General features: G+C 41.4%; 1 protein-coding gene and 1 long non-coding RNA gene across 9 annotated transcripts; one reads left to right on the forward strand and one right to left on the reverse strand.

Annotated features, from left to right (window-relative positions):
* Positions 1-6,762: 6,762 nt before the first annotated feature.
* LOC125414011 (uncharacterized) lies at positions 6,763-20,862 on the reverse strand. Its single transcript, XR_007236120.3, has 3 exons — positions 20,763-20,862; positions 14,784-14,911; positions 6,763-6,970 (listed from the first exon to the last, which is right to left on the reverse strand). It is a non-coding gene; the product is annotated as an uncharacterized LOC125414011 (long non-coding RNA).
* A 3,816-nt stretch (positions 20,863-24,678) lies between these two features.
* On the forward strand, positions 24,679-116,014 carry Satb1 (SATB homeobox 1). 8 transcript variants are annotated; one of them, XM_048455151.3, is made up of 12 exons: positions 24,679-24,783; positions 47,673-47,917; positions 51,428-51,604; positions 52,360-52,486; positions 53,241-53,364; positions 69,768-69,879; positions 72,205-72,659; positions 79,767-79,979; positions 87,026-87,181; positions 111,901-112,104; positions 112,631-112,726; positions 114,274-116,014. In XM_048455151.3, the coding sequence occupies exons 2-12, from the start codon at positions 47,707-47,709 to the stop codon at positions 114,778-114,780; spliced, it is 2,382 nt and encodes a 793-aa protein (XP_048311108.3). In that variant the 5' UTR covers positions 24,679-24,783; positions 47,673-47,706; the 3' UTR covers positions 114,781-116,014. The 8 variants fall into 8 exon arrangements, with proteins under 8 accessions (XP_048311108.3, XP_048311189.3, XP_085535492.2 ...); XM_048455232.3 differs by lacking the exon at positions 24,679-24,783 and adding an exon at positions 25,343-25,477; XM_085679366.2 differs by lacking the exon at positions 24,679-24,783 and adding an exon at positions 26,343-26,486.
* The last annotated feature ends 28,165 nt before the right edge of the window (positions 116,015-144,179 follow it).

Below are 144,179 nucleotides of genomic sequence, written 5' to 3' on the forward strand. Positions count from 1 at the left end.
AGAGTGTCCATAGGATCTAGATATGGCCTTGACATTTTTACCTTGGAAGAGCCTAAGTAAAGCTACACACATGTAACCATGGCACTAAATACTGTTGCAATGTTTAGAATCTAAAACTTCACACATGTAACCATGGCACTTAATACTGTTGCAGTGTTTTGAATCAAAAACTACACACATGTAACCATGGCACTTAATACTGTTGCAGTATTTAAAATCTAAAACTACACACATGTAACCATGGCACTTAATACTGTTGCAATGTTTAAAATTCTAAATTATGCTTTTGTTTTTCTAGCATTTTTTAAAAGTTGTATTGATTATTCTTCTTTAATTTTATTTTTATTCTGTATGTATGGGTGTTTTGCCTACATGCATATCTGTGTACCCCCGCCCATGGAGAACAGGACAGGGTGTTCTGAAACTGGAGTTACAGGTGATTGTGAGCTGCCGTGTGGTGCTGGGGATGCACACTTGGTCTGCAAGAGCAGCAGGTGCTCTTAATCATGATTTATCTCTCAGCCCCTTAGAGTTTATTCTATTGGTTAACTGTATGCAGTGGGAAAGTGATATATTACTTTTCAGAAACCATCACATGTTGAAATGTTTGAGGAGGTCTGAGATTCATGGAAATTGGCACTTTGCAACCCTGATTCTCTTCCCCAGGAACAGGGTGAGTGCGTAGATCCAAGGACCCCTGCTGGGACTTAAACTTGGAAAACAAGGGTTGTGACAGGCTCATCATTGGCTCCCTTCCTTTCCCATGAGAGTATTCCCCCATGTTTTCATGAGTGCTTCTGCTTTAACGTCTCCTGTTGTGCTGACCCTTACAGGTGTGATGAGTGTGCTTCCACTTTACTGTCTCATGTTGTACTGACTAGGTGTATAGTTTGCTGTTTCCTGTGATTCTGACCAGAAGGTGTTTTCCTCCTTCAGACTTCCTCTGAAGAGGCCCAGACTATGCCATGCATGACTGCCATTATGGGGCCTGCAGTAGGAAACCAGATATTGAACCTTACCCCATGCCTACTGCATCTTATGTGCCTCTGCACCAGATCCCAAGGGCACAAGGGCCTGAGCTCAGAGGCCCTGCTTGGTTACCTGTGTGTTTTCCTGCTCTTCTCTGCAGTAGAAAGAGACACCATTACATCAACACTGGCCTGTTTTCTGCGAGTTGAGGGCTTGCTTCTCCTTGAACCAATCTGCTTTTTACACATGTGACCACATTTGCTTCCTAGAGGTATCCACCCCCAGGATGCAGGGGAAAATGTAGCATCAGCAAGACTGTAGAAAAAACCACTGGAAAGAGTTAGATTTGATCAATGACATTCCAGCAGAACACTTTATTCTGTAAAAAGATAAAGACTCAAAAGCCAAACTTTATTGAGAGGGAAAAGATGTTTCCACCATTCCTCTCTGCCCCTCTTAGCATCCCACAAAGCAGGTGGCTGCAGAGCAGTTCTGTGGGATAATCCTCTGTTCACTGTAAAGATTTGTTATTCAAAATGTGAAGCACAGGGAATAAAAACTCAGAGAGAAAAATTAGGGTTCAACCTAAAAGTCTGAAAAGGAAAACAGCCATACACTGGCTCTTACCTCTACCTCAATCTGAAATGGTGATGCTGCCTCCAGAAATCTCAGAATGAGACTGTCTGTATCTGTGAGCTGTCTCTTCCCATTTTATAATCTTTTCTAGTTCTGGGATTAAAGGCATGCACCATTACTGTCTGGTTCCTATGGCAAACTAGTGTGGCTACTGGGATTAAAGGTGTGTGTGCGTGTTAATGTTGCCTGGTCTATAAGGCTGGCCAGAGTGGTCATTTTACTTTTCTGATCCTCAGGCAAGTTTTATTTATTAAAATACAAGTGAAATGGCATTATAGAATTGGTTTAATAAAATGCTGATTGGCCAGTAGCCAGGCAGGAAGTATAGGTGGGGCAACTAGACTAATGATGATGGAAAGGAAAATGGTGGAGTCAGGAGTCACCAGCCAGATGGGAAGGGAGCAGGAGATGAATGTGGCATGCTAATAAAGGTACCACCATGTGGTAGAGTATAAATAAGGAATATGGGTTAACTTAAAATGTAAGAGCTAGTTAAAAATAAGCCTGAGCTATTGGCCAAGCATTTGTAATTAAAATAAGCCTCTGTGTTTCTTTGGGAGCTGCTGACAAGACAGAAACTTCTGTTTACAAAGCAGCTCTCCAAAGAATAGAAGAAATTTGCCTTTTCTATTACCAAAGCACAAGTTTTGTCATTTACTTTAATTTGAAATCTGTGGTTATTTGAATGTAATTGGCCCCCATAATCTCATAGGGCGTGGCACTACTAGGACGTGTGGTTTTGTTGGAATGGATATGGTCTTGTGGAAGAACTATGTCACTGTGGGGGTGGGCTTTGAGATTTCCTATGCTCAGGATACTGTCCAGTGTCTCAGTTGATTTCTTGTTGCCTACAAGCTGTAAGACTCCAGCACCCATGTCTGCCTGCACGCTGCCATGCTCTCTGTCACGATGATAATGGCCTGAACCTCTGAAACTGTAAGAGGGCCCCCTCAATTAAATTTTTTTTTTAAAAAAGAGTTACCACTGTCATGGTGGCTTTTACAGCAACAGAAACCCTAAGACAGAATCATTTTATATTTCTAGAAATGTTACAAAGACAGCACAGAGTGCTTCATCTGACGTTTCTATGTTTCATAGTGGAGGACAGGGACTGAAACCAAGGGACGAGCATCAGCACTCACTTCCCCAGGCTCTCTGCAGTGTTTGTTCCTCTTGGTGTGAGCTGTGACACAATACTCAATCTTGTGAACTGGCCTCGTGATACGGTCATTTCCTGACATTTTCTTATCTTCTATGACTTTGACAGTTTTGAAGAAACCTGGGCAGGTATTTTGTATAATGTCCCTTAGCTTGAATCTATTGCTTCTAGATTTCAGTGAAGAAAACCAGCGGTCATTGCAGGCCATGCAAAAGGCTAAGCTCTGACAAAACCCAGAAAGCTCCACGTTTGCCCCTTCTGGTAGGGAAGCTGGAAAGACAGTGTAAGCGGCTGAGCTGATGTTAGAACTGAGCCCCGCTCTCCACATGCCTCCTCCTAAGGCCAGTCCTCCCCCGGGGCAGGGGCGCTGCAACATCTACACAGGTCCTGAGAGACCACCACAGCCAGAGCACTCTGGGAACAGCTTGCTTTCTGAGACACAGGCCCTAAGCAATGAGGTGCTGAAGGTGTGGAATAACTGGAGGGGTTTGGAGAAGAGTAAGAGAGGGTGAAGTGCTGTGTGATGCTTCCCTCTTTTGAGGAGCCCACCACCCAGCTCCCAGATAAATCACATGGAGGCTTATTCTTAGTTATGAATGCCCAGCCTTAGCTTGGCTTGTTTCCTGCCAGCTTTTCTTAACTTAAATTATTCCTTCTACCTTTTGCCTCTAGGATTTTATTTTTCTCTATTTCTGTATATCTTTCTTTATTTCTTTCTGTGTGGCTCGCTATGTATAGCTGGGTGCCTGGCTTCTGATGTTCCCCTCTTCTTGTTTTCTCTCTCCTTCTTCCTCATTTCTTCTTCTATTTATTCTCTCTGCCTGCCAGCCCTGCCTACCCTTGCTATTGGCTGTTCAGCTCTTAATTAGATCATCAGGTGTTGTAGACAGGCAAAGAATCATGGCTTCACAGAGTTAAACAAATGCAGCGTAAACAAAAGCAGCACACCTTAAAATAACATCCCCAACAGCGAAGCCCTGACTTATAAGGCTTTGTAGCTCAAGTTTTGGAAGCTGTGCCACTGAAAAAAGGTGGTACAAGCTGCATGGTGGAACTGCACCAAGCAGACACAGTAGCGAATGCATAGCAATTACTAGGAAGACGTGCTGCATTTGTTCAGGACCTCCTGACTCTGCTCCAGGTTATTTAGTTCTTAATAATGGCTCCTCAAGAGCGTGTTTGCAAAATCCTCTGAGCTGCCTGCATTCCCCTTTGATCTTCTGCTTTCGGGGCTCAGCACTACTTTCTGTGTGTCTGAGCATTAACACAGGGATAGTACACCGGACACATTCCTGTCCCAACATGGCTTTGTATGGGGAAAAAGGGCTCAAGGGTATCTTGTTCCCTATTAAGGGTGAGGATACATCAATGGACTCAGAGCCTCTGGCCAGTAGACCCAAACCCAAAAGGAGAAAAATTCACCCTCTCTAGTAGAAATCGTTGCCTAGTCAGAGGAATCTATGGGTGTCATTAGGGTATACGGCTCCCACTGGGTACCCAGATGCTGTCCTGGGAATGAGAAGGAAATGGAAGGCTGAGAATGTAAGCAAAACCATGCATTTTCTTGTCTGACCTGTAATTCGGTTACTTGAGCATTCAAAGGTGGTGTCAGTCCGCTGTCACTGGTCTGAAGATAAATACAAGAACTCATGTTTAGAAACTTCTGTGTGTGTGTGAGAGAGAGAGACAGAGAAAGGGGTGGGGGAGAAACTTTTACTACAGATTGATGTTGCCACGACATCCTTGTATTTTTTCAGAGGACATGCGTTGTTGATCAGGACACAACCCAGCTCAGCTGTGTTGAACTGGCATGGCGAGTTCCTTGTGGCACAGGTGAGTGTCTCGCATGTGGTTCATGACCAACTGGAAATTTGGATCAGTTTGAGAATCATCATTCTAAAGTCTTACTAAGACACTGCCCTTGGTGCCTGAGAATTCAACTCTGAATGGTTTGCATTAGAGGTTTAGGAAATCTGTGGACCAGACATATCAGTACTTTCTGGGAACTTATTAGAAATGTAAATTCAAGGTCTCCACCCAAAATATACTGAATCAGAAACCCCAGGAGGAGGCCAACAATCTGTTTTAACAAGCCCTCCGAGTGACTCGGAAGCATGTTTGACTTTAACAACTGGCATGAAGGTTTAAAAGGAACCAGTTATGTTAAGGTTGGAGAAGAATAAAACTCTTAATTAAATATTTATTGTTTCTGCTAGGTTCCAGAGCTGGGGCCTATGGAGACCAGACCAGGTAAAGAAAAATAGAAAATGGAACTATCTTTATATGTTGGAGTGATGGCAAGATTTTTGTTTTAACTTTTGTTTTTGAAATCTCTTCAAATTTATCCATACTGCTTATGGCTCCATTTTCCCAAACCCAACCCACCTTTTCGGCCCACATCAGTTTAGAATCGTTAGAAACAGAGTAAGGGCATCTTGCTAGCTTCAGTCTCGGCACAGTTCCTGGCTATCCCTACAAGTCTTAACTTGCCTGTGTTGGGCAGGGACCCCTTTTAGCTAACTGGCACCATCTACTCTTCTCTCTGCCTGGGCTATGTGCATAATCTTCCTGCTGCCTCACATGAGGGCCAACCTGGTTTTAGCTTCAGAGCTGACCAACCTGCACAATGCCATTCTAAGCGCCTTGATGTCTTCCGGGATATGCTGCTGGTTGGGTAGAGGCCTCCGAGGGCAGTTCCACCGACGAGCACACAGGTCACCCAGGGCCCTCGGCAATGATCAGTTCTGGGGCAGCAGGTCTAGGGTGTGGCCTGAGCATCTTCCTTCCATTCTCACTCTCTTCCTGTATCTTTTGTTGTTTGTTTTGTTTGCATAGGGTCTAGGATGTGGTCCAGACTGACCTAGAACTAATAACCTTTCTGCTTCAGCATCCTGAGGGGTGGGATTACAGACCCATTACCTCTGAACGGGCTCCCAGACCTTTGGACAATCAAGATTAACTGCAGTGATCCTTATGCTTGTACCATGCTCCTCCCCAGTCATGCAGTGACCAGCTACCCTTCTTTGATGGAGACTGTCCAACTCTTTCTCAGTTATGTGTGCTGGAGTAAGCCTATAATCGCCCCAGAGCAAAGGACAGGCCCTCAGTGTAGGCACCTGGGATGCCTATCCCCTTACGCATCTGGATGTCTCATTTTAACAGTCTCAGTCATTCACACCGGCTCTCTGGGTCCCACACAATCTCTCTCCAGTCTTTCCATCCTGACTCGTTTTTCCAGTAGGATAAACGTTTCCCTGGAAGCTCCTGTCTCCTCCAGGAAATGTGACCCAGCCCCCACCCCAGTGTGTTCTGCAGGCAGAGGCCCACTGCTGACCTGTTCAGGGATGCCGAGGTCTCTTTTCCACTGAAACTCATCTTTCCTAGACTCTGCAAACCAAGCCCTTGCCTGGCCATGTCTACTCCACTCTGACCTAAGTTATTATGTGGATAATATTTGAAATTAGAAAAATAAAATTGTCAACTTTTCAGTTGGCAATATAGTATGTTATCTATTATTTCCATGTTTTGTTTGAATTGGGGTATCCTATGTATTACAGGTAGCATGCAACTTGCAACCAGGAACTTCAATTGTCCTTTTTGAGTTAGACATAATAAACTGTCTTTTAGATATATTCTCCTGCCTGGAGATCCTAGAACAAAGACCACTCACACTTGAAAACCTTCATTAGCATGGAATGTACAGCACAATCTAACTCTGAGAGATTGGTAAAGCACAGACTACTGTGCCCACCCTGAGATGTAGAGTACGTATGGGTTACATTTTTTTTTTTCACGGTTCTCATGCTAAGAACATTGCAGGAGCACAGGCCACACTGCCTGTCCCTTCTGTACCTCTGCATTCCTGATCTGGTTCACATTTCCCAGAGCAGCCCCCTTCCCTGTTATCACAGCATCTTCCTACTTCCTGCCACTGTTTGATTCACACATCAAGTCGTTCATGGATTCATGCATTCAACAGCTATTATTTCATCAAACAGTTCAAAAAATGTTGAATTATATTTTTAAAAAAGTTGTGTGTGTGTCAGAGGTGAGGAATAGTGAGTGGCTGCTAAGATGCATATGTGGAGGACAGCAGGCAACTTGCAGGAGTCGGGCCTCTTCTGCCACCACACAGGTCTTTATCTGCTGAGCTAGTTCACTCACCTTCACTGTCGATGGAGGTTTCTGTCCCACCCGGTCCCGCAGCTGTTCAGTTAGAAAGAAACACACAGAGGCCTACATTAATTTTAAACTGGTTTATAAATTATTTATAAATTATAAATAACCAATAAGCCTATTAGCTCAGGCTTCTTATTAGCTAACTCTTACATCTTAACCCATAATTCTTGTCTATGTTAGCCATGTGGCTTGGTACCTTTATCAGTGAGGCATTCTCATCTCATGTCCTCTGTGTCTGGACCGAGCCTTTCCTCTCCCCAGAATTCTCCTGTTCTGGTCACCACACCTATACTTCCTACATGGCTACTGGCCATCCATCTTTTTATTAAACCAATATAAGTGCAAATCTTTACAAAGAACAAAACCATTGTCCCACAGCTCTTCCCCCCTTTTTTCTTTTCAAAACAAGAACTCAGAATCTAATCTTCTTTGTTTAACTTTTTTTCTGACCATTATCCATAACAATTTGTAACCAACACTCTAAACAAAGACAAATATCCATAATCCATTTTGGGGGGAATGTGGGCATAGTTTTCCAGGCTACTTCCTGTTGGTTAGGGGTACCTAAAGAAATCTTAGGGGGGACCTAAAGAAAATTTAGGATTATGGTCAAGTCCTGACTGGAGTATTCTCTGAGGCTGGATCATCTCAGCCAGCAGTCTTGATGCTGTTCTGACTGTAGAACTCAGGGGAAACTCCAACAGAGATCCTCTGAAATGTTGGATCATCTGGGCCATCTGCTCCTAGCAGAGATTTCTCAGGGGGTCTTTCTTGATCAAACCTGATTTTTCTTAACCAAGAATGAATCCACAGCCTCTCATTTTCTGTGGAAACAAAAGTAAAAACTCTTCTCCAAAATAAGATATCTTTTGACATAAATTTTGAAGGCAAGGCATTTTGAAAATATACATGTTGGATTAATCCAGCATCATTTAAAATCAAATGTCTTTCAGCAACTGTTGTTCCTTCCTCAGCTATCAAACAATTCAAAGACAGCACAAAAACATACGGCACCTAGATTCTCTGGGTATTTTTCATCTTTATGTGACTTTATTTTAGACTTGTTGGTTTTTTTGAGACAGGGCTTCTCTGTGTATCTTTTGCTGTCTTAGAACTCACTCTATAGACCAGGCTGTCCTTGAACTCAGAGAGATCTACCTGCCTCTGCCTCCCAAGTGCTGGGATTAAAGGTGTGTGCTACCACACCCAACTAATCTTTTTCTTTCTTTTTTTAAAGGTCTTTATCCTTTTTCTTTTCTCTCTTGAGCCTATTTATTTTTTTAAACACACTGTAAACTGTTTAGAGGACTTTTTTTTCATCTGAATCTATCTTTACTGTATATCTCTTTTTCTGACTACGTGAGTTTTTAATTTGCTAAGTGATATGACTAGGATTAAAGTCATGGCTTTGACAGCTGGATCCACCCCATTCCTTAGCTCTCTGAGAGTGTAGCTTCATGGCCCAGGTACTAATGGGAGCCATGTTTATTGTCAGAACTCTGCCACCACCAATTAGTATGCTGCAGCTATTCATAAACACCATATAAGTGTTTGGTGGTGGGGCCTCTTAAAAGAGCAACAAGGTTTTTATAGCTAAAGTTGAGTCAGGAAACCTCTCTTAAATGAGATGAGCTTGCCTCTAGCAAATAGAGCTCACCTGAGAAAATGCTGCTACAAAGAAACCTTGCTTAATTCTATTCCTTTGTGTTTAGAATTACTTCCCAAGCTCTCTAGGGTCTTATGTGGATGTAGCTGTCCACATTAGTGCTATTTGTTGACAGAGGTTTCTTTTCTGCCTGGTCCCGCAGCTGTTCAGTACCAAAGAAATACACAGAGGCTTACATTAACTATAAACTGGTTGGCCTGTTAGCTCAGACTTCTTCTTAACTCATTATTATTACGTTAACCCATAATTCTTGTTTGTGTTAGCCACGTGGCTTGATACCTTTTATCAGTAAGGCATCCTCATCTCATGTCCTCTGTGTCTGGGTGGCAGCTGCAGACTGACAGCTGTACACTAAACTTTTTATTGTTTTAATTTTTTCTTTTCTTCTTTCTTTTCTTCTTTTATTTCTTTCTCTTTTCTTTCTCTTTTCTTTCTTCTTTCTTTCTCTTTTCTTTCTTCTTTCTTTCTTTCTTTCTTTCTTTCTTTCTTTCTTTCTTTCTTTCTTTCTTTTTTGAAACAGTGTCTCATCTTGTAGCCCTGGCTGGCCTGGAACTCATAGGGACCTGCCTTTCTCTGTCTCCCAAGTGTTGGGATTAAAGGTGTGCATCTATACACCCAACTCCGTTTCTAAAGACCAAAATGACTAGTTCCTCCAAACACCCAACTTCAGCCTTATTCCCCATGCTCTCTCTCCTCTTGTTTCCCCGAAGCTAATCTGTTTTTTGAAACCAACCTGGATACAAGACACAACTTCATCAGGAATCACTCCCTGGTAACTTTCTCTACCAGTCTTTACCCTATCGGCCACCTCCTCTTCTTCCTTTTTATAACCAGAGTCACCAGGGGTCTCCAGTGTCCTTGACAGCAGGGTCAATACCTCAGCCCTTTAGTCTCTCCCATCACCCAGTTCCTCTAGAGCACTGCCCAGAAGCAAATGGAAGAAAGACATGAACTTCACCTCTTCTGAATCTGAGCTTTAGTCATAAGCTGGCCAACGAAGGACAGTTACTGACTAGTGTAAGCTTGAAATTCTAGCACTCAGGAACGAGAGGCAGGCCACATATTCCAGTCCAACGTGGTCTGCACAAGACCTGTCTCACACAAACAGAAGACAATCAGTGAGAGGTGACTTGGGGTCATCACAAAACAGAGTGGAGGAAAGCCAATCACAAAACCAGCTGCTGGCAAACCCAGAAAGGCTTCCAGGAAGGAGCCCGAAAGAATAAAAGCTTTAGGAAAACACAGCATTGTGACATTAAAGCTACAGGCTGTATTGACCAGCGTACAGAACTTAATTATTAGACAGATTAACAAAGACTTTTGCCAATGATGCTACCCCTAGCACACCAGTGAAATAATGGACTTGTCTAGAGCTAGAAGTAATTCTACATGAAAACCCTGGAAAGAACAGAGCCCTGCAACATACCAGAAACCCAAAAGATTCATTAAAGGTGACTGTTCTCACAAGGAAAAGAAATCACAGTGTAAAAACCTTCCTTTGGGATTTTGCAACAGATTCTCTGGATAACATCAGTTAGTTTAATTGGCAGGGGTAGTTACAAAGTCTTATCATTTCAATAGCCAAAAAATCAGCTAGTCAATAAACTTTGGCATCAATAGATTTAAAGATGCATATACACATATACATTTTCCAGATAGTTTCCAAAACTTTCCATCTTCCACAGTGGGGGTAAAAGTGCCAAAATGTCCTGTTTTACAAGTGCTCTAAAATATTCAATTTACACACTTCAACTCACAGCAAAGGTCTTACTTTTGTTTTTTTTTTTTTTTTTTTTTTTTTTTGAGTCAGGATTTCTCCCTGTCCTAGAACTCACTTTGTAGACTAGGTTGGCCTCAAACTCATGTAGACCTGCCTGCCTCTGCATCTCAAGTGCTGGGACTAAAGGAGGTCTAACTTTTTCAACAGATATTCCTGATCAGTCCTTGGGATCTGGGTGCTGGGGAAGCCATCCCCCCACAGGCTGCCATCAGATGGCTGGACGAGAGTGCTCGTCTTGTTCTGGTGGTGTGGATACAAAGCTGGCCTCCAGGTTCCTCAGTCCCTTGTGCTCAGAGTTGGGATGCAAGCAGATAGCACTGAATGTATCGTCTGGATCAGCTTTCTGGTCTGTCAGTTTCCATTCTCTCTCAAGATGGAGTTAGTAAAGCAAGTCCATGTGGGGTTGTTGTGGGCGTTAAATGCAACCATGGAGACAAGTGATGCTGGCCACTTTGCAGAGAATCCTTCCCTTCAGGGTTCAGGGTTAGTGGTTAGCTTCATGCATAACAACACATAGTATTTCATAGGCAAATAGCTTAAATTTCTCAGAGACAAGTTTACTAAGTCAAAAAAAAACCTTTTGTTGTTGTTTAGTTGATTTATGTTGCCAGTTTTTTCCAAAAAGTAAATGCCAGTAATGATGGTAGTGATGGGAAACTGTTAAGGTATTTTGATCCTGTCTCCATCAAAGGATGCTCTTTAGCCCCTGGCAGGCAAGATACAGGGACTCCCTGCATTCTGGATTCTTGGCTTCTCAACCTCTCCCCATCCTATAGCCATTGATGTTTTTAAATAGTCTTTGCTGGATTTCATCCATTTTGATCTGAATGCATTAGCTGGGGGTATACGTCTTTGACATTAATTTAAAAGTAATTCATTAAACCTAAATACAACTTACTTTTGTTCCAGTGAATATTCATTTGATTATTGAGGAAAGATGTTTGTCTGTTTGCAAATATGTCACTTTTCATCTTCTGGAACCGATGCCACTCCTACGGCACTTCAGGTTGCTGTTAGGAGTCTGCAGGACTTGTGTGTAACAAGCATATTCCTGTTACATTCAAATGTTTGTGGGTAGACTACTTTTGCTAGTTTGTTTCAAAATGTATTTTATTGTTCATTTTGTACATATTACAACATTCTAAGCCTATCATAAATAGCTCCCTTAGACTTCCTGTACTTTGAATTCTGATAACATGTGTGTGTGTGTGTGTGTGTGTGTGTAAACATTGATTTTTCTTTTTTGCAAATTAATCTGTCTGTATTGTGCAAAATGTTTATCTTGTCATTGATTTGTGCTCTTATCACTATCAAACACTTCATTCTTTGTAAAATTTATTTGGACCGTATTTTTGCCTCATTAATCTATTTTAGTACCAGTAACACATGGTTTTCAATTTTATAACATTAGAATATATCTTAATAATTTGGTGAGGATGGTCCTTTTTATTATCATTCCTTCCTTCTCAAAACTGGGTTTTGCTATTTTTATTTTCTCTTCCAGAATTCTGTTGAAGTTTCCTTCACCAACACCCCAATCGATGAGAGAGACAGTTATCACAGTTACTAAGTTCATTCTTTGGAAGAAATTAAAAATACAAAGATATATTTTAGCTGAGTATGGTGGCTCACACCTTTATTCCCAGCACTTGAGAGGCAGAGGCAGATGGATCTCTGTGAGTTCAAGGCAACCTGAGCTAGGCTTCGTTCCAGGCCAGGCAGGGCTACACAGTGAGTCCAGTCTCAAGAAAACACACAAACAAACAACATCTTTTGATCTTGGAGTCAGTCTCTGGGCTAATTAAAGTTACTAGAACACCTACAATTTCTGCTTAGGGTCAAGAGTGGTGGCCTTTAAGTCCAGCAGTTCAGGGGACTCTATGGTAGTTCATAGCCATCCTGGTAATTTATCCAGGTCAACTAGGGGGCCACCTTGTCTCAAATACAAAACAACAAAAAAAGCAAAAAACAAAAGCAAACAACAACAAAAATCACAAAAACAAAATAAAAGGGCTCCCTCTCTCTGTTTCTGCAGGTCACAGATTTCAGGGTTAAAATAAGTCAGGAACTTCATATATTTTTTCATCTTGTAAAAATGAGTCTAAATTTTGCTCCAGTTAATGGCTGCCCTTGCTTTCAAATACTGTTGACGTGTGTTAAGGTTTATGTCTTCTAACTTTTACTAATTTATTAAGTAGATTCATGCTTTCACTAAGGCTTGGACTATGACTGTATTCAGTGCATATGAGCCACAACATGATTTTCACTCTGGGTAGCTCTTCTTTCCTTTCTTTTATTACATTCATCACGGTATTAAAAATTCTTTTAGGTAACATTGTAGCAATACTATTATAATAACTTTGTCCTCTTCAGTCACATACATCTCTAGAACTTTTACATTAATTCTAATATTCATAACTATAAAAAATTATTATCATGCTGAGGAACTATTTTATTTTCTTATGTTTTATTTTCTATCAGGAATCAATGCTTTTAAGAATGACCCATCGAGGGCCAGCGAAACGGCACTTGCTGCCAAGGCTGACAGCCCGCTTTCAATCTCCAGGACCTACAGAATGGAGTCAGAGAACTGACTTCTGAAGACCCAAAAAACTGAACAGAATAAAAGGATTTTAAATCTATCAAATTAATGATTTACCACACTTCTTTAATCTACTGCTATTAAATAGCTCAGTATAATTTTGTCAATGTCTGGAGCAGCTTAAATACCCATTGTTAGCTGTGATGAGGTCTAGTATATTGAAGACAGGATGATGGGCTGGATACTGCAACACAGACCTTTCATCCCAGCACTCAGGAGGCAGAGGCAGGTGGATCTCTGTGAGTTCAAGGCCAGCCTGGTCTATCTGTCAAGAGAACCTATCTCAAAACAGCAGCAACAACAAAAACAACAAAAACGAAGCCAGAATAATGGAATAATGCTCAGGCCTGAACCAGACACTCACACTTTCATCTTTTATAAGGCTCAAGGAACATTTTGGAGGAGGTGGTGGAAAGAATGTAAGAGTCAAAGGCAAGAGAGGAGCCACAGAATTCATCTCCTGGGCTAGTCGGAGCCATGAGAGTCACGAACTCAGAGGCCAGCTGGTGGGGATGCCTGCACCGGGAGAGCTGGAAACCACTGAGTAATCAACTCTAGCCGACAGTTCTGGTTCACATGGGTCACCCCAGTTAGACTAATGTGAAACAAAACAAAACAAAATCCATGCATCTGTTGGGATGGGGAGGAGAAGGGAGACTCGAGTAGAGAAGAACCAGAATATATTTTATACATACATGCAGGAAATTGTCAGACAGAAAAATTAATAAAAATTTAAGAACAGATAAATTATGTTGTTTAGAGTTTTTACCATATACTATTTAGTGCCATTATTCCTTTATGACTAGAAAACAGTCAGTTTTTTCTAGTTTGCTTTAAATACGTTTTGAGTGTATGTGTGTGTTGCATGTCCACGCATGTCACTTGTGGAGCTCAGAGGCTCAGAGGACAACACTTTCCTGTCTGTGCTGTGTGCACTTCCTGGATTCTCCAGTCGTCACCACACAAGTGCTGGTATGACAGACACAGGCTACTGGGCCTGGCTTTACACGGATCGAGACTGAACACAGGTCGTCAGGCCTGTGCGACATGCATTTTCCTTATCACCAGGTCACCTGCCCATACCACTGCTTACTGTTTTGTTTCTCCTCGCAAAAAGTCTTTGTTTTACTTGATATGCATAGTGCTGTATGTACTTGAAACATTTTAACTTATCTATTTTTACACTTTTAATAGTTTTATATTTTAAAGAATTTCATGCATGATCACTCTGTTCCTCCCTCCTCTCCATCCAACCCCTCTTGTGTCCCCTCCCCTCTATGTTCTTCTTTAGTTACTATTTTCCACATGTACTTTGGATATAAAAACTGTAAGCAAAACAAGCTTTAACCATTGAAAATCCATGCTGTTGTCTTTAAGTATGACTGTTCTATACGACATCAAGTCACCAGACTTTCATTCTTACCTTTCCATTTGAACAGGAAAATTTAGATCACATATTTCATAATGTAAAATCATGATTAGACTTTTCAGCAGTTCCTTATTGTTTCCTAACCATTCTGTACTTTTGTGGACTATGTTTTACTTACTTTTTATCTTCTGTAATTATTAAGAAAAGCAGCAGGTTTTTCAGTTCCACTAGCGCTACATGGGATTGTCGTCAAGTGCTGTAAAATGCATTGCACACTAGACGGCTGAGTTCAGAATTTCCTTTCCCTCCTTGTACTGCAATCTGGTTGCAGCCTCCTTTTCAGAACCTCTTCGAACACACGCTCTCCACTCACAGAATCGGATCTGACGTCACTGTACTTGATCCTTGGTGCTGAACACCCACCTTTTAAAGTGAAATTTCCCAGTCTTGGATTGTTTTACTGTTCCTCCATCCCCAGCCCCTGGAATTATGGATAGCACTTCACTCAATTTTCTGCAGAAACTGCTTTTAGTTGCTATGTTTTCTGATACCTGGAAGACATTTAAATTTTAGTTAGCTGCTTTCACAAATAAGCTAATGACTGGGTAAAACATGCAGAATCAAACTGGATACTCCTATAATAACATGAAAATTTCTTCAGATTTTTAATGAAAAAGGTTTTCTCTCTTAAGAAGGCCATAGACAAGCTGGTCATACCCACCATCCATTAACTTGGGGGTGGCAGGCAGCTGCAGCGGGGGATTAGGAGTTTGAGGTCAATTCGTAGTTATAGTGACTTCAACCCAACCTAGGCCTGTCTCAGAGAACCAAGGAATCACTATAGCCAAGGATGGAGCACTTGCCTGGTATGCACAGGAACCTCATTCTACCTCAGCACTGCCAAGTAAGACAACCAGCCACATTCAAGGAGCCTTGCAGGTGCATGGTTTTTTTCATATGTACATGCAGGTCTTTCTTTGTTCTAGAAATTTAAGAACCTACTACCTATGAAAGGCATCCATATGTATCTCTTCATTTTGCTATAAACAACCTAACTATGTCAGCAGTTTTTTTTTTTAAGATTTATTTTAAGACTGGGAATAGTGGCACACACCTTTAATCACAGCATTCAAGTGGCAGAGGCAAGCCAATCTCTGTGAGTTTGAACCCAGCCTAGTCTACACAGTAAGTTCCAGGACAGTTGGAGCTGTATAGAGAGGCCCTGTCTCAAAAACATATTTTTTATATACATATTTATAAACATAAATATTTATGATTTTAATTACACACACACAAGTCCACGTGCACACGTGTGTGTGTGTGTGTGTGTGTGTGTGTGTGTGTGTGTGTGTACCTGTAAGTGCAGGTGTTCTGGGAGACCAGGTATTGAATGTCCCAGAGTTGAAATTAAGGCAGTTGTGAGCTGCCTGACATGGGCGCTGGAAACAGAAATTGGGTCCTTTGGAAAAGCAGCAAGTGCTCTTAATCACTGAGCCATTTCTCCAGCAACACCATCACAGTTTTTAGCACAAACTGATGTCTTCTGTTGTAATTTTCAGCATTTTTTCAAGTTTGTCTGCTCCATTTTGGGGGGATAACCCTTTATTTTACTTATAAGTTCAAGACACACATAAATATAACATTAATAGCACATATGATGCAATACTGTCTTAACCCTGTTAGTGTCGGGGCTGTAGGACAGCGACGTTTGCTGCCCCGAGGGAGTACACATTCCACATGGAAACACACAGCCTGTCTACCTAGGGTCCCTTCTGATACCACAGACATTGACTTCCTGGATTTGTTTCACTTATCAGGATCTAGTCTTATTTTTACCTGTTCTTGTTTGCTTAGGAACAACTGCATCTCCTGCTGTACTGTTCTAATCACATTCCTAAAACAACTCAGATTAACAAAAGGCTATTGCAAAACCAACTATTTCACAGGGGTAAACGGCCCAAGGCTAAAGTTTCAATGGTACGATTTGTCTTTGACTATAGTCCTTTCAGTGATGTGTTTTCATACAACAACTCAAAATATAATTCATACATTTATAAAGCAGTAAATTACAGTCTTAACTATCATTAATTATATGTGTGTGTGCATGCACACGTGTGTGTATGCGTGTAATAGTAGATCTTAGGCAGAGTTTGTAGGGCCATAAAACAAACTACATCACAGTTTCCAACTGGTTACCATAAAGGGAAGACAAGGCCACTGCTGAACAGTTAACCAAGTGCACTGATCTATTCCCGGCCATGGAGATGCTCACCTAGGAAAAGTGCTTGCTGCCAGGCTTGACCTAAATTCAAACCCTGGTATCTACATGGTGGAAGGAGAAGCAAATTGTCCTCTAGCCTCCACATGTGTTTTGGCATGCACCCGACCAATAAATAAGAAAATGTAAAAACAATTTAAAAATAAGCCAATCTATCCTCAATTTTTTAATGGAACACCTCCATTTCTCCTCCAACAGTTCAGTTCTCATATTACACTACTGTCAAGTGTAGTGTAATTACTTCTCTAACGAAAGCAGGGGTGTTATCTCTATTTCTATGTATAAAATCTGGGAAGTCACATGACTGAACTCTTGCCACAGGAAGCAGGTGTAGTGTGCTGTGCTGTGTTTACTGCTCCAGTGTAAGAACTGTCAAGGAATCCCAACCTAGTGTGAACAGGTGAAGAACCTCCATCCCATGCTGCCCCGTGCAGCAAAGAAATATCCCTTTTCAGTTAAATCGAGAGTATGTTTAGCCGTTTACAACTGGAGGGCCGAGGAGAAAAGACCAGAGGGGAAGATGTTAGTGGAGCTAACATGTTTCAATTTACTGGTACACCTCATCTAGAAGACCTCATGTAGGCAAGGTTTTCCATCTGACTAGAAGGCATAGGAATGCGGTTCTGGTCAGCAGTGGCTTCCTTCTGCAGGCACAGGACATCCCAGGGCAGGTGAAGGACCACAGGAACACACTGGCAGACAGACTAGAGTGGAAGAAGTGTGTGCCTCATCTGCCCAATATCCAGAAATGCTTATTTCTTATATTTTTATTGCTGATACATAAAATTATTTTTCAGATGATTCTAAAGCTTTTAAAAAAGTAATTCAATGGAAGAGTGTTCATAGACAGAAACTCATTTGGTATCTTTCCAGAAGTTCCCCAAATTGGAATCTTAAAATATGCTTACTAGGATGAAAAACCAGCTTAAAAACAGTTTGTCAAGTAAGTCTGGGTTTTTTTTTATTCAATGAATGATTTTAAAAATTAGCTTCATTGTTTTTTAATTTACCATCTGTTAACTCAATAAATACAAGTTCTTAAAGTTAACCTAATTGTCTTGGAATTTGCTGTTTTTGAAGTTGATTAAAGTTATTTAAAATAATTTTATTGTATATTCAGACTGAAACAAAGCATGTCTGCACGTGGACAGATCTTGACTAATAATTTGCAAATAAATGTGCCCATTCGTAAAATGAACCACTTATGTTTATGGCTCTTAAGATGTATCAGTCAATATGTGAACATACACACAAAGAGATGCTGATACAAGAGCATCAAGGCTTAAAATTCATCACTACAATTAACTTTTTCCCTGAACTCACAGGAAACACATGCCTTAGATGTGTCTGACAACGGGGAACTAGCGATCTTTTTGTTCCAGACTACTGCCTGCTAAAGGGTCTCCCCTAGGCTTCAAACACTTAAAAGTATCAGGCATGAAGAGAACCAGGCTGGGGCAGACATTACATGTAGTAGACTATGTCAGCCAACCATTATTAAATAAACTAAGCAGGGTATAGTGGTAAAGGCCTTTAATCCCCGCACTTGGGAGACTGGGCAGGAGGATCTGCCAGTTCACGGCCACCTAGTCTTCATAGTGAACTCTAGACCTGCCTGTATCAGTCATAACTAAAGCTTTGATTGACCTTTCAATTGCCTAAACCTACTTCCAGGTTATTTATCTGATTCTTTAATTGTTTTTTACTTTTGTGTGTTTAAGACAGGTCTTATTCCAGAACCTTATGCCTCTGCCTCCTAGGTCTGGGGTTACATGTGACTGCCATTCTTTCTAGTTATGTATGAAAGGATCTCAAAGTCAGAGTGAGTCCCAAGCCCACTGATGGGCAAAGAACAGAGCACAGACTACCGGGGGCTGTGCCATCTTCATTGCACACGGTGGTGGTTTGAATAGGAAGGGCCCCCATAGACTCACATAATTGAATGCTTGGTCATCAGGGTGTGGCACTACCTGACAAGGATTAGGAGGTGTAGCCAGGTTGTATAGTGGTACATCATTTGTGTTTTAATAAATAAAATTTGCTGGAAGATCATAGAGCAAAGCAGTCATACTAGTCAGTCATACAGGCCAGGGAGTGGTGGCACACACCTTTAATTCCAGGACTCTGGAGATAGAGGTAGACAGCTGTCTGTGAATTCAAGGTCATCCTAGGCTACACAAGATTAAATCTGTCTAAAAGAGAAACAGAGCTCACACAAAGGTGATCCCAGCACTTGAGGTTCCACGCCTTTAATCCCAGCACTAGAGAGATGGAGACAGGAGTGCTATAAATAAACTGAGAGAGGAATATAAAAAGATTGGAACTCGGTGGACGGTGTGGAGTGTGGGGTCTTCAGGATTTGTGGACACAGGATGTCAGAGAGTGATTCACGGCGTGGGGGAGGGGTCAGAAGCTCAGGCCAGACCCAGTATCTCCCTTCCTGCTGCCTGCGGATCCAGACATAGAACTCTCTTCCAGCGCCGCTGCCATGTCTGCCTGTGAGCCCCCAAGCTTCTTACCTTGCTGATGAGGCACTAAACCTCTGAAACTCTAAGTCAGCCCCGACTAAACGCTTCACAGCAACTGAAGAATGACTAAGAAACACACACACAAGATGGTAATGTTTACTCTCCAACAGTTGAGGTCACCATTGTGGACCGGAAGCAGCCCAGGCACTTTTCCTAGCCTGAGATTATTGCTGCAATGTAGCATTTCGTGCCCTTTTCATCTCAAGAATGTGCAGCAGTGGATGGAAGACTGTAGCTCTGGCTAACAAGCATCCAACTCTGCCATTTTAAGAAAAGTTTGCTTTACTTGATTATTTTATGAGGGGTGGCTATTTGAGCCATGGCTGCTGAGTAGGAGAAGAGGGCATGTGAGGGCCACAGTAAAATATCCCCAGTCAGGTATAGCCGTTCACCTAGACACACAGAGGAAGGGGAGTGTAAGCTACAACCGCAGCCATGAATGACAAAAGTCAGCAGATTGTTTTTTGGGAGATTGGGAGTAGACAGAGCTTTTCTCTTAAAGAAACCTTTGCAACTGTGTACAGACTCTGGGCTAGCCAGGGTACTGCTTGGGTTCATCCTGCCAGGTGACAGAGTCAGGTGCCATACATTGCTGATGTTTGAATAGCTGATAAATATGGCCTCAAAGCAAGAGAGGCAGGAAGAATAAACAATTAGTAGGATTATAATTATTCCTGATTAATTTTATTATTTGACAATTTCATACATGTATATATTTTGATTATTCTTTCTCCTTATTTCATCTTCCTTCCATTCCTGTCAACCCCCAATCCCATACACATCAGTCCTTTCCCCAGTTTTATGATTTTTGGTTCTACTTTGTGACTCATTTAGTTTAGCTAAGGCAATCTGTGTGAGCATTGGATTGGATCTGGTGAAGCCTGTTGAGGCCATCAGTGAGCCACAACTGAAGGTGATAGCTACCCCTGGATCTATCAGTAGAGAACAGTCCAATGGTGAGGTTAGAGATCCCTGAGTTTCCTCCTCCATCCATGCCTAACTGTTGAGCAATCTGCTTTTATTTATTCATTTATTTTTACAATAGAATTTTTAATTACATTTATTTATGTATGTAATATGTGTGTATGAGTGTGTGCATGAACAATGGTACATGTATGGAGGTCTCCTTCTAAGGTACAGGTCACAGGCATCCAATTCTGATGGTAAGACTTGGTGGCAACCACCTTTGTCTGCTAAGCCATATTACTAGCCCCTGAATCAATTTTTAAAGTTAAAAAAAGAAGTCTCATTCTCAAAAGTCTAGGGCATATGACTATAAGACAGTTTGAACTAAAATATAATTTGACATTATTACTGGAGAGTCCAGCCTCACTAGAAATGTATATACATAAACTTCACAAAACTTATCTACAGGCCAAAATCAGCTTAACAAGTATATGTTAACACGTAGTTAAGCTGACAATACTTACTATTTCAATTTCTCATATAAACATGGGATTTAGCTTATCTTTAGAAACTGGAATATCTGACGTTTTGCTTGGACAGAATACATTCTTCAGACCACTGAAATTCTTCCTTTGATGGATAATCTTATCTGTCAACTTGACTGGGTTTATAATCACCATGGAAACTTACCTCTCAGTGTGTCTATGAGACTGTTTCCAGAGAGGTTTAATTGAAAAGTGAAGACCCACGGTCTAGGGACCTGGACTAAATAAAAAGAGAAGAAAGTGAGCTGAACCTAGCATTCCTCCCTCCCTCCCTCCCTCCCTCCCTCCCTCTCTCTCTCTCTCTCTCTCTCTCTCTCTCTCTCTCTCTCTCTCTCCCCTCCTTCCTGATTGCAGGCAGATGTCATGTGACCAGATGCCTCAAGCTCCTGTCACCACCTTTCCTTCCTCTTTGTGACCCAGAAGAAATCCTTAAGTTGCTTTTGTGAGATGTTTCATGACAGTAATGAGAAAGAGTAATAAATATGCAGCATTGTTTATGATCTTAATCTGGTCAGTTTTGTTGACTTACATTTATGCTTCACCAGGTGAAAATTTAAAAGTTGTGATCCTAGGAATAAGGAATGATCAAACTCCAAAGAATATAAGCAAAGTCCTTTGCAATGTGGACAGTTTAGATTCTGTCTTTACAGTTCCCCAACGAGGGCTAGTGCCCACCCCAACAGGGGCTAGTGCCCACATGGGTCTCACTGCTTCAAAAATCCTTTTGCTCTCCTTCTTTGTTCCTAAAGGAATCCCACTTAGTCTCAAGACTTAGCGTCTGTCGGTTCCTCTAAGGAACTTTTTAAAATGCCTCCAGCAAGAATGTTCGCCTCACCCTAGGTGTTCCCACTGCCTTAGTTCCTCTATTAGCATCGCAATGGCTTTTTCCTGCCCAATAAGAAAATCCGGTCTCTGAGGAGAACTTCCAAGGTCCTTATCCCCAGCCGCTAGCAGAGCTCCTGATTTCTACTAGGTTTAATGAATATTTACTGAATGAAGAAAATATGGGGAAAAAGGTGAATGAAGAAATATTTTGTATTACACGAGTATATAATCCGTTTGATAATAATGTGAGATGTGATTGCTCAAGGTCAGTATTCAGATTTGAACTGAATGGTATCTTTAGATAAATGCTCCTTACAGTTTTATTTTATCATACCTTTGCTAGGAAAACAAGTCTGAAAAAAAGAAAATGTGTTACATTAGTCAGTGTGAAAGACTGACGTAAAATTGATGGGGTTGACTTACTCTAGTGGGGGTGACAGAAAAAGTCACATTATGTCTCCCTGTGGGTTGGTGCCATTCTGGCAACGCTCACCCAGGAAATGGAAGACTTGGGCCACAGAGTGGCCGGACTGGACAGTTCAGCTGGCAGTCCATCAGGGCCAGGGTCACAAGGGGGAGTATGTGAAGCGTCCAAGCTGCTGACTGCTCCATCAGCTTGAGTCCAGGAGTGAAAAGACACACAGAGGAAGCACCTGTGGGTGATCATAGGCAGCAGACATTCACAGGGACTCGGGCTGAAGCCCTTCCTGTCACCTTTGCTCTGTTCTAGTACCAGCTCCAAAAGGAAATAATGGCTCTGACTTTCAAGAACTCCAATTCTGTACAGTTTGAGAAAAATAAAGAAAGTACACCAAGATGAGATGAATGACCTTGAAAATTATTTACTCATTCCCACAATAAATATTGGGGAGCTGAACTGAACTCTATTTTGAGTCAAGCTCTGAACCCCAAATCCCTGCCACTATGGGGGTACCCACTTAGGACATCTGCATAAATGATCTCTCGAAGCTTTGATGAGACAACTTAGCAATAAAAATAACTTCTAATCCAGATCCTTAGCCTTTATTTTCTTTTTCTTAAGAACCAATTTTAAAGTCACATTTGTTTATTGTGTGGGTGGGTGGGTGTGGTTCCTGTGTAGGAATCAGAGGACAACTTTCCAGAATTGGTTCTATCTTCCCACCTTGTGGGACCTGGGGACCAAAGTCAGGTGGGCAGGTTTGGTGGCAAACACCTTTACCTACCATGTTGGCACACAGGCCCAGTTTCCTCTGCTTCAGAGACTGAACATGCTCAGGGTTGCATGGGAGGGAGAAGTCTCTCTCCCTGGCCCATTAGCTATCTTCTTACAGTCTCATGTTCCCCCCCACTAAGGCCACTGATGCTTTGGCCCACTCCTTGTATGAGATGTAGAAGGTCAGACTGTACTATCTCTTTTCTGAAATAATCAACATGGCTATTGATATTAACTATTATCATCTATCTTCTGGTATGTTTCAGGTTTACTTGTCTATTAGCTACTCACATTACATTTGGGGGCTATGGAGATGTTTGGAGCTATACACTATTAGGTTTGGAAGGAAAGGAAACTCGGAATGTTGGGAACAACGTGCCCTCTTGCTTTGAGTCAGGGGAGATTTGCCAATAATCTGAACTACTAGGTGAACATATGAGTATATAAAAGACAAAAAAAATATACTTTTTAATCTCAAATTTCTGTTAACCTTCACTTCAGACTTCCACAATGACAACCAGCAGAGACTGAGTGTTTGGGGCTCCATTCCTACCGTGCCGTCCTCAGAGGAGACACTGGTAGAAGTTAGGCCATTCAGCACTTTGGCAAAGAAAGGCAAGAGAATTTGATGTCACCCAGGACTTGTAGGGGAGAGAAAGTGAGCCGTGAAGGGAAACTCACTGTCCACTTTGCTTTGCTCAAGGCAATCCCTAGGAGCTGTTTGTTTTGCTCTCCAGGGGCCTTCCGGGGCACAGGGTGGAGTTTCCCAGATGAACGCACCTATCCAGATTTGTTTATATCCTCGTGTCTTTGGAATGGTGCTCTTGCGTAGAATGGTGATCAACTGAAAAAACACTGGAGAATTCCAGGGACTTCAAGGCTAGACAAGGGGAGGGGGCTCTCAGGAAGCAGCCGGCACCACGCACCGTCCAAGTGCTTGTTACTAAGGTTCAAATCGCTAGTCACCCACCGTATCGTGCTTGATCACAGGCAACCGACAGAAGAGGACCTGACAGAGCTTTTAGGAAAAACTGAATTCTCAGCCCACAGTCACTTTCCAGGAACTTCCCTGCAAACAGCTCTGCGCTGGAGGGATGGAACGCCTAGCAATCTCAGTCCCGCCGCCCTAACTGCCTTCGCTCCACATACAATTATTTATGGGGACTTAATGAGAGAGCAAGCCTTATGTGAAAGAACTCAAGAAAGTGCAGCTGCTATAAACAGACCTAGGCAGTTCTACAGTCCTTATTTTTATAACCGAGCTTCTGCAATTCCTGCCACGAACCTAACAGCTCCACTCCTTGCCAAACACACAAAGAGAAAAGTAAAAACTGTTTTCGTTCTGCAACCCCCTTAACTTTGAGTAAACAGTAGTAATTTTCTGTCATCATATTCAATGCAAATTTCCCAAAGGCGACACAACAGGAAACAAAAGACCTGTTAGTTGATAGCTTCTTTAGAACTGGGGGGTGGGATTGAGTGGCAAGGGAGTGGGTTAAAGTTAATAGAACCCAGTTTCTCCTTAGCTCCGGGGTCCTGAGCCTCCCCCTAGTTTGATCTTTCGGAGTTCTGTGGATTTCCCCCACGGAAAGATCCCTGGGCTCTGCCTCCCCTCCCAGGAAAGCCTCATTTATTGACTCCCTTTGCCCCATATTTTGGGTGGATGGTGGCAGAGGTGATTTAGACATCAGTAAGCATCTCGTTCTGGTGGGCTGCATGGACCTACAATTGCCGACACGAAAATGACACTAATACAAACGGCTGGGGCGGAGAAAGGGGTCTGTAAGAGGCCCCCTCATGCTCCGTCCGCTATGGGTTCCTCACTAGGGGTGTAAAGCTCCGGGACTGGGATACCCAGAGAGAAGATGGGAAGAAGCTCATCAGCTTGAAGGGAAAGAGGCCCCCTCTAGGAAAAATCTTCTTCATCAACACTAAAGAGAAGGGAAAACTTGGCCCGCATACCCCTACTGGGGAGCGACACACCCCACATAGGCTGGCTTGGGAGGGGGGGTGCTCAGGGCCTCTCACCTGACTTCCTCCTCTGCTGGCACACACACCAGTGCCCCACTCCGCACCCCCAAAGCCCAGGCAAACAACGGCAAGAGGAAGCAGCGGGCGGCAAGGGTGCGCGGCGGGGGCAGTGCAGGTGAGGGCCCGGGCAGTGGGGCTCCGGGGCGCGCCCACACTTACCCTGGCGGCGGGCAGGGCCGCTCTCCCGCAGCGACCCCGCGCCGGGGCGGCACGCAGGGATGTGGCGGCCGCGGTGGCTCGGGCTCGGCTCGGCTCGGGCTCCACGGCGCGCTCTCAAAGCCACCGGCCGCCCAGGATCCCGCCGCCAGGGGGAGAAGCGGCCGCAGGCGCGGGGGAGGCAGGCCGGGCCCGGTCGCTCCCGCTGCGGGGTCCCCGAGCCCCCCAAGCGGGAGAGCGACGACAGCGCCGCGCGTTTAGCACGCGCGCCCCCCGGGCGGCGGTGGGGGGGCTGTCGCGGGGGCGCCCCGATCGCCCGTGCCGCGTTGTACACTGCGGGCTCAGAGCGGCTCCCGCGCCCCCTCCCGCGCCCCGCCCCGCCCCCGCCCCTTCCCCTCCCCCTCGGCCCCGCGCGCTCCCCGCTCGCTGCTCGCCGCGCTCTGCCCCCTTTAAACGCCCACTTCGGATGGGGAGAGGAGACAACTTGAAGTCAAGTTACCATTAACTTCCGCGGCGGCCGCAGCTCGGCGGCGGGGAGGTGGCAGCAGCTGCAGCCACCGCCCGGGAAGTCCGCCGCCCGGCGCGCCCGCGCGGGGAGCCGACCCGGCCTCGGCCCGCACCGCTGGCCCACGCTGCCCCGCTTCCACGCCTGAGTGAGTCCCGCTCCTTTGCTCCCTGCCGGTGCTGCTCACGCTCTGGGTCTCTTGCTCGGTTCGCCTCCTTTTTCTGCGGATGCGGAACCGATCCAAACTTCTCGGCGGCCCCGGCTGGGGCGGCTTTGCGCCCCTCGCGTGCCGGGGTCTGCTGGCCTTTCTCGCGCGCGCGCCGGCACGCGGGAGGACTGGGCTGGTAAAGTGAGGGCCATGGCCGGGAAGCGTACTTTCTTGGTGTCCTTGCTTCTTTCGCACACCTGCCTGGCAGACTCTGGTTGGATACTTTTGTACAGGTCGTGGGGACGGTCTTCTTTAGAGGAGAAAGGCGGAGTGGGGAAGCCCTGAGAGGGCAAGCGGGGAAAGGGGAGCCACTCCGTGAGCCCTGGTACCTGGAAGGCGGCGAGGTGCCTGGTGGAGTGAGAAGGTCGCGCGCCAGATCTGCAGTTCACTCTGCATCCTATCCTGGCCCATCTACCCCTATCCTTTCCCTACCAGCACTGCTTGGCTGGTGGCGGGTGGCGATGGAGAGGGGCCCGGGAAGTTTGTGGCAACTTATCTATCCCGGGAACCACTCGGGCGCTGGGCGCTCAAGTTGGAGCCTAGAGTTTGAGAGCCGAAGTAGAGCGCTTATGGAGCCCCCGCCGGCAATCGCGGGTCGGTCCTGGAGGATGATTCAGGCTTGGGCTTGGGCTTGGGCGGGAGGCTAGGGGACGTGCGCGCTGTCTTAGCTGGGATTGTGGCCACACAGGTGCAGCCCTGGGGTCAACTCCTTCTTTCCCTGTGAAGGTTCACACTCAAGAGCTGCGGCCTTTCCCAGTGCTCCTTCATTGCAGAACTCCCGGGACGGCCGAACTGGGGTTGGAGAGCCGGGATGCAAGGGACTGAGGGGGCAGGTGGCAGGTCCGGAGAGCGACACGTGCGTGTGCCTGTGGCGAGCAAAAGGCGCTAAAGAGATCCCTTCTGGGATGAACACAGAACACCGAGAGCGGAGAGCAGCATAGAGCTCAGGGTAGGTTTTGGCCCCGGCCTCCACTAGGATCAGATTTTACTTAACAAGATGTCAACTACGGGGTCATCTCTCTCAAAATGCCCGTTGACAACTTTGACCTCTGCGTCCTTCCTGGGAGAACTTTCTCAGAGGCGTACGGGATTTCCAGGGTTAAGACTTGGATTTCACTTGGTCATAGGGACAGGGAAGACACCTGGTTCCCTGGAGAGAACCTGTCTGCTCGCGATTGATTGCCTGGGGTTCCATGTTTGTTTGAAGCCTTGGAGGCCAGAGCACCCGACTTTCCAAAGAAGACAGAAGAGGGAATTGAGCATGAGTCAGGGTCTCTGTTTCCTAGGAGTCAGGTTTTGTCCTTAAGCAGTATCTGGAATTTACAGTGTTTGGACTGCTGACAGTAGCTCAGCCTCCCAAACTTTACTTAATTTTACACCTTATCCAAAGTGGATTTTCTGAAAGAGTGAGATTTATTCTGTAGTCAGATTCTCCTGCAATAAATAAATAAATAAATAAATAAATAAATAAATAAAGGCAGGCCATACTTCATGTCCCAGGAAAGCCAGGGTTGAGGTTCTAAAAACCTTTATGAATCTCCCATGTAGAACTTGTGCTTTGACTTAGCAGCGGCTCTTTATTTCTATGGCATATTATTTTAGTAGAATAGTAGTAGTGCATACACTGGCTGCTCCAGTCTGCTGGCAAACATTAGCATTCAAGCTTACATTTTTGACAAATGTGCAGACAGGAATAGCATGAATAGGCATCTTAAATATTAACAACCCAAGCATCTGTTGTGAAACAAATTTAATATATTTACTCAGTCTTTCTCACATTGTTAGGAAAGGTTATAATAAGTGCTTAATTTCAACTTAACTTAGCAGAAGTAACTGACGGCATCATTTATACCTCCCAAGCTTTAACACAGTCACCAGGCAGAAATACTTTAATTAACTTGGTTAAAGGCATTGTTAAATAAATACACTTTAAGCAATGTGCATACTATGTAACATGCAACAGTAGCAAAAATATTCATCCTATTTGTGTGCATTTTAAATGACCGCATCTTATAAATATACCAAGAATGTTTATTCTTCATCTCTATTTGACACTTATTAGTTCATTTTTTTCTAATGGAAGCAATATTTTAAATGTAGAATTGTTCAGTCATATGTAATACATAATATGTAAACAGTAGCAATAAAATACAAAGCATTGTTAAATTTGAATATGGCTACATGTAACAAGGTTATGCAAGAGAAATAAAATCACTGCTCAATTTTGTTTTTCGTTCTGAATAATGAATACAGATGATGGATGAAAAAAGAACAAATAGGGATTTCCTCCCTGAAGTAATAGCTTCTTTAAATGTATGGGAGATAGGGGAAGGAGAACAATGATAAAGACCTAGAGAACTTCCCAAATCCACATAGTTGGTTCCAGAATCAGTGCATTCCTTGCTTTCCCACAAGCTGAAATATGTAATAAATAATAGTTCTTTTGTATGTAAAAGTATTCAAAAGGAATGTCTTTTGTTCACTTGTAAAAAATTAATATATTCTTCTTTGGTTGATAATTTACAAAAGTAGTTCCTTTGTCTCCCGACATCTTAAACAAGAGCAACAACAAAATGAATATTAGTTTATTCTGCAAAGACGTCTGTTGCCAGCTATATGAACCTGTGACTGAGTGAGGGACTGCTGCAGAATGATGGCTGAGAAACACATTAAACTAGCAAGGTCTGAAGATCTGGGAGGGAATTTCAATTATTTTTCCATGTGACAGGTTGTAGGTTGTAAATTAGGCCTAAAAGGTCAGGTGACAGGCACCTGTTCCTCATTATTGTAGAAATCTTTTGGTTACAAACAGTGCTAAGCTAAACACAACATGGGTATAGCAGGGGCTCTCTAAAGCACTCTAGCGGTTTCCACCTGCTCTGTGAATTTCCAAACAGGACATACACAGAGAGGCCCTGCTTAGAAACACCTCATTTCTTCCATACATGTTATCTTGGATGATTGCAATTAATATTATATTAGTACTTGGAATTGATGAAGTACATAAATGCACATGACTAAATCAATCTTCTAATTATGTCTAGACATTATAGTTGAATGCAAAAATACTCTTTTTTTAAAAAAAAACCCTCATTTTCTTTTGAAAATTATTGACTGGATATCAGAATTGTGTTCACGTTTTACATGGAAGACCTCGCCAAGTGCCCTTTTATACTTCTTAAGATAAATTCTCATTTAAAATGAGGCCATAAAATATTTTTCTCGGCATCCATATATAGGAACGAAAATCAGTTGCTCCATACTGTCATAGTTTTGTGCCATACGCAGCATAAGAAAAGCACATTGTATACAAATGCTGCTGGAAAGCTCTTCAGACCTAGCTGCTCTCCCTATTGAAATAAGACACTACAGCTTAATCCTATAAATAGTTTCCCTTTAGACATTCCAGAGAGCAAACTATGCTTGTATATGGAAAGACCACACTAGCATAAGGTGACAGAATATTAGAGGTGCCAGTTGCTTTTAATTAGCAGAAGAGGAAGATTTTGTGTTAAGTAAATAACTCAGGTTATTCAGTTCTGTTATCTAAATATATTCTTTATCCTTTTTGCCATTAAATAGCTTGTGCTTATTATATGAAGCATTCATTTTTAGTATTTGCTTTTGAAATTGATTTGGTTTTCATATTCCAAAACTCTGTGGTGATTTTTTTTTACAAATTGATTTACATTTTGGCAGAATAGAGTTAAGTTAATTAATAGATCAGGCACGAAAAATAACCCACAGTAGGGTATATTTTCTGGTAAAATGAAAGTTATGTTTCAGCATGATGAGCACCAGGCTTCAGTAATCTGCTCCTCGTGTGCAATGAGCACTTCCTACTTTGAGCTAGCAGGCACCTACTGTTTATTTACGCTGCATTAAACTGACAGCTCAGCAATCAGAGGAAAAATATTACTTACCTTCCTGAAGTAAATACCAGTTTATAGGTTAGTGCACGTATTTATATTCCTGTCACCACTAAATAACGGCTCTGTCTCTATTTTAATATCTACCTGGGCTGTAACCCAGGGATTCACACTCTTCCTGGCTGGGAGGAAGGGTTCGAGAGGAGTTTTTCTTCCCATTCCCTAGTGGCAAAACTTTAAAGAAGAATCATTTCATCTTCTCATTTCTGTCATGTGAAACTAGTTGGGAGAAACGCTGGGCACTTCACTGCAGCAGCTGGCTCCCGGCGCACTGGCATGCCACTGAACACAGCCACCCTGAGGATCCTGTGCACACATGTAAGCACAGACAAGTATGTGCTTACTAAATTAACTTTCTACCAAGTTCCAAACCGGTCAAACTATCTGATTCCTTAGATCACGCCTGTGACACGGGCTCTGCCTTTCCATTCCTGGACAGAATGTTTCAGGTTTCAATGGAGTTCTGCAAACAAGCCTACCAAGTGGGCTTCCTGACCGAGTGACTGTTTCTCAGCTCCCCTAAACATACTCTCGCCTTCTTGTTTTTCTTGTGGTTAATCTGCCATCCTCAAAAGAAGGGTTGTAGCCACTTTTATTTTAAAATACTGAATAAACTTGTTTCTTTTCCCATTCAAGATCCCTCTCTTTCAGGGCCCCCCTGAAACCTCAACACCCTGCTAAAGTTGAATGCCCAAGTTCATGATTAACTTGAGAAATTGCTTATTGTTGTTTAAATTGTCTAAGGAGCTCTCGAGCTTATTGCCTGTACACAGTTGTCAATCTCTAACCACATACTCCACTGACATCAGTGCAGAATATGGCCTTAATACAGCAAGCATGTAAATCAAATCTGTTACACAAGGCTCCTTCCCTCCATTCTCCCAAAGAAAAAGCATCTCCTATGGTAATTTATATATCATTGCTAACTGCTGTTCTCAATGGTGAGTCTATTTAAACTTGATGTCTTCATAGTGTGATCAACACATTAACACACATTATTTTGTACTTTTGATCTTATGCCAACAGTACCTTTTGCTGTTTATTTTTTTTAAAGTCTTTTTAAAGATCAGATATTTCATTTTAGAGTAAATAGATACAGATTGTGTGTATATGTATTCCGGGTGAGATCTAGTAGTAGAGAATTTCTCTAGCATATTGGCCTATTTTTATTCCTTCAAGTCATTCTGTATCACTTGCACAGTTGTTGCTGTCTGCAGGCTTGTAATAGTAATTCTAACCACCTCCTTCAATGGACTTTCGTGGATGTGATTCAGTCAATCGGGGATCCAGTTCAGTTACGAGGCATGAAAAGTGATATCCCAGGATTTCTATCACTACTTTCTGCTGGAATTTATCTGGTCCAGTTATTTGATATTTGTTGAAGTAGCTTGTAACCAAACATACAGTGTCTGCTCTGTTTCCAGGGAAGGGAAGACCATGCTGGCCCATTTTGGTGTCTCTTATTTTATTTTACCTAGCGCTCATTTTAGAGCCACTCATTGTTGAAGACATTTTTGAGTATCTAAAGGTGCAGGTCCCAGTAAGGAGGGTGAAAGACTTGCAGAAGAGGTAGCTGTCTGGCTCCACCTGGTTGTGACTCTACCAGAATGCCTGTGGATCTAAGCCAGCCTCCTGCCGCTGCTCCATTCTCCCCCCCACCCAGGTGTGCCGGAAGTAGAGGGCGTTGTACACAGATGAGGGGGTGGACTCTACTCAGAGCTGTGACCTGATTTGTGACGCACCCTCAGATCTGCAGACATGGTCCAGCTGCTTCCTAGGCAACTGGTAACCACCTCCTTGGGGATGTGCCTGCTTTACTAGCCTGCCAGAGAGAACTTCTGCACTGTCACCCCATCAAAGACCTTTCTTCTAGGGATAGATTTGGAGATCAGCCTCTGGTATTTGAGAGGGTAAGTGTCAGAAAAGTTACTACAGGCACTCAGTCCCATGTGGAGAATCAGGGTTGCAGCCACAGTAACTGACCGGCTTTTGGCTCTGGGATGTTGGTGGACATTTGTCTCTGTGGGATATTGGGGAGGGATATTGCTCTTTTCTCAGCTATAGATAATTGGGGCCAGAAGCCAAGGACATTCATTGTTGAGGGGTAAGATATGCTAGTAGCCCCCATGAGGGAAATTCTTAGACTTTCTTTCCTTGAGGTATTTAAAGAAAAGACAGTGTGTCATCTGTGTGGTGGGGAATTCTTCATATACAGTTTTCCTGGAAGCCAAAGCCGATAGCTAGAGATTCCTCTGTAATCTCAGTTAGGGTTTATGATTTGCTGGTAAGAGGGTGTCCATGACAGCTTGGCCTTTTAATGTTTAGTATAGGAAAGACTTTAAGGTAAAACAAATTTTACATTATAAATATTTCATTGTAATAATTTTATAAATAAAATAACACTTACTGTGTGTGGACATTTGTTTGAAATGAAGGTGTCTGTGAGTGGATTGTTACCATAATCAGCTGTTTCATGCTGAACGCAGTCGGGTGCTTCTGTTCCGGGGAGTCAGGCAAGGGAAGCATTGCTGGTCACAACAGTTAATTCCGTGGGATTCTTGATATTTAGCAAGCCGTTCCTTCACTAAGAAAATATTTTACCAATGAATGAAGGACAAAATACGAATGCTTACCTTTTATCTTTTAAAGATTCTGTAGAATCCACAAAATAATCTAAGTGAAACAATAGCCATCTTGCTTAATGGTAAAAAGAGTTCCCCAGTCTGTGGGAGGCAGGAACCCTATTTTAATAACTATGCTTCCAAAACTCTGAGAGGCAAGCTACTTTTTTGATGGTTTAAGAGGACTAAGAAACAATTTAGAACATTATCTTAAAAGTTTAAAAATGACAGCCTTAGTGTGTATGGAGTCATTGTATTTTAATCATACCGTATGCTTATTAGTGTTATTAGAGCAGTAGACAGTTAATTACAGCCTTTTTCTGAGACATGTTAACTGTATATTAACAACCATGTTAAGAAAGAATGATGTATACTTTTGCATACAAGCTGCTGCTTGCTAGATTCTTGAAAAATATCTTTTCAAATGTATGGAATCACATTTTTGGTCAAGAACCATCAAAGGTTTTCACTAAAATACATTAATTTTAAAACTTCTGCAAGCAATGGAATGCTTTAGTTTGTACCTTTTCCATTAGCACTGGCTCGGTGACTCTTGCTCCTGGCATTAGATACAGTTACTGCGATATGGTGTCAGGTTTTCCATCCTGTATTTTGAGATGCCCACATTTCCTTGTTTCTTGATGACTTTGGCCATCGTGGACCATCAGAAGCTTATTGAGTTGATTTAGCCTGATAAATATTTTTGTGGAATCATTGTAGTCAATGTCCCTTAGCCAATTTACATTATTCTCAATTCCATATAACCCAATACTTAAAACATATTTGAACAGCTGACCACAGTGATGATTTTATTGTCTAAATCTCAAATCTAGGTTTTCTGTCTCAAATACAGGCTTCTGTATCAGCAAAACAGTAAGTGACAGAGACCACAGGGTTTTAATAACTAAATGATTTCCATGGATTGGTCAACAATTCCCTTGATGGGTTTGTAGAGCTTGTAACCTCCTAATGGAGCATTTAAAAACACAGGAGCATCCCTACTATGACAAGTTTTTAGATACTGTTGTTATCTATTACTATACAAGGTATCAAACTACAAAAAAGGATTAAGTATAAGCTACATTTCTGTAACAGATTAAATAGGAGAGACTGAACAGTTAGCGGTCTCTGTCTTGCATATAGTAAGCACTCATTTAAGGAGAGCAAAATTAATAATTGGGTAAATATTGAATGTAGCTCATGCTGATAAAGATTTATTGAAGAAAGAGGTGTTCCTTTCTAGCTTCCTGCTATTGCTGGGGTTGTATGAGCATCTAGTCCTCCCATGATCCCAGTTTTGCAGGTTATTGAATGTTTTTCTTCATGCCATCATGCTCTGGACAGCAGTATTAGAGTTTCTGTTTTATCCTCACCAGCTTTCCTTTAGGATTATGTTAAATCTCTACTTAGGTTTCTCTGATATTAGGCTGTGGTAACAAACTTCACCAGAGTCAACCCAAAGCATTGCCCTGCATTGCTGTTGAGCCCCCTTGTTGGGTCTAGCTGATATTCCAGAGCCCAGCACACTGGGGATGAGGGGCACAAGAATTACTTGTCCCAGCCTCCTCTTTCGAACTACAGTGCTGTTTTCTCAGGACCCCATTAAGCAGATGTCAGCCATGATGAATATATGAAGACAAAGAACTGTAGTTATGTACCTCATTTACCAACAGGGTAGGATTCGGGTGTTTACATGAGACTCTCCTTCTATTCCTTAAAACTTAACCCGGAGCCAACAGTAGGGCTCATTAGCTTGGAAAGGTTACGGGCATGCTTTGAAAGTTATCTGTAAAGGATGCTTCTTTTAAACATTTTATTATCTTTTTGAAGCCTGTGTGGGACTATTTGCAAGGCATTTCTATTTAGTTACATACACACATTCTTTAGGTGGTGCACTGCTGTGTGACCTATAGTGTTATCACACACATTCTGTCTCTTTAAAACACACTCTCCTCTATCTGCCCTATTAATTGTTGATATGTTGCCATCCACGAGACAAAAATTAGAGCTGTAATTAAATAATCATGTGATGCTCCTTGGTGCCAGTGAGAGCAAGCTCATTTTCCCAGGCCCTGATGGTCACTGATTATTGTATTACCACTGGCTTGCTGGATTTTTTTTTTTTTAACGATTCTTCATGTAGCTTCCCTAACCACTGTCCTTTCAAAATTAAGGAAAGTAGCAGACATTAAGGCAGTTAATTGGCTGGAGGTCCTGAGGGATGTCAGGTAGGCTCACCTTTTGCGTTTGGTCACCTGGTAGGTTCTTTGAGAAGGCTACATCAGCAGTGTGGTTGCCTGCCATTTAATTTACACTGGTGTTTTGGCTGGGATGGAGGCATATGGGGAATGCCAGGAGAATTACAAAAGGAGCTGGGTATTAAAATTCAGAAATGATTAAAATTGAAATAAAAGGATGCTGCTTCTTTGCCAGTACTCTGGCAGTCATAATGACACATAGAGATTAGCTTCCACCTTCATCCTCTCCTTCTTTCTCATTTCCTCTTGTTTATTATTGACACATTTTCCTTACGTCTGTCTCCCGTCTCTCTGTTTTTTGTACTATTATGTGTTTCTCTTTCTCTCGCTTTCTTTAAGCATGGAGAAGCCTACTTAACCTTATTATAACAATAACAGAATAGGTTATTAATATTTAATATGCACATGATTAAAATTTCTCTCCCTTAAACATAGGTCAGCTGTATTATTATTAACCAGCATGTAATTTTTCATCTAAAATATTCTTATTCTGCCTTGCTGTTTCTGAAATGTCGTCTACTTTAGTAGTGATTTAATACATAATGTTTAGAAAACTGTGGTCGGCTACTGAGAAAAGAACTTACCAGTCATGGATAATCAATTATGCATGAATTCAAATGAAACAGATGGAATCTGGTGAGTTAAAGTTTCTCTTTGCCTTAGTGGGTTTTTTTTTAATTTGTTTGTTTGACACCTGTCTCTTATATATAGATAAACATCTAATATAGCATTGAGAAATTTCCTGTGTCTTTATTTCCTTTTTAAAGTGAATTTAGTTTTTACATTGAAGGCAGAGACACCTTGATCTGGCCTTAAACATCTTCTTCTGTCCCTTCATTTTATAGCTCTGAATCATGCTTAGCTAATGGTCACTCAGCTGGATAGTGGAATGGGAAGACCCATTCCTGGTTTCCCTCCCTTTTCTTAATTCTTGTTTTCTACTGTCATATACCCTTTCTGTGAAAGTTGCTTAATAATAGGATGTTACATTAGCTGTGGGTTTTAAAGGGTTTCTGATGTAAACAGTGGTCTCCCACTTTTTAATTGCGTAATCAACTCTTGCATGTTATGCAAGTGTTAACTGTCCATTTATCATGTTATGCCATATGTATATTAGATACATGCGTGTGTATACATACACACATAGATGTTTACACATACTTGGATATTGGCCAGACAATTGGGTTTTTCAAATCTATTAAGAATACCACAAGAGTTGGTTTTATATCCTAAACTGTGGCCTTTGCCAGCCTCGACAACACATTTACACTTGTTTTGAAGCTTTGTCAATTTTTAGTAATAAATTCCCTTTGTTCAAAGTGAACAAGACTTGGTCTCAAGGGCCTTAATTACCTCCAAGGAGAGAGAAGAAATTTCATTTATATTAAATGTACGATGAATGTGGATTGTTGCTTCTACTGTAGAAGTAACAGGACAAGAGTTGGTAGTGATCATCTATCCAAGCAGTGCAGCTTCCAGACAGTTCGAAGCTGGTCCCAGTCAAAGTTGTTCATAAATATGCTGTTGGCTTGTCCCCAACATGTGCATATATATAATGCAAATGAAAAAACCTTTGCAAAGTAAATAAAAATAAAGGATTAAAAAATAGCCCCAAGGCTCTCTAGTACTTTTTAACTTTTTAAGTGATTTATTTATATTTTATGGACATTGATGTTTTGCCTGTATGTATGTCTGTGTGAGGGTGTCAGACCCCTGGACCTGGAGCTACAAACAGGTATGAGCTGCTATGTGGTTGCTGGAAACTGAAGCCAGGTCCTTTGAAAGAGCAGCCAGTGCTCTTAACTGCTGAGCCATCTCTCCAGCCCCCTCTAGTTCTTTCTTTAAAGTTATAGTATAGTATTATTTATAAACCTTCTTATCAGCCATAATTACATACATGTATATTTATAGTCCATGCTAGTTATCTAATAAATTAAGTTTCACAATAAACATACTAATAATGAGGTACCTTCAAAAAAGGTAACTAGGCCTTCTATAGCTGTATTGTAAAGCTATGTATAATAATTAATGCTTTTATATATAATAAGTATATCTTTAATTTAGATTCACTTCATATTAATATTCCTTAGTCATGCATATCAGAATATATCCATATAAATATGAATAAAATATAATTTATAAATTAATTTCCAGTTCATTAAAAATTCCACTGTTAATGTAAAACTCCTTAACATAAAACCAGCAGAAATAGATAACATAATACTCCCCGTCCAGGACAGGACAGCATAGGAAAGAATGCTTATAATTGTTGGATAAAAAGTTAACTATTTTGATCCTTACCCCTATCAGAGGTAACTGACTGAATCTGAAATCTGAAATTAAATAAATTTATATTTAAAAACTTTTAAAAAATAGTCTAAAGTCTTCACATCGAAACAATTTATAGATTATTATATAGACTACATTATAGCGTCCTCATAATGGTGCTTTCCTACTTGGGCAACTAAGGGAAGATGTACTGCTTTATGAATGTAATTGTTATGCTTTTGAAAAAGACACACAATTTGGACTGCCTGTGCTAGCTTGTTCTAGGCTCTCCCTCCTTTGCTAAGACACTGTTGAGTAAAACATTAAGAGCGAAGCATCCTCTTGCATTGGAGGACCTTCAAAATGAGTGAGATATTGGTTGGTGATCATTAGTCCAAGTTAATTACCCTTGGGGTCAGACACATGTCCTCTGAATGAATACCAGCACAGACTGGGCTGTAGCTATTAGCAGCTAAGGACAAAGCCCTGGGACTTGGGCTAGGGGAGACTGTTCAGCGTCATGGAGTTCATTGTTTCTCTGAGACTGGCATGATGTTTGCTGCTACTTCCAGGAATAGCTGATTGATTTGTCATTTTGTCTACATTCGTTTCCTGTGGTAAATATATAACCTAAATGTGCCACTTTGATGACATTAAGGATACAGTTCGGTGATGTGGATTATATTCACACATCATGAACATCCGCCACCACCATCTCTCCTGAATCCTTCCCATCAGCCATATGTCATTTTACTTTTGGATTAACCTTTCCTTTGACTTTATCAAATTTTACGCATTAAAATGGAGTCTAATCATTTTCCAGTGAGAAAGGTGTGTCTCGGTTGTGGCCGTCCTTTCCAGAGGACTGTCCCCTGCGAGTGGCCTGTGGCGTTTGCTGGCTCCTGGCAGAACAGACACCCCTTCTGGCTGAGTCCCCACAGACATAATTTGGACTAGGATTTGGGCCTATTGTAGCGTCAAACATTTCTTTTCTGAACTAAACTAGAAAACATTCATAATAATATCTGCATCTCTAAGGAAGTCTGGTTTATGTCCTAACTAAAGGTAGGGGAGAGTTATTGCTGGAATTCATTGGAATTTGTTGGAATTCGAGTCTTCCTAAATTCCCAACAATCCTCCCTTCACAGTCAAGGTTGAAGTGTTCCTCAGTGAGCTTCAGGGCATCCAGGGCGGGTACTGCACGGAGTCTGGAGCCCCGCTGAAAGGCAGGAATTGTCAGGAAAGGAGAAAGAAATACAAGTTTTCAGTTATCTGGAAAGCCCACTCAGGGTTAAATAGTGATTTTTAGGAGAGAGAAAAAAATCACATTCAACTGTTAAAAAAAAAAAGACTTAGAGGAAACTTGGATAGTTCTGGCTCCAGCAAATAACAGACTGGCTGTAGAACTGAGCTTCCATGTGTAATTTTGTGGTTAGTCGCCCATGTCTGTGATGATAAATCACATACCTGCATAGGATTTCTGGCACCCCAGTAAATCTCAAGCAAGTGCCCAAATGCTAATTTATCATGGTTCTTTGGACAGCAGACCCCTTTTTACCAACTTGGTGATCTAATATCCTGTGCCCACCCCTGTATCTGTCTGTTTGAAACAAATGCTTGCACATCTACTTGAGTTTTGAAGCACCCACTGCTGGTTTCTAAGTGTCCCAGGATTAGGTTATAAAACCTCAGTTTAGGGGTGTCCTAGTGGGCCTGTTTGAGTCCCTGTCTCCAAAATTTTGCATAAGTTATGCCAGACTTGATCATTTAGCAGAGACATCCTGGGAATCTTAAAACACTGCCCAGCTCCCACCCTTCCAGCCACTTCGTTCAATTGAAGTGGGCTGTGATCTCACACCGCCTTTCCCTCCTAAGAGTCTCAAGCTCGCCTTTCTGCAGACGGTTCCAAGGGTTCTTCCCATGGTGGAAGGCACAGTGAAAGAATCCTGGGTTGTTCACACATGTAATAAATTTTAAGATTCTTGGAGCCTTGCAGTTTGATGAGTAGTGTAGAATATGGTACACTACAGACCTGGTAGACCGGGTAGATGAACATCAGAGAAAGGAGAAAAATAAGCCACAGCAGTATACCAGGTTTTGGACAACAAGGCTTAACTAAGCTGTAAATTAAAGGGTCCCAAGAGAAAGGAACCTGAATTCCATTCATTTCAGAAGCCATAATATAAAACCAGGCATCTGAAAACATAGGTACATGGTGACTCTATACTAGGTGCACTCAGTGGCAACTGCCAGAATCTTTCCTGGCCTTTACTCAATTTTAGATCTGGGTGTAGATAGAAACTCCAATTTTGATAAAATTATTTCCACTATACCTTGTCAAAGAAGGATTCATATTAATATCTGTGGGGGAAAAAGGCAGTTTTGAAAATTTTTGCTCAATAAATTCTTACTAGCAAAAATTCATTTTGGTGGTGTGACAGCCCAGCTGCCTTGCCAGCATTATAACTACTACTGCGGTGATGATGACCTATCTGTCGAAACATCACAAGTTACCTTTGGGCATTTACATCCAACCTTGGAGGTAGAAGGGGACATAATTGTGGTCACTATCAGTCTGGCTATAACCGAAACCAACTTACTTGAGGTGAGGTAAAACTCCAAACCCTTGAAATCTGGATTTGAAGTTCATCATCATTATATTTTGCTCTCTCCTGCAACGTTTTCCAGCCTTTGACATCTTTGTCTGCAGTGCACCAGGTTTGGTAGCTGAACGCTGTCCCAGTTTGAGTAGCATATCTACAGTTAAAGGTGTGCAAAGATCCACAGCTAAGGGGGTTTGTCTTAGCATCATGAGGAAGCTGGAGGAAGGGTGGAATGGCTGTGGTTTATAACTTTGTGTATATGATATTGAAGTACTCAGAGCAAGCAGCATGTATAACTGCATATTGCTGCAGCTGTATTACAGGACCCTCTCAAGTGCAGACATGTCTGGAAAGCTATCTTAAATTTGTATTCAGTGGTACACTAGTCTCATTCCATGTAACATTACAGATCTATGGGCTAATTTTAAAATGGAAAATGATCTCAATTCAGACATCAATAGAATGTCTGAAAGCCAGTCAGCACCTGAAAGCCTCCTTCGGAGAAGATCCTGAGCTCACAGTTCTTTAGGTAAGTACTGTCCAGCAGGACTCTGTGTAATGGGGGAACAAGTGTTCTCTAGTCCACACCATGCAGTTGTGAGAGCCACTAGCTATGTGGGACCATGAGACACCTGAAGTGGGCTGGAAGAACTAACTTGTAAATTTTATGTAATTTTAATTTATTGAAAATTAAGCAGTATAACAACCTACTGCAGTACTGGACTTTCTCACTTCTGCAATACTGAAGCACTGTCAGTGCAGTTAATGGTGAGGATTGATTGCCGATGACACCAAGGGCTCTTTACTCCGCTATATGCAGTCATAATGTAAACATTGCAAGCATACTGTATTCATTTCTTAAGCTATGGCAATTAGGGGAGACTTTTGCACTCTTAGGGCTTGCAGCCTGATATGGGAGGTGTTTGCTTGACTAATAATCTCTGAGATGGTTAATTGATTATGCATGTGATGAGAAATACAGATTGTAACAAGAATATATACGAGAGGGGCCATAACTCTCGTAGGATTAGTCAGGGACTTTCATAAGAGAAAATCACGAGGCAGTGCACTTGAACTTCCCAAGTTCAAGGCTGGATCAAGTTGGCTACAGGACCCTACAGACGTTGGAGTATGCCTTTCTATGACCTCCAAAATGTGGCCTGTAGCTTATAAAGCTACATGCAGACATAGAATGCAAGCTTCTTTCTCAAACTGTAAGGCATTGTCATGATGTTGGTCATAGATAATTTGAGACAGGAGGCTGCAAATGTTTATAGAATGTTGCATTTCCTCCAGAATATGTTTCGATCAAGTTGTTTGGGCTGCAACCACAGCGCTTCCTCCCTGTTATAGCAAGTTGGTGTTTGGTCCATTTAAAAAATGATGTGGAAATCAGTACTGACATCCCAGACAGACAAAATGAGACACATGATAGCAAAACATATGGCTTGAGTAGGCATCCTTATATGGCCAACACGGACCATAGTCCCAGAAACTCACATAGAGAAAACAGCACCTGCAGCTAAAGCCAAAAACAAAGAGAAGGCAAGAAAGCAATGTGTTATATAGATCGAGCTGCTTTGAGTGGAGATAGCCAACTGTATTTGAATTAAAAAAATAAAATCCAAACCACACCACGTCCATAGAAAGCGTTCTGCTGGTGAGTCTGTGTTCCCAACAGTCACCAGAGAAGCTGCTGCAGTATCTGTAAGCGGTCTGGTTCTAACTGTTTTCTCTGCTTATATACACTATTCAGAACTCTAAATGTGTTTCAGTGCCTTTGGCTAACATCTGAAACATGCATCAGTCCTTTAAGTTTTTAACAGTCTTGTGTGTTTGTTACAGTACTGCATGCTAATTCCCGTGGTGTAGCCAGTTTTCACGCCCTGTTCACATGAGAGAAGACTGATGCACTCAGTTCTGACTGCATCCATGCACTGGTGCTACAGGGCTGAGGCTGCAGAAATTCTCCCGTTTGATAGTAAGATCTATAAATTTTATTTTCTTTTAACTTTTTCAATACTTCGTTGCATCTTAATGGCTAAAGATAAGATGTCCCTGTAGAATCAGGTAATGTTCCCTCCGCCCGCAACATGAGAGCTTATGCTCACATAGATCTTGGAAGGTAATATAATTATCTTTCTTTTTTCTTACTATTTTGATCGAGTTTTACTGGCCAATACTTAGTGGCTATAGTAAGTGTACTAAAGTGGAAGATCACACGCATATACACACTCATGAACATATGTAGTACTAAAGCCCATCACTGCAGCATATCACTAGGTATCAGCTGTGTGCCATTTTACCCATTCTGCCTTTAAAAACATAAAGAATGGGATAAAGAACTGGGATAAATAGGGAAATGTGTGTGGCTAATAGATTGATGATTTTACTATATTGTTACTCTTTATAACAAAGTCATTATTAGATGCCATTATGCTCATCCATTCTATCATTTTTCCAAGGATATATCAATCTTTATTACATACTCTTATATTTTGTGTTTATGAATAGATGGTAATTCTTGAATAAAAGGTGCTGTTCAGATTAAAATTTCCCAGGATACATTAGCATTGATCAGGTCATCATGAGACTGAGGCAATCAGGCATTTTGTCATATTTATTCGTGTAAAATTATCAGAGAAACATTTTACAGTATTTTCATTCCCGTGTTGCAATACGGCATCTTAGGAAACCCTTTTGTCTTTAGTGCTCTTGTCTCCCAGCACAAAGTTCGTTCTGATCAGCAGTTAGCTCATCTGCTCCTTCTGTCTTTTCCTAAGAATTCCACTGAAGTAGAGTTGCAGGAGCAAGTGACATATTGTTGCCTTTGTAGGCCAGTATAATTTCTCTCTTTTCTATTATTGTTTGTTAATTCATCCAGCATGACACTAGAACACACTGTACCTACTAAGAAAGGTCAAGTTTCAGGGAAACACGTCAGGCATTACCAATTGAAGGGCTATTCAGATATCCCACATTGGAGACTGAAATTTTAATGCATCCTATTGAAAAACGTCATTGTTCTTATCACGATAATCATGTTTGTTCTTTTAAATATAAAATATCTTTCAAAATAAGTTTAGCCTCCAGTCACAATACAGACTCCCACACAAATGCTATATTTGGCTGTATTTGTATTTTTCTTATTGATTATTATGCTGTAAATAGCCTCCACATTTCCCACACATTTCAACTTTTAAAAAAAGGTAGCGTGAGCCACTGTGGTGAAGGCTGTTTAAACTTCTCCCCTGCTTTGGACAGTGTGGTTCTGTCTCACTATCACATGTTCTTTTTTGGCTCAAGGCTTTGGTGCCAAGATTCAGTTGCCTTCCTCGATTTTGACTAACCTTTCCGGTTTGTGGGTGAAACCTAGGCGGGTGCTCTAGGAGCAATCTATTTTCTTTGTGCTTCTCCTAAACTCTTCCTTCCCCAGGAGGCCACAATCTCCTCTACCTTCTGCTTTTTTTAGATTTCTAGAGTAAACAGTGTGCCTTAGAGTGTATTGGTCGCTTTAAAGAGCTTCATTTGCATATCTCGTCCTTATCTCTGCGGTTGTCCTAACTTGTTGCTTTTTAAAAACTGTCTCGCACAGTGTTTTTCAGTCCTACATCTTTCCCCTACCACTGCATTCTTCAAAATAGGTTCTTAAAAGTGTAACATTGGCTCTTGCTTGATGCACTGCTTTCGGGTGGAACTACCTTAGTGATTAAGTAATGCATTTTGCGTGAGATGTTACGGTGTTCATTTTTGTGTGGACTGTATTTACTTTCTCCTGATCACAAAAGTGTTTATCTCTACAACAGATGCATTCACCAATCCAAACTTTCCTGTATTCGCCCGATGGGAAGTATTTTAAGAATGATGACATCTTTTCCTTTGTAAAAGCAAGTCAGGTGTGTTTCCAGTGACCCAAATTTAGTTTAACTCCAGCACTACGGGCCGCGTGTTTCCAAAGTATCTGACTATCTGTGACTCTTACTTGTTCGCAGATTTCTTACTCAGTTGTTAGTGAATGTCACTCTTGGCAGTTTAGAGACCACATTCCTCTGAGAACAAGTACTAGGGAGAACGTCCCCAGGCTCTTCGCTTTTACTGCCCTACCACCCAGGCACTCCAGCCACATCCGGTTGCGTGCCCGCCTCAAGTGCCACCTGCATGCCCCCCGCCCCGTCCCTCCGGGCCGCCCCTCCTCCGTGCTGCCCGCACGCACCTGCCCAGGGCGCCCCCGAGTCCTCCCCGCGCCCCCGGCCGCCGGGCATTGTGTACACTCGGCCGGCCGCCCGCCTCTCTTCGCTCGCGGCTCATTACGGATGCTCGCGCGCCCGGCCGCCAGCGCGCGCCCCACTCAGCTCTTCCCGGGCCGCCGCCGCCGCCCCCGCCCCTCCCCCGATCCCGGCCCTCCAGCCCGGGTTTTGAGCCCGGTCCCTCCCGGCCCTCCCGCACCCTGCCCCCGCCGCCCGCCCTCCCCCTCCCGCGCCCGGGACGCGGCGGCCCCGCCGGGGTAGCAGGCTGCGGGCGGCCGGGAGGAGGCTGCGCTGCCAGCCGGTGCCTCGCATTAAAATGAGGAGGAGGAAGAAGCGGCAGCCACAGCGGCGGCGGCGGCAGCAGCGGCGGCGGCGAGGGCTGCAGCCCGGGAGGACGCGCGGAGCCCGGCGAGACGCGGCAGCGGCCACCGCGGCCGGGATGAGTCAACTCCTGGTTTAATGGGGGCAGAGCGGCCGCGAGGGGACACGAGCGAGCGAAGAGCGAGCGACGGGCAGCCGTCCGGGGAGCTGCACTCACAGGCGCGCGCAGACCCCCGCGCGCCTCTCCCGGGCCGCCGGCGACACCGGCCTCGTTGCCCGCGTGGGGACCCCGCCTGCAGTCGGGCACCCACCACCCTCCGCGCAACTCCGCATCAGTTTTGGGGGGCCTCCGGGCGGCGGCTGCGTCCCCAAGTCCCACTGCCATTGTCGAGCTTCTTGTTTACCTCCGACTCGGGCTGAGTGAGAGCTTGGCGACTTTTGGGGGGAGGGGGCGGGGAGCGAGTGGCCGCCCAGGCGGCGGCGGGGTTGCCCTCGGATCTCCCCCTCCCCCCTGCTCCTCCCTCCCCGTCGGTGCTCCCGGGCGCTCCGGGTCTCCGCGTCCATGGGCAGGGAGAGGGTCCCCGGGTCTGTTGTCGGCGACGCCGGCCTCCCAAGTGGCCTTCTAGTGCCTTCCCGGGGCTCTTGGCGCGACCCTCTACCCCTCACCCTCTCAGGCCCCTGCTAGATACCCTCGGTGGGGGTGCGAGGCGGTGGGGAAAAAGTTTAAGGTTTGTTAATCGTAGAAGCGATTGTGGAGGAGGGGGAGGGGGCGGTTGGGAAGAAAGCGAAGTGGCCTTTCCCTGGCGCTCCGGGGTCTCGGACGAGCCTGGCAGGGTGACACCAAGCCGACTTTACACGCTATCCCAGGAGCTCAGAAGGAGGCGGGGGCAAGGGTACCTTCCCCCCCTCCCCACCCTTTCTGAGGTCCTTGTCCGCAGTGATTTTTTTTCCCTCCCCAGTACCACCAGTGTACGGCTCCTAACGGGTTCCGCTTTGTTTTTACGACTCCCCCCCACCCCCAACGAATCACTTGTCAGATCAATTTTACCTTCTCCCTCCTCCCTACTTCCCACTCTCCCCTCCTCCCCTTCCAAACCCCGTTCTCTGAGGTTAGACATTTTACAAGCTAGCTATACTGTTTCTCGAATTGTGACTTTTTTTACTCCCCCCCCACCCCATATCTACTCTTCTAGCTGTTTATTTTTGCCCTTCCCCCGCTTAGCGGGGCGGGGGTAAGGGAAGAGAAAAATAATACAATTTCAGGGGAAGTCGCCTTCAGGTCTACTACCTTTTTTTTTTTTTTTTGTAAATAATAATAATAAAAAGGGACATAGGAAACACCAGTCTTGAACTTCACTTCAAGAACCCGGGCTGCCAAGGAAATCTCCTTTGTTTTGTTATTTATGTGCTGTCAAGTTTTGAAGTGGTGAGTTTCAGGTCGGTTTTGCTAATTTCACTCAGTAAAACTGCAGCTTTGCTGTTGCTAGATAGTAGTTTGTTTCTTTGTCTCTTTAAAAGGTCACAGCGAAAGCTTGGCCTGGATCTGGCCGGCCATATGGAATGGATAAGGGCACGGGTTCTTAAAATGTGCTTCTGGGGTTCTGCCGGGAAGAAAACGACCCTAAGAGGAACTCTTTGAAAAGAGATCCCACGATACAAAAAAGGACAATATATATACTCTTTTGAAATCAGAATTTCGTGATTTTATTTCCTGCTTTTTAAAGGAAATAATTCCTGAGATGGAGTTCATCAGCTTGTTCAGGAAGGATCCTCTGTGGTCTTAGTTTATGGACAGGAAAATGGAACTTGCGGAAAGTAGCCTCTTTCAGTGTGTCATCTATACATTGCTCTAAAATGGTTTTTAAAATATGTAACTCAAACTCTCGAGATGGGCTTTGGTTGTGAGCACAGGTAGTCCAGGCAGGCCTGTTGGCAGTTGCTGGATTCACCTCCAGCCTCAGGTTTGACGAACTTTGGCCTTAGCATAGAGTTTAAAGGAGTATTAAATTGGGTGTTTTATATGCATGTAATTTTGCTTTATAATGCAAACCTTTTAAAGAACTTAGTGTCTAGTAGATGCTTTAGGTGTCTCTTCAAAAAAACAGTTTTATGACTTGTGTGATGTTTTGGCTGTCAGGACTTTAAATTGCAGTCCCTTCAGCTGGTGCTGCTCACTCTGACCACCTAATGCACTCTGTATTAACTTTGATGCTGTTGTGAATTCCCCTCCCACTTTTTTCTCACACATTTCCACAAGGGTTAAATTTTTTCTGTTCAATTCATAGTTTTAAAATTCGTCTTTTACTTTAGGGTAAGGCAATCAGTTTTAGAGAAATCAGCGTTACACTGTGGTCCAGATAAACATAAAGAGTGTTTTGAACAACTTAATAACCATCATTCTAATTCTGGCTTTAGACTGCTGTTTAATAGAATGGAAAAGAGTGAGCTTGATAAAAAGTGGTTCAAAAAGATGCGTTTATTGTTAACGAACCTCATAGCCAAAAGCAGATGGGCCCTCGGTCAAGGGTGTGAACCTTTAGCCCTCAGTGTGCCACCCTTGAGGACAGAAATAAATAACTGTTATTGTATCTCAAACTTTGTAGATCTTGGTTTGACATTCTTAAGGTTGCTTAAAGCCTCCAATCACATGCCTGTCGTCTTTTCTTGATTCTGTAGGATGAAGTAGGGTAAACCTAAATCAGAGAAAACTATTTATCAAAAAGTCATGCTAATATAAACTATCTCTCAGCTGATCAAGGTCCAAATAGTTTTGAGTATAGTAATTATTTTTTAAAGTATATAAGATATTTCAAAATGCTAGACAGCTGGAAAAAAATGCTGTCAGATTCTCTCTGGCTTTTCTAAATATCCCTAGTACTTCAAGGCTAATGAAAATTCATAACATAATTGTGCTTACCTGTTCTGTTTAACAACCTCTATTAGAAAATATAATTTAGAAGTAACTTTGGTATATTGTACCAGTTGCTTTATTATAAGCAGTATTCAAAATCGAAGTCTAATACTTAATAAAACTAAAAATTGACATTTCTCTGAGATTATGATGATCCTAACTTCCTGTATCCTGATGATTTTTTAATACTGGAGATTGTATTTGGTCAGTATTGTTAGGGTTATTTTTATAGCGAGCTTCACAATCCACTTTTTGGGTCTATCACAAAATATTTTCAGGGTTTTTGCTATTTAATTTAACAGCACCCTGTTAGCAATGGACACCTAAATATTAACTCCAGAAGGCAAGTTGTCCTGCTAAAAGACACGGGACATTTGAAAGAGCGCTCACTCCTTCCTGTGTGCTTAGGGGTGAAGTGATCTAGTCATGTGATTGTGCAGTGGCTTGAGATCTTTAACAGGCATGGAACTCTTGAAACTTAGCAAGCAGAAAACTTCTCGCTGCTTTAGCTCATAAAGCAAGTGGTGTTGGGTGTTTGCAGTGTCTGCTGAAGTTCTCGTTTGGAGCATCGATGGCAATGCACGTTAGAGTGTAAGCTCCTAGGGAGCTTGGTGCTTCACACTGTAGTCTTTCCATCCTCCATTAGAAGTATTATAGTCATAGCCTGTCATGAATTTTTAATTTTTTAAAAATTGAGAGTACATGAATATAACTTGTTATTTTCTTTTTTCCTTATGGTATTCTTGTTCTGAAAGTAAGCCCATTTTCCTCATAGTTTTAGCTGAGAAATTACTGTTTTATTCACGTACATTGGTACAGATTCCACAATATTTTGTTAATTTAGATAGAAGCATAACCTTGTAGATCATTACGTAGTTGCACAAATGTGTGTATGGAGGGAAATGTCTAGGGATGAGACGTGTATGGGGCAGGCATAACTGCAGCCCTCCACCCACTGATAACGTCTTCTTTTCCAGTTCTGCCAGGTGATCTGTAAGACAGTGACTGAGTATGGATCATTTGAACGAGGCAACTCAGGGGAAAGAGCATTCAGAAATGTCTAACAATGTGAGCGATCCGAAGGGTCCACCAGCCAAGATTGCCCGCCTGGAGCAGAACGGGAGCCCACTAGGAAGAGGAAGGCTGGGGAGCACAGGTGCAAAGATGCAGGGAGTGCCTTTGAAACACTCGGGCCATCTGATGAAAACCAACCTTAGAAAAGGTAAATACTTGCCAGCTGAATCCTGGAAAGCTGTTTGGTGTCTGCCCAAGGCCACCCTGCGTGGAGGTGTGGGGCTGGAATATGCTGTGTATAGTCTTTTCCTAGATATCTTTCTGATGTAAAATTAAGTGACATCCTGGGCTGTCGTGTCAATCATGTTTTGAAAGTGTGAGTGCTTGTCTTTGCGTGGTCTTTCCGCAGTCTCCTTACAGAGGTGGGTAGTTCTGCAGCTACAGATGTGCAGGTGGCTGCTCGTTGAACTTACGCTGATGGAGAGCACAACGCTGAGTCTGCTCGAGAATCACCCAGGTTTTTTTCCTGGGATTCTAACTGTGAGGGGATTTCAGGACATGGATCTGACATGAGAGCAAAGATTTGTGATGGAATTTATCGTGGTTTATTTTCTGAAGAGCAAAGTAATTATTTAACAGTGGAAAAACTTGCTGATTCTAGTTAATTTCTTCTATACTTGAGAATTTTTGGTAAAGGAAAGGAAAATTTGGGCAAGTTTATAAAGGGAAAAATAAACAAGTGATTTTCTACCAAGATTAAATTGGTGGAGTTTTAACAACTTTGCCTGTGTTGTCCCAACAGGGCAGTTGCTCTGTGGGCTATCTTTATTTTTTCATTGAATAATACATAGGAGTCAGATTTTTTTTGTGTGTGCTTTTCTGAGCAAAGAATAAAAATGCCATCTTTACCAACCCCGAATATTAAGTAGAGAAAGTTAGGGGGCTGAGGAATTTCATTGTGTTTGATGCATAACATTTACCATACAATCATTTATTTTTTTCCTTGGTTTGGTGAAAACAAAGAATATATTGATCCTGAAATAAACAGACACAGCAGTCCGTATTGTTAGATCTTTATCTATTAAAAATGGAAAAACAGCACCTCAGCAAATTCTTTGGCCTCTACTCGTGATTACCCTATTTATTGATTGTTTGCCAAGAATGTATGCATCCTTAAGCCGGGGTAAGAGCATTAAAAATATAATTTATTATGGCTTTTCAAACAGAGTGCATTAATATTGTACTGTGTAGCGCTGAGGCTCTATAAAAAAGACTTTCTGACGCCTGCAAACACACAAGTTCCATAAATTCCTAAATAGGAGATTTCAGCTGTCTCTGGTATTATGTGATATTTGCACAGCAAACTTTAATGCCAGGACAGTTTTAGACAAGGATTCTACAGACTCCACTGCTCCTTATGGCAGCCGTGCTGTTTACACAGGCTCATAAACCTCCAGCAGAAGCCTCTAAGACTGCCTTCAGGTTTAAATCATGTGGTATTTTTAACTTTCAGCAGTGACCAGTACTCTCCCTTTCTAATGCTGGAGGGCTAGGAAGTTGCTGTAGTTGGAAGTCTGGCCAAACACCAGCTTGAATAATCAGACAGTCAGCGAAGGCTCCTGTTTAATATTACTCCCTTTAACAGGAGGGCAACCGTGACAGTTCTCGAGACGATCTAGCACCAGGTTTGTAATTAGATGATCCTGTTGCTACCGTATCTGTAGCCACCTTTATTATCTATAAGGCACCTTTAAATTTGATCAATAAAACACAGAGTCAACCCAGGCTGTTTCAGTGGTTTGAAAAGGTTTCAGTTATTTCATAGAGCTGAGGTCTGAGAAGCTACTCCCTGTTCGACACCTCTGTTTGATTCCATGAGATAGAAACCAGTATGCATGTTTCTGGCTTGCTCACCCAACAGATACCAGTGACAGAGAGAAGGAACCAGAGCGTGGTTGTCTCATTCCTGCTCAAATGCTTTAAAAAAAATGTATTACATTCAAAATTCCATATCTTAAAAATATAGTTTAATTGTGGAAGGTTCTGTGCTTAATACAAAAAGCAAAAAAAATTCTAAGCCTTTCAGTAGTTTTTTTTTTTCTTTAAATCTTATTTTTTATGTGCATGGTTTCTGTTTGACAGGTGCTAGATAAAAATTGTGGCTAAGCTGAGAAAGCCCTAAAAAAAGGGCTGGGGTGTTTTTATTTGTTTAAGAGATTTTGCCAAAATACCTTCAAGCCAAGGAAGAAATCACCAGTTTGCATATTGCTATTTTTGCTGCGGTCTCCCCAAGTTCTCTTCTGATCCCTGACGGGTTCTCTCTCTGGTATAAAACAGCTGAATGAATGACAAGAATATTGGCAAGCTCTACGGCTTGTTTTTCATGCCTAGCCTGCTGGTACTTCCGAATGAGTTTGCGAGCTTTTCTGAGTAAACCTAAAGGGGTTTAATTGTCAGAGCTGGAATCTCTTGTGAACAGTTCACAGAGCTTTGGTGAAGACACACATGTGGGAAGATGTAGCTGTTTTATGGCCGGCTTTTGTTCAGCAGAAACAAGCAAGTAGAGAATTTGTAAAGGGTCTCTCTGGCAGTGGGAAATGCTGGTTCTCAGCAGCGGTCGATAGGCACTGAAACCTTCAGAAGTTAGGGATCTGTGAGTCCATGAGTCCAGGCTATGGAGCCGATATAGGCAGGGATACTGTAGAACTAATTGGGGTCCTGGGTGCCCTGTTAAAGTAACCCTTGTCATCATTTATGCTAAAGATGATGCCCTCCTGGCAGTGTGCCACAGTACTGTTCAGATGCATCTGTTTTTAACCCTTTTCTGTAACGGTTGGAAATCTGACAGTGCACTGCACTAATACCTTGAGTGCCACTGCAGATGGCTTCCAGCTTGTAGACCAAGCCTCTTTCCCAACAGTGGTGTGGCCTGGGCCACTGAGTTGCTGCAGTGGATGGAAGGAAGGCAGCAGAGACGCATTCGACCATCGGTGTCTGCTGCTCATGCCTCTCAGGAAGGCCAGCTTTCCTCTCCCTCTCGGCCATCTTTATCATATTTCCTGGGCAGACACTGTCAGTGTTTAAGACTTAGGCTGCTGTCATGTCTTTTCCCTCAGGTAGATGGGTTAGGTAGTTACAGAAGTGTAAGTTTCCTACTTTACGTGCCTTGAAATAGTGTCTGTGAGGATTGATTTGGTTAGGGTTTGTGTTCCTTTTATGGAACCAGTTAGAGGAAATACGGAAAAGGGCAGAGAAATGATTGTATGGTCAGATAATTTGGACACAAGCTAGTGAAAGCTGTTATTGGCAGAAGAAGCGTGTATACAGTAGGAAGGTGGGCCCTCTGAAGACAAGGGCTGTAAGGCCCTTGCAGCAGATTAGACCAGACACTTAGTTGTCTCTCGGCAGCATTATTGTTTGGTCAGAGCAGTGATTGTGCATTCACTGCTTGGGAGATAAACTGTTACAACGAGAGGCGAGCCTGCCTTACCGTAGGACCAAGTTCAAGTGAAGGAAATGGAAGCATTTCCTTTGCAACTTTTAAACAGTGAGCAACTGCGTGTTTGTCTGTGTGCCTGTGTCTCTCCCCAGTCTGCCTGGGGAGCTCTGTTGTTTCTCTCCCTGTGCAAACGATTTATTTTCATAGCTTAGGTGTCCCCCTTCCAGACTGTTTCTCAAGATTGTCGGGTTTCTGTCTTTTTTGCTGTCTTTTTGATAGGAACCATGCTCCCAGTTTTCTGTGTGGTGGAACATTATGAAAACGCCATTGAGTATGATTGCAAGGAGGAGCACGCGGAATTTGTGTTGGTGAGGAAGGATATGCTTTTCAACCAGCTGATAGAGATGGCGTTGCTGTCTCTAGGCTATTCGCACAGCTCTGCTGCCCAGGCCAAAGGTAAATGGTGCACTCCTGGGGCTGGGAAGTTGCTGGCGCTCCTGTTTGCCTCTCAGACAAAGCAGAGAACATTTTATTCTGAGAGCTGCAGCCTATGCTTTATGTTGGTTCCTTATAGACTGTGGCTTTAAAAATTAGCTTAATTCAGTTTGGTTTAGTTAACACACATTTTGCTCATGTGGAATGTCGAGGTAAATTTTTTTTTTAAATTACTTCAGCTGAATCATTAGTATGCTTATTGACCTTAATAATCTGCTCCACTGAGGACCCACGAGGAAGTGAGGAGCGTATTTGAGCAGATGGACTGCTGAGAGTCAATTTGCATCTATGACTGAATATCTAGTTCTGTTTCTTTTATTCTGTTTCTGATGGTTTTATGGGCTGTAAAGTATTTTTCAATGTTGATTCCCACTGCAATAGGGAATCTTATCTAAATCATAAAGCCATTTAAAACCGGTTCAGCTATGTCTTATTAGAACTTCCTGTAAGTTAGGACAACATGGCCTGATGCATAGGTTTAATTGATGGGTATTTATTTCCAAAATAATAAACAACCCCTATAGTCATTTACATAATTTCACAATTTGGAAAGCTGTGCTGCGGATATCTTCATTGACCTGCCTTTTTGAGGGAAAGGGAATCATTCAGACAGAAATAACAGTATTGCTTGTGGGGGTGGCAGTGCAGAAGAACATAGCCACCTTTCTCTGGGTCTGAGAGCCAGCACTAAGCTTGTCCCTCTTTATCTGGATTAGGGCTCATCCAGGTTGGGAAGTGGAACCCAGTTCCACTGTCATATGTGACAGATGCCCCTGACGCTACGGTAGCGGATATGCTTCAAGATGTGTATCATGTGGTCACACTCAAAATCCAGTTACACAGGTGAGTCAGCAGCAGTTCAAGGGAAATTCTCGGCCTGCCTGTGTGGACATAAAGCTTCTCTAGCCAGCTTGCAGTTTCTGTTTACTCGGGGGTTTGAGACATGCTAATCCAGATTAATTTGGTAACTTTACCCCTTCTGTTATTTTCTCCAGCTTCAATGTATGACTTTGAAATCATCTCCCTCTCTTGAAATTTCTGCATTTTTTACATGCGTTCAAAAGATAAGACTTTTTACTTTTAGTCAATTAAATGATGCATTACAAGAAGGCATTTTACATAAAGTTTACTTAAGAAAAAAATATTTTTGCATATCATGAACAGTGCCATCTGTGTACATTTTGTGAAAGAATGCCTTATTCGCTTTGCCATGATCTTATTTACTTATATCTGTATTTTTGCCATTTTAATTCGTGTGAACAGAGTAGTGGGGGGAAATCAGTTAATACGTTAATGCTTTTCCTGGTGGCTCCGAGAAAGCAGTACACCTTAAATTGTCTTCCCAAGCGCATCAGAGCAGGAAGGTAGAAGTAACATGAAAAAATAGCCACCACAGGCAGCTGATGTATAATTCATGCATCGATACAGCAGATGTGTTGTATAAAGTAATTAACTAATCGGAACAATCAGGAGACCGAGAGCAATCTCCAGATGCATCTGTTTGATTCGCAAAATGAAATCTGTCTGTCTTAAAGGAATGTTCTGCAGCAGGATGCAATCCTGTAATAATCCCCTTTCTAATCTATGTCTCAAATAGTTGCCCCAAACTAGAAGACTTGCCTCCCGAACAATGGTCGCACACCACAGTAAGGAATGCTCTGAAGGACTTACTGAAAGATATGAATCAGAGTTCGCTGGCCAAGGAGTGCCCCCTTTCACAGGTACTCACTAGCGTGTCATAATAATAAGACATCATGGGCAGCCACCACTCGAGGGCTGATGGGATCTCTGGTTTCAAGCAACTGGTATCTGAAGCAAGAATTTGCTAACAGTGCTTAGTGATTTGACCACTGGTATATAAACCTGCCTTATTCATTCTGAACAGAGTTTTTAAAGCCCTTTCTCCCTTGGGGCTGGGGGGCGGGGGTTGTGTCAAAAAACAAAACAAAACAAAAACAGAAACAAACAAAAAACCCAAACTAGTCCTGCAGAAGACATCACACTGCCAGCTCATTTTTAGGTCCACTGCTGAGTCCTCCGAACCCTCTCTAAGGCTATGTGCAGTTGTAAGACCTCAGCTTTGGTTGAGGATGGATGTAACCTGGTGTCAGTGTTACTGTTCATAACTTCAGCATGCTGGCTATATAAAATCATGGTGTTTGCTCTATTATAAAATGAGAAAGTGTTTGCTGAAATAATTGTAAATTATGTATGTATGTTAATTATAAATATAAGAAATTTCTTGCCTGGAACAAAAGGTTCATAGTTACTGTCCATTAGGAGTTTATAACCAATTTTGAAGAATTAGTTCACTATTTAAAAATGGACATCTTTTTTTCTTGAGATGCTTATTTTACCATTAGGGAATTTTGAAATGAGACAGATTTCTTATTGTTGCATTTCATTTTCTGGCATGGATTTTGGTAGAGGACAACTAAGATTCTAGGTTTGCCAAGTATGAAACCCAACATCCTTTGTGCTCAGACTGGGCTTATGTCAGCACAGAGTGGGGTGCACTACCCTCGCATTGTTAAAGTCATTCTATGTTATAGTATTAGTTGGGGTGCTTGCTTAAAGTTTCTTTTAATTCTAGTTGAAGATGTACTTATGAATATTAGTCGCCAGTCATCTTGTGCTGCTCTGCATGAACATTTCTGGAGTGAAACTGGTCTCAGGGCTTGTTTTTTATGACCCTAAGCAGTAGGTATTTGTAGTGCAGGGCGCCTGAGGATGCCTGGGTACCTGAAGGGGAAGCCCATGCATTCAGCCCTGCTCCATTAGAGGCCTCCAGCTCTGCCTTGATGTTAGCAATTTAGGAAAGGAGCAATTCTAGATTAGGCTGTAGCACAGATCACCTGTTCTCTCTTATTAAATGTTCATTTTTTTTTGTATTTGAGAGCAAATTTTTAAAAAATCAGTTCATTTATCCCATCAGCAACTATCTGTCTTGTTCACTTTTAGTTTCTGGTTAAGTGAATTTGCAGCAGTTAAGTCAGCCTGGTGGCATACAGAAGCAGAGCGACTGACTTCTGGGACCGGGCTTTGAAGACAATCCAGAGGACGTACTGCTTGGTTCTTAGCATTTGAAAATTGTGAGAAGGACCTAGAATGAACCATTTTGTTGTTGTTGTTGTTTTTGCTCAGATTTCTGAACACCCCATGTAGCAGTATCCTGTATCTGCCTGTGACCCAGTGTCCCTCTGATTTTGGAAGTCAGCTCAAGAAAAGACTAAAGGTCTGCTCTGTGAGCTGGGGACGAGGATCTGGTGCATGAATTTATTGTACAGTCACATTTAGCCAGTAAACTCCGTCTCTTGTACCTTATACATGAATTATGGATTTGCTTAACGCCATTGTGAGAAATGAATTGAGCATAGGCAGTCATCACAGTAAGCAGAATGATAAGAGGAAATTCGAGGATTAGTCTTGAAGCTGTATACTGGTGGATTTCTTTTCTCTCTCTCTCTCTCTCTCTCTCTCTCTCTCTCTCTCTCTCCCTCTCCCTCTCCCTCTCTCTCCTTTTCTTTCTTTCTTATTTATTTATTTTGGTTTTTTTTTGAGACAGGGTGTCTGTTATGTAGCCTTAGCCACCCTGCAACTCTCTCTGTAGACCAGGCTAGCCTTGAACTCACAGAGATCTGCCTGTCTCTGCCTCTTGAGTTCTGGGATAAAAGGTGTGCTCCATACTGATGAATTTCTAAAGTGAGGTCTTCAGAAGAGGACCCCATCACCATAGCTAAGTGACTGACCTCGGCTGAAATTGCAACCTAAGCTATAGTGGCAATCTTCCCTTTCTAAAAATATCATTGGAAGTAATTGTGCACATGTTAGCAGAAGTAACAGATACTGAAAATTAGTGTTCGGAAAGACTGAACTCCAAATGAAGTTTTTAATGCACTGTAACATCATCTTTGGTTTCTCCAGCATGAGCCCATGATTTCGATACTCAGAATGTTTGCGTGAGTAGCTCCTTCCCTTTTGGTTTCATGGTGAAGGTAGGAAAGATGACTGATAAAGACTTCCTAACACCTACACCCAAAGTATATACTGAGCTTGTCAAAACTGCTCTTCCTTTTGTATTTGAGATTGGTGATAGAAATACTGTGTTGGAAAATGCCTAGCCGATTAATACTGTTCATGTACAGAAAGCAGCCTGATGCCCAGTGGTGCTTCACCCTGCTTCTCCATGCAATTTCTGATTCATTTTCATGAGAACATTTAGCACATTATTTAATAGGAATATGTCGCTATGGACTTTAAAGGTTTTGTTAAATATGTTAAAAAGTTTTGTTAAATAGTGAAGGGTTTTGTTTTAATATATTAAAATATTTCAGTAACAAGAATGGATACAGGATCCCTAAATAACATGTTAGGTTGAAATTCTATTGCTGGGAGAGAGAGGGTGGAAGGGATCAGGATTCGGTCTTACTAGAACTTGCCTGGGGAGCAGGCCCTGACTCAGGCACTCCCAGGAGGATCAGCTGATACTAGAAGCTAAGCAAATGTCCAGTTGATCCTGGGTTCTTAGAACCCTTTGACAATGTGGGAGCTCCTATAGATTAAACTAAAGGTGCTGGTTAATGACTGATCTGAGTCCTGATTTGCTCTATCCGTGTCCTTGCCCAATGGTACGTTTAAAAATAGGTGATGATTCTTTCAATGGGTGCTTAGGTTTTGATACAACAGTGTTTACTCTGCTAATATTTCTAAGGGTTTCTCCAGCTGCAGAGGGATTCCGTAAGTAGTATGTGGCTTGATTCATAGCTCATGCCTTTCTATCTGTTAGTACTTTCCTACCATAATCTGTCGAAGCAGAGTGACATGTGTTTATTAAGTTCTCTGTATCACGTGCTTGTTTATTTTTGTAAAATGTTCTAGGATGTTAAAAATGCTTAGCTCATTATAGATCTGAGATTGGATGCTTTGTTGTTGCCTTTGCGTTTTTCAGTGGCTGTGGTTAGATAGGTCGGCTGTTGCGTTCTGAATGGCAACTACATAGAAGAAAACAGTCTGATTCTGGAACAGAAAAGCCTGTTGTCATGAAACTTTCGAGGGTTATGGATTTAGGATGTAAATTGGGAATTATAAAAGTAAATATTTTGATTTACAATAAAACATTAAATTGGTTGCTTGTTTTCCCTAGAGTTTTAGATACTGAATCCAATCAAACATTAGATGAATATATACATTGCTACAAGGACAAATTATTTTGTTAAAGGTACCATAAGAAAAAGACAATTCTTATTTCTGCCTAATTAATGTTTCTTTCTAGAGATGTTGAGGTCAGATGGCCCTGATTTTATCTCAGTCTGCTTCCTGGAGTGCTTAAGCCTCTCCTCCTCCATCACATCTGCACTCATCCCAGTATTTCAGACCTTGGGATTGCTTTCTGTTTCATTTTTACCTGGAGAAAAGATAACTCCCAGCCATGTCCTTGTAAAGTGAATGAGAATTGCCATTTTTATTTTCAGTTTCCAAAGACACAGAAACAGACTTGAATACTCCGTCTAGTAAACCACACGACAGAAACAGTTTCCCAGATCTCCTTCTCCTGACTGCATCTGTCAAGAAATCTTGGATTTTAAAAATTATTGTTATTATTAGTTGTTTGCAAAATGGATAGTAAAATGCTCTCTTTTCCCCATGACAGTTAGCCTGTGAATGGGCTGGTGACAATCTCCACAGGCATTTGGTAAACAACTCACTTGGTGTCCCATCAGTAGATAACACTGAATCTAGTGTTCAGATCTAATATATGAATACAGTGTGTTTTTCTAAAAACAAAATAAAAACCTTGTACTTTGTTTTTTGTATTTATATGAACTAAAATGACATCTTTCTTAACTTTTAAAATATTAATAGTCACATTTCCTGAGGATATCATCAGTATTCATATATCACATTTCACATAACATTATGAAATGTATTCACATATTAATACATTTGTTCATTCCAAAATATATATTAAACTTTTAAAACATATTGACAGGCTGCCGGTGTATCAGGCATCCTTCTAAGTAGCTGAAAAGTCATGTATAGTTAACTCTGTGGTGCTTCTAATGTACCAAGTGTCGCTCTTTCTCTTAGTAGCAGAGAATTCTAGCCCCATGTTTAGATGAGGAACCTCGGGCACAGACTGTTTGGATGGGTGCCCATGACAACGATAATTTCCAAATCAGAGCCCAGGATGTAAACCAAGGGTCTTTTTGATCACATACACAGATAAAGGTAGTTCCAGGTATACACAATACACTCTCTTTCTTGGAGTTCTGGTATGGACTTGAAGGGATCCATTGCCTTTATTCCAGCTGTGGAGAATCTTCTCCCACATGGGTTTTTGTGTGTTGACTGTTTAGAGACTGGGGAGTGGTTTAAGTTGTCGGGTGGGGTTGGGGGTGTCTGCTGAACAAGACTGTTTGTGAGGATCCAGAATTCTGAGTATACAGTCTTGAGCTCTGGCCACATCCCTTCAGCTCTTCACATCTGCAGGGTCAGTGTGTGTGGTTGAGCCCATGATGGCCTTTTGATTTGAAGATCACTGGTTAAGGTTAGCATTTTTGTTGGGTCTAGTAGGCAGTTCCATGTCTCAGATTTGTTGTCACCAGGTGGGTCTTCCATGATGGACAAGAGTGTAAGGGCCGTTACCCTGAAGAATAACAGTTTTCTGCTTGATGTCCTTACCCCTCCTGCTGCAGAGGTCGCAGTTGCATCAGTGACTGAGCACCATGCTGCTTTGAGGGCAGCTCCCTGGACGACTTCCTCTTCTTTTTAGAGTTCCAGAGGTTCCCTCAGTCCTAGTAACCTTGGAATCTGACATTTGTTTGCTTGTTTATTTATTTATTTTTATTTTTGGAGACAGGGTTTCTCTATATCATCCTGACACTCACTATGAGACCACGCTGGCCTCGAACTCACAGAGGGGAATCTGCCTATTAATATTTGTTATTAGTATTTGCTTTGCCAGATGCTGAACTACTTGCTAAATTAGTAAGCTGTTATTTGATTGTTAATTGGTAACCACCATTGTCAGTGGTGGGCTGCATTATGTAATTGACAAGTTAGCTCTCCGTAGGTATCTATGTTAATTGGCACAACTTTCCATAATTTAACTTTTTGTCCATTTAAACCAGTCAGGACATTACTTTTTCCATTTAGCAATATTGCAGTATGTCTAAAGTACAAGAAGACATCCCCCAGATTACAAGGGTTTTTTTGTTTTTGTTTTTTTAAATGAGGCCCATTCTTAGATGATTTAGATAGGTAGAATTTTGTAGTAGCTCGGCTAGTTTTCTCCAACCTTCAAATCTGTTAATCCTAAAAGCTAACCTTAACAAAGCAACGGTCTAATGTAAAAGAATTAATCCCAAATATCTCATTGGCTCTATCTTCACAATAGTGAAGTATGAAGAATTCAAGCCATGCCAATTTCATGTGTGTAATAATGTGTAGATACTTCATTCTCACCTAACAGATTTTTTTTTAACCTGTGAGTAGGTTGCCTTTGAGCTCAGAATCACCAACACAGGAGAAAACCACATCGTGAGAACATGGCTCTGTGCCTTCGTGAGCTTTGGGAGGCTTGAGAAAAGACCTAGACTGAGAGAATGGCTATTAAACACTACTTTCTAATTGTTAAAGAGAATACTGACAACCAAATCGTGCTAACCAAGCTAATTTCCTTGTTAAACAGAACTAGTTTGAGATAGTCCTTGAACATTTCCCTTCTTGGTACTGAAGTTTCAAGTTGGTCTTTATCCAGATTTGCTTGTTAAATGCACTTTAGTTCAGTGCCAGATTTGGACCCCTAACAAACTCTTCTGGTTCAGAATAATCAAACAGATACACAAACTGGTTTCTGCCTCTTTCCTGGGAAACCGCCTGATTATAACATACTCTGAGTATAAAGAAACAAGCAGGCCTTCAACATAACGGGAGCAGCGGCCTGGCTCTGCAGCTCGCTGCCTACTGAGACAAGGAACATGCTGGCTGCTGGGACTTTAAATTTAGACTTAAAAGTTATTTGTTCTCTTTAGCAGTTTTAAAACACTTCTATTAGGAATTGTATGTGCTTTGGTTTTAATTTTAACTCATAACGACTGTAAAACACCCTGGGATGTGTGCATGAAGGGTGCTACAGAAGCATCAGAGGACTGTGGGCTGGATGACGGGCACACCTTTAGTCCCAGTACTGGGGAAGCAGAGGCAGGCGGGTCTCTGAGTTCAGGGCCGGCCTGGTCTACAGAGCGAGTCCAGAAAACCCTTTCCTTCATCAGTGTAGTGAACAAGCGCAAGCATCGTGATTGCCAGAAACAGGAGCAACTGACTTTCCGCGCTCCGATTTCCGCAGGAGAGGAGGGAGGGGATGGAATCGTTACTGTGAGCATTGATTCTCAGTTCAAAAGTGGACAATAAGTTGAGTTGTTTGTCCAATGGCATGAGTGGCTTAAAATCACGTTTCTGTGTATCACATGGTTTAAGAATAGCTTGTAACCAGGCAATGGTGACTCACATCTTTCATCCCCGCGCTCTGGTGGCAGATGTGGGCAGGTCGCTGTGACAGCCACGGCTACACAAAGAAACTGTCAAAAACAAAACAAAACCAGCCAGGCAGTAGTGGCACATGCTTTTAATGCCAGCACTCTGGAGGCAGAGACAGAAGGATCTCTGTGAGTTCAAGGCCAGCCTGGTCTACAGAGTGAGTTCCAAAACTACAGAGAAACTCATTAAAAAAAAATAATAAAAAAAGCATTTTAGATATATTTTGATTCAGTCTTTTTTCTTTTTTATTAATGTAAACAACCAAAAACTTTTCTTTTGTAGAAAAGTAAAGGATCATATATATAATTCATTCAAAACTTTAACAAATACTTTTAGCTTTAAAATCATTATAAAATTATGACATTTCTAATGAAAGTGAGGGGGGTTAGAAACTGTGTTCTCCAATCTTTAAATCTGTTATTGATTTATGTCCATTTGCAAATTAAACAGATTTGATACCTTAGTGTCAAAGAGGGTGTTACCTCATTAACGACTTCACCCTCTTCCCAAGCACTCCAGGTTGTTCTGAGAAGACTTGACAGAAATTGACTGTCAATAGACCAAAGCTGGGTTTTGTTTTGTTTTGTCTTGTTTTTGTTTTTGTTTTGGTAGGATCATGTCATGGTATTTATGTGGAGGTCAGAAAACAACTTCCTGAAGTTAGTTCTCATTTCCCACTGCATGGATTCTGGTTTGTGCTCGGCGAGTCTTCCCTGCTGAGTATCACACAGGCCCCAGGATCTTTGCCCATTCTAGCAAGCACAGATCCTGGCACATCGCAAGAATTCAGGAATTTCTGCTGCACTAAGACATCATCATATGATGGCTGTACATTTATTTTATGGGTGATATTAACAGTTGTGTTGGAAGAGCTTTGTAGACATTCTTTTCTGCAGTATCCTACTTTGCAAATTGTTTCCGGTTATACTTAGCTCTTCCTGTGAAGTTTACCTAACCAAGAGCAAATGACTCCTGAGCTTTGCTTAGGAGAGCTTATTGCATTGTGGGTTATCTGGTGTTTGTGTTCTGCAGAGGTTGCAGCACTTACCTGATTTTAAGCAGAACAGTAGTCTTGGGAGTCCAGAGGCTCAGCAGTCTGAAGACTGCTAAAAATGAGCTAACCGTCTATCACCATGAAGCACAAGCTTCGTTGACAGATTTCTAGCATTATTACATGCACCTTTGCTTTTTCAGGGTAGTTTCAACTGTGCCCTATTCAAGACCCACATTTTCCTTTTCTTTTAACTGTTACTTCCATTTGTTCATTTTCTTAAGGGAAAGACCAGGGGGTGGGATGGGTTTCAATAACAGCCCAGTGATTTACGGACAGGTGCTGATGCTGCCAATGTGAATGCCTCACCTCCCTCCTCCGTGGCTGCTCTAAAGCCAGGGCCTGGCATGGCAGACGTCATTTAGAGCTCTAAATGTCCAATCTACACTTGGCTGTGTGAAGGTCTAGAGTCACCTGCACTTGTATGCCATGCAGTCCTTCCCAATGTTGTTGGGTCATTTTACTTAGAGGTCATGACCAACAGCATTGATCCTAAACTGAAGGATTTTCCTAACATTGATAGGGTTGAAGCCAGATATTTTCCTTTATGTTTAATCTAGAGGTGACATTGGTTTACATTTACGTAGTAGTTGTGGGAAATTTTGTCTGAGAGCCAAGAGTGTTAAGCAAAACATGGACATCAAGGGCAGGCTTCCTCTTTTAGTTTCCTGTGAGAGAACAGTCATAGGAGAATGCAGAGTGTAGACCCCATAGTGGAGCTCCAGCAGACTGGAAGTCAGATCTTACTTTGTCAGGGAATGAAAAGGGTTTGCTCAAAGGTTTACTGAGGTCCTGCCCCTTCCCCCCAATATACATACACTCAGTGTTTAAGCAGTGTGGTTTCAAATCTAACAATGTTCATATGAAGAAAGAATGCAGAGAGAGAGTTGGTCTTCTTGTGGACAGTTTCAGAGCCTAGCACAAGTCCTTCTGTTGGGAAAAGTGAGTTATTCAAAAGCCCAGAGTTTTTGTTTTTACTTCATGCTTTACAGCCTTTCGAAAATGCTCCATGTCAGACCCAAAGAGCTAATAATGAGTCTGATGATTTTTCTCTTCTAAGTTCAGGTAGTAGAAATTGTTTCTTCTATAAAGATGAGCCACTCACACAGGGCATCAGAGAAGGAATCTCTCTGATCTCCTCCCTCCAGTGTTTAAATGAGCAGAGTTTCAGGTTTATCTAAATCAGATTTACCCAGATGCAGGCATATCTAAAGGAAGTGCTCATGTAAAGTCTACTTAGGTTAATATGATACTTAACCCAATAACATTTATATTTTTAATAATTATATCACAAGCAAGATGTTAAGTGGCTTTAAACTTCCTGTAAACACAGCTCTAGGTAGAGATGTGTGTACAGGGTGTGCTTGAGAGTGATGTGTGCATTGCACAATTGATTCTCCCCTGGTGTCTCTGGAAAGACAATCCCCTCACGGATTCTCAACACTGATTGGAGCAGTGATGGTTACCTTTCAGTTTTCTATATTATGTACACTTCTGTTGAAATATTATATACCCTTACTACTAATACTAATAATATACCTTTTGGCAAATACTTTGCAATTTAAGCTCTTTACATATTTATGCAAGTGGTTTGAGGTTTTATTGTAGAAGAAATGAGGACAAGATGGAGAATTTGGTCAAGTGTTGTATTATCTAGAGTTTGTATAAAATTACTTTAATTATATGGAAGAAACAGAGTAACCGCACCGGTGTTTTCTTTGGAAGCTACAACTTGTGCTGTTATGTAATTAAGATACCTGTGCTGTGCAAAATGATGATGTTTTCACCTTTAGAAAATACATTTGGGGAAATGAGAGTAGAGGTGGGTGTGTTTCCTTTCACTTCTTTGGTATTCCTTCAGAACTTTATAACGGCTTTTCATTTTTGGTGATGTGTCCTGACCTCTTTGGAAGAAAACACCATTTCCAGGCACCGGGAATGATCAAGAATGGCAAGAGCTCCCCCAAACTTTGACAGCTGGAGCTTAAGAGAAATTTACAAGAGACCCATCTTATCGTGACAAATCGAGATTGCAGATGTGCTCTGGTAGTGTCCCCCAAGAGAATAGCTTAGAGGGCAGTAGAGTCTCCAGAGGGAAGAATTGGGGGGCATCAGCTAACAGCAGGCACTCCGTGATCCTGTCCGTGATCCTTTCACTCGCTGTCATAAATGGAAGTCCATTTATGTCCTTCCCACCCTCAAACACCAGATGGGTCCTTGCTCCTCTCTTCCTACATGATCAGGCCCTGCTACCATCCCATAGGATGTGCCTTACAAAGGAAAGGCTCTGTATGTGGTGTTTTTTAGCCTGGGGATTCAAACAAGACTCCGTTAACAGAGAGGCTCTGTCACAGCAGGATTTGTATATGGAGCTGATTCAACTATGTTTGATGGCAAGTTTCAGTCTGACTTTTGAATTTTTCACAGATATATAAAGAACTGTTAGGAAAATTCATCCATAGGTAGTCAGGTGTTGATTTAGGAGGAGGGACACATTCTTGGGAAATTGTGCTTTCCAAAAACAACAACAACAACAACAACAAAAAACCAAAACCAAATAAAAAACAAAAAACAAAAAAAAAGGAAAAAAAAACAGGAAATAGTAATGAGCTGGCAGTTAGTGCAGTGTATTGTTTGGGAAAATGTTCATTTCATTGAAAATTACAAAAAGTGTTAATTCCTCCTTGCCGTTAATGTAGTAGATTTTAAAAAGTTGTGTTTAATACCTCCTTGCCCTTAATACAAATAAATAAAAAAGTTCTGTCAAGATTAGTGTTCTAGGGGCTGGAGAAATAACTCAGCGGTTAAGAGCACTGACTGCTCTTCCAGAGGACCCGGGTTCAATTCCCAGCACCCACATGGCAGCTCACAACTGTCTGAAAATCCAGTTCCAGGGGACCTGACACCTTCATATCAATGCACATAAAATAAAAGATAAGTAAATCATTCTTTAAAAAAAAAATTAGTGTTCTAACACTGCAAATAACGCGTGAGTTTCCCACAGCATTCAGACTGGACAGAAGTTAAAGTTCATTTTTTTTGTTCTTGTTTTTGTATATTTTCCATGTGTAGGTTTTTCTTTCAGATAACAGTTATTTTCGACTTTATGCCAAAGACATCAGCCATGATGTGTTTTCATTTCAAACATGGGTAGAACAAATAAGTATATTCTAGGTGATGGAAGACCATGAGATTGACCTCACAGAGTGAAACCTGTGGAGATCTCCACTTCAAAACCCAGATTCTTTCCTACAGGGAAAGATACTCCAATTCCTTAGCTGAAATTAATTAGCATTCAGAAACCAGATCGCATGTTTTTGGGTATTCATGAGATCTGTTTGAAAAAAAAATGTTTTTAACTTGTAGAAATGTGTTGCAACACACAGATGGGAAGAAAAAGAAAAAAAAAACCTCTTTAGCAAGCACTGTGTGTAAAAGGAATATTACATTTTACACGCTCCTGATTGCTCTGTGTAAACAGTTTTTGACATCTGTCTTTATAGTTTCGAGGAGAGGAAGACTTTGTTAAAAGAATCATTTTTATCCAGCAGCCACCGTTTCAGTCTTGCTTTACCTGTATTATGGAAGCAGATGGTCCGCATGTCTTTTGAATATTTATAACTATCAAAAACAATCTCTTGCTATTCACCCTTAGGCTTATGAGATGTCAGGACTGTTCTGGTTGGAAAAAAAATCATCTTGGGTGTTTACAGAAAGAGGATTACATTAAGCTGAAATGACTATACATTTTCCAGTTTAATATTTGTCCATCAGCTGTTTAATCGTATTTAGATAATTGTGTAAATAAGATGTGGTAGCCCTTGCCCTGTCTGCTGAAGGAGCCGGCAAGCTTTCAACGTGGGTGAGCCACCATTTTGTAGAAGCTGCTTCTGTCTCTTCCCATCTCAGCCTACACCCAAGTCCCAAGCAAGTTAGGATCCCGGCAGTCCTGTTTAAAAAGCCAGGAGACCTGCAGAAGCACAAGGCCCTCATGGAGCCCTCAGAAACCCCAGGGAGCTGCTAGCTGCCTGGCTCCTGGGAGCTTTGTCACATGCAAAGGCTGAGCAGCCGCCCACCCCTGTAAAACAGGCCTGGCATCCTCCTCCCTTTCCCCAGCTTGCCCTGCTTCTGGGTATTTTGGAAAACTTTTGGAATAGTGGGGGTTAACTGGTTTTTTTGACTGGAAGCTGAGCAATCAGAGATAACAGATTTTGCTGTGGTTGGTTGATTTGGCAGAAAAGCATGAACAGTTTTGGTTTAAATGATTGAATAACCTGATTAGCATTGTTTTGGGGTGTTTTTTTTTCTTTGAGGGGGGTTGTTAAAGGCACAACAAAGCAGTTTTAAGGGTAATCAGATTGCAGCCCCTTCCCGGTTGATAATCTTGTCCTTGAGAAGGCTTCTCTTCTCCCAAACAAGTCCCCTTGGCCACTAAGATGGCCAAGCGGAACAGTCAGGCCACCTTCCTTCATTTTCCAGTGTATTATAGATATATACTGCAGTGTGTGTGACTCCCTAGCAGGGGTTTGGAAGATAACATTTGGGAAAATTATGTAACTTCAACCAGTTCCTTGTGTTTTTCTGTTTTTCACATTGAGAGACCTGCAGATTTTCGAGCAAAGGTTCAGAATGTTCCAACAATATGTAAGTCAGGCTTTAGAAAAATTCCACCCTTACCTTTTCACAATTAGAAAGGTTATAAATAATGTATTTGGCTGAAAAGGAGGCTCAGCCCGTGGCAGATGGTATCCTTCTAGAGGGCTGGGGTTTCTGGGAAGATGGCATCCTTACAGATCGGAACTTCAGCAGACTCGGGAAGAGCCAAGCTCCTCATAGGGAGCAGACATGTACTCTGTGGATCTTAGGAAAGCTTACAACTTGGCTCCTCGGATGAGAATATCGTGTCACACAGGGGTTAGGAGACCCACAGCCAATTTCTGCCAACTTTTAAATTGTATCTCCCCACACTGGGATCCTCTGTCCGTGTTTTAGTTGGTGTGCCCTGCAGCAACATTTGAACTCGGAATTTCTAGCATCAGAATTTAGTCAGTTGGATTAATTGACTCCCCGAATGTTGATGTTTTGACACTACTGGCCACTGAAAACTTACACAGAAATTGTGTATTTGAAAGTGCTCATATAAGTAGACACCAAGGGAGCAGAGCAGCAACCACCAGCAGCCTCTTTGGGGACATCTGGGGGTGGGCTTGAAAAACCTGGAGGGGGATCTCTTGCAAATTATTGAAGAAAGGCGCTTGTAGCTAAGAGATTGGGCTTAGAAGTTGACTTGACAATAATGCTGTTGCCTTTGACGTTGGAGGGTCAAAGAGGAGGACGTTCCAGTGATCCAAAGAAGTGGCTTAGTGTTTGGCCTTCTCCCATCCCTACGTGTGTTCAGCCTTGTGCTGAGCATCCAGGCTGTTTTGAGATAAGTCTAGAAGAAATGCCCAGTGTAGGAAGTGCTAGTTGCTGTGGCTCAGCCTGCTTTGATTCGGGAAGGTGGGAAGGCCTGGCAGATTCGGAGCCATAGAGCCTGAAGGATGAACAGCTCCTAGGCAGAATGGAGGAGCCATGGGACTATGTCCAGGGGTGAAGGGTTGAGTCTGTCTTACTGATACTTGCTATGAAATGCACCCCAGCTTCACTGAGCTGAGAGGTTGAACAAAAACAAAAACTGTTTACCCTTGTCCCTTGACTTTTTACCACATTTAATTAGTGCATCCTTCAATTTTCCTAGGAACATTTCTGTGGGGACAGATGTCTCAGTAGGTGATGTGCATGGTGCACATGCATGAAGACTTGACATGGATTCCCAGCACATACATAAAGAGCCTGGCCTAGCAGCTTGTGACTCCAGTACTAAGAACAGGAACAGGAGAACCCCTGTGGCTAATTGGCCAGCTAGTCAGCTGAATCCTTGAGCTCTAGATTTAGTGAGAGACTGAAAATATGGTGGCTTAGGAAAGAAATCTGGTTTTCACATACCCACGTCTACACAGAGACGTCATTTTGAAAATCGTATCTGCTATTTACAACATCCTAATTCTTCGGTGTTTGTACATGTGTGTGTGTGCGTGTGTGCACACATGTTTGTGTATCAGGGTGTGAGGAGTTCAGGGCAATGTCTAGGCGTCACTTCTCTACTGTCTCAGACTCAGCAGACATCTTGCTGCTCTGTCATCACACTGGCCCCACTGAAAGCATCTTTGACAGATCTGCATTACCAATAATAAAAGCCCACTGATGGAGTAAGGAAGTGAAGGGGGAACAGAGGGTCCTCTGCCAAACGGTAAAATCACCTTAGGACTAGAATGCTCACTAGAGATTAGGGCTAAGCGGGGGCAGTGGAAGCTTTGATGACGGGGCACATATGGATGCTATTTTCCACATATGGATAGTAATGAACTGCATAGCACTTTGCATATGAGCTTGAACTTTATTAAAGTATTTCAGAATGTATTTCCCTCACACTATGCATTCTCCCTTTTCTCCCCACCATTGCTGCAGAGAGTCACATTATATTGAATCAATCTACTACATCTCCTACTTCCTAATAGGTGACAAACTTATTAGACAGACTATGTCTGACCCCTCTTTGTGTCCTTCATAACAGCCAGTACAGCAACAAACTAATGTAATGTATAGAACTAAGGGGACAAAGTGGACTGGATATTTATTGAAAACCTCTACAGAATTTAGGAAGCCTGTGTATTTATTTCTAAATATGCGCCCTTCCATGCTGTGCTCTGTTAACGTAGGAAAGTGTCGGGGTGTTTAGGTAGAAGTCGGGCCAGGGTGGAAGACCACGAGCTGTCACCGTCCGCAGTCACTCTTATCTATCAGTGATCTCAGTCATTTTATTAGACGCTAACATTGATCCATTATTACGGGAGAGTAAGGGAGATGGAAGCCGGCGGATTGCTCACTGTCAGGTAGTCGTCCTCTGGCTCGGGTTTGGCAACTTGCTAAGTGTCTTTGCACAGTGGACTGGGGGAGGCTCTTAGGGGAACTGCAAGTGATTGGATTAATGGCAGGGCTTCACGAGCAGATTAAGAATGTCTTTTTAGAGAAGTAAAATGTAAAAGTGACGATAAAGTAGAAAGTGTGGGGAGAGAAAGCTATCATGGTGCCTCATTGGATTTTACATAAATAATGCAACTCTAGCCTGTGCATTGCTCCCACTTCTTTAGAGGACCCCCAAACTTACACATTACAGGAATGTGTGTGCTACTAAGTTAACGTGATGATGGATGTCAGAGTTAATAATAGCCCAAAGAGCTTTACATTTGAAGTAGCTTAAAGAAGATAATGATATAAAACTGTCCCCAAACTGGCTTTTCTGGTTATTCGTTCCCTCCCAACAATGGAGCCTTCTGTAAGCTGTTTCTCTGTAGGCCAACCAGGTCTGAAATTTAAGCTCTTAGGTTTCTACTCCCAGGACCCGGAGGCTTGGTGCTTCAGTCTCATTCCTAAGACTCAATAGAGAGTTAGTTTAGCTACTAGAAACTGTGGGTGAACCAGGAATTAAGTGACAGCAATTACTGTAACCAAAATTATCTGGGAAAATAGGCTTTTGTATTTTGGAAATGTGATTGTGTATTTTTTTATTTTAAACCTTAGTGGTACATTAACATCATTGTCTCCATTTTTACTTATTAGAAGGCCGACTACCGTCCCTGCCTTTTTGTTTGAGTCAGGGTCTCACTGTGTAGTGTGAGCTGGGCTGTCCGAGGACTCACAGCTCTGCCTGCTCTGCCTTCCTGAAGGCAGACATCACCATGCCCAGCTCTTCACACTTTTTTTTTTAAGAGAAAAATGGCAAAGAGACATTTCTTTCTTTTTCTTTCTCTCTTCTTTTTGTGAATGGGGCTCTTAAAATGTTAATTAGCACGAAATATATATATTTAAACATTTTCTGGTCATTTAAAATTCACAACTCAAGCTTTACTAGATAAAGCCAGCAATCAACTCTGAAGATACTCGTCTTCTGAGAAAGGCTCTTGAGATAGTTTGCCTCTTCAGTGTGACCTCTGAGCACTGTTAACACACCAGCAGCTGAGATCCATACAGTGAACATGAAAGTAAAAAAATGATTTCTCCTGCTCGATTGTGCCTGACTGTGCTGAGGGGTGTTAGAGAGAGGCAGGTGTTACTGAGGCCGGGCAGAGCTCAGGCCCTGGCCTGCATTTCAGACAAGCTTCCAGCTTCCAAGCATTGTCCGTGGCTCACGAACATGTCAGGTTCAGTCACCGTGCTACAAAATACCCTACCTTTCTAAATGTCAGTCCTGGCATCATCTGACTGGGATGAGGAACGGGTGGTGTGGATGAAGGATGGGTAACAAGTGCTGGTGTGTAGGCTGCTGCTTGCTACTTAAACAGCATTTGATAATCTACTTAATGGAATATAAGAACCTGAAGCTTTGGTTCCAGTTGGTTTAGAAGGACTGAAAGCAGGTACAGCTTCCCACAGCTGAGGTTGTGGTGCCCACCTTGTGCCATGCTGTATTATACATGTCCTTCCCTCTCTACACAGAGTATGATCTCCTCCATTGTGAACAGCACGTACTATGCAAATGTCTCGGCAGCAAAATGTCAAGAATTTGGAAGGTGGTACAAACATTTCAAGAAGACAAAGGATATGATGGGTAAGCAAAAAAATAAATAAATAAAAAAAGGAAAACGCCCATCCCCTTACCGTGGCAGCATACCAGCATACCATTGCATGTCATTTGGGGGTTTATCAAAGTCACATCGAAAGCCAGATCTTTTGATTGCCCAATTAGAGATCAATTTAGGATGTTTCTTTGGGGGTGGGGGAGTGGGTATGAGTATAATGAGATAATTAAATTCAATAAATGTTTGTGTTTAAATCAGCCACACTGACTTGGTTGTCAGACATGCAGGAAATCGAGGCGCGAGGAGGAGAGCTGTCATTTTGTAACATCTCAGTGAAGCCCTAACCAGGCCTTGAATAACTAATATCAGCTGTGATTTCTCACAGAGATAATCATGCTTTAAGGATTTTTGCTTTTGTTTGCAAAAAAGAGAAAGGGGCTGTTTTCACGCCAGCTTTTAAACAGGATTCAACTGTCATTGACTCACTAAACACTCTTTGGTTTTTACCATTGAGCTGGAGTGGTTTTTATGGCTCCAGACCCCACAGGTAGGCACTTTCAGTTCCAGTGTAGCGCCCCCTCTGAGCATGCTGCGTTAGGTCAGCATTTGTTACACAAGACATACATCAAGATGAGCCAGGGTGGAAAACAACGGTCACAGTTGCTGTGGCTGAGCGGTGGGAGACTGGCACTTTCTCTTCGTGAATCAGTTAGTGCTCATGGGAGTAACCACTGTGGCTAAGGTGAATGTACCTTCTTTCATAATACATACTACATCTTGAAATTAAACAGGAATGGAGTGTTTCGTATACAAAACCATATGCCCTATTGTAAATCTTTGTTTATCACCATTCTATTCATTTAATAGTAACAACAGTAATAACTTTTCCTAAAGACTTAGAGACAAGAAACCCGAATTTTGAGCATGTTTTTGCTTTTAATATTTGAAGAAAGGCCATCCGTCTACCGAAACAGATTCTTTGCTTTTATAGCTTAGGGCTGTAATGAAGACAATGCATCAAGTTGGGAATAATTGCTTGAATTACTATTCCATGTGAATGGCCCACTTGGGCTGATATCACTAGTAGAAATTGAAGGTTTCTTCCCATTCTTAGTTAGAGTCTGCACATATCATGGGGTATAGGAATATGACCAGTCCTTTTGATTATAAAATCTGCATATTTAATGAAAAGAAATAGTGACTAAAATCCAAGTCGAGCCTGTCCATGAGAAGTGTGGATGGTTGAAAAGGCTTACCTGTTTCTGTCACACAGTTCCCTCTAGGCCCTCCTGTGCAGCAATGCAGCATTTGACACACTTAGAGCTGACTCTCAGCCAATCCACACAAGTGTTCTAGCCAAGGGAGAAACATTCATTCTGGGTAGGTGGAAATAAATTGAAGAATTGTGACAGCCTCACCATTGTCCTAGGACAGCTCTCTGCCCCGTTCTTAGCAGCTGGTGAGAACCACACTTCTATGAAAAGCATTGGAGCCTTAGCCACACTGGATATGCTGGCTTGCTCTACTCTACGTCTTTGCTTTATCCTGAGAAGTATTTGCTGAAATCCTTATGTGTCCATGATTGGACCTAAATGAAACAAACTCCAGTGATGCCAAGAGTGACAGCCACCTTTTTATGCCTTTGTTCTGTAGACTACTTCCTTCTTTTGCCTGGATTGCTAGAGTTAATAGAATACGGAAGTATTTGCAATTTTTTCTCTAGTTGTTTCTTAGTCATGGTTTAGTTATTTGCTTTTAGTTTAGCTCATGGTTTCTTGTTGCCATTAAGCAGGCAGTGTTTTTGAGGCCATCTTAAAAGAAATAGCCGCTAGTTATGAGCCTTCTAGTGCTCATGACTAAGAACCAGTAATAGTTTGATTCCAAAGCAAACATTAAAAATGTATTTATAGTAAATTTTATGTCTTAAATCAGTGGTTCTCAACCTTCCTAATACTTCGACCCTTTAATATAGTTCCTCATATTGTGGTGATCCCCAACCATAAATTATTTTTGTTGCTACTTCATAACTGTAATTTTGCTACTGTTATGAATCATAAATAATTTTGGTGATAAAGGTTTGCCAAGGAGATCTTGACCCACAGGTTGAGAACCACTGCGTTAACTCTAAGGTGTATTTTAAAACAACAGAGGGAGTGTTGTTCTGCACTAAGATTATCGAATTGTCTGGAGAGGAAAACGGTGGCCCAGAAAGTGGTGTCCTGAAATTATCTTGGCATCATTACTCCTCAGTGTGTTCTTTGCTTGCTGATTTCTTTATATTTCTTTTATTAAGAAGTGATTAGAAATTTTCTTCATTGCTGTCTGAACTTGACTTTCCTTTTTGTCCACTTTAGTTGAAATGGATAGTCTGTCTGAACTGTCCCAGCAAGGCACCAACCATGTCAACTTTGGCCAGCAGCCGGTCCCAGGGAACACAGCTGAGCAGCCGCCATCTCCTGCACAGCTCTCCCATGGCAGCCAGCCCTCTGTCCGGACCCCTCTTCCGAACCTGCACCCTGGGCTTGTGTCAACGCCTATCAGTCCTCAGCTGGTCAACCAACAGCTAGTGATGGCCCAGCTGCTTAACCAGCAGTATGCCGTGAACAGACTCCTAGCCCAGCAGTCCTTAAACCAGCAGTACCTGAACCACCCTCCCCCTGTCAGTAGGTCCATGAATAAGCCTTTGGAGCAGCAGGTTTCAACGAACACGGAGGTCTCTTCAGAAATCTACCAGTGGGTGCGGGATGAGCTGAAACGAGCGGGGATCTCCCAGGCAGTGTTTGCACGCGTGGCTTTTAACAGAACTCAGGTCAGTGTTGTTCTGCCTCCTCCTCTTCCTTCCCTCCTCCTTCCTTTGCATCCGTGCTCAGGTTCTCCTCTGCGTTCACCTCCAGCGCACACACTGGCATTGCCTGTGCTCTTGGAATGGCAGCTGGTAGTGACAGAAGGTGAAGTGTCTAGCCTAGGTCTTTTTCCGTGTTTCTGTTCGTACCAAACTTAAATATATTACTGTGTTTTGTTGAAGTTCTTCAACCTCTTTTGATACTGTGCAGCTTAATAATGGTTTAATTTAATTCTGCAGACATTTCTTAGCTTGCCTTCCTCTGTGATTTGCTTCTGTTCTCCACACCGCCTCCTTTGGTTTCCCCCATTTTTGTAGTAGAGCTATATGCCTTTTACAAAGTGTAGTCTGTCTGCTTTTTTTCTGTCTGTCCTTCCTTTTTTTGTTTTGTTTTGTTTGAGACAGGGTTTCTCTGTGTATCCCTGGCTGTCCTAGAACTTGCTCTGTAGACCAGGCTGGCCTTGAATTCATAGAGATTCTCCTGCCTCTGCCTCCCTAGTGCTGGGATTAAAGGCATGGGCCACTACCACTGCTGCCCAGCCAAAATATGTTTTTTTATGACCCTTTGTGTATACATTGTATGGCTTGACCACACTTCTAAGATTCTCTCCTTCTGCTGCCCTTTGCCAGAGTCCCACATAATTTTCACAGACTTCACTTCACACCAGAGAAAGCAGGGGTTTTGTGTTTGTTTGTTGTAAGTTCAGAAAGTAAATATTTGAGTGCCATAAAAATCTCTTATCACACTATAGATCATTAGGCATCTACAGTGGGGGGAATGGGTGTGGCTTGGTGGCATTTCACTACTCTCTGTATAACAGACCTTGTGCTGGGTTGGTCTGGAAGCATTAGTTGAATATTCAATTTAGACTTCTCGTTGAGGTCTACAAATGCCCCAGGTTACATCATTTACCTCCTGGGCGAATTTCTGTGAGACACAATCTTCTCTGCAAGGATAGTATCTTTAGTATTTACAAGTTTTTCTTTGTTTTGTTTAGAGACTAATATAATGTATGTGGTGCTTACTTTTAGCCAAGACACACTAAAATATGAAGAACGTTTAGCTTTGAGACAATAATGTCTTTTCAGTTTTCTTGTCTTTACATTCTTGTTTATTCACCCCCCCCTTTGCCTGACTCAATTTGTTTATTACATGATCATAGGAATAAAATTCTGGTACAAAAATAATTTAGTGTTATTCCTTGTTGGCAAAGTCGCTGAGCCTGGGAGAGTGCCAGCTATGACTTGTGTTTGGCTGGCCCTGGCTAGACTGAGGGTCAGACCTGGTGGATCTCACAGAGCTTGTTTTCAGGATCTCCACCTTCTTTTCTCTTCGCTCTTGTTCTGGTTTTAAAAGAGTGATTCTTACACTCGATTGTCTTAGGTTAAAACTTGGTATTTTCAAGAAGTCCATGTCTGTACAGCTTTAAAACTGTTCATTATTAGCTAGCAAATTTAATATGACCATTTAGTTCAGTTGGGACCAATAATAATAAAAAAAATCAGTGAATCAAAGGCCACCCTCTAGAAATTCTGACTTGTAAATACAGTAATTACTAGTAATGCTTAGTCCTGGGCCAAAAGCTGGGGCTCGACGTAAGAGTCGGGTAATGTTTGTTGAATTCAATTAAAGCCTTCAGACAAAGACCACACTGACACAGACACAGATTATAGATTTACCGATAAGCCCTTGAAAAAGTGAACAAATGGTTGTGTGCTAAAGCACAAGGCTGTGTGTTCTGTGAGTGTGAAGAATGAAGGGAGGGCTGCGTGCTTCCTCACTGCAACTGGGAGATGCCCACTGTCTGTCCTTGGTTCTCACACAGAGCCTTTGTGGTTATCTGTAGGTTTTATTACAGTCAGTGGTGAATTTCTCCATGAATTAGTGTCTTTAAAAAGGCGGTTCTCTGTGGCTCACATGGGGATCAGTGAGTTTGTTTTCTGAGCATTGAAACATGGCATACTTTCACCCAGGTACCACTTCTTAAATGGGAAATTTGGAGAAAGAAAATCACTATCCCAAAATATTTGTTGATAAACAGGTTTAACCCTTTATGTAATAGGAATTGGTATTTCTCAGTGGGAGATATTGGACCTCGTTTAGAACCGCCTATTTATTCATTTATTTATTTAAGTATAGGTTGTTTCGTGTGGATATTTAGATGTTCATTGAGAGCCAGCTTTTGCACACTAACGCATGTATGTATTTTTTTAGTGGTCATACTTAAAAATCACATACAAGCGCCCCCACGCAGCTGCATTTAGTTCAGTGATTATACATTCATATGAATGCATGTAGTGTGTTTATTTCAGAGTGTATGCATTTCAATAAAAGCAGGTGCGGAGTGAGAGTGGGTGTGAGTGTGGAGTACGGAAATACACATGCTGATGCATATGTAGCCGAGAGCTCTGCAGCCACAGCGCACAGCTCGGGGTGCGCCTCTTTCAGTGAGCGCTGCCAGCCCGGTTCAGACATTGCTGTCAAGCGTGTGCACGAAAGGCACAGTTCTGCTTGGGTAGAGGAGAGACTGCGCCCTGTCCCTGTGCAGACTATGGCAAAGCGTTGGCGTGATAGGTGGCACGGTTAGGAACGGAGAATCATTTCCATCATTGACAGCTCTGAGTAACTTTAAGCAGTGGATTTCCTGTTTTAACCCACGAGAATCCCCTCATCATCTTAAAAGGGCTTCCCAAATTAAACGATCATCCTTTCAAGACTGTCAACATAGACGATAAAAAAGTCTACCATTTCTGAAAATTTATGGCAGAATTTATAAAATTACTTGTTTTAGAGAATTTTCCCGTTCTGAATGATGGTCGTGTTATTTACTTGATACTGAAGATAGTAGCTCTTAGCACATGCCGTTCATCCACGTAGATCTGCTGATGTCTTTTTAATGGAAGCTGTGCCCGGAGGTGACTGCCAGGGCTTCTGTGCTTACACTTTCAGTTCACCTCTCTGGGATACTGTCATCTTAAAAACCCAGAGTTCAGCTCTGATCCTGCTCAGTGGCTTCTCCCTCTTCCTTCTCCCTCCTGTCTTTGGCACATTTTATTTTCCAGTAAAATAAAGAATGAAGATGGATTATTCAAAACTGAAAGCAGTAATGGACCATCATATAATGTTTTATTGAATTTGAGTTCTGTGAATTATGTGGTGGAGATAGATTCTCCTGCTTAGTATAACAAAAATCGCTACTGTGTTCCTATAATTCTTCAGTGTAATTTAAGAAAAGTCCACTATCTGTAACAGTATTGACTAAAAGGTAAAAAGGTACCATTACCTGGCGTGACAGCCCTTGATGAGCCTACCAGGACAGAGATGAATGTGTCCACTTAGAACTTGCTTGGCATGTGTCCACGAGCAGGTGGAGTTTGAAAATAGTCTTTCACCTGGACATGTGATCAGGAACTCCCCAAACAGGCAGCCTGGAGAATATTCTGTGTTTCTCTTTAGGAGAGAGGTTTCCTCAAATACTTTCTTTTTTCTTTCTGAGGGCTTTGAAGTTCCACGGTGCTGATAAAATCTTTTTTAATCGGTGATTATGTTCAAAGAGGAGACAAGCTGGAGGCCAGGCAGGCTCTTTGTTCAGATCGGCCGTCTCTTTTACTTATCTGCTGTTCTAGAGAATTCATAATGAGTTTTTGGAAGTGCTGATAATATTTATTGAAGGCTTTTTTCTTTCTTTTACAATTACTAATGAATTTTACTTGTAATAACTTGTATAACTCTTGTTGGAATGTGAAAAAGAGCAGTTTAGGAATTTATCAGTAAATGAATTCTTTAATTGAAAAAAAAACAGAGCTCTCAGTTACCACTAAGTCGTGACAGTGCAGAGTCATTGTGTGTTTTTCTGTGTGCGACACACATCTGATCATTTGTGAGATGTGAAGTCCCAAGGAAGGACAGCTTCTAACTTCCAGGAAAATTGATATTCATGACATGTTGGGAACTCCCTTCATACTCACAAGTTTTTAAATTCTTTTTAGAAACAAAGTTACTGATGATTTTGCCCAGTTAAGATTATTAAGTTAAGATTATTTGTGTGCCACCCATGGCACACAAAATGGCTGCACTTTAATTCAGAACCTCAGCCAATTCTGTGAGGTTGCAGGCCTTTGTGTGCTGTTCCTTTACTATGGTGGATTGTTGGTAGTGATATCTGTATTAGTCAGTCATGAGCACATAATGCAAGTGGCCTTGACCTTCCCTGGCTTGGCTGCATATATTTGACCTGTATAAAATAGGGGAAGGAGCTATATCCATATTGAATTCATCAGCCGCTCAACACTCTGAAGAGGGCAAGAAATACACTCTAGTGTCCGGGCTCCAGCAGTAGTCATTTGTGTCCAGATTCTTGTACATTACTACATTACTCTTAAGTAATTTTTAAAATTAACACACTAATCATATGGTTTCTGACAATATTTTCAGGCAATTCCACCAGGGGGCACTCCCCTCATTGAAAGCTCTGGGCCAAAAAAAAAAAAAAAAAAAAAAGTTCTGACCCTGTGGACTGTGCGCGCTGAGTGCTGTGTAGCTCTGTGAACTGCCGGGCATCGGGACGGTCCAGGAGGAGACGTGCATCCTCCACGGGATGACTGAATTTGGAAAGGCTCCGCAGAGGGAGCACTCGCATTTGCTTGGATGGGAAGGTGTGCTTACTTCACACCAGGTTTCTCCTCAGTGCTGTGCTCGCAGGACTGAAAGAAAGGGCTTCTGGCTGTTTTGTTTTGTTTTTTTTCTTTCTTTCTTTCCTTTTTTTCTCCATCTCACTGTAGTTCTCTGCTGTGGAGCATTTTTAATAGAGAGTTGGACTGTGTTCCTTTGGTTTTTTTTTTTTTTTGAGATATTTAGATATTTTATTTCAAGTACTCTGGTATAGGAGAAACCTAAATATAAAGGGTATCTTTTGCCCTGATTTGTTTTTTAATATACTGAATAGTTAGTAGGCTCCTGCAGACTGGTGCTTTACAGAGCACCGGGCAATGATGTCTAAGGCCCAAGTGCCTTGCCTGGAAGGGCCCATGGGCTTGATTATGTAGTAAAGTTAGTCATAGTTCATCGTGACCTCCAGAACATACTCTCATGTATTTTTTTATTATTTCTGTAGTGTATAGCCACGTAATTGTCTTTGTGTTTATCAACAGCTTCAGCATAAGGCATTGGACTAAGGTGACAAAAATGTCCTGTTTCGCTGGAAGAGTTTGTGACGTTTTGCCTGCGCTCAATGCTCCCATCTGCTTATGCATCCCTATACCATTGCTATATATTGCGTTACCAACTACATCTTTTATTTGTTTCCTTTATTTATTTATTCATGTTTTGAGACAGTGTCACTGTGTAGTTGTGGCTGTTTCAGCCTTCGGGGGATAGGATTGCAGGCGTGTCCCTATGCCTGGCTTCCAAGGTTCTGCTACTGCTGTTTGTATGTTTGTTTGCTTTTTAAGTATAGAATATTTTGCAGGAGCAATGGCACAGTCTTTGTGTGTGATTAGTGTGTTCATTTCTATAAGACACATCAGAAAGAGTCTAATTAGTTGGCCTGGTACAAGTTAACTAAGCTGAATGGCTTAAGTGGCCTGTTTGGATCTGAGTTCAGCTGACAGAACACCTTGCTCTCAGTAGACAGTTGCAGGCACTAGTTAGTATCATGGCATAAGGACAAGGGCCTCAATTCTTAGATAACATTTCTTGTGAAACTCAGATAGAACGTCCAGATTTGGTTGCAATAGACGTGCTGAGAGATGATTTACTTATGATTGACTCAATTTCCCAGAGCTTGTTGGAGGTTTCTTTCCCCCTTAAACATCAACTTATAAATCAAATGATTTATTTGACAGGGACAGTGTTTTTATCCTGTCTGTACCCACATGCTATATCAGGCAACATGGTGCACCCTGACTTGAGAAATTTGGAAGAAATCAGGTTTATACTTCCAAGAAACCATAACAATCCCCAAATACTAAAACTTTGACGAGTCTGTTTTGCCTTCTCTCAAATGCACGTGTTTGACCATTTCCACGGGTTAGGTCAGGTCATACAGAAGTCTTGATTGCGACTACCGTGAGCTCCTGATGTGTCTAGAAAAAGGAAGCAGGGCGTCCTGGTGTCCCACACACTACTACGGACTTGAAATCGAAGACACAGCTATTGAGTCTTATGTGCTCAGAGCAGCCTTTGCTTCTATGTCTGCTTCATACTGTTCAAATGCATTAGGAGGGAATCAACCATTTAATAAACAGATTCTCCCAGAGGAAAAAGAAAGGTATTTTACTACTTCATTGCTGAGGGAAGAGAAACATCTGAAGAGAAGTTCCTAGGAGTTTCTGAGTTTCTGCTGTTATTAATAGTGATCTTTGGTTTCATGTGATTTGATGATATTCTTTTCAATATGTCAAATTCTGGGACAGAATTTTACAGTGTGGAAGAATGGTTATGTATTTCAGGATTGCTTTGTGGTTTCTGACGTTCAAAATTTTCAGCCTGTTACCTACTGGTATGGTATAGAACCTTCTAAAATCACTTGTGGTTGTCCATTTCCTCTAAACAGCACATTCACATGGCCAACTGTGGCACTTCATTATTTGAACATTAAGGAATAACAAAGTATTGTCTTTATAAACAGAAGTCTTAGTGGCGTTGAGTGCTGTGCTGCAGCTCCTTCTTCACACGTTTGGCTTGCTCCTCTAGAGAAGGTCGCCCTGGGCCTTTGTCTCAGCTTGAGAACGGCACAGCTCAGTGCTGTTGTGCTGTGGAGAGTTCACTTATTCTTAACTTCCCCCACCATCTCTCTGGGAAAGATTTCATGGCAAGTTAAGCTACTCAAAGGAAGGAGACCAATTAGGCCATTTCAGTTTCTGCTATATGTAAAGCAGATGCTTAATAAAATCAAGGATACAATTGAGGCTCTCTTCTCTACCACTTCAGCTGTAGCTAATATATTCCTATAGAGACTCGAGGCCTCTGACTGCTCAGTTTCTAAAGGGCATGAAGAAGGCAGGGCATAGGACACTCCCATACCCTGGCTAGAGCAAGGAGCAAGCTCACCCTGTGTCTTTCTTCCCCTGCAGGGATTGCTTTCTGAAATCCTCCGAAAGGAAGAGGACCCCAAGACTGCATCCCAGTCTCTGCTGGTAAACCTTCGGGCTATGCAGAACTTCTTACAGTTGCCAGAAGCAGAAAGAGACCGGATATACCAGGATGAGAGGGAAAGGAGCTTGAATGCCGCCTCGGCCATGGGTCCTGCCCCACTGCTGAGCACTCCGCCCAGCCGTCCCCCCCAGGTGCCCCTTCTCTTCCTCGTGATTCCTTCTCCTGTCCTGAAAAATGTTAATGATTACTCTTGGCAAGAAATTAGATGAATAGATACAGATTTTTTAAAGTTCCATAGACTTTCTTGAGAATTTCATCCCAAATCACTAATTTTGATGGGAAACAGTTCACTCCTAATTACAAGGGAAGAAAAAAACTGCCTTGTGTTGTTCCAAGTCTTTGGGTTTTTGAGGGTTGAAGAAGTGACGTAGCCACCTCTACTATTGTTATTACAGATGTATTCTGTTCACCTCAGAACAGAAATAATAAGGCCTGGTTACTATCACTGGTTTGAGGACTGCCATTTGAATAGTAAATAAAAAATAAATAATTTCATTTATATTTATGCTTTCCAATACGGACTGCAGCTGGTACCAATTACATATCATCTCGTTTGTAATCTTTCATAATTAAGTTTAAAACAATTCTTGAAGGCAGCTTTAAATGGGACTGATAAAGATTTCTCTCTAAATTCCCAGAAATGGGCACATTTTTATTTTCTTCAAAATGTTCCATATTTTAGGAAGGAAAAATGAGTCTACCTTCTAGCTAACTTTATTGTGCATTCCTGTTTGAAAGTCAGTGCTAACTCAACTCCCTGTAACTACTGCGAGAAGTCAAGAAAGGAACTTTCAGTGTAGACCAGTAGATGACAGTTCAAATCCACAAGCAGATGTATTTCCTTCCGTGTTTGTGGCAGGTACAAACCTGTTCAACAAGGATCAACTTCCAAAATTGTTTAAATAGTTGATTATGGAACACAAATTCAGAGTTTTCATGGAATATAATGTCATAATCAGATTTTGATAATTTCTTTTCCTCAATAATTAACAAAAAGTCCATGTATTTCAGAGTGTAGAGGTGTCGGAAAAGCCCATCCAGGGGTGAGCAGTGAAGCTGTTACCGGGATTCTGCAGATGAGGACTAGATGCGCACTCTAGCTACTTATTGAGGTTCTTAAACTGTTGACAGAATATTCTAAGGAAATTATTTCTAAAATCCATTTTTAATGGAACTCAGTCTGTCTTGACATCTGTAGGTCAGACTGTGGTAAGATGCACTGTTTTGTGAGAGAAGGGTCACCATGTTCATATGTAATCCGCCTGCCTACTCACAGCTACTGAGTTTGACTGGTAGTATTTCCTAAAATACAGATTTAGGAACTCTGTAAATATGTATATGACTTGTGTAGGTTATTATATAAAGAAGTTTAAAACTCTCAGTGTTCATACCCTTACTTTTTTATAGTGACCATCCAGATGGTGATTGTCCACCGGGGGCACTAGCCTGGCTTTACCCTTTCTTTTTTTTGAGGTGTTTAGAATACTTTTAAAAATATCAATATGACTTTTAGCACTGGCCATCTTCTTTTTTCAATGTGCCCAGTTATTTACTTTAGTGCTTAAACAGCTTTCATTTTGTAGAATTTGGGAAATTTTATTTTCTAAATATGATCACACTAATCCTTATTCATTGAGTGTTTTCTGAGCCAAGGTTGTATTAGTTCTTTAGTGATATTTCTTTCCGTACACTCTGAAGATACTATTCAGTACTTTCCTGTGTGTGCATTTATAGAGGCACCATATGCGGTGCTATGTGGGGAGAGAAAACATACGTCATTTACTTTATCCTGAGTCTCAGGTTTCCTGGTTGAGACACCCTTCACTGTATTGTTTGTTCTCAAAGGGAATTAAGACTAACCAAGCTGGTAGTCAGAGTGTTGAACCAGTGGTGAACATATGAAGTGGGTAGGCGCTATAACTCCTCGCTTAGATGCTTCCAGTTTTCTCCTAGTGTGGTTTTATTGACTGTCTAACCAAATCCAGAGATGAGTGTCTGTGTGTCTTATTTTTCCTCAGTGTTAGAACAGTGCTTGCTGTCAATTGGTTACATTTTACCCTTTAAGCAACACATTAAATTTTAAAATATGACCTGTTTATCTGACTACAAAGTGAGTAGATTGGGAAAAGATTGTTGTCAAGCTTGGACAGTTAGAACTGTTTTGAATCAACAGTTGAAGTTAAAATGGAACCCCCAAGAGAGGTCCATATGCTTACCCCAGGTAGCTAGAGTGGCAAGAGAAGGTGAAACACACCAGAGAGACAGCCTGCAAAAGTGTCTTCAGTCCTGTATATCACCAGAAAACACTTGGTGAAATCACCATTCATTTTATCTCCTGTAAAATAGAGATTTGAAACCTCTTTTTAGACAAATCTTGGGTTTAGGCTTGAACTCTCATTCTTTCTGAAAACAAACAGAAAGAAAAACAAACGAAAAAGCAAAAAACTCCCATCAGAGGTGAAAAGAAGAGAGGTCTTTGGTGACTCATGGGACACCAAAGACAATTCTAAACCTGGGAGACAGGAATCTGTTCAGCTCCTATAGCATGTAGCTCACATTTTGGGAAGATTTTATAGCATCCTAGACCAAGGAGCTAACCTTTTGAGGGACTTAGATTTGAAGTCATCTTTAACATGGAACTTTCTTGAATATTCTCCAGAAAGATGTCCTACACATTCCTTCCCAGGAGATAGCCCAGCCACACACAGGAAGCACCCAAGCTCAAGGCTGACCTAGCCATGGTGCTCTGCCCCCAGTGCAGACCTCTCTTGAGTAATCCAGTAGAGACAACCATGAATGGCCATTGCCTCTGCTGGGGCCGGGCCAAACCTGTCAGAAGCAAATTTCCATAAGTTCCATGCTGTAACTGAAAAGGGAAAAATACCTTTATAGTTGATAGTGGTTCAGTGTTCTGAGCACCTTCGCGTGCATTAGTTCATTGAATCCTAATATTAACCTTTTACTAGGAGAACAACTAAAAAGCTGCGTGAAAGATCTTAATTAATATTTCCGAATCCTAATTAAATTTGCTGCATTTTCCTTTATCAAAATACAGTTTTTAGGAAAAGGATGGAAGTCAGAGAAATGGGAATTTGTGTTGTTAGATTAGAAGGAATGTTTGAGATTATTGTCTGGTTAAATGTTTGACAAATGATCTATTTGGAATGACTTTGCATAATTATACTTAAGGTCTTTTAAAGAAAATTCACTTTTAAAACTTTCATAATAAGAAAATACATCTTAGTTTATCTTATAGATTTGTTTTCTGGCTATGTTGTGCAAAGTTGTGTAGTGATTTTAATACAGGGATTTTTATAAATAGATTTTAATGATTATTTCCTGGAGATGATTTGTCCTTCAGGACAGATCGGCCTAAACTAAGCCCTCTACCTTCGTCGTCGTCTTGTGCTATTTGTGTGTTTTTAGTGCATGTTGACTTCTAGAGTTACTTTTCCAGTTTTAACTTCTATAAGAACCGTTTGACAAGTTGTGATTTTTGAGTGATTTATACAGTCCCTTAAACTTCTTTTGTATCTCTTCCTGGAACTCTTTAGTTTCTTTTCAAGTGAGGTGTGATGTTTCTCAGGAATGTATTAGAAAATGTACCAAGTCCATATAAGAAATATATAATTATTCCTGTATTGTTCTGTCTTTTCACAGCAAATCTTGGCTTCGGGTTCAGTTATAGGCATGAACTCGGTACATGAGAAGAATGATTACTTGTGGATTCCTGAGAAAACATTAACGTTCTTGGGGACACTGTCCCATTTAATGGTTGTCTTGTAAGGGTCAGATGTTTTCAGGTCTAGGTCTGGAAGGTAATATTGTTCCTATGATAAAAAGACAGGTCTAAAATGTCCAAACCGTGACACTGCCGGCAGTGTTATATGGACTGCTGTCCATCACTCGTAAATATGCCCACAAAGTTATTAAGAAGAGAAATAGGCATACCTTGAAATATAAATTTGGATTAGATGTTTTATATTTATTATAAGGCCATTAACTTCTAAACCTTACAACTAAGTGAACTAGGCTCAGCAAAGGGCTTCTGAAAGCAGGCCCAGCATGTCTTGATCTCTAAGGAGTTTTCTAAGTAACAAGACCCCACAGAAGAATATGTGCTCCATAACTCCCTGATCTTTGAGACTAAGTCCGGATTTCAGCGAACTGAAGTTCAGAGCTTAGCCTGGAGCAGGAGGCGAGTTACGTAACCTCTGTATAACAGTGTTTCCAGTTTTAAGGTAGGTCATCACACCTGCTATGGTTCGGAGGGTTAATACACATTCACACATAAACCAGCTAATAAATATTAGTCTCTGTTTTTATAATTCCTAAAAAAGCATAACACTTTAAGTTTGTGTAGTAAGAGTCCCATCTTACAGGAGCATCTCCGGCATCAGGTAGTTCACTCACTCACTGAGACCAAAGGGTGTTAGTCTCATAACCCCAAGAGTGTGATGCATTCAGCAATCGGTGAAGAGGCAAACCAGAATTTTCATGTCAAAAGTGTGCTCTGCTGCACAGCTTTAGTGAAAGGAAAAGCAGCCCAGTGCTGCAGCCTGTCCCTACGTGGGAGGGGGTGAAGCTCCCATTCCTGGCTGCTCCCTGGCGCCACTGTAATAAGGGAGTAGTGCGCCTACCTTGATAAAAGCTATTCCGATTGCAACTGCATTTACTTCACCTCCTGTGCTATTTGTGGGGAAGAGTGAAGAGTAGTTTGTTTTGCCTGGGATGAACTACTTTATGAATTTTAATGGATGATATAATATTAAAAGCTAAACCAGGATTAAAGAAGATTTTTTTTGTACTAAGCAAAAATAGTACTTAGTAGAGTGGAGTAGAAAAGATTTTTGTTTCCATTTTTTACCTGGGGAAAAATTCAGCTTTCATATTTTGAAAAGTTGCCCAAGTCAGTTCCCCTTAAGCAATATCTTGTGTTTAGGAAAAAATGTGGTTCTAGAATTCGAATGGCTTATCTCTGATAAGATGCCTATCTGGGCCGGCATGAGGAGCTGTGTTAAATACCTCTTGGCTGAGTAATGCAGCCAGGCACTAACTGTGTGTTTTTAGACGTTTTCTCCACATTCTTTTCTTTTAATGCTGCTTTTCTCCCCACCCCCACCTCAACGAGGAAATGAGTATTTGGTTGGTTTTTGTTATTTAGGATTCTTGCTTCTTGGTTCAAGTTGTAATTGCTTTATAGAAAACTTAACAAAAATTTTAGAAACAGAATCACAGAAACTTAAACTCTCCAATTTAACTTTTACAAAAGAGTGAAAATTGAATGACCAGATGAAATTCCAAGTTTTTTTTTTTTTTAAAGTGCTTTGCTACCATAGAACTGTTTCTTCTAATGTGAAGGACTTTGGGGCCTCCATTTCCATAACATTCGATTTTCAAAGCAATTGAAATGGCTTTTTCCTTCATTTAAGCAGTGAGAAAAATAGGTATTAGAAGGGACCCCGTGGGGTGATCAAATCTATCCCTCTGCCACAGAGCGAGACCACCCCAGAGCAAAGTTTCAAATCTCACCAAATCACTTTGTAGGCCATTTATCATAATGTGTTGGCTCTTCTGCCCCTAAAGAGATGTTTAGCAGATTAGGGCTTCACAGCCCTGTGGGTTCCTAGTGACCTCCAATCTTAATGTACCCCTTGCTGGAATAGACCCAAAGCTGGAAAAGGAGCCCCAGAGATCTCTTTGCCACTCCCGCGGAGAACAGGTGACGGTTTTAGCCACTTCTGAGCATTGTACCATAGGATGCTTTCCTTCTGCTGCTGGGGCTGGGATGGAGGAGGGGTCGTACTGTGTCTTCAGGAGGTAATTCAGGTGAAAACGACTTTGCTTTCAACTAGAAGTTCCCCTTGGAACTCCAAAAAGTACGCTTTACGGGGCCTGTATTTACTTTCAGGAACTTAATCTTCTGGAGCGGCCTCTGCTAACTTTCATGCAGTGTGGTTTTGGGAAGAGAGTTTAGTTAATATGGAATACCACAGTTTGACATGTATTATCTGTGCACTTATTCTAACATGCTTTATTTTTCTGTTATTCAAAGTTTATTTGCAAGATGATAGCTCTCTAGAGAAACCGTGGTCTCCATGGAGGGCCCTAGCAGTGAACTCCTGATTTTCCTTGGCTGAGAAGCGTGACCCTGCATCCATACTAAGTTTTCAATTACATTTTTGCCAGTTTCCTAGGAAAAATAATTTACCTTGTTGTTCATAAGATCTCTAAGTCTGTTTCATATAACTGCATGATAAAAATTAAAATTGGAAATAAAAATGATAGTATCAGATTTTAAGACTGAGATTTGGTTTCCAAACCCCAGTCTTTGTTGGTTGAGAACATTTTTTTTTTAGCCATTCCTGCTTACCTCCATTATCAAAGGCTTGGTACAAATTTTTGATTAATTATATAGTTTGAATAGACTTGTAATGATATATTTTGTATAAACAGAAATGTAACTACATTTTAAGAAACATTTTCTTCTTGTCTAGTTCTTTAAGTCCAAAAGAAGTCGTTCCATAGCAGAATGCTAGGAAAAGGTGACATAACCAGACAGAACAGCTTGGACATCACATACGAAATTCAAGCAGCCTTTCCAATAATTGAGCAAAAGGCTTTCTACCTGTTCATGGATGGACAGAAGATTTAAATATGCAGTTCTGTAAATGGCTTTATTATGGAAGATTTTAAAATGAAACATAAGAGATAAAGGCATTTTTAAAACGTCTGAAATGAGAAAGGCCATAGTATCTAACAGCTATCGGGGAGGTAACTCTCTATTAGCACTGGGCACCCAGTGAAGACAACACGTGCATTATGGTTCTAATCGTGAATTTCCGTTGTTAGGACTGAAATGGGAGGCAATTGGGAGACAGTTCAGTGTTTTCAAATCCTTGAAGCTCCTCTCTTTTCCAGAAAACTTACTTTATGGCATTATTGTTCCTGTCATCTGGCGGTTGCCTTCACATTACAGATGCAATCACCTGTGACAGTGTGACGTCCTTAACTTAAGCAGTCTGATCTCAGGGCAATAACTAATGTCGAATGACCGCACTGTTGATCACCTTGATCATAAAAGGAGTCACGGTGCCCAGCTTGGATGCCCAGCCTGAGAAGCTTTGAATCAATTTGGCTAATGAAAAATGACAGCCATGTTCAAAATGTTTTGTAGGTGAAAACAGCAACTCTTGCCACTGAGAGGAATGGGAAACCAGAGAACAATACTATGAACATCAATGCTTCCATTTATGACGAGATTCAGCAGGAAATGAAGCGTGCTAAAGTGTCCCAAGCACTCTTTGCAAAGGTTGCTGCCACAAAAAGCCAGGTCAGTACCACTATCAGGCATCAGAGTGTTGATCTGCCATGCCTGTGGCACAGTCTATGAAAGACATGTCTGTATTCAGTGTGGGTTGGCATGACCAGGAGGTTGCAACCTCCAGTACTGCATAGAGAACTCTGTTGAGCAGTAGTGTTGGAATGTCGGTGGTGGCCCCCCAGCCGCCGCTCCTAGACCAAGAGTTTCTCAGGGAGGCTCTGAGGTGGTTAATAATTGATTGCAGAAGTGGACTGTCATGGGTACAGCTTATTAGGCTGCTTCATAAGAAACATGTACATTATTGTCTCATTATTCCTCAGATACCCTTCAGTTTTAGTCTAAAAGAATCATACAGCTTCCTTTGCCGCTGTCTACCTGTCGTGGTGCAGGAGCTTTTAAAACAACCACAGACACTCGTGCATGTTAGTGATTCCCATTTTTCTGTAGTTGTACAGAAGACAGATTGAACTATACTACACTCAGAAAACTTGGCCAGCTGTGATGACTTCATAGAGTTAAACTGGAAGTCCCAGACCTCTTCAAAGCAAACTTAAAAGCAATAGCTAGATCATAGAGCCCATTACCAGATCTCTTGTTTAAATAAGACTCTGCTATGTTGGTAACTGTTTACTAGAGTCACCCTTTAGTCACGATTGTCTATTAGCCGTTTACCAGAGCCATGAATCGGATTTAGAAGCTTAGAATACAAGGTTCTCTTCCCCTTCACAAAAGGACTTGGTAACACTGTGGTGGGACTTAGAGGCACACAAGGGCTTGGGCAAGATTTTAGTAACTTGAAATACTACACAGTTCTATTTTCATAACAGTTAGATGACCTTTTATTTAACATCCTGATTGATGTTGATTTGTGATAGAATCTACAATTCTGGGAGTACTCACAACATGAAATTTATAGCATAATACTTTTTGGCTTTTCCTAAACTTTTACTCGGTCTTCATTAATAATGGTTCTTAATTGGGGTTTTACTTTGGAAACATGTTGCTCCTGTTTAAGTTGTAGGCCGGATGAATACTTAAGGGATATCTTGGAAATGTTATATAAAAATGATTAAACTCAAGCTGTGGACTGTAAAAAATTATAGCTTTATAGGCCGCATGCCTGCCTTACCCTTCAATCACTGTCAAAGTGATAATTTCTACAATAATATGTTTCTTTTATTGTGAGATTCTAAACATCAAGTACTGTTTAAACATTAAACGGAGTTGTTTATGTTAGCGCTGTACCCAGCGTGTCACGCACCAGGCCACCGTCATCTCTCGTGGAATGTAAAATTCTGTCATGAATCATGGCTTGCATATCGGAAATTACTGTAATTTTGATTGGAAATTACAGGGCTCTTGAAATGTTTCTAATTATGATAGAATGTTAGAACTGCTTCAAACCTGTGTGTTTCTTCAGATGTCTTCATTTACATGCCAAGACTACGCTTTACAGAGAAATGTCCTGTCTCACTCCACCCCACCCACCCGGCACATTCTTGTTTTGACTACTTAGTCTAATTATGATGAGGATCTCTTATTTAAATACATATTATTTTGCCTTTCTTTCTGATCCTGCATCCCCCACCCCACCCTGGCCTGTCCAATTACATAATAAACTGTCTTTCTACAAAGGCCAGGCACTTTCTCCAAATCTCCAAAATGGAGGAGCTAGATGCACATTATTACAGTCAGGTCAGCCATGAAACAAAACAAACAAAAATTAATATTAAAGCTTTTCCGTGCGTCTCATGTTGCTTGTCACCTGTCATTTACCTGCATGTGCTACCTCTACCCCTCCCATTTGCCTTCTGCTAAGTGCCTGCCACCTGTGGCTTGACTCTTGCTTAGGTGACACTAGAGATTCCCCACGTTTGGGCTGAGTTACTGAGTCAGGAACCACTTGGGCTACTTGAGTCTGTTTGGTGTTCTGTGGTGTTTTTAAGGGTCTTAATCATTGTTGCCTCAAGTGTACATTTCTGCAATGATGGTGAATGGCTTCTAAGCGTCTCCCGTCTCTCAGTGTCTCGAGAATACCCCAGACTTCTACTCTTCCTATTAGTGGCTGAAGAAACTTCAGGGAGCCACGTAGAGGCTGCAGCCAAGTGGCCATATGACTCTCTTCCCTTGAACGGCTATTCCAGTCACTAATGTCTTCTACTTCCGACAACATTTTATAATTTTTCTTGGTTACTCAGTTTAGATGTTACACTGCCCACTTTAAAGACACATGCAGAGTGCAGGGGCCTTAGGAATGAAAGTCCGGAGATTGTCTATGTCATAACAGGACATCTGACCAACACGGGTGGCTGCCAAGTTTAGGCTTTGTTCTTCTGCTCTCAAAGGAAGCAGAAAAGCTAATGCAAAGTCTTCAACACTGACCTTTACACGGTGAATTTTGTAACTTCTGAGATAATAGCTTACTTCTCAGACTAGTGATCAGGGCTCTTCAGAAGGAAATACCATTCCTCCAGGTGGGGTGTGTATAAAATGCAGTGTGTTCATATAAGCCTTTACGTTACAGATACACAAATGGATAGCATTTCTAATGTGCTCAGTAGGAGATTCAGTCCTTCCCATGCAGAAGAATGACTTATTTATCCTGTATTTATGTATTTGGAATACCTTGCATTTTGAAAGGAGAGCATGCTCTCCAGTGACAAGTGCACAGAGTGCTTTGTCTACAAGGAGCCTACCTGTGTTGATTCTCCCTTTTAGCCAGGACTACATCATCTCATTTCTTTGATGAGTAATAGAAATGAGATTGTTTTAACCCGGAAAGAAATGTCTAAAGGAAATACGCAGGTGAGCTCTGAAGGTAGGCTACTCTTGTGCTCAGTTAGAGAAGCTGCTACTGCATACTCCAAAGATGATGTTCCCTGAAGCTGATACAAATGGCTACAGGAACACACTTTTTCTTTTTGGGACGTTCAGATAAGCAGCAGTTTTTCCAGGTGAGTCAAATTGGAATTTTATCAAACATTTACTCTGATAACCCTCAAATTATTATGGAAGCAGGATTTGCTAATTTTACTGTTTAAAAAAAATAGCTGATTTAGATAATAACCATTACGGTGTCAAGGCTCGGCTCCTGCTCGTTGGCTTCGGTGTTTTCATGTGGGAGATGGAAGTGGAGTTTTTCCTTAATAGTGGCAGATGTTAGACTCTAATTTTATTCCGCAGAAACCCCAGGAGAGCTCTGAGACTTCAGGTGTGTGTCCAGCGAGGGGACGTAACAGCGCCAAAGGCCTTGCCTTGTCCATGTAATTTTTACATTGATTTTGCGTTTGTGGAGTGGAGCCTGCAGACCCAGCTGCATGGGCAGAGTCAGGGGCTTCTGCTGTCCCCGTCCTCGCCAGGAAATGGCTCCTCCTGCTTGCTTCACAGCTCAGGATATTCCTAGGTGCGGCCGGGAGCTGTGCTGTTACATTGGACCGGACACGCTTGCAGCGTGATCTTTCTCAAACTCCACAGGGAGAGGACTGGCTGCTGTGATTTGAGCTGGATTAATTAGTAGAATTTATTTTAATTTTTTTAAATACACAAAAGAGGATTTTAACTTAAAAATAGTATGATTTATAGAATGGACCAGATAATTTAAAACCATTTTTGTTTCTTCTTCTAACAATTTCAGACCCTTCTGTCTGTGAAGTGTAGGCCTGTAGTATGAATGAGAGGTACGTGGGTCCTTGGGTTTTAAAAAAATCAAACATCACTCTGACTTGTAGGTTTGGTAGTTGACATGTCTAATACAATCAAACTGTCACAAATCAGGAGGGCTAGAACTAGGGCTAAAAATGTAGTGTGTAAAGGAATTTATAGTAGCAGACCTAGAAATAAACTAGGAAAACTGTTACACTGTATCCTGTCATGTTAGGGAAGGCACCTTCAGTTTTGTTTAGGCAGAGTTGTGCTGGGTGGAAACCAGGTGCTAATGCATTCTTTCAGAATGTTCCCGTCACAGACTTTGCCATGGCACGATTTTACCTGTGCAGATTCTTATTTAAGGTACTCGGGGCCCCGCAGGCATGCGAGCCACAGTTTCTCTTACTTCTGGGGCCATATCTCTCAGGAGCAGTCCGTGAGATCCCTGTACTGTGTCATCTGAGCCCGTCTCTTAGATGTGCAGAGGACATTTGGTGCAACCTGTCCCTTTCCAGCTGGGGAGAGCCACACCCTGGTCATTGGCAGCTCAGGTTTCTTGGGGTGTGCTTGTCTGAAGGAGGAAGGGCAAGAGGATTGGTGAGAACCAAGGAGGAAGAGGCACAGGGCAAACCTAACCCTGCAGCTCCCATCTCACTCCTGCTAGGTCAAGTTGAGCATGTGCTTGACGAAGCCCCTGTCCTAGATTCTTGACTGAAAAGGAGGGGTTGGTTCTTTGGTCTCCTCTTGAGAGTGTTGTTGGCAACAACTGCTGGAAATATCGTGGGGTGTTAGTACTGAGGATACACTTGCTATGCTTTTCCAGAACACTGATCTATCTGTCTGGTTCAAGTTGAATACTAAACTAGCCTATTGGAATCGATGCTTTATGTACCAACCACCCTGGTCAGCATGGCAGTCTATCATTGTATGCCAGACAGTGTTTTTCAGGACTAGTTAAATCTGTGGATCTGAATAAAGTTAGCTTTCTGTGCTCTGATACAAGTGCATGCTTTGGTTAAGGCTTGTTCTTCCAGGTCTAGCATTATTAAGAAAAGTGTGTGCTTGCCCATTTTTTGGCTAAAACATTATATAAGGGGATATCTGACCACTTAAGTACTGTTCCTACGGAAGTCAAGCAAAAGGCCTTTGGCTCTCTTGTTAGTATTTTCAAATGATTTGAAAATCTCACTCTTTATCTTCTGAAGTTGATTAACTGAAAGTCATAAATATATTATTTTCTTTTACAACCAGCATATTAGGTTTAATGGTTACAAATACAGTCACAATTCGTTAAGCGCAGTTTCCCCATTTGTAGAAACTTTGGGTATAGTTTAGAGAAAAGGACTTTGGTGCTCTGGAAAGAGGGTCTTTGAGAGGAAGTGAGAAAGGCCACTGTGTGTGGCCATGCAGCCGTGGTTTATCCCGTTACAAAGCTTGAATATTTTTAGAATCTTCTCTAACCACGGGCCACCTTTTATCCTAAAATGGTAGCATGCACCACAAAGTGTGGTCGGAGAACCTCGGGAGGGGGGGCTGACTCAGAAGCTCTTTGGTATTCGGGCATCAGTCAGGTCAGCTCTTCAAGATGGACACCATCAACAGAAGCGAGGGAAAGTTAGCTCAGGGTGTAATGCAGGTGTGATGTTTCAGTAAGCGACCGAAGGAAAGGGGAGCTTTTCCTCGGGGGTCGCAGTCATCTTTTATGCTTTGCATAATGAATGTAGGTTTTATTTTCGCGTTAGCTTTTCCCCCTCACATGAGGACTGAAAATAAAGGCCTCATGAAATGAATGTGCAATAAAAGTGAGTTTATGCAGAATGACAGTAGGGAAACTACGCTTCTGACTTTCCCGCCAGCAAAGGTGGGTGGGCAGAGGCCTGGCCAGAGGAGACAGCCCCACCCACTCTCCTGCCTCCGGGACTTAACAGTTTGTAAAGAACTTGTTCCAAGTATCTTAGAGGATTTTTTTGCTTGGTAAAATGATAGATCATACAAAATCATAGATCACCTATGAAAAAGTAACGTCTGTGTTTTAAAGATTGGTAGGAATAGAGCCTTTCTATAATTGGCTGCCAAATAACTTGTAAAATACGAACTCCAAACCATTCATGGAGTTGATTTCTGATTGTCAAATTGATGAAGTTGTTTTTCTCCCTAAGTCTTAATCTGCTTCTATTATAGGTTAATAAAAAAAAATCTATTCTCTTGATTTTTTTTGATTTAAGAATTCCAGTTGCTTTTGTGTTGTTTTCAACAATTCCCTTTTCAAGCACTATACTTCAGAAATTGGGTTTAAACACACTGTTTCATAAACTGCCAGCCTCCTCGGCCGCCCCAGTGCCTCTGATTCCGTAAATCAGATCATAGGCAGCATGCTGTCCTATAATAAGGTGTCTGATCCTTATTACCAGTTTGTTGATGCACAGACTCCTTCAAATTGACCATCGCAACACATGGTTTCCCTGGAACTGGCTGTGATAATTAGCGTGGTTCTAATGAGACAGAATGTCACTGATCTTGTGCTGAACTGTCGCGTATCGACACTACGGATGGGAACTGTCAGCGCCCGCCATCTGTGACAGCGCTTGGCATGTTCCAGTGGCAAGGTAGACGTGCTCGGTAGAGTATTTTCAAACAAATGGCCCTTTTCTTGAGGAGGCTTCGCGATCTGTTCAAATGGAAGAGAACGGCCGACCCAGCTTTGTCCTACGTGAAGCCTATTTTGACATTCACATAGGAATATTGGCTATGTTCAGTGTTACGTAAGAGAGGAATCTTTCCTTTAGCAGGTGACTTTAAGTGGCAGTTTTTTCCTGTTGCATGTGCTTCTGTGTGCCTGTGTATATACATGTGTGTATGTGGTCTTTCCCAGTGGCCCCATATTGTCAGCTAATAGTAAAACACTCACTTCAGACACTTTCCCCTGGTTTTAAAATTGCCTTGTTTAGGAGAGATTTGTTGGGGAACCGAGGATGGGTTTTAGTGATGGAGTGGTCTTAGGTAGCGGAGGTAGAGAAGAAATGGAGAGAATCGAGAGGAGACAGAGTGGACAGGACACTGGGTCTGCAGACTCCAGAGAGGAGGGACGTTTTCCTGGCATGGAAGTCCAGCACTGCTTATCATTCCCAAGTATGCTTTGTTGCTCTTTATTTCCTCCTCTCTGGCAGACCACACAGGGCTTGTTCTGAAGAACATTTTCACTAATCTGATCAGGCAGCCAAATACGCCGGGAAAACTGCTTTAATGATCCCACTAATTACCTCAAGTCAATATGAACTGTATTATTAGACTGAGGGAAAATATTCCATTAGGTCTCCCCCTCGGGAGTTTCTCCGCTTTGTGATGTCACCGAAGCCTTCACCCTCTCGCTTGTAATTAATTTTATTTACACACGCAGGCACGCACAAGGTCACACCTGCAGAACCAGCGCTGGCCAGGGAGCTTGTGGTACTCGGGCTTAATCAGATCTGTCATAATTACCATTCTGCATGTTTCTGACACACGCTGTGAAATATTTCAATTTAACTGCCGCTACCAGCACAACCAGATGTAGTGCGAGTGTGGCTGCACTGGAAATATTATTCCGCAGGATAAACTCTCTCCTCCTCCTCTTCTCCCCCTCCCAGCTAATGTGGCACGGAAGCTGATGTACCCTGTAAATCTTGAATGCAGCGCTAGATTGATAACAGGCGATTAGACAGTTTAACCACAAACAGCTTGTTCATTTTTCACAGATGAAAACCACATGTGGTGTAACTAAAATTTCAGCCTTCTTTTTTTCTAAGGGTTGGGGTATGTATATGTGTGTAAAATGTCCTTAAATAAAAATAAAATGCAATACAAAGAAGTTAAGTGTTTAGGAAGATGGAGTAGTTACCTAGTTCAGTTTTTTTTCCAGATTATTTATCAAAGCCTTATCAGATTCCAGTTTTATACATTGACCAAAACTTAAATGGGGAAAAGATGTGATCTCTAGTGGATCTGGATACTGTGTTTTTAAATATTTCTTTTTCTCTGTGGGCATGGAATAGTCCTTTGACGTTATGCCTTTGTAAAGAGTTAACCCTTTTTAAATGAAAATTTTGAATGAGTTTCTAAGGTTGAGCAATTGTAGTTTTCCAAAAATAGCTTTCATTGTTATTTTTGTAGTTAATAAGTTGTTAGTCTAGCCTTTGTGGTCAGATATCAGACAATTCCCAAACATTATGGGCTCAGCCAGTCTTTCCTCGATATTTGTTAACATGCAGTCATTTTGAAAGATAGAATCAGAAAATGGTAGTGTCTGCATCAGAACACCAGAGAGCCCTGCAGGAAGGTGCAGGCCAGCCAGAGTTACCACCAGGGTCAGGAGAATCCCCATAAGTGTAGAAGCTCCATGTAGAGCTGGGGGGGGAGAGGAACGCTCAGAGAGTAGGGAGAAACCCAGGTAGCACAGACACGACTGTCGGACATCACCTGCCAGACCAGACACACTCTTCGTTCTCCTGCTTTGCTGCGCTCAGCAGAGTTTCCTCTGGCTCTGGCCCGTCTGCGAACACTGTCTTTCCCCATCTCTGCATTGCTCCTTCCCTCTGTGAAGTTTTCCTACATCACTGGAACGACCTTCCATCCTAACCCGGCTGTTGGGTGTTTTCTGTTTGCTCTGATATGTCTCCAGTTCTGAAACCTAACATTTCTTGCTGATCCATGTGTTCTTTTGGCCCGAGTGTCATGCTGAAGGGGGGAGGTCAGTCAGTTGTGTAGGATCTGCCTCTTAGGCTCCAGTTCAGCAGTTAAGATGTTCATTCAGAGTTAGTTTAGGCCTCTTCTCTCTTCTGCGTACCCTTCCTCTGTCTTTGTAGACTTTTCTTGTCTTTGGTTCTGCAGTCTGCCCTGTCAATGCAAAGGTGTTATTATGAAAGATTGCATTCCGCCTCCATCTTCCATGCACCTACTATCACAACACTGTCCTCCTAAGTCTAGATGTCACTCAGAATCCTTCTTGGCACAAGAGCGGAGTTGCTCTTCCAGTCAGTGAATGAACTCAGCCCTGCTGCAGTCTACCTGTGATTTCAGGTCCAGAGAAGGCCTTGGTACTGCATCAAAGTAGGGGAGAATGAAACTCGGAACCTCACCAGTACTGTCCGTAGTAAGCCAGAAGTCTTCACACAACTGCTACACATTTCTCCGTCCCCAGCAGGGTCTCCATTCAGGGGAACCTACAGGAGCTCTTCGCAAATAAAAGAGCTTACTCCACTGTGAAATCTCCTTCCCTGGTTTCTCACATTTGCAGACTTAACCATTGTGTTGGACTCTCTTTGTGTTTAGGACAGTTGTTGATACAAATCGGAACAGGAAGGACAGACTCAGAGCTGACAGATGCAGTTAGGAACCAGTAGTGTGCAAGTTTGGAAATATTCAGAATTCTGATTATAAGGGAAGAATAGCTTTTCTCATCGTATTAGGCTACCAGATCCCACTCTTCAAGGAAAATGTATTAGTTTTCTTCGTGATCTTACTGGGTTCTGTTTGATACAAGAGTAGTTTCCATGTGTGTGTAAACAGGGCACAGGTAGACAGGCAGCGGTAGCACACGCACAGAAACAGAGGCAGGTAGAACTGTGAGTTCAAGGCCAGCCTCGGCTGCTCTACAGAGCGAGTTCCAGAACAGCCAGAAAAACACAGAGAAACCCTGTCTCAAAACAAACACTACCAAAAGCCAAGCTACAGATAAAGATTCGGTGGCCGTGACAGTCTTCATGCTTACTCTGACTCAGTCTACCATCCTAAGCCTGCTGGGGTGCCCTGCTCTAGGGCTTCAGCCCCACATGAGTACCCACCAAGAAGATAGGTTCCCCCAGTGCTTTCTTTACCTTCTTTTCGACTTACTCCCTCACTTTGCATTTTGTTATTGTTTGTTTGTTTTCTCCTTGTTGAAACCATTGATATCATGACAGTGTAGCTTACACTTGGCTTCTGAGCTGAAGGAATTAAAGGACCTATCTCCTGATTAACTGTTCTGATGGGGAAAGGGTGCCAGTAGCTACTGGCAGATACGCGGGTGGTTGATGAAACACCTGAAACATGAACTTCATCTTTCAGAGGAAACCTTGAGTCTTGAAGAGCTGGGGCCAGTTCCCCTGTAAGTCAGTGTGCTGTGTGTTTCCAAGCACGTCATTTCGCTTCTGAGGCTCTGAACTTCTTCAGGAAGTTAAACAGCTTGAGGTCCATTACGTGTAATGTCCAGTGTAGAACCCAGTTCTGTGTGTCTGAGGCTGAGACAGGCGTTCAGTGTGAACGAAGACGCTGTTTCAATGGACAGTACTGCCCGTAGAGGGTTTAATGAGAGTAAATCACAGAAGAGCTAAGGGGTCAAGTAATGGGAAGGCTTTGTTTTGCAGGCAAGTGCTCTTTTGGTGTCATCTTCATCTGAGACTTGTCCAGCCAGGCAGGAAGAGCAGTTGGACTCGGTTGAAGAATGGGCTGGGCTCCGTGGGTACAGGAACAGTGATTACCAGAATCAGAGCAGCACGGAAAGCCGCTAATTGAAAAACCACAGGTTTGGGAGAGGCTAGGAAAAGAGAAATCACAAATTAAAAAGGAACATGGGAGACAGCTCCCTTAAGAGGAGACTGTGCACCCACATTAGGAGGTGCATGATTTCGAACATGGAGCATGGGCACATGCAAAGAAGTGTCTCAGCACCAGCATGAGCGTTCCTTGTCTTGGGTGCAACTTGACTTCACTGGTGTTTGGTGCTCTAAATGAAATGCAGATTAGGTAAAAAATCAATTACTTTCAGGAAAGTCAGGGAACTAAAGGCTGTATGTAAACTATAGACCCACAAACAACTGCTCTTAGGAAATCCAGTGTAGTCCATGCCAAGCTGTTACTGCCTAAATTGCCTTCTTTCTTCCTGGCTGGCAATTAATTTTTTGTTTCTGTGTTTGGAGATTGGGGGAAGGGTAATAGCCTAATGCAGAATAATTTTATTTTAGTAATTTTGATTAAAGAAACTAAGCAACTTGGACCCTGGTTAATCATAAAGACCAAAGCCTTATCCATCAAGCTGTCTTTCCAGACAGAGTTTATGTTTCTGTTGCTGGGTAGATTTTACACTGGTCGCTGTCGATGACGAATGTAGACAAGAGACGACTGTGTGCTCTATTGTTTCCTACCTTCTTCTACCCAGGTCTTCTTTAGTCTTCACTTTCTTTTCCTTTTCTATTGGACTAGTCTTCTGCCCCGTGCAGTAATCTGAAAGGCAAACATTTTCTCCCTTAATGCTGAGCAAATCAAGTGTCCCCTTTGATGGGCAGCTTCTCCTCCCTAACCACCGTGTCCACCTTTGATCCAGCCTTTGATCCAGCCCTATGTTGCCTAGCCTGTGTCTGTCCTGTTCTCTTCCCTTCTGTGTAAAGCCAAGCTTCCCACGCTTCCTCCAGTGGGTCGGCAGTTCTCAAAGGATGCTCCCCCAGCCTTGTTTACCCGTGGAGAGTTGCTCAGATTAAGGTATGAAGCTAACCATATTAGGATGCGATTCTGCATTCGGAGTTTGCAAACTCATTCTCCAGGTTGGGACACGACCAGGGAAACAGCGCACTCTGTGTACATTACTGCAGCTGTCCACTGATGGCCCTTAAGGCATAGGCGTGTTTTAGTAGTGACCTTCAAGAGAACTGAATATGTAAACTTGGTAAAAATTCTCTCCCGTTTGACTGACCTGAGAATTGTTTGGGGAGAACCATATTATCCCTCCCGCTCCCACCCCACTCACAGTCTTACACATACTCAAAGGTACACCACTGCAGCCTCTCTCAGGAAGCTGAGCAACTTGGGGTGTAGCTACCAGGAGTAACTGTTTAACTTTGCCCACCTCTTCAGAAATATGTTCCTTGGGAGTGGGAGGAAGGGAATTTATTTTACAAATTCACAGATAACAAGTTTTTCTAATTTGCTGAGTCTGTCTACAGCCACACCACCCTGAACGCATCTGATCTCGTCTAGTTGGCTGAATCCTATCTAGATTAGTTATAAAAATATTTTTGAAGTATGTGAGTATATAGTTGGTATATGTATGTGTACCAATGTGCATTTAAGGTCAGGGACCCATTCCATTCAGGGGGGTCTTAGCTTCTATTCAGCTTTTCCTAAGAGGACAGCTAACTTGGATGAGAAGAAGTGATTTATTTTGTGTGACCTCTAACTGGAAGTTGATGTTTCATTCAGTTATCAGCACCAGCAACAAATCCTGGCAATATTTGTAATACAAATTTACTACCAGCAAAAACCCATCTTCATAGCATATCCTGTCTTGACAGAACTCAGGAAATTTTTTCTGGCTCATTGCTAGGAATCTGTTGCTCTAGATCGGAGTTCAGTGTGCTAGTTTAAACACAGACACAGACACACACACACACACACACACACTTACCTTTTACCACATCAGAAATTTTTGATAGATTGGCTTAGTCCAGTCCATTCCCACCCCCTGTCTAAGTTATCCATAAACCAATTATGTATATCAGTATAATTGGTTTTCTTTGTAATCTTACGTATTTTATTTCAAACATGTAAAAACCTTCCTCTGGAAAGGCTTCCCTGAGCTTTACCCAGACTGCCAGGAGGGTCTGTGGCACCGGAGAGATGAGATCAGTGATAAATGGAGCAGAGGGAACAATTACATGTTTAACATATTAGCCTAGGAATTTTTGAATTTACCTGGGAAACATTTTCTTCCAATTTGTTTATTGCTTTCTGGTGTGCTTATTTTTCAAGTGCCCATCACTCTAAAGCGTATTAAGAGGGGATTGCAATAATTGCTATAGCATCTAAAACAAAACCCCGAAACGGTACCAGCATCCCTGTTTCCATCCTAGATACACAGCAGCAAGAGCTGTCCTTGATGAGAAGATGGCCGCTCTGCAGGTGGAAAAGCATTTACCAGTTGGGTGCTGTATTTTTCTTTCTTTCGCTTTCTTCCTTCCTCCCTCCCTTCCTTTTCTTTCTTTCTTTTGGGGGTGCTTAAGGGCGTTGGGACAGGATTTCTCCATGAAGCTCTGGCTGACTTGGAACTCACTCCTCGTCTAAGCTGTCCTTGAACTCCAAGCTCTGCCTGCCTCTCCTGGGATTAAAGTTTTGTGCCACCACTGCCTGCATGCTACACTTTTAACAACAACCCTGAATTGTGGATGGCTCTTACCTTACTGGGTGAAACGTATTAGGAAAAATGCATCCCTACAGCATAAGTGCTCATGTCTCCCCTTCCTCTGTACCCACCGTGGCTGTCTAGGGAGAGGGTCCTTGTAATGACCTGCAGAAGGGCAGAGTAGATAGTATCAAGCCTTGTTTCTCTAAAGAGTATGGAACAGTGGGAGGATGCTCAGAGCACAGCAGGGTCACATTCCATTCCTGCCTGCCCACCTCTTTTTCAGCCATTTCTGCACTGGCTGTCCCCAGTGCTTAGGGGTTGTGAGGACCAAAGGAGGCAACCTGTTCCTAGGCTTAACCTCCCTAGTGTGGCCATTATCACCCTGACCCGTGCAGTGCTTCCAGAAATAGCTATATTTTCTGTCTCACAAAATTTGCTTTTCTTAAATTAGACAAACTTCTGATGGACAGGTTAGCAAAATGGAGAAAATCACATGACTGGAGCCACACAAGATGGTGGTTCAGCAAAATCATTAGCAAGTCACTTGCCCCTCTTAGGGTCTGACACCCAGGGCTCATACTTCCCAGATTGCCTTCTCAGCTTAAAACTTCTTTGTTCTTTCTCCTAGAACATCGTAGAGGGAAGATTTAAATTTTTAATTCCCTGATTCTTACTAAGCGTAATGGAGAGTATTGCTCATTCCTGAGGTGTCTGTGATATTGAAAATTTATATGTAAATCTGTTAAAAATGTAGCCCAGAAATATTTGTTAAAACAACGTAGTGCTTCCACTACATTTGCCCACTATTCTTTGTGTAAACCAGCACGCTACCTTGTCAGGTAAATTACCTTAAAGATTACTTATTTATGAATTCCCATTTTTATAATTTTTTCTTTTCAAATATGGCTCACCCATTCAGCTTCACGCTTAATGTTCTTTAGAATTTTCACTAGGAAGAAACACTGAAATTTACCAGTGGATAGTAAGCAGCGCAATGCAAACTTTACCTTGTGAGTGTGTACATGTGTTAGAGATGGTTTCAGGAAAGTCCGCTTCCTAAGTTTCCTTTTCTGAGAGAGTCCTCTGCTTCCTGGAACCTAGGAAGCTTTTCCAGTTCAAGCCGTATTTCTTTAGGTAACGCGCCATCCTTGTCGACTTCCATTGCTGGACTCCAGGAACTGCGGAGGAATTGCAGTCTTTTAGCACAGCCCAAATTGGGCCATTTTCATAACTTTGCCTCACAGCCTAACTGGCCGTCCAGTTTGTCATGGTTACAGACACTGAGTGTGAGCCTTGGGATCTTTCCAGTGCCCTCGGGAAGAGGGCAGGGAAGTTTGCTAGTGCAAGGCTATGTGTATTCACATCTTTTGGTAGGATTGAGGTGGTCTAGAAAGGAGCCCCAAAGTAGAAGAATAAGGGACCAGAGCCCCAGGTGTGAAGAAATCCAGGAGGCTTTCCTGAGGGCTAGAGTTGACAGGAACTACATTGCTTATAGAGGAGACAGACAAGAAAAATCAGATTTTTAATTAAAGCCATTTGCTATGCATATTTTTATTACAAAGTCACTACAGAAAAATCAGAAACACAAGCATAAGGAAGAACATAAAAATATCCATAATCTCAATCACCTAGAGATACTCTGATTTAATATCCTGATTTAGGCTCTTTATATACACAGACATGTACTTGCGTACATATGTGTGTATCGCTGTATATCTGTATGTTGTGTCCATTTGCATATTGTAGTAGCCATCAATTTCCTATCAGTGAATTTAGGTTACACTCAGCATTTGCTGTCCCAGATAGTGTGAATGTGAACATTTTTGTGAAGTATTGATGTGCAGTTCTTTCTTTCTTTTCTTTGGAATAAGCATTGAAAAGTGAGCTACTGGCTTAGGAAAGGACTTTGTCTTTGAAGGGTCATCACCAGACATGTTTACCATCTGCATATCACGTTTCAGAAAGAGTATCTGTCTATACCCCAAATATCAGATAGACCCAGCATCCCGGCCTCAGTGTGGAGTTGGCGCTAGAGCTCTGACTAAGCTGTCTTGTTGCGCCTGCAGCCCGTGTTGGGGGACAGCAGCTCTTCTCTTCAGCCTTCTCAATGTGTTCCCGTCTCTGTGGGCTGCTGAGAGTTTGATAGCGTCAGCAGTAATACAGTTGAAATTGTTACTGAGTGCTGTGAATTAGGTGATAAAATTAGATGTCCTTTAACAAAGGAAATATTTGAGGTCTGAAGAAGTTGATGAATCTACCCATGGTTTCTAGCAAGCCTCTTAGATAGACCTTAGAAGCATAGTGTAGAAGAAGGTAAGAGGTTATAGAAACTGAGTCATTTTCTCAAGCCAGTGTGGTAAGGTCTGTGGGAAGCATCATCTGTTCAAAATCAACAAGACTGTTTGTTTTCTCCCAGGCACTCACCCCTTCGGTGTGGCCCATTCTCTGAAGACCAGCCAGCAGTGCCTTATCAGGGTCCCTTCTTCCTCACCACTGCTTCTCCTGCTGTACTTTTGTCACTCTGGTATCTGCCCTTCCGTGACCTTTATTTTGCCTGCTTTAAACTAATGGTTAGGATGTCACATCTTTCCAAATGGACTATGAGTTGTTTAAATATTTTTATTTAACTTCTTTGCAGCATTCTGTGGTTATCTCAGACTAAGCTTCAGATTGAATGTGCTCTGTCTCATTTGTAGCGATCACTGTGAGATTAATGCCTTTATTGTCCGTATTTTTTAGAGGGGAAGTCTTCCCAGAGACTCTTATTGGTATAGATACTTTCCTGCCCACTGTGTGCCTCTCCATTGGTCTACTGAGGGGCTTGACTATGGCTTGAGGGAGAAATAACATTTGGAGAGAAGATAAAAAGCCTTCCTCCCAGAGTAAAGGAATAGAAAGCGGAACATGAGGCTGACTTTAGTCCAGCTGAATATGAGGGCTGTGGCGGGCAGAGAACTGAAGGTGACCTGTGAAGCCCTGAGCTTTGCTCTTGTGTTGGTAACCTCTCGAGGTCACATTGAACAACAGAAAAGTATGGACATTTGGAAGGTGGATTCACCCTGCAGTCCCTTTCCCAACAGCCACTCAAAGATGATCAAGGGATTCAAGAAAGCTAAACTGCCCATCTGTTTGCCTGTCTGAAAGCTTTCAGAGCTCCAAGATGTGCTCAGTCTGTAGCCCACAGGATAGCTGTGGATGGAGCCAAGCACAGAAATTACACACTCACTTAGGGATTTTTTTTTGCTTGCTTGCTTGCTCTTCCTTCCTTCCTCCCTCCCTCCTTCCCTCCTTCCCTCCCTCCCTTCCTTCTTTCCTTCCTTCCTTCCTTTATTTTGTAGCTCAACGGGGGTTCCCAGGTGTGATCTTTGTAGATGACATCATTGTGTTGCAGTGTCTAACAGGAGGACACACCTGCAAGTCTACAGACTGAATTATGAATGACATTAATTTGCCCTTTATAGTACTTCATTAGCTGTAGGTGCTGATTCCTTGCTCATAAAAGCTGGAGTCATCACTGGTCTGCTTCTCCTGAAAGTCAAGAAGAAAAATTTTCCACTGCAAGTAAATGAAAGAATTTGGTGCCTCTAAGAATCAGTTAAGGAGGAGGTGTCTCAGTCTGAGGAGGCCAGTGGCAGGCAGTTCTTAATGCTGGAAACAGGCTAAATTGAGAAGTTACAGCATGAATCTCGGGGTGCTCTCCATTTTTGATACACCCTTTATGAAGAATAAGAATAAAGAGTTGGAGGTCAGGAGTCAAAATAGTAGAGAGAGGCCAAACCATTCTATTAAAAATTAAGTAATGTCAAAAATGGCATTGGCTGGTCATGTTGGAGCAAGTAGGATTGGTTTTCGGAGTTCATGTTCACATATAAGGCATATAAGCTAGGTTCTTGTGTTAAATTTGGAGTATATAGAAAAAAATCAAACTCTCATGAAAGACTCTTTCCAAATCTAATGCTCTCAAAATAAAGTCCAGGATTCCTTTTGGAATCCTCTACTTCTGTCTAGTGAGATTGTCTTTTTCAGATAAGTGCTTCTCAACCTTCCTATTGCTGGGACCCTTCCGTACAGTTCTCATCCTCATGTTGTGACCGCAACAATAAAATTATTTCATTGTTTCTGCTTGATTGTAATTTTGCTACTGTTATGAATTATAATATAAATTCCTGTGTTTTACAGTGGTCTTAGGCTGAAGGGGTCACAGCCCACTGGTTGAGAACCACTGTTCTAGATACTTTATAGATTGTTTAGAATCTCACTCATCTTAATTTCTCCTTTTTTTTTTTAACCTTCTCAACTTGTCTTCTGGGAAGACCTTTAATTTTAAAGATTCCCACACCTGGCAACCTTTTAAAGTCAGCCATTTATATCTCCTCTGGCCAAGTCATTATTTGAATCTTTTGCTATGAACTCAGCCTTTGTGGAGCTAAAGAAGAACCATTATGTTTTTGTCCCCATGTCTACGACCTAGCGAGGGTAAGGAAGAGGAGAAAATAAAAACAGTAGAAATCAAACAATGCTTGTGGGCTTTTTATCTGATTACATTGTAAGCAAAATTGAAAACTAAAGATGGTTTGCTAGTGACTCTGAGTGCCCTTCTAACGTCACTAAATTTTAAGAGATTTCTTCCTAGGCCTGTGTAAATGTTATTTTTTTATGCTAATAATAAATCTCCTGAAGCTATGCTAGAGTTGCTTAACCTCTTAATAATAAAGGGGCAAAATGAGAAACTTCTAGACAGTCATTTTATGGCCTATTATTACCCCAATATAGAAACCCGCAGATTTTTGGCTAAGATATTATGTCCCTTAAATAAACTGGAGAGTCTGCAGGAGCTCAGGAGTCGAAAAACAGTAATCTCAAGAGCTTAACATAGCAGTAGTTGAAAATGTTTTCATTATTACTTTTTCTTCTTTTTAGTGGATGCATCAGAAACCACACCTTGAAAATGAATATATCAGAGGGCAAACATGGATATTTAAGGTGTATTTCCTTTAAAAACACAGCTTGGACAAATGTACACATATCACACCCCTTTCAGTAGAGAAATGCTTTTTCTGGTTCATTCCTGTTCAAACTTACTCGCCGTGTTTTCTTTAACAAGACGAATGTTAACTTAGCGGGGAAGAAACTCCAGTCTCTGCTTAGACTCCTTGTGCTACTGCTGATGTTGTTAGATGGAAGAGGAAGATGGTGTACTTCCTGCTGGTCTATGGAGGAGAACCTGGCTTTTGTTGATGCTGAGGGCAGAGTTGCTTGTTAGGCCATAGAATAATTGGCTTCAGCAGATGTTTCCCTTCTAAGGAATTTTCGTGACATTTAAGGCTGAGATGTTAGGTAAAGAACATTATCCTAGGACAAATGTTTTTATTTCAGAATATGATGGAATTCTTTTTATTAAATTATATCATGATTGGGAAAAAAGCAAAAGCACCTCGCCTCATGCCCTCAACTTTAATGCCTTTAATCAAATAATAACCTTCTGCAAACTTGCTAATTCTAAGCATTGGAAGATCAATACCACTTTGCCACCAAAAAATGTCCTAGATGATGAAATCTGATGTATTTAAAGTATCATTTCACCCTTTTAACCTAGTAAATAATTTAAAATGCTTTCAGTGTTGCTCTGCCATGGATTTTACTTCTCAGTGTTCAGTGTCCAGAATTTGGTTTGGATTGGAAGACAGCAAGCTGGCTTGAGGGGCATCCTGGTCTCACTCTTAGATCTTGAATGTCTGAAGTGAGACCCCCCCCCCAAAAGTAGTATATTTTAGGTACAGTGCATATAAGAAATAAAAGCTGTTAAAGTAGGCCTCTCTGTATGTGGAAGGGGTGGTTTTAAAACACAGCAGTCACGTGACATCTTTTGTTACATCTTAAGCCTTTATGCTAAAGGTGACAGATTCAGTAGTTCTGACAATTAGAACCCATTTCTTCCCCAGTTTATAGAAGAACACTGATGTGAAATTACCCTTGAGTGCCGGCAGCTTTGTAAATAAAAAAAATTGCCCTCTATTAGCATGTTTGCGGGCAGATTAAAAACTGTCTTCATTTGCATAAGTAACACTTACAGATTCTTTTAAAAGTAGGACATTATTTCCTGAATGATAAATTGCAAGCTTTGTAGTTAGTTGTTGTTGAAAATGTACTCATTCAAAATGCCTAGTGTAGTTTAGTCTACAATGGTGAATCTTTTGTTACAAGTACTGTTTAATGGATTATGTACTCTGTTCTTGTTCCCACTACTTGCAAAACTGTAATTCATGCTTTGCACTAAAATGTTTGTATCAAATACTTTCCTATTTAGATTGATTTCTTTTAATATCATATATTACACGATATGCCCCAGAGATGGGAAGAAAATACTCCTGCAAATAACACATAAAGATGAGGGTGAGGTGCATGGATACAGACTTTAAAATGTTTTGCCATTTAGAACTCAAATTACCATTCGATTTTTTTAATGTATTTTTTTTTTCTTAGATGCAGTGGGAAATCGTGTCATTTTTCTTTCTCTTTATAGCTCTTAGTTTTAAAATGTATATGTACCTAATGGCATTATATACATATGCATATTGCATTAAGTGACCCCCCCCCCATATTATATCCCCTTGGAAACTAGTTGTCTTAGGAGCTCCTAGCTTGGTCCCAAAGCAGGCATTGTATGGATCTTTATGCATGTGAGGATTCGCAGGTATAGCGTGTATTTCTCATGGGACATTGGTTTCCTGCAGCAGAATCACTGGGTACCCTTCTGTGTTAAATGTCAGCACTGAATTGACTTGAACTCGCTGCTCTAAAGAATGGCATGGAAATCAGATATTGAGTTTGGTTGGAAGTTAGCAGCTGAGAGTTGGAGGTGCCAGGATTTTTATTTAAATGTGGCACAACAAGATTCTGTCAGCAAGCACATCATTAGAATATTGAGTTTGGAACTGCTAATTTTTCCTTTAAAATGAGCACACAGTCGTGTGTTTCCTGGGCCGTAATAAATTGCCATTGTGCTGTCACGGAGTTTGTTTTGGTTTTTGTAACACGGGTTTGGCAGTCACTCTGCTTTTTCTCTTTCCCTTTCTCCCCCAATCTTACACTTCCTTATTAGATCCCGAACCAAAACCAGTCAGAAGGATGTTCCTCCTTCCCGCCGCCGGCACGCTACCCCACCCCCCATCCCTGCTTTCTTGCTTACGGTAGCAAGACATTTGCAGATGGCTGTTGGTTACTATAAAGTACATAACAGTATTTCCTTTGTGGCAGATGGATTTAAGACTTTTAGTTCTCAATAAATGTAGGTTTACAATACATAACTTTACAGGATTTGTGTTGTATATAACAGGTTTGAACATATTATCTCAGAATTTATCTGCATGGTATTTGCAGCTTATCCGGGTCCATGCCAGTTTTTTTCTTTCTTTCTTTTTTTTTTTTAAGTAATAGAGAGTGCTGTGATTGATAGCAACAGCTCAAGGCGTGATTTTGAATAGAAACAAAGGATTTGGAACAGAAGGTGTCAAATTAAACTTTGTCAGTTTGAGAAGTAGTAACATCCTGAAACTGTACTAATTGATTCACATGTGGCTACTGTTTGTATTTGCCCCCATTAGATGCAGTGTGATGGTGCTTGGCAAATTTACTACATTTAACTTTAGCTTGTTCCTTGTGCCATTTTAGTTTTCTGAGAACCTCTTGGTCCCCCGTCTTTTCCACTGTTCAGAGAGCTGTGATCTCATTTAATTTTGAGAGTGGCTCCCTGATCCTCCTGCCTCTGGTTGTACGTCAAGTCCCAGAGAATCACATTGAAAGGATAGAGTTCACATTTTACAACAGAGCATTGCATCTCTTCCTTACCTCCCTCCCCCTAAGCAGTGTGGACTGTCTTGGGGGTTTGTGGTTTTATCTGTGTGATGTCAGCAGCCTTCAGGCCTCCTCATCACTTTACCAGACGCATCCATTCTGATGGTTAAGGACCTGACCTAAGAAATGGGACGGGAGAATTAGAGGCCTTTATGTCCTCTTTAGTTCCTTTCTTCAAATCAAAGGTCCTGTCATGACTGACGGAATGAAAAGCAACAGAACGTGAGCTGGCCACAGCACTCCTAGGTATTTCCTGTAGAAACAGGTTAGTCGTCTTCTGCCAATCCTAATTGGGAGTTTATCAGTCTATTTCTATTGTGACAAAAGAAAAAAAGGTATCCAAAATGTGTGTTTCCCACTATTCAAGAGTTCTTTCCCGTTTTCTGAACACCCTTGGAGAGCTCTAGCAGCCCCAGAGGCACTGCAGCTATTGGTGTGGGAAGCATCCGATCCTCGTCGCTGCAGAGGCGGAAACACGCTTCAACTACAGATTCCTCGCATTGTTTTAGATAAGGAATTAGAAGTATTATTTAAGGGCAGGGGTTAATAGCAAAGTACTGGAAGTGTTATGTTAGTCATGGGCAATTAATAAAAAGAAAGATCTGTCTGGGAAGCGCAAACGCACAGAAGTGACGGCAGAGACGAGGTGTTTGTTGAATGAGTCAGAGTTTTCTTTCTGAAATGTTTGTTAGACCTACGCGAGTGTGATTATTTAGGAATTAGCTGTCATTATTAGCTGTTTTAAAAGAACTAATGGTTTTCTCCTCCAAAGAACATCTGTGATCCACATGTTTTTACTTGCATGCGATCGCCAAGTGATCTCTGCCTTGCTTACAGAAGTTTCCGGAGGATTCAGTGAGGTTTTCAGCTGTCCAAGAAGCTCTTCAGGCATGAATCATTCTTGATTTAACTCTTGGTAATTTTCAGCTACGTGCATTTATATCTAAGAAATTTATTTCTATAATAATTAACATGATAGCAGCTCAGTGCTCAGTACTCAGTGCTCACAGGGACCAGCTAAGGGTCTCTCCTCTGTTCTCGAGCCTTCTCACTTCTCGGGGAAGGAAATAAGACCATGTTTCCAGGCATCCAGGTTGTGTCCAAGGTCACAGACGAAGGATGTGGACAAGTAGTCAGGAAAGGTAGCTATCGGTTCACACTCAGGGTCCGGGGAGATGAGTGCATAGCTAAAGTCTATCCTGTCACAACATTTAGAGACATGGCAAGGAAATACCTTGGATCTAGGAAAGTAGATGATATTTTTACGACTTGCTCCAGATAGCAAGAGTTTATGCATCCGAACTAAATAATATTTCGAAAGCAGGCATGTCTCCCACACTGTAAACACTCAAGGTCAGCTTTGCCGTTTTTGCTCTGTTCTCTCAAGTAGAGCTCAGCTCTGGCATCTCACAGCAGTCTGAACATACGCAAGGGTCTGTGGTCAGGTGAGCAACAGCGCCAGGGCTCGGTCATCAAAACAGAGATTGGGTGTTTTTTCCTTTTTAGTTGCTATTTCAGATTAACTCTTCAGTGTACTGCCCCTTCTCATCTTGAATTGTGTATGGCATTGAATTGGAGCGTTATCACTTGACCATTCATATATGTGTGTGTGTATAAGCACAGATACGTGAACATTCACATACATTTACACACATCGAACATTTATTTATATATATGTATATACACACAGATATGTGAGCATTCATGTATATATATATCACACACACATGAACATTTATTTGTATGTGTGTATATATAATATATTTACACACAGATATGTGAACATTCACATATATGTATGTATATATACATACACGAACATTTATTTGTATGTGTGTGTATATATACATACAGATATGTGAGCATTCATATATATATACACACATAACATTTATTTGTATGTGTTTGTATATATAATACATATATACATACATAGATATGTGAGCATTCACATATATATATATATACACATGTGTGTGTGTTTGCTTAATTAAAGACAATTGTTAAAGGATTAAACTTTCTTAGAGGTCCTTGCTTGTGTGTGTACAGCCCTGCTGTAAAAGAAAACAAAGCAGCAGTAAAGCCTGAATAACACCCAGAGTCGTGAGTGTTCCGGCCCACTAGTAGGAAGCTAAGGTATCGGCCTGTCTCCTGCAATCTCACAGTCTCTCAGACCAGTTCCGGAGAAGAAGGCCTTGTTCTCTTTCACCATTATCACCTGTAGAAGTCTCTTTTGATTGGCTTATTCAGTTTGAAAAGACAAAGAAAGACATACAATTTTCAGTAACATAAAAAGCAGAACCCTCTCTGGATAGATCTAAAATTCTCATAATCGATGTTTTGTCTTATCCAGCTACCTTTCTGGAAATTTCCAAGAAAGACCTTTATTTTCGAGCAGTTTCCCCAAAGCAGAGCCCCACATAGGGAATAGTGCATGTGCCTTGGGGTTTCCTCCCCAAAAGGAGTAAGGGAGAACAGGGAGGGGAAAGGACACAGGATGGCCTCAGATAGATTGTGTGGAGGATGAGGAAGATGGTCCCTGAAGTGTACACAGAAGGGGAGTACTGTCTGTGGTACAGGACAGGCTTTGTACCAGTCTGCATGCCAGTCACAGGGGAGACTGGGGAATGGGGCCAGGGAGACAGTGGAACTGCCTTCCAGTGTGTGCAGGTCAGATGTCTCTGGACAGTCCAGTGAGCTGTCAGCAAGCTTGGAGTAGTTTGAGAGGGTGGCAGTCTAGGCTGGTGGGCTCCAGCTGGGCTCCGTCCCTCCCTCTTTCCTTCCTGATGCTTCCAGTCCAGTAGGACAGAAAGGATGAAAGTTTGAGGGATGGCTAACTGTCCACTGTGTAACCATTTAGCCAGTGAAAATGTCATGACCACACAGGATCAGATTGGGGCCTTGACTGAGTTTGTCTTTCGCTCTTTACCACGAAAACTCACTGAAGTTCTTGCCTACCAAGTCCTATACCTGTGCTACAGCTGACAGAAAAGCAGAAAACCGAGGTTCCCTGGAGAGATGGCTCAGAGGTTAAGAGCTCTGACTGCTATTCTAGAGGTCCTGAGTTCAATTTCCCAGCAACGACATGGTGGCCCACAGCCATCTACAATGGGATCTGCCTTCTTTTGTGCAGGCACACATGCAGACAGAGCACTCATACATTTAAAAAGTACGTCAGTGAATAAAAATTAAAACAATCAGCAGTATCATATTTAAAAAATGAGTCCCTTATTGAAGAAATCTAATGTCAATGATAATAAAACCAACCATATTCATGCCCAAGCTTGCTTGCAGCACTGGTATGTGTGTGTCTCTGACTGTCCCCCCTTCCCTCTCCCTCTGTCCCTCCTCTCCCCCATGTCTCTGTTTCTCTCTCTCTCTCTCTCTCTCTCTCTCTCTCTCTCTCTCTCTCTCTCTCTCCTATCTTTCTAATGAAGTGTAAGCTTAGGAAATCCTTTGAGAACAGTTTATTTCTAGATCTCTGACTTGCCACTTCAATGCCTCAGTGGCCACAGGCAGGAGTTACAACTGCCCACACCTTTGTTTCTAGCCCATACCTCTCACTGTAGAGTCTGATGAAAGCTCTCTACTGCTCTTGGAGTCTAAAATGTCTGTCCTTACCTTCTTTTAGTGTGTGTGTCTGTGTGTGCACACAGGTGCACTTGCTCAACATGCATTGTCCAGGCAAAAGGTTGATGTCTGGTTGCCTTCTTAATGGTTCTCCACCTTATTTTTTGAGTCAGGGTCTCTTATTAAAACTGGAGCTCCCGCAAGGCCCCCATGTCTGTTTCTGTACCCCATCACTGGGTTGGCAGGTAACAGGCTTTTTTTTTTTTAAATGGGTTCTGACGACCCAAGCTCAGATCTTCGTAGCTACATAATACACTCATACCCACTAAGCTCATCCCCCATGAAGATATGAATCTGAACATCCTCAGAAACAGAGCCTTCTTCCCCATAATGGATTAAAAGAAAAAAATGTTAAAACAAATTGGAGTGTGATGAGTGGATGAAAGGTTATTAATTGTTGGAGCTTCCTTTTTCGCCTCGTGAAAGTGTCCAGCCCAGCACTAACCGACTTGTCACCTTTCCTCCGAAGGGGTGGTTGTGTGAGCTGTTACGCTGGAAAGAAGATCCTTCTCCAGAAAACAGGACCCTGTGGGAGAACCTGTCCATGATCCGAAGGTTCCTCAGTCTTCCTCAGTCTGAGCGCGATGCCATCTACGAGCAGGAGAGCAATGCTGTGCATCACCATGGCGACAGGCCGCCCCACATCATCCATGTTCCAGCAGAACAGATTCAGGTTCGTTTACCTTGGCCAGTTCCATGCACCACTAAATAAAGCCTTTAACTTCACAGGGAAATTAGTGATTCTCCTCTTCCCACAGTCTACCTGAGGTGTTCTGCCCGGGCCAGCAGCACACTGCCATCTTGCCCGGGATAGGAGGATAAACACTGTCCTGACCCCTGGGCTGTAGTCACCTTACCCGAACGTGGCAGGAACCCCCTTCTGGACTGCTAGTCTAATAAGGGGGTCTTGATTAGCCCTGGGTTTTGATTATGAAAACCTAGAATCTGTCTTTTGGTTTGTTTTCTAAAAATTCAAATTTAAAACATTACTTCCTAATTAAAACCATCCTGCCCTGGAGGAAAGGAACCACCGCTGTGCTGTAGAGGACAGGCACATATTTTATTCCATGAATTCTGTCCAGAGCGAAGGGGAGGGAAACCCATCTTGCTTTATTCTCCTCATCCTGCCTTTACCTCATACACCTTCCCATCCACCCAGGGCAGGACAGGGTAAGTCATGTCTGTTTGTCTTTCCATAGAGCCCCTCTCCCAGCACCCTTGGCAAAGGAGAGAGTAGATGCGCTTCCCTACCAGGCCTGCTGACCCCCGCACCATGGCCCAGTGCTGCTCCTCAGGTGAGCGGGCACCAGTTCCCTGTGCCAGGAGAAAGGGGAAAAGAGATGTTGTCAAGACCAGCTCCTCAGCCAGAGTTCTCAGCTGTGCGAAGGACAATGGTAGAAGGGCCATGGCTCTGGCCAAGGCCCACAGTGCTAGCACATAGCCTATGCTTGATGTAGCCTGTGTTGGGCATGGCCTCTGGGAGCCTCCTGCTCCTGAAGAACTCGACTCAAGGGCTGTGGACCAGACCGCATACCGGGGCTCTAGTTGAATTGAAGCTGTGTAACTTATTTCTGATAAATCTGAAGGCTGTTTTAAGCTGTCCTTTAAGGGAAACACCATTACCTCTAGCGCCCCAGAAACCTGCCTGGCATCTTTGTTGAATCACCCACATTCCTTCCTGGTATTGCTGTCTGTGAAAAATACAGATATCTGTAGCTAAAATAATAGAGTTATCAATCCACCAGGAAAAAAAAAATCCTTGAGTATTTATTAAAGATAAAACAAATTGAGAAAGAGAATCCCTTAGGATATTAAGCACTAAAATAATTGTGAAAGCCTGAAAAACCGACCGTTTCAGCTGAAACAAAGACAAGAAAGATATATGTTAAGTAATAAAAATAGTACTTGTTTGAAAATGTAAATTGTTTTTAATAAAATTGCTTCTTAGGGGGATAAGAGGAAATGCTTAAGCACAGGACAAATGTTCTAATACATTGCAGCTTGAGCGCCCAGGGTTGATTGGCTTGGCTGATAAGAATTATGGATGTTGAGTGGGCAGTAGACACATGCCACACGTTGGTTACGTGTAATTGTGTACAGGAATTACAGCACATACACAGATACTAATTATGAAAAAGTGTCTGTATACATTAAATGTAAAGCCTAACCACATCGTAGTTTACTGTAGACAAAACAGTTTGCCAGCTGGCGTAGAATGGAGTGAACCTTCATTTGGTGGGGGTAAGGAAAGAAACGTAGTGTTAGCTTAGTGCAGTTTGGTTAATTGGGGGGGGGGGGGAGACAGAGTGAGATAGAGAGACAGAGACGGACGGAGGGAGGGAGGGAGAGAGAGAGACTGACTTGAAACTGTCTGGCAAATCCTTGCATCTCCAAGAGGTGTGCAGAATGAGGGGGGAAGCCACAGCTGTGGTGGAGTCCAGGGTACAGCCACAGGATGCCGCATGGCCAGGCACACCGCTTTCCCCCTGGCTGGGTAGCTCGGCCTTCTGACATTCTCTCTGGAATCCAAGAAGGATCTTTTTATGAAGTCTTTGTTAATTAATGCTATGATGTGCTTTGCTGGCTGCCTTTGGTGAGAGTCATTCTGAGAGAGAGTGAGGTTCACATTTTTCCCAGCTGTTTGTCTCCACAGGTAGCTGATAGGTAAGCACAGTAGCCCTCCAAGCCTTACTTCTTCTAGCTGCCCAGCGCGAGGTCAGAGGTGTATTTGTTTATTTAATAAAGGTTGCGGTCTTGGCAAGCACCACCCCCCACCCCCCACCCCCATCACTGCAGCAGGCTCCGAGCAGCTCTGACTGTTCGCTTGTTTGTTTTTTTGCAGCAGCAGCAGCAGCAACAGCAGCAACAGCAGCAGCCGCCACCTCCTCCTCCTCAGCCGCAGCCCCAGCCCCAGGCAGGCCCCAGGCTGCCTCCACGGCAGCCCACGGTGGCTTCCTCTGCAGAGTCTGATGAGGAAAACCGGCAGAAGACAAGGCCACGAACCAAAATTTCCGTGGAAGCCCTGGGGATCCTTCAGAGCTTCATCCAGGACGTGGGCCTGTACCCGGATGAAGAGGCCATCCAGACTCTGTCTGCGCAGCTCGACCTGCCCAAGTACACCATCATCAAGTTCTTTCAGAACCAGCGGTACTATCTCAAGCACCACGGCAAACTGAAGGACAACTCCGGCTTGGAGGTGGATGTGGCGGAATACAAAGAGGAGGAGCTGCTGAAGGATTTGGAAGAGAGTGTCCAGGATAAAAACGCCAACACCCTCTTTTCTGTGAAGCTGGAGGGAGAGCTGTCCGTGGAAGGGAGCACAGACGTTAACGCTGACTTGAAAGACTGAGAATTTTTGTTTCAGCTGTACCACTGGTATTTACTAACAAAACGAAAAGTCCATCTTGTGTTCACTCAGAAAGCGTTCATTGTTTATTGTTTGGCCGATGAATCTTCAGAAACTTGCACAAACAGGAAGTTGGAAGGACATGACAGGCAGCACGAAAGGTTTTACTGTTTTCCCCGGACTGCGTGGCAGCCCCAGTGAAGCGTTAAGGGTTGTCTGATGGCAGAATTTGTGTTCAAGGGTTGCACTGTGGTGTGTGTGCACCCTGTCAGCATGATACCAGAGATTGGTTTTCCTTTTAATTAATATTATTCTGGAGCCTCAAATAAGCATTATAACTTCTGTGATTATGATTGCCTTTTCTTTAATTATTTCTGTAACACTCCACACTGGTCTTTGGAAACTGACCCCTTATTTTAAAGAGAAAAGGAAAAAAAAGTTTGTTACTCGATTGTATGTTAAAAAAGAACTATAGACTGTGGACTACAGTTTAAAGATGACATATGCCAACAAATGCCTTGTATTATATGGCACTGCCGTAATTAAAATTTGTGTTTTTATTTTGGAAATAAAAGTTCACTGTAATTTTTTTTCATTCTCATTGTTACATGATTCATTGTTACATGATTTTTTTTTTTAAGGAAAGAAAATGTGAAACACAATTTAGTCCTGGTTATTTATTTGTAGATCCTGCAGCATCATGTTGTAATTAAGTTTCTAGAAGTTTCTGTTAAATGTAATGTTGCTTCTCTTGTTACCATACTGTTTTCCTTTCTATTTATAACTGTATTTTGATGGGCAGTAAAACAAAGTGTCTTAAAAGTTTAAATAGAGAAAATGTGCTTTACACAGTTGCCTATAAAAGTCTGTTATCCGAGCAATTCACTCTAGAAGCTTCACTCTGTTGTCGTATGCAATTTTTACTATCATGCAAATAAGCTTAGGTAAATAAAACTAATAGATCACCTTAGAAAATTATGCAATTAATGTGAAAATAATTGATGTTTGCAATGTGTCTTCCTTTGGTTTACAATCAATTTTAAAGCGACATCTGTATAAAATTTCTGTATAAAGGTGTATTTCTTTTTTATGAGTTTATGACTATGAAAACACCAGCTATTTTGTTACAGCTGCTGTTTTTATAAGTGTATCACAATTTTCTTTATGCAGAAATGTGCTTATTAGGAGTGGTTATTGACTGTAACTACACGATTAAAATTGTTTGTATGGTATGCCACGGCAGGGTCCGTCTGCTTATGTGACCAAGCTCAAGGGGTGTGTCACGTGGGTGGACGCTCTCTTGATAACCTGTCAAAGAACTACTGGAACTCTGGAGCGAGCTCTGGAAAGAGCAGCCGAACACTCACCTGAAGCACTAAGTTCAAGTCACACACATGCTCAGTTTTAAGCAGGTATGAAATTTCACAGTACAGATGATAGTTGGCTTTGCTTACTATACAGGACAGAGACTCCAACAGAAACATGAATTACTCTAGCAGTTAAGTACTTGGAATGGCTATATTTGCTTTTTTCTCACAATCCTCCAATTATGGCAGTAGTTTTCTTTAAGATGGGTTGTGTTTTTCAACATCATTAATAATATAAATAAGGGAACAACCGAGCCTGTGTGAGAACCCCTAATATTAACCTTTTTGGGGGGAGGGGGTGTTTTGTTTAGATTTATTTGACACATGATAAGTAGGGAAGGTAAAATACCCTGCGTTCATTTGGCCTCCTTTGTCAAAATGTATCTACATGAAGAAAGTAAGAGTAACCCTGCTAGAATCCAAACATGGTCTAAACTGCTGCACCATACTGCAGTGGCAGGCCAGGTGCAAACAAGGAGTATTGTGCTCTGGAAAAAGAATTTTTTTTTTTTAATTTTTGTTTATCTGTTTGTCTCTTGTAGCCCTTTGTTAGTTAATTGGGGTATTTGGGTTCATGGAGCCCGGGGCTCTGAGCTGCCCTCCCCCCACCCAAGAGCATTTCCTCAGGCGGGGTCTGTATGGAAACTCCTCTATGGCTCCAGTGGGAAACCCAGCTGAGCGGTGCAGAAGGCCGCTCCTGTTGCAAACTAATTCCAGTTCTTTGTGTTAGGTGAGAAAACAATGCAAACTACCTTGTTTGCTGCATTTCAGAAAAGTAATCATGTGAGCCAAAGGCATTTGAATCAAGATGCTGTAAGCTAAATTTCATATGTTAAAAAAAAGAAATTAGCATTTCACTAACTAAAGATTGTCACCCACATCCTCCTCTTCCCCAAGTTAAGAGTCAACAGAGGATCAGAGAAATTGTTTTTTGTTTTTTGTTTTCATTTTAAACAGCCCAACACTTAGGACATCAAATAGGTATAGAATTTGGCAGCATTTTGGAAGATCTCCCCTAGGGAATGACTGTGTTGGAAAGCAACACCATTGTGCCAGCAAAATTATCAGATCTTTTACATTTATGGTCTGCATGGGTTTGTTATTTTAAGATAAAGCACATGTTAGCAAATGGGGCCGTGATGGAGTGTGCAGAATTGTTGAAGACAGCATATTTTGGAAGATGTCTCCTAGTGACCCATGTTGCTCCCCCAATGTCATTGTAACCCACGTCTTTCTTCTTCCTGTTGCCTATGACTATTGATAATTTCTTTAACAAGCTTCATTGTGACCCGGTATTTCGGAGATGTTTACACACTGGGCATGACATAGTGCTTCGTGATGTTAAGTCTTAGCAGAGTCAGATAGTTTACGAGTAATATTCAGCTGTGTGCATCTGAGTCTGTCATGGATTCCTTCACTCAGCACTTTGCCACTAATTTGTATGACACTTTGTGGCCATATAATACTTGCATATTATGCAAAAAATGATGTTGATCGTAGCTTCCTGCCACACATATGCAGGGTTGACACGTAACCTTTGAAAGTGCGTGCGCCCTACTGTGTCGCACTTCGTAACAAAGTCTGTACATATGTACAAAATGTGTATTGACTGGTGTTTAGTAGGAAGACATTCTGAGCTGGTGTCCACCCCTGGTAGTATCTGTAGTTGACTATGCTTATCTGAACCACACAGCTTGAGTAGGAAAAATTCCAGCAGCTCAGGAGTGTCCTGACACAAGTGTCCCACACATGCTATATCTCATTCTTCCTTAGTCCCAATTGTTCACATGTGACTGATAACATGATCCTTGATTGTCACAATATTTTCAATAAATGAGATATTATGAACTGCCTGGTGATATTTTCAACAAGAGCAATTAAAATGTGTATGGCCTGTATTACAGCAACGGGGATGAGTCTATTGTGCTAACGCCAGCCAGAAATGTGGATGGTAGGGTGGGAACCCAGCAGCACCAAAGCAGGAGCCACCCAAAATGTTAGGAGAAGGAATTCTCAGTGTTTCTTCTGAAGCAATCCTTTAAATGTAAATAGTGAATACTTGCATGTCTTTAGACAAAAGTTGAGCTACAATCTATTAATACGCACAATTTTTGATATAAAGTGCCCTCAAATGAAATGTGGTGAAAGGTGTTTGTCAAGAATACGGTACCTGTTTAACAATACCATATTAATACCATGTTAATAAAAATAGTTTGAAATTAATGTTTAAAATATGAGCAACATTTTTAAGCCTTTCTTCTATTCCTCTATATGGGTGTATATTTACTACATGCACACAGCACATTTTATGAAAAGAACACTATTAAAATTCACACCCATTTCTCGTGTCAAAGATGAGGATAAAATTATCTTCGTATGGGCCACTTCCAGCTGCTAATACACCTAACTGTAGCCGAAGCACTTGGCTTGGACTTGTCTAATTGTGGTTAGTGAAAGATGCAGTGGGGTTGTGTGCAAGGAAAGAGGCAGAGAAACTGCATAACGATCTCTTTTGCACCAAGTTAAATGCTGAACATTATTTCTCTACTGAGAACTCAGGAAGAAATGCATTCAAATAAGTGAATTTATTCTAGTGACATTCTAGTGACAGCCTTTAATTCATGCCCTACCATCTTCGAAGAAAGAAATGATGTCTATTGCTATCTGGTTTTCCTCTCCTGAAAGATCTGACAGTGCCTGCTAGGTAATGTTCAAGTGCGCGTACTTAAAGGTGTGTGTCAATGCATTGCCTCTGGAGCAACACTTAGGAGCATTCTGTTCAGGGCAGACTGCTGATCAGCGTCTCCATGCAGGGCAAGAGTCCCCCCACTTGTTTGCACTTTTAACCACGTGCTGAGGCCTCTGCTGGCATTGTCCCTCAGTGTGCTTAAATGGACAGCAACATCTGAAGAGTTCATTTTGTAGGACATCAGTGTCGCATTTAAAGCTCTCCGTCCCTCCAGGAGGCACTCACAGCAGACGCTAACATCCCCACTTCAAAGACAAGCAAACAAGGAAAGCTCAAATAGGTTAACTGACTTGCCCAGTTACAAAGTGGTCACATTAACCTCAAATCCAGTTCTCCCATTTTCTCAATAAATTGTTCAAACACACTGCAATTCAGTTCTTACATGGATATAAAGCAACATGTGTTTTGCTAAAAGAGAAAGTTGAACACTGATTTAAATCAAGTATGTTTCACCCTGGAATAATAACCTCAAATTCTGCTGCCTTCGTATCAATGAGAGCTAAAACACATCATTTTTTTTTCATAAACTATTAGAAAAATTGCAGAAAAAAAAACACAAAGAAGCTGGGTGGTGTTGGTGGCACACGCCTTTAATCCCAGAATTCAGGAGGCGGGGGGGGGGGGGGGGGGGGGGGGGGGGGAGGCGGGGGGGATCTCTGACAGGCTCCAAAGCTACAGAGAAACCCTGTCTTGAAAAAAACAAACAAAACCTACAAAGAAAGCATGGGAAAGAAAAACAAATGAATTCTAGAGACATCCTTCTCAACAAATGTAACATTTTTCTATTAATACTTTATGAAATTCACTGAAATTAAAACAAAAAGTATCAACAAAAGAAACTTAGCTGACCCATGTGTTTGCCCACAATACTGCAACAGCATGTTACATTTTTGCCAAGTAATGAATCTTATTTCTAGAGGAAACTTAAATTTTTTTTCTCCAGAGCTTTCTGAGAATTTTCAAAAAGTCAAGTAATAAGAGGAAAACCCAGGAGAACCCCACAAATATATGTAAGAGAAAAACCAGAGCAAACCAACTTCTCTTTAAAACAGCCCATGCTTTCAGATCATTTCGAGAACTAAAGTACATCAGTCTCAGTTCTGCATAATAAAATATGTAATTAAGCAACATTCCACGATGGATTAAAGAATTAAAAGCTTCAGGTGCAGAAAAGAATGTGTTGGCATTTTCGTTTTTTCAGATGGCATTGTGAGGTGTTGCCTTTGGCTTTCCTTTGACATCCTATACACAAATAAGTAGGCAGAAGCAGGTGAGGGGAAGAGAGAATGAAGAATTGGCTCCGCTACAATAGATCCGAAGAAATCAGGGAGGATATTTGTAACACGCCCAAGAAAAGGAAATTAAAAAGGACAGGAATCTTCCTTGCCTGAGGAGAAAAAAAAAGTAAATAAGAAGAAATAGGAATCCCGGAATAGGAGATGACTGGGGTGGGCAGTGGCCTTCATTCCCGCTGTGCTCAGGAATTCACACACCAAATGATACAACTCAGAAAATTTAGTTTTCAAAGCAAGAACTCACTTTCATTAATATTTCTGTGCTCCAGATACAGAAGTTCATGGAGGCATTTGGCAGTTTTTTTAAGGATAATATGTCAAATAAAACCAAACCACCCAGATGTATGAATTCTGCATTTAACATTAGTAGGATTTCATGTAATACATAAACCACAGCTACACACAGTTGGTCAAATAAATTTACTATTTAAGCCTTGTATTTTAAAAACCTGTTACAGATATACATTTGGAGGAGTAATAAATGAATGAATGAGCAAATGGATGATAATAGACAAAGTAGCAGAAATTCTGACCACAGACAATGGAGTCGGAATTCTAAGAACCGCCTCTTCATGGGGCACTTTATTTTTATTTTGAAATTGTTTACTATTTATGTGTTGTGTGTGTGTGTGTGTATGTGTGTGTGTGTGTGTGTGTGTGTGTGTGTGCATGTGGGTCCTTAGGTCGTGGAATGGCAGCAAGTCCCTTCGCTTTTCACATGTGTGTTAACTGGACAAAGAGGAAGAGGCTTCTGAAGTCTTTAAACACCACGTCTCAGGACGCCTCCAAAGAAAGTCTTCTGCTTCTGCATCTTATAAAAGGAATGTGCTAAGACTGTCATATATATCAGCACAGAATAGGGTATTTTAAAATTAATACAGAATTTGGACAGAAAACTCAAAAAGGTAAAAGGCAAAACACACATAAAAAGGAAAAGCCAGAAAGGTAACTCGATACAGAGAAACACATGAGATTCTTTACAATTTATTAATGGAAGCTATCAAATTTGCAAAGGTATGATTGACAGAAAATAGATGTACCTATTTGATGCACAGTTTGGTCCGTTGTTGTATGTGTCAAAACTCTACATAATATGTGTATGTACAAAATACAACCAGCGGTGTGAGGGGCCTGTCACTATCAAGCACCTCCTGCTCCCCTTCGTACTAATTCTGCCTGTCTACCTCTCCATTCACAAGTGCCACCATCCTCATCAAATCGGCCTGTGCCCCTGTCCCACTATTAGGTTGTTTTTTTATTATTGATCTTTGACAATCCTTTTATATATTCTGTGGTTTGCTAGTATTTCCCATCAGACTATGCCATATCATTTCATTTTCCTAGCTATTCTTTGACGGATATATGTCCTCCATTGTGGGGAAATCCAATTACGTGTGTGTGTGTGTGTGTGTGTGTGTGTATACATATATATGTATATATTGGTCTTTTGAGACAGGGTTTCTCTATGCTACAGCTGTAGCTGTCCTGGAACTCACTTTGTAAACCAGGTTGACCTCGTACTCATAGAGAGCCTCTGCCTCTCAAGTTATGGGGTTAAAGGCAAGCGTCACCACTGCCCAGCCCAATTTAATATTTTTAAAAGATTTTGATTTTGCTGTCACATGAGTTGACTAGTTTAAGGCCACGGGGATTTCTTTTCTACCTCTCTTTTAAATGTTTTATAGCTTTAAGGCTTACATCTAGGTCTCGGGTCTATTTTGAGCTAGTTGCTGTACATGCTATAACAACCATGTCACAGCTCTCTGTAGTCTCTCTGATTTTCCTTCTACACACACACTCACACACATATGCACACACATGCAAGCACACACACTACACACACATACATTCACGCACACATACATGTACCAGACACATACTCACACACATACACATGCACACGCAGGCGCACACACCATACACACACACATGCACTTACACCACATACACATACACGCACATGCAAGCACACACACTCACACACACACCATAAACAGATGTGCACACGCATTCCAATGGTTCCTGTACATTTTATTTAAAAGATCATTCTTTCTAAAATTAAATAGCTTTTTCATCTTTGTCAAAATTCAATTGTTTGTGTACATGTGTGTCTTCTGAAGTCTCCAACTTGTTTTGTTGACCTCTGCTTTGCTCTCTGGACCTGCCTTGACTGCCACACTTCTGACCCAGTATTGAAGCTGGTATGTCTGATCCTTCAAAATTTCTTCAGCGTCATTTCTGGAATCCAGGATTTTTAGTTTCTGTCACTTTAGGTTTAGTTTATCAGTTTCTATCCAAGGTGGAGTGAGATCTGCCAGATTTTAATTAACTTCAGAGATCATTTAAGAGGCAGGATTGTTAACAATACGATTCTCAGAAACTATAAAATCAGTTCATCTCTTATTTATTCAGATCTTTGATCTTCCAGAATGTTTTATATTTTCAGTAGGCATTCCTACATCTCTTCTTCAGGTTCATCCTTAATTTATTTCATATTTTTATTCCAATACAAATGGTACTTAAAATTATTTTAAGCAGTTTGATCTAAATATAGAGAAACACAATGTTCATGTGTGAATGTGTTGAACTTTTATTTATTCTAGTATCTACTCTAAGATCATTTCATAGTTTTATTTTTGTAGATTTCATTAAATTTTCTTTTTTTAACAGATGTAACACATTTTTATATCATTAACAAAGGGAGCAGAAATAAATGTAACACACCTTCACATAGTTTAATACTTTGCAACACAAATAAATGTAACAACATCTTTGTCTAGTTAAATATTTCACAAAGCTACCCCCTTATTGTCTAAATAAGAAGAAAATTTCTAACTTTAACAAAATAACACTGTAAACAATAAGAACAGTTATCAAATAAAAATTATATTTACAATATCCAGTCCATTTGTATTTGGCAACTCAGAAAAGATACTCCATTATTTATCCTATCTTGGTGAGTCCAAAGTTTTGTACCCAATTTACTTTCTCATAACAAAGAAAAATTGCAGCTATAACTATCTAGTTATTTTGTTATAATATACTGCATATGTCTCTACTCTTGTTTAAAGGGTCTTGTATAATGGAATAAATTTTGATAAAAATTTAAGATTACTTTTATTACAACACACTGTGCATATGCTTGCACTCTTGTTTAAGACATTGGACCTATGCAGTTCATTTAATAATACAAAGTAAAGTTCTAGTCCTTAAAAGCTATTGTAGTTATGTTAGGAATGTCTTCAAGATTATACATAGATATATTTTAGATAGATGGTCTTCAAACACTTCAAAGACCTACAGAATATGACATTTAAAATATTATGTTAACATAGGATTTTTCATGACAGTGAGAAACATCTCCTGGCAGTACCAATTTACTTCAAAAAGGATGATGGACATCGAAGAACCTCCATATAAAGTTTGCTTTCATTGTAACAATCTAGCATTTGGGTAAGAAGCTTTCCTTGCCTCTACTGTTGACAGTATACTACCCAAACTGGACATGTAGAACACAAAGGAAAGTAACTGCTGAACTTTGCCAATATTAGGTAGGGCAGTCCTTCAAAATTCTTGCTGCATAGAAAAGCCTGCCAGAGATATCTAAGCCTCTAGGCCAAATATTGGAAGCCCCAATATTGCAGAGGAACATTGGGTGACTGTCCAGGCAGTCAGATGTCTTGGTCATTTTGAAGGGGGTTTACACTATACTACCTGTTTATTCATTTAATAATATATCCTTCTGGGGTCTCTGATGAAGTTGAAGACTAGATAGTTATAGATGCAATTTTCCATTAGATTTTCTACACGTTCATATCAGCTTACAAATAAAGACAATTTAATGAATTTTTAGTTTTTGAAGACAGGATTTCTCTGTGTAGCCATGGCTGTCCTGGAACTCTGCCTGTAGACCAGGCCATCCTCGAACTCAGAAATCTGACTGCTTTTGCCTCCTGAGAGCTGGGACTAAAGGTGTGTGCCACCACCACCTGATTGAAAATCTTACCTTTTTAAAATTTGCAATCTAAATACCTTTTTTATTTCTTTTATTTTCTAGAATATCTAATACAATATAAAGTAGAAATATTAAAAGCATCGCTTTGCTCTGTTCTTGAAGTTACAATATGGCCCATTTATCATATTTGCCATGTAATTTGCTCAATCTGTATGCTGCAGATTTAACGTCAGCACTATGTTATTTTATTTTTTTCCTTTGATTTTTTGAGATAGCATCTCATTATGTATTCTTGGCTGGGTTATGCTATGTAGACCATGCTAGGCTCAAACTTACAGAGATCTTCCTGCCTCTGATTCCCAAGTGCTGGGATTAAACACATGTGCCACCATATCTGGCATTATTATGCTCTTTCCTTTTGTTTCTTTTTCTTTTCTCTTCTCTCTCTCTCTCTCTCTCTCTCTCTCTCTCTCTCTCTCTCTCCTCTCTCTCTCTTTTCTCTCTTTCTCTTTTCTTTTTCTTTGAGACATGGTTTCTCAGTGTAGTCCTGGTTGCCCTAGCATTTGTTCTTATGACCAGGGTGGCCTTCAACTCAGACATCTGTCTGCCTCTGCCTCCCAAGTGCCTCCATGCCTGGCAAGTACTGTGTTCTTGATGGTAAAACTGAGGATTCTTTCTGCTCTTCTCTTCCTTATAATAAAGGACATCCCTTTACCCTCTGCTCCTGACAAGAATGACAGGCTCACCTACAAATCCTACCTGACCAATCAAAAGAAAATGAAGAGTTTTGTGATGAATTGATTAATCACTTAATGTGAAAGGGAGGAGAAAAAGAGCTAGAAGGACAAGCAGAGAAGCGTGAGGGTGTTTGGGTATAAGTGACAGCACCCAAAGGAGAGGCACACCTTCTATGAAGGTCATTATTGTGCAAAAATCTTCTGGAAACAACATGCCAAGACAATTTCTCTGAAAGCTTTCAGAGGTGTGGTCCATCCAGGAAACGCCTTGACTTGGGGAGAGAGATGATTTCTGTCAGCAGAGGAGCTGAAATGGTTAGATCAGGACTCTAGCTCGGGCTTTGCCTCTCCCTGCTGTCCATGCTGCAAAGTCTTGTTACCACACCTCTTCACCACCTTCTCTCTACCCACTTTTGTGCTATGGAGGGATAGTCTCTTGTAAAAGAGTGGCATTTTCTCTCTTGTCTTCTAAAAAAATGTCTGCTAACCTTTATGTGAGTCATTAAGCTAAGCTGTTCTGGATAACATAGAAAAAAAAAAAAACAATCACTCCAGTATTTTTTTCTGAAGAGTGGGAGCTCATATTAACCAGAAAATCCTTCTTCTCTCAAGTCTACATTTCACTTGATGTGCATAAAAATAGCTTATCCATTTGTATTAATTACTTTGGTGTCCACATGAGGATAAGACCAGAGCCCCTATACCCTGTTGCTCACCAGTAAATATTCTACAAATTTAGAAAGTTATTGAGTTGAAATTTCACCCCTTCTTGATAAAAGTCTAGAAGTGTTAATATTCTTGGCAAAATTATTTTTGCACTAATTGCTGTATCCATCTGCTCTGTGAGATTGATGAGACTGTGAGAGCGTTCGCTCACTCCTGCAATCATGCTTCTTGGCCCCACGGAAGTGGGAGCCAGTTCCTTTCCGTCCCCAGATGCCAGCACCATGGACAACTGCAAGCTTTTCCTTGGAGGATCTAGGAAGAGATTGACACTTGGCATGGTGGCCCTCTGGGAAACAAACCAGTCTAGAAAGTTTTGTTGAAGTAGAGACTGGGGATTTGAGTTTCTTCCATGTACAGAATACCCTTCTCTTTCACAAAGTCCATGCCCATTGGTGGGTGCCACATGTTGGGGGAATGTTCTCCAGACTGCTAGGGTCAGGAGGCAGGGCTAAGGGCTCTATCTTTGTCTATCTCAGCTCTAGCTTCAGAAACCTGAAGAGACAGGGTGACTCACGTTGTCGGTATGTCTGACAGAAAGCAGATGCAGAGCCTAATTTTATTGGGATTGCACTCAATATTTATCTAATTTTAATTGCTTACATATTATTTGCTTAAAAATATACCTAGCACAATAAACCCTAGGTTTAAAAGTGTGTGGGGGTGTAAAAACAAGAAAGAAAGATAAAATAGAATTTTACATGAAAATAGCAACAAATGGGCTGGAGAGAGGGCTCGGCAGTTAAGACCACGAACGGTTCCAGGGAATCTGATACTCATAGACATAAAAGATAGAAATTGAAAACAAATTTCTGCCATTATAGTCTTTCTCATGGGTGTTATGAGGTCCAACCTATTGGACAATTATTCTAGAACATGGGTATGTGTAGGTTAGAATCCTGCACAGATAAATAACTTGTGTTTTGGAGACCAAGTGATAGAAAGATCTCTGAGGCAAATCCCACAGGATGAATGAGGGAACATCTCATTCAAAATTTTAGACTCCCCTTTCTATGAACAGTTCTGCAGCCACTGTAGGCAGGTTGTAAGAACTGGATCTCCTGTCTGTCTTCATCACTACCTGGTTTGCCACTGAGTACCACGAAGGTGAGAAAAGCCGTATTCTTTGATCATGCCACATTTGTACGTTTAAAAGAACAGCACTTTCCTTTGAGATTTCTGACTTTAGAGCATGTGTGTGGCAACATGCTCTTTGGTGAAAAGATGCCAGTAGATTAAGAGATGGCCATTTGTTTTCTGTTGTGTCTAGGCAGCTCCGCTGATGAAAGCAACTTTATTGAGATCACATCTAAACATCTTTTTGTGTTGTTATTTTGTTCTATCCATTTATAAAATCACCAACATAAGAATTATTGAATTCTCAAATCTATTCCTTTTGGGATTTCTTTATTTTTTAAAAAAATATTTTATTTATTTATTTATTTATTTATTATGTATACTGTGTTCTGTCTGCATGTCTGCTTGTAGGCCAGAAGAGGGCACCAGATCTCATTACACATGGTTGTGAGCTACCATATGGTTGCTGGGAACTGAGTTCAGGACCTCTGGAAAAGCAGCCAGTGCTCTTAACCTCTGAGCCATCTCTCCAGCCTCCTCTTTATATTCTTTAAAATGTTCAAGGTCCAGAAAGATAGCTCAGACAATAAATGTATCTGCCACTAAGCTTGACAACCTGAGTTGAACACCCAACACCCACATGATCAAAGGAGAGAACTGACTCCAGCAAGTTGCCCTCTGAGCTCCATGTGCACATTGTAATGTCACAGACATAATAGAAATAATACATAAATGTTTTTAAAACGAGATGATGAGACACACTTCCCATTATTATTGTTGCTGTTGTTTGCCAAATGAAGATGAAGAATTAGAACCTCTGTAGAAAGTGAGCTTATCAAGAAAGGGCAGAAAGCTAGGAACCTCACAACCAAAATATAGTGTAGCCTGGTATTCCCTGGGTTATCTTCTTCTTTTATTTTCTTTTTCTTCTTCTTCTTGAACAAATACTTAGTTTTATTTTATATGTATATTTTTCCTGCATGAATGTCTGTGTACCACTAGAAGAGAGGGTTGTGGGTCCCTAGGAACTGAAATTATAGACATTTTTGAGCCACCATGTGGATACTGGGAACCAAACCCAGTTCTGCAAGAATAGCAAGTGCTTCTAACCACTGAGCAATCTCTCCAGGCCTCCCTGGACTTTCTTTATTCCAGACTTAAAACAAAGAACTCAACAATTCAGAAATGGTATAGGAGTTCCTTCTGTTGTGTATTGATTTCATTGATTAATGGATAAAGAAACTGCCTTGGCCTAGTTGATAGGGTGAAACTTAGGTAGGCAGAGAAAACATAACTGAATGCTTGGAGGAAGAAGGACAGAGTGAGAGAGCCATGGATCCTCCTCTGGTTAGAATCTCCAGTAAGCCACTGCCACATGACGATACATAGATTAATGGAGATGGGTTAAACTAATATGTAAGAGTTAGCCAATAAGAAGTGAGAGCTAATGGCCAAGCAGTGTTTTAATTAATACAGCTTCTGTGTGGTTATTTCAGGTTGTAAGCTAGGCAGGCAGCTGGGGGCCTCTCCCTCCAACACAGAAACACCAAGAAAGACACACCAAAGTAGTCACCCAAGCCATCTCTACCCTAAGAAGAGAGACAGCCTAGCAAGATAGGAAATCACACAGTACACACACTACTCCATCTACAGAACATGGGGAAGGGTATAGTCACTCTCTTACTCAGCCCAGGACAGCACAGAGGAGATCTGGAGTTCTACTCCAGAGGTTGTACAGAGTGCTTCAGGATCCAAAGGATGGTACTGAAGGAGGTCTGGTGCACAGTCAAATCTTCCAGCTTTTGTTTCGCCCCAGGAGCATCAGAGGAAGCGGCCAAGAGAGTAGTTACAGGTACTTCCAAGTCAAGATTTCAGGAAGATGCCTAGAGTCTTAGGGGGAGGCTGGAACTGTTGTCCCCACCTGGAAACAAAGTGGCATCCTGCCAGATCAGCATCCCAAGAAAGCTAATGAGAGCAGAAGACCTAAGTAAACAGAGAGTCCCATAATGTAATACCCCAAAAAGTCTTACTGAGGAGGGGGGGAAATTATAACAATATCTACAAATTTTTCTAAGTGAATTCAAAAGATAAGTCAATAGGGACTAGAGGAGAAGGAAGAAGGAACAGGTAAAGCACACAGGATTCCACAGCAGAAAACTCTATGGAGCACTATGGAACAGATACATGTATTGTAAGTCTCTACAAATCCATAACACATGCAGCACTAGAATAAATATGAATGATGGACTTTCAGTGGCAATGATGTGTGATGGCTGAGTCTTCATTGTCAACTTGACCGGCCTTGCAATCACCCAGAAGACACACCTCTGGGTGTGTTGTAGGTGACTGCTTGTTTGACCAGGCCACCCAGCCCCAAAATGAACACATAGAAACTATATTATTTAAATATTGGCTGCCTCTTAAATCTGTATTTAACCCATCTCCATTAATCTGTGCATCACCACAAGGTCATGGCCTACCAGCAAAGCTTCAGTGCAACTGTCTCCAGCAGTGGCTCCATGGCTTCTCCTTGACTCTGCCTCCTTTCTCCCAACATTCAGATTAGTTTTCCCCACCTAGCTTTAACCTGCCCTATCAACAGGCCAAGACAGTTTCTTTATTCACCAGTGGTATTCACAGCATACTGAAAGGAATCCCTTTTGTGTTTAAATAAAAGGAAGTTTTTAACTTTAATATAGTAAAATTATATATAATAAAACAGCTTTCAAGCAAGAATTATAGTTATAATATTTATATCTATTTAATCTTTTATCATAACTAAGGAAAACTATATGTTCTTCAACTCCATCAAAGTATCCAGAAGTATGTAATATTACCTAAGTAAATAGGACATGCATGGTAGGCAACTTCCAAAGCTCAAGAAATGACAGAGACATCTCGCTGACTGGGCAGTATCCAAAGTTCTTCTGTACCATTGGGGCATCCATCTTCAGCTTGCAGGCCCATAGTATCCAGCAGACTTTTCCATGAAGCAGGAAATTTCAAAGACAGTTTTGCCTATATTGGCAGTTTGTCAGTCACATTCTTCTGTGTCCTGAAGAATGTCTGGCAGACTCTTTCATGAAGCAGAAGCCTAAAGGATCATCTCACCTTTAGGCAAGTTCAGCGGTCATTTCTCTGTGAGTCCTGCATGTCCAGTTCACATGAAATACCATCAAGCAGTCCAGGCAAGAGCAGTTTCTTGCCCAAATGTCTAACAAACTCCATTAGAAGCTTCTTTGATGCCCATCTTCCTTTGACGTAATTGGTGCTGCCAGGAGAATATGTGTCTCATTTCAATGAAAAGTCCTATGTTCTTAAAACATTTTAAATACCATATTCTGAAAGCCTCTGAAAGATTTGAAGAAGACCCAACTAACTGAAATATATCTCTATATATCTAGAAAACCTAACTAACTTGACTATAAGCTTGACTATTATAGATGATTATCTACTAACCTATATTTATTAATTATACATTATATTTTCTAATAAGCTGCACAACCACAATATCTTAATCAAGATCAGGCATACAGCAAAATTGACCTTAAATTTATATCACTAAACCAAGATTTATACCAATGCAAATTTCTATAGCATATCCCCCTTTAAATGTAAACAAACATTTATAAACAATCATTTAGGGAATATGGGTGTGGTTTCTCCAAACTGCTTACTGATTTTTGTTGGGCAAAGTAATTTTGGAGGTGTTCATGGCAACCTTTCAGGGGATCTTGATCCATCTATTGACATTAGTCTAGAAAGAATCCACAGGTTCTCATCTTCTGTGGAAACAAAAGAAGAACCTCTTTTCCAAAGCAACATATCCTTAGATTCAAATTCTGAAGTCAAGGTACCTTTAAAGTATATATGTTGGCTTAGCTCAGCAGTCTCCAAAATCAAAAGTCTCTCTGCAGTCAAAAAAATTCAAAGAAAACACTATAATATACATAATCCAGATTCTCTGTGTATTTTTCATACTTATATAGCTTATTTGTTTTTACTCTATTATTTTTTAATATTTATTTTATTATCTTTACTCCTTTAATTTATGACTGTCTGTACTCTGTCTCTTTAAAGACTTTCTTTTATTTTTTAATAAACTATTTACTTCCTTTTATAACTCTCTATACTCCTTTTCTTCTCTGTCCCAAGCCTACATACCTTCTTTAAACATACTGTGTCTCATTTAGAGGCCTTTTATGTCTGAATCTGTTTTTATTACATATCTGTAATCCTTTTCTGACCAGGATAGCTTCTTAAAATGCTAAGTGCTTCTTAAGAACCTAAGCTGTGACATTGCTAGGGGAAATATGGCCTTGCCTGCTTGCTCTGCCCAGTCTGACATGGCTGAAGTCCATTCATTGCCTCTGAGATTGTTGGGTGGGAGTTGTCCTCACCACTTGAACTCTGGTGACCAGTTGGCCCATGCTGCCACCAAGTAACTTGGAACATGCTGTCCCAAAACCACATTTAAATGCTTTGCCTCCTGAAAGAGCCAGAGTTAGTGCTGGCAGCATGGCCCAGAAAGCTGCCATTTCCAAGCTGCGTGGCCTTTTTATTCTTTTGCTACTGCTGAATCAGGAAAACCTCTCTTAAAGGAGCTGCAGCATGCTGCCAGCAAGCAGAGCCCATCCAAAAAAAAAATGCAGCTAAATTTTGTTTTTTAGTATCTAGAATTCCTTTCCAAGCCTTCTCAGGTTTTACATGGATGTAGTCAGCCTCATGGTGGCATGCCAATTTGTTGTAAGTGGTTGCTTGTTCATCCCAGCCGCCCAGCCCCAAAATAAACACACAGAAACTATATTATTTAAATCATTGTTTGGCCCATTAGCACTAGCTTCTTATTGGGTACCTCTTAAATCTGTATTTAACCCATCTCCATTAATCTGTGTGTCACCACGAGGTCATGGCCGACCAGCAAAGCTTCTGTACAACTGTCTCTGGGGGCAGCTCCATGGCTTCTCGACTCTGCCTCCTTTCTCCCAGCATTCAGATTACTTTTCCTCGGCTAGCTCTATGCTGCCCTATCAACAGGCCAAGGCAGTTTCTTTATTCATCAATGGTATTCATAGCATACAGAGAGGAATCCCACATCATGGGTGTCTCTATGTATTTCCATAGAAGTTCAAGTGAGAAGGGAAAACATGTGCCATCTCCTGGTCTGGATAAACCCTGGCAGTGGGCGGTACCATCTCATGGACTGGATAAAATCTAGCAGTGGGTGTTACCATCTTATAGTCTGGATAAACCCTGGCAGTGGGCGGTACCATCTCATGGACTGGATAAAATCTAGCAGTGGGTGTTACCATCTTATAGTCTGGATAAACCCTGGCAGTGGGCGGTACCATCTCATGGACTGCAGAAGAACAGGAAAAGGAGAAGGAAGACGACACCACTGTTTATCTCTCTGCTCGCTCTCTGAGGCAGCATAGCCAGCTGCCTCGCACTGCTGCCAAGTTCCTGTCATGGCAGACTACTTCCCTCTTATGCTGTTAGCCAAAATAAGCCTTCGAGTCTTCAGTTGTTTTTCTCATGCTTTGGGTCAAGGGGGAAAGGAAAATAACTGATTTTAACAGTGGAGGACGTAAAAGGGTGGAGAAATGCAGAGGACATATCTGTGCCTCTCACTCACTTCTACTACGAAGCTAAAAACTGTTCTAAAATGAAATTCTATTAAACATTTTAGATTCAAATAAATTAGAATTAAATCACAGTGGTCACTTGACAAGATTTTAACATTTTTCATGACTTTCAGGAACAATGAACAATTTATCACTTAAAACATACATCTGTTTTGATCACTGTGTCTTCAAGTAAAAAAAAAAATAAGGTACAGGATATATCCATGTTATCTGTTTTTTATAAAAAGACTGAAATTGAAAGAATTTAAATGTAACTATTGAAAGAATATTTTAATAAATAAATATATTAAATAAGCACCAAAAAGACAATAGATATATACAAACAGTGTGATTACAGAGATATTAGAATTGCCTAATAAAATGTTTTGTTTTCATGATGCTAATTATCCAACCCAAGGCATGCTGGGAAACAGTCCACCACTAAGCTGTATCTGTTGCCCCAACAATGATGTAAAGCTGTGGGATAATACTTCATTAAGAAATTGCAATCTTGGGTAGGCATGGTGGCACATGCCTCTAATTTCAGCACTCAGGAGACATAAACAAATAGATCTCTAGAAAAGAGGAGAAGACGAAGAAGAAGAAGAAGAAGAAGAAGAAGAAGAAGAAGAAGAAGAAGAAGAAGAAGAAGAAGAAGAAGAAGAAGAAGAAGAAGGGAAGGAAGGAAGGAAGGAAGGAAGGAAGGAAGGAAGGAAGAAAGAAAGAAAGAAAGAAAGAAAGAAAGAAAGAAAGAAAGAAAGAAAGAAAGAAATTACAATCCTGTTTGGAAGAAATATTTGAACATAACAAATAATGGACAGTATAAATGAGAAGCAAAGAGAAACTTTAGAATTCAAAATGGAAAACTGAAACAAAACTTTGAAAAAATGACTTTCAAAACCACACCAGAAGAGACTGAAGGGAGCTTGTCTTAGCTTTGCTTCCAGTTGCTGTGATAAAATATTCTGATGAAAGCCTCTTAAGGAGACAGGTTTTTCCTGGGTCACAGTTCAAGAGAGTAGTTCATCACTAGTGGAGAGATTATGACAACAGGTGCAGGTCACAATGCATCCTGTCAGGAAATAGAGAGGAAGGAATGCCCACTGCACAGCTCCCTCCCTCCACTTACATAGTTAGGCATCTCAGCTAGAGAATGGCTGGTCTTCCTAATTCAGTTAGTAGTCATGATAATTCTTCACAAGCATGCCCAGGGACTCATGCCCCAAGTGAAGCTAAACTCTTTCCCGTTGACGATTAATACTGCTCATCATAGGAAGTAAAGTGAAGACAGAGCAGGACTCATTGGGAGTCTGAACAATAACAAAAAAAAAGAGTAGAACAAATTTTGCTGGATTTTATAAATATCAACTTCACACCAGCTAAAGTCATCTGAAAAGTAGGGAGCCTCAATTAAGAAAATGCCTACATAAGATGGGGCTGTAGGCAAGCCTGTAGGGCATTTTCTTAATTAATGATTGATGTGGGAGGGCCCAGTCCATAGCAGGTGATGCCATCTGTGGGCTGGTGGTCCTGAGTTCTATAAGAAAGCAGACTGAGCAAGCCATGAGGAGCAAGCCAATAAGTAGCACCCCTCCATGGTCCCTGCATTAGGTCCTGCCTCCAGGTTCCTGTCCTGTTTGTGTTCCTGTCCTGACTTCCTTTTATGATGAACAGTGATGTGGGAAATAGAAGCCCAATAAACCCTTTCCTCCACAACTTGCTTCTGGTCATAGGGTTTCATCACAGTAATGGTGACCCTAACTAGCATACAAATTAAACTTCAGGAATCTGAGAGATGAGAGCAACAGGTCTGCCATTCTTGGTACTGGATCCTAGAAAGAGATGGGAGAAAGACTCAGCAAAAGTCATCAAACTACAGATTCAGTGAGCTGATCAGACCTCAGACACAACAATCACAGCCACATCTTAAGGTCAAATTTTTAAAAACTATAAAAGAAATTATCATAAATACAGCAAGGAATAGAGGATACTTTATATTCAGGAAGCAATGTGACAACCAGTGGATTTCCCATCAAAAGCCATGGAAATAGAAAGGAAACAGCAAGAAGATCCAAGGTCCACTTGGGCTCCATAGGAAAACTCTGTCTCAAAGATGTCAGGTAGATAGGTAGGTAGGTAGGTAGGTAGGTAGGTAGATAGATAGATAGATAGATAGATAGATAGATAGATAGATAGATAGATAGATAGATAGATAGATAGAGTTCTAGTGCCCTTTAGGTTGTTGTTATAAAAAAATGCTGATCAAGAGCAACCTGGAGAGAAATGTTTATTTGACCTTCCAGGTCATAATCCATCACTAAGGGAAGTCAGGGCAGAAACTCAAGATGAATCTTAAAGCATAAAACATGGAGGAATGTTGCTGGTTCACTCCATTGAAGGCTCATGCTTAGCTGTCTTTCTTAAACAGCCCAGGGTCTCCTGCTTAGGAATGGTGTTACTTACAGTAGTTTGTCCTTCTCCATGTATATTAACAATAAAGACAATCCAATCTAAGCAATATCTTCATAGAGAGTCTCAGATTACTCTAGGCCAGAGGTCCTTAACCTATGGGTCATAACCCCTTTGGGGGGGGTCACATATCAGATATCCTGCATATCCGATATTTACATTAAGGTTTATAACAGCAGCAAAATTACTGTTATGAAGTAGCAATGAAATGTTTTTATGGTTAGGGGTCACCACAACATGAGGAACTGTATTAACGGATCACAGCCTTAGGAAGGTTAAAGATCTAAGCAGTGTTAAAAGCTACCTACGCTGAATGGATGGAGATAGATAGATAGAATGGCTCAAATAAATCTTGATTCTTGAACATAATTTTCGCTTTGTGGACCCATCAAAATATATTGAAGGTTCTTTCAGGTTTCATATTACTCTCAGAAAACTATTAAGTAAAACCATTTATTACCCCAAGATGGGGGTGGAGATTCAGAGTAGTATAGAATGTATGTCAATATGTCCCAGGTTCTGGGTTCAATGACCAGTCCTCCTAAAAACAAAAACAAAACAACTCACAGAGGCTTGCAGTAGATTATTGGTCAAAACTCTTGAATCTTGGGTGGTCAGTTTTACATCTGTGTGCTTTCTGTGTGGTCATGGCCATTCCCCTATTCCCCATCTGGCATTTTGTCATGGATTTGCTTGGACTAATGGAGCACTAGCAGACTTTAGACATATGATAGTAAACACTGATTGTCAATTTGACAGTCTAGAACCATCTAGGAAACAAACTTCTAGGAGTTTCTGTGAGAGATTACCTCAATTTGGTTAAATGAGGTAGAAGGACCCACCTAAATCTGGGGAGCACCATTTCACAGGCAGGGGTCTGAGACCGCACAGAATTGAAAATGAGCTGAGTATCAGGATTTATCCCTCACCTCGTGACTATAGATGCAAAGCGATGAGCTGCCACAAGCTCCTACCAGTATCTTGTCCCTGCCACAATACCTCCAAACTGTGCCGCTGCAAGTGTCATCATGACTTCCCTGCCATGATCCCCTCAAATTGTGAGCCAAAACGAACCCTTCCTCCTGTAAGTTGCTTTTCTAGGATGTTTTGTTTCAGCAACATATACAGCAACTACAAGTTAACAGAGGCTTACACATCCTCATTCTTTCAACTGAAGCTCCATAATAAACCAACAGGAAATAACCTCAAGGAAACCTCAGTGAGAAGTCCGCAATGAACTGGAACCCAGACTGGCACAGAGACCATCTGAAAATCACTGACCACACACTCACGAGGATACGAATATAAAGATTTGTTCTTGGTTGACATTGCATTCTGGGTTGCTTTGTTTTACTGTGAGGATGACTGACTGATCAGAGTCACTGTATCAGTTGGATGAGGGAATCACAAAGAAGCAGGGTTAATCAGATCAGAGGGGTAGAAAACTAAAGGACAATAAGATAGTCTTAGTAAAAGTATTGAAACCATAAATATTATCTTGAATGGGGTCAGAATAAAAGAAAAATAACTAAAAACACAATCACAGCACAGAATAATTAGAGATTTCTCAGGATATTAGAAGCCCCCTTTCTCTGCATGGGAAACAACCACGGCTGGATCTCACTAAATGGCCTTGTAGGATGGGACTCAGACTACACTTCAAATGTATGTGTGGTGGGGCAGGGGAGGGGGCACAGGGTTTTTTATGTACCCATTGGTTTCTATCTTATATTGTTAAGTACTTATATTATTATAGTCATTCTTAAGCTAAGAATATTGACAAAGAGTTGTTTACTTTAGCAAGAAATACTAGAAATGTGACTGGTCTGGAATAGGTTGCAAACATTTGGATAACCATACTTAATAATCTATGCAATGATTAAGATATATCTTTCATAGTAAGATCCAGAGAAGAATGGTCTTGGTGCTTTTAAAACAAAAGACTCCCAAACTTCTGGGGGCTACTCACATCAACAAAATACCAGGACCTTCTTTCATACTAAATTTCAAGGGTTATGAATTGCAAGAATGCTTCCACCCCCTATTGAGATTCTGTTGACAGGAAAAGTACAGAGAAACAGTTTGTAGAGATTAGTACAGCTGTTATCAACCTTCCTAATGCTGTGACCATTTAATATAGTTCTTTATATTGTGGCGACTCCCAATCACAAAGTTATTTTGTGGCTACTTCATAACTTTAATTTTACTACTGTTATGAATCATAATGTAAACACCTGATATACAGGATATTGATGTGCAACCCCTATAGGCTCATGACACAGAGTGAAACCCATACAGGCTCATGCACTGGTCTAGAAGAATGCCAACCAGGGTTTACTAAATTGTGGATGTCATTGTACACACATACATCAATAGAGCATAATTTATTTTCTCTACAATGAGAAGGATTTGGGAACAGTAAGAAAAACATACCAGAGCTTGAAACTGAGGACAAATTATTCACTTAAATGCCTACAAGGAGAACATCCAGTAAAATTCCTATTTAGGGTACTCACTTCAAATCTTTCTTCCTGAGAATATTTCAAGGTTAAGGATTTTGTTGTTGTTGTTGTTGTTGTTGTTTTATTCTGTTTTAATCATCAAGTTCCTTCTAGTACCATCAAAAGTGAGAATGATAGAGGCAGGGTTGCCTGAGAATCCTATGCACAGAACAGTCTATCATGTATATGACGCTAAACATCAAGCCTCTCATATTTGGAACTTAACTCTGAAACATTTTTATTCAAGATAAATATAACAAAATGACTCTCTTTACCAACATGCCAGAAATGTATTCTCATCTCTAGGACATAGGCACCATATTGGCTTGATTTTCATTTACTTCAATTCATATTTTTACATATAAAACACTTGTTTCAGTGCAGAGGGCTGAATATCAATTAAGTAAGATAATTGAAATTTGACAAAGTGCGTCTTGAGGCATAACAGGATTAACTATAAAAAGGATAATAGAAAAATCTCCAAGGTAAACTAGGACTTGTAATAATTCATGAATAAATAAAGAAATCTCAAAGGACTATAAAAATATTTTTGAAGTATACAAAAGCAAAAATACAATTAAACAAGTCCTTGTGTTAGAAAAGAAGGGAGTTCGCAAGGTAACTTAGCATCCTTAAAAACTTTGAAAAAAGAAGAACAAACTAAACATTATTGAGTTGAAGGAAGAAAACAATGCACAAAAATCAATTAAAAAGCAATGAAGAAAATGAAACTGAAAGTTGATTCTTTGAAAACAATAGTAAAAATAGAAAGCCTCTAAGAATGACAAAAACAGGAACAAGAAAAGGAAAGAAAAAACCATTGCACATATGAGAAACAGAAAAAGAGACATCACTACAGACTTTGCAGATGGAAAAGGATTACTATGATCATTTGCACACTATAAATTCAATAAGCAACATGAAATAGGCAAATCCTTCAAAATCTGTATGCCACTGAAACTCAACTAAGATAAAATGGATACCTGTAATTATTAAAGAAATTTAACATAATTTTTAAAACCCTTAAAAAACCCTCAGGAGCTTCAAAAAAGGTAAACATTTAGGTATGCATCAAAATGCATACAGGACCTATATAGTGAAAACTATAAAGTGCTGATAAAGAAAATGTCATAAATACTTTTGAAGTTTTAGTTTTATCATTTTAAATTGTGTGTATGTGTGTGTGTGTGTGTGTGTGTGTGTGTGTGTGTGTGTGTAGATGCAGGTGCCCACAGAAGTCCCAGATGTCAGACCCTCCTGGAGCTAGAGTTAAGATTAGTATGAGCCCCCTGACACAGTTATTAGGATCTGAACTTGAATCCTCTGAAACAGTAATACATTTCTTTAGTTTCAAAATTCATAAATAAATTTATAATGTATTGGAAAATTCTCACTTGATCTGTACATTGAACCTAATAGCAATCAAAATCTCCAGAGAAATTTATATATATTTATATTATGATTTCAAACGATACTATCCAATTTTTATTCATAATAGTTATGATAATCAAACCTGTACTGTATTGACAAAAGAAAAAACATTTAGTTCAACAAAATATAATAAAGAGGCCAGAAAGAATTATATAAGTATTCCTTTTTCCTTTTTAAAATACGGTGTCACTATGTGATGACCCTGGCTGTCCTGACATCCCCTATGTAGACAGATCTAACCTTGAACTAACAGAGAATCACCTGCCTGTGCATCCTGAGTATTAGAATTAGAAGTGTCACCAAACTCAACCTTCCCTACTGATATCTCTGTCTGTCTGTCTATCTGTCTATGTGTGTGTGTGTTCTTTGAAAATTCCATATAATGTATTTTCATTGTGTTTACCCCTCCTCCAACTTCCCCAGGAAAACCTCCTTCCTTGCCCACCTAATATTGTCCTCTCTTCCTTTTTAAAATGAGCATCAAGTACAATTCGTGCTGCCCTTATATTTTGGATATATGGCCTTCCACTGGAATGGGATCAATACCAGGGAACACAGCCTTAAGAAAAACCTACTTCCCTCTCTCAACAGCTTTCAATTGTCAGTCGCTCCTCCCACCTCCCCTCTTCATGTCTGGTTTGAGCTTGCCTGAGTCTTATGCTTGCTGTCACAATTGCCGGGTGTTCATATGTTCGAGTCCTATACTGTGTCTGGATGAGTATAAAGCCTCTGGCTTGTACAACTTCTGTCTTATTTTCTGCAATGATTCTGAGCCTTGGAAGAAGGGGATATGATATATATGACCCACCTAGGGCTGAGCTGTCAGCACCTTTACCAGGTGTAGGTTTCTGTGTTAGTCACAAACTATTGCAAAGAGAAGTTTATCTGCTGCAGGTTAAGAGATGCACTGATTTGGGGTCTAACATTGACATTATAGTATTAAACAGACTCCCAATGACTTATTATTTTACCCATAGTTTTGTGCAGTTTAATACTATGCCAGTTTAGCAGGGAAATAATAGCATGTTTGCCACTGGAGCCTATGAAATCTCTAACATGGGTTTCTTGCCCCAGTAATGGTGCCAGGTATGGGTTTCAACTTGTGAAGCAGGCCTTACAGTCAATCAGAAAGTGTTGGCTACTCCTTGACATTCGTGCTATTATTGCATCAGTAGGGATAACTTGCCATGTTTACCAACATTGTAGCTTTCAGGACTCGCAGATGGGTAACCTAGACAACTATCTTTCCCTTCCAGCAGTGTACACTTCTGACACTGTAACAGCTGGATAGTATGGATGAAGTTCTGGGAGTGACCCAGGCTGCTTTCCCCATATTCTCTATTGTGGATTGACCCCATTATGTTCGTTTAATGTACATTTTAATATACATGTCTGTATTATTTTAGGAAACTTTTGCGGTAGTAGGTTTTCTTGTGACTTTTTGGAATGCTCGTTAGTATTATTTATCCCTCACCATATTCCTTTCTCTCTCCTGCCCTTCCATCCCCTAACCCAACTTAACCTTTCCTTTCCAATACCCATCATACTGCTGCATTCTACTTCCCTCCCTTGGCCCTCCCTCCACAGCCTCTTAGTAAGTGTGACCTTGGTGGGCACCGTAAATAAAACGCGTAGCTGAAAATTCAAATCTAGCATCCCAAGTGAGCGGGGTCTGGGTTGCCTCCTTTGGTTGTTTCCAACTCCACCAGTTTATCTGGAAATTTTATAAATTTGTTTTTCTTAACAGTTGAGTGATACTCCATTGTATAAATTTCCTATATCACCCATGCCTCCGCTGACAGATACTGATGCTCCCGGTTATTGTGAGTAGAACAGCAATGAACATGGATGAACAGGTATCTCTAAAATACAATATAGAGTACATTGAGTTTATGCCCAAGAATGGTTCAGCGGATCATATGGGAGATAGACTTCTAACCTTTGAAGGAGACTCCGTTTTCTTTGTGACAGTGTCAATTTGTACGGCTACCCGCACTGAATACGTATTCTCTTCCCTCTCATCCAGGCCAGCATTTGTCTTTTTATTTGTTTGTTTATTTTAATCTAGAGTAAGATAAAATTTTAAAGCAGTTTTAATTTTCATTTCTCTGATAATTAAGGATGCTGAATATTAAGACCATGTTTCTCAGCCATTTGTATTTTGTCTTTTGAGAATGCTCTCTTCAGTTCTATGCCCCATTTTCCAATAGGGTTGTTTGTTTTCTTGATGTTTAGGTTTTGTTTGTTTATTCGTTTTAAGTTCTTTGTGTATTCTAGACACTAACCTCTGTCAGATGCATAGCTGATAAGGACTTTTTTCCATTCGGCAGACTGCATCTTCACTTTAATGATGATGTCCTTTGTTTTACAGTAGCTTTGACTTCATGAAGCCCATTTGTTAATTTTTTGTTGTAATGTCTATGCTAACTGACTTTTGTTTACAAAGCTCTTTTCTCCAATGAGTTCAAAAGTGTTCCCTACCTCCTCTGTCAGATTAAAAGAATCAGATCTTATCTTAAGATTCTTTATTATTATTTAAAATACTGTTTGTTTGGCCAATAGCTTAATATTTCTGGCTCTTTTTTAAAAATTGATTTTATTGATCTATGCATTTTTTTTCTGCTCCCCTCTCTTCCTCTCCCTTCCCCTTCAACCCACTCCCATGGTCCCCATGCTTCCAATTTACTCAGGAGATCTTGTACTTTTCTACTTCCCATGTAGATTAGATCCATGTATGTCTCTCTTAGGGTCCTCACTGCTGTCTAGATTCTCTGGAATTGTGAATTGTAGGCTGGTTTTCTTTGCTTTATGTTTAAAAACCACCTATGAGTGAGTACATATAATGATTGTCTTTCTGGGTCTGGGTTACCTCACTCAAAATGATGTTTTCCAGGTCCATCCATTTGCCTGCAAATTTCAAGATGTTATTATTCTTTTCTGCTGTGTAGTACTCCATTGTGTAAATGTACCACATTTTCCTTATCCATTCTTTGGTCAAGGGGCATTTAGGTTGTTTCCAGGTTCTGGCTATGACAAACAACGCTGCTATGAACGTAGTTGAGCACATGTCCTTGTGGTACGATTGAGCATTCTTTGGGTAAATACCCAAAAGTGGTATGGCTGAGTCTTGAAAAAGGTTGTTTCCTAATTTTCTGAGAAATCACCACACTGACATCCAAAGGGGTTGTACCAGCTTGCATTCCCATCAGCAGTGCAGAAGTGTTCCCTTTTCTCTACAACCTCTCTAGCATAAGTTGTCATCAGTGTTTTTGATCTTGACCATTTATCTAGGTGTAAGATGGAATCTCAGACTTGTTTTGATTTGCATTTCTCTGATGGCTAAGGATGTTGAGCATTTCCTTACGTGTCTTTCAGCCATTTTAGATTTCTCTGTTGAGAGTTCTCTGTTTAGGTTTGTAGTCCATTTTTTTTATTGGATTATTTGTTATTTTGATGACCAATTTCTTGAGTTCTTTGTATATTTTGGAAATTCTGATGTGAGGTTGGTGAAGATCTTTTCCTATTCTGTAGGCTGCTGTTTTGTCTTGTTGACCATGTCCTTTGCTTTGCAGAAGCTTTCAGTTTCAGGAGGTCAAATCTTCATCAAATTGTGTGGGTCAAACTAGATCCTTGTCTCTAATCTGGCACAAAACTCAATTCCATGTACTGAGTTTAATCAGCACAGCAGAAAAGTTTGAATGAAAATGATCGGACATAGATTCTACATTAGGTGTTCTTTACCACGGTAGCAATTACCCTTAAATTAACAAGTTAGAAAGCCCAACTAGGGCCAGACTAGTTCTGCTTGATGCTGGTGTGATCTTGAGTGTGGCTTTGCCTCAGTTTCCTCCTGTAGGAAATGGGTGTTTCTGGGGTTGCAGAGGTTGAATGGAGGATGTTTTTACAAACTGCTTAGCTCAGAGCCTGGCTGTTAGGATAGCTCACTGACTTTTCCATAGTGCCCCTCCCCAACACCCTAGGCATGCCCTGGCCTGGGAGTGCTAACTTGGGTTCTGTGCCTGTCACTTCTGGGATGCAGATCCCTCTAGGGGGTCTCTCAGACTTCATGCTGCACCTGGTGTTCCTAGAGCCTTGGCCTCAGGCTTTCTGGAGGCTGTGTGGCCTGAGAATTGAAGGAGGCAGGCAGGTGTGGAGCAGCCAAAGGACTCAACTGCCCCCTATGATCTTGGGTAGGCCCTCTCTCTGTCAGCTTCACTGTCAACTGAGGGACTTGTCCAATTGGAATTGAGTCTTGTGAAAGATTAGAGCCAAGCATCTGGTTTGATTCTTCTATGTGTAGCTATCCAGTTTGACCCACATGATTTGATGAAGATTCTTTTTTTCTTCTTCTTCAATGTGCACTGCCACCCAGTTTTCAACCATCAGTTGAGTGAATGGGAGGTTCCAACAGTTCAGAATGCTTGCTGCTCTTTCTCGAGGACCTGAGTTTTGTTGGTTGTTATTGTTTTTCGAAGGGCTTCAGGTGCATCATTAAGTTATTAATTTGATGACTCAACTGGTTTTCTGTAGACAACTGATGCTGTAAACGTTTCTCTTGGTCCTGCCTTCACTTAGTCTGTAGATTTGGACTGCTGAGTTTTTCATTCAATACTAGGAATTTAAAATTTTTCCTTCTTAGATGGGTGGTGGTGGTGCTCACCTTTAATCCTAGCACCTGGGGGCAGAGGCAGGCAGATGGAGGCCAGCCTGGTCTACAGAGCTAGTTCCAGGACATCCAGGGCTGTTACACAGAACACCCTGCCTCAAAAAAATATATTTCCCTTTCTCTTTCTTAACTCAATTTCTTCCAGAATTGTGTTATTTAGTTCCTCTGAATCTGTGTGCTTTTTGTGGTTTCTATTGCCATTGATATTCAGCTTTATTCCATTTGGTCAGATAGCATTGTAGGATGCTATTCAATTTTCTGTTTTTATTGAGGCATTCTTTGTGTCCTGCAAGTGGTTCATTTTGGAGAAACTTCCATGGACTGCTAAGATGAACATGTATTCCTTAGTGTTTGGAAGGGACATTCTATAGATATCTGTTAAGTTAATGTGATTTATGATGTCATTTAACTCAAGAGCTTCTTTTTTTTATTTTTTTCCTGATGATTCATCAATTGGTGAGAATGGAGTATTGAAATTACTCATTAAGAATTTTAGATCTAATAGAGTTTCTTTGATAAAATTGGGTACCGATATGTTTGGTCATGTATGTTTAGAACTGCGATATCCTGTTGGTAAATTTTTTCGCATTAAGGAAAATGAAGAGTCCCTTAGAATCTTTTCTGACTAATTATTTTGGAGTTAATTTTGTGAGATAGTAGAATAGTGACACCTGTTTGTTCCTTGGTTCCATTTGCATGGAGCAACACCCTTTAGACCCTTTTACACTAAGGTGATGTCTTTTGTTGGTGATGGAGAGGTGTATTTTTTGGAGACAGTAAAAACATAGATTCTGTTTTCTAATACAAT

This window comes from Myodes glareolus, chromosome 18, assembly GCF_982192425.1.
Source record: "Myodes glareolus chromosome 18, mMyoGla1.1, whole genome shotgun sequence".
In the NCBI taxonomy this organism is placed as follows: domain Eukaryota; kingdom Metazoa; phylum Chordata; class Mammalia; order Rodentia; family Cricetidae; genus Myodes; species Myodes glareolus.

What these genes read in the sequence shown, in the direction of transcription:
- Satb1 (XM_048455151.3), top strand. Translation starts at nt 47,707, where the DNA reads ATGGATCATTTGAACGAGGCAACTCAGGGGAAAGAGCATTCAGAAATG. An exon ending in TGGCTTTTAACAGAACTCAG is followed by an intron (nt 72,660 to 79,766) that starts GTCAGTGTTGTT and finishes CTTCCCCTGCAG; the next exon opens with GGATTGCTTTCTGAAATCCT. An exon ending in TTGCTGCCACAAAAAGCCAG is followed by an intron (nt 87,182 to 111,900) that starts GTCAGTACCACT and finishes TTTCCTCCGAAG; the next exon opens with GGGTGGTTGTGTGAGCTGTT.